Raw genomic sequence first — 144,179 nt, 5'->3', positions numbered from 1 at the left:
GTTATATGTGAGTACCGCTTTCTTTGACAGATTCTAGTATGGGTACATATATGTTTTCCCAACCCCAGCACATTAGTTTGCTAATTCCAGATGTATGAAACGCAGGCCTAACTGTATCTAGTATATTGAACGCCAGATAAACTAACTTGGCCTTTTTTAAATAAAAAAAATTCCCTCACTGGAATACTTTCAGTCTTTTGACTGTATGGATTACAGATGGAATGACTGTTATATGTGAGTACCGCTTTCTTTGACAGATTCTAGTATGGGTACATATATGTTTTCCCAACCCCAGCACATTAGTTTGCTAATTCCAGATGTATGAAACGCAGGCCTAACTGTATCTAGTATATTGAACGCCAGATAAACTAACTTGGCCTTTTTTAAATAAAAAAAATCCCCTCACTGGAATACTTTCAGTCTTTTGACTGTATGGATTACAGATGGAATGACTGTTATATGTGAGTACCGCTTTCTTTGACAGATTCTAGTATGGGTACATATATGTTTTCCCAACCCCAGCACATTAGTTTGCTAATTCCAGATGTATGAAACGCAGGCCTAACTGTATCTAGTATATTGAACGCCAGATAAACTAACTTGGCCTTTTTTAAATAAAAAAAATCCCCTCACTGGAATACTTTCAGTCTTTTGACTGTATGGATTACAGATGGAATGACTGTTATATGTGAGTACCGCTTTCTTTGACAGATTCTAGTATGGGTACATATATGTTTTCCCAACCCCAGCACATTAGTTTGCTAATTCCAGATGTATGAAACGCAGGCCTAACTGTATCTAGTATATTGAACGCCAGATAAACTAACTTGGCCTTTTTTAAATAAAAAAAATTCCCTCACTGGAATACTTTCAGTCTTTTGACTGTATGGATTACAGATGGAATGACTGTTATATGTGAGTACCGCTTTCTTTGACAGATTCTAGTATGGGTACATATATGTTTTCCCAACCCCAGCACATTAGTTTGCTAATTCCAGATGTATGAAACGCAGGCCTAACTGTATCTAGTATATTGAACGCCAGATAAACTAACTTGGCCTTTTTTAAATAAAAAAAAAATTCCCTCACTGGAATACTTTCAGTCTTTTGACTGTATGGATTACAGATGGAATGACTGTTATATGTGAGTACCGCTTTCTTTGACAGATTCTAGTATGGGTACATATATGTTTTCCCAACCCCAGCACATTAGTTTGCTAATTCCAGATGTATGAAACGCAGGCCTAACTGTATCTAGTATATTGAACGCCAGATAAACTAACTTGGCCTTTTTTAAATAAAAAAAAAATTCCCTCACTGGAATACTTTATGGCTTTTCACTGTATGGATTACAGGTGGACTGGTATTAGTAGGGGTGACACAAGCACACCCAAGTCCCTGATGTAGGATTTCTATGGCACAGACCACTATTACAAGTGATTAATGGACGTTGGGAGAGATTGTGCTGCAGCACTAGTCCCAAGATGGCCGCCGCCTATCAGCCCAGTAACATGTGCCACAAAATGGTCTGCACAACCTTTAAAAAAAATAGCCTTGGACTGTGCTGCTAAATCGCTATTGGTCTGAATCCCAGGTGTAGATGTCTGACTTGTTTGGAGCTTTGGAATGCACACTGTGGCAGCTTCTGCTGCAGCACTACAAGTCGCAAAATGGCGGCCGGCGGTCAGCCCAGGTACATGTGGATGGAAAAATCACTCTGGCCACTCTAAAAATAGCCAATCCCTATCAAAAAAGCAGCTCAGCTGCAGTTGTTCAGATGAATCACAGGTGGAGGAGAGAAATTTGCTTCCAGTTATTCAATTATCCCTGCCTATTCTCGCCCTAGCATCAGCTGCGTCTATCCCTGTTCTATTCACATCGGGAGTGAGCACGTCCCGACGTGCGCACAAGCTTATAAAGAGGCTGAGTCACATGCTGCACTTGGCCAATCACAGCCTTGCCAATAGTAGGCATGGCTGCGATGGCATCTTAGGGCAAGTAGTATGATGCATGTTGATTGGCTGCTTTGCAGCCTTTCAAAATGCGCCAAAATACATGCCGAACGACGAACCCGAACCCGAACTTTTACGAAAAAGTTCGGGTTCGGGTCCGTGTCACGAACACCCCAAAATTCGGTACGGACCCGAACTATGCTCGAACTGTTCGCTCAACACTAGCTGCCACCCTCTTCTCCCGATGACGATGAAGCTCCTAATTCACCCGGGTCCCAAGTGCGATCAGCTACATCATCATAGAGTACTGTCTGCACGTCACTGATGTCCTCCTCAACAGTCTCTTGGTCAGGTGCCGGGCCGCTTGCAACACCAGCTCCCACGACACTATCCTCATCACTACTTGCCCGCCTACCAGAGAAAGCGGCGGATTTCTCCTTCACATCTTGGCTGGCCAGTAGCTGCTGACTTTCCTCTAGTAGCTCGTCCTCGAATTATAGTGGAGCTGAGCCCACAGCATATAAGTCTTCTCTGGCTGAGGGAACAGAAAAGGACAGAGGCAGGTTGAGGACAGATGAGGGCCCAGGACCTGCTCCCAGGCCATGCCAACTAAGGGTTGTGTCCGAAGAACATACCGACTCTTTGTTGGGGGTGTCTGATGTCACTTGGGACAAAGTGGATGACTGAGTCAACCATTCAAGAACCGCTGGTTTGCTAGTCAACACACAACCGCTAGATGACACAGAGAGCTCAGGCCTCTTGCTGCAACTCCTACTGCCACGCTCTCTTACTCTGCTGCGACCTGTGCCAGCGCCAGAAACATTTAGGCCTCTGCCACTCCCCTGTGCAGGGCCTGGCACTTCTCTATCTGACATACTGTTAGATCAAATAAATAAAAAGGAAATTAAAACACCCCAAAAAAGTCAGTAATTTTCTCACTTCACCACACAACGGCTAATTAGACCTTTTTTTTCCCACTAGTACACGCCAAAGAAGGCTTTAGAATATATAACTGCACCGCTGAACGGCAAATAAGCACTTACTTTTTTTTCACTTATACACGCCACAAAAGGCTTTAGAACATATAACTGCACCGCTAAACGGCAAATAATATATATATTTTTTGCCACTATTACACGCCAAAAAGGGCTTTAGAACATATAACTGCACCGCTGAATGGCAAATATATTTTTTTTTGCCACGAATATACGCCAAAAAGAGCTATAATTTACTCACTTCACCACACAATGGCTAATAAGCCCTTTTTCCCACTAATACAAGCCAAAAAATGCTTTAGAACATATAACTGCACTGCACAAGGGCAAATAACACAGAAATATTTTCTTGTAATAAACCCTGTTAATGGCTGTATCAAACAGCACTTGCCCCACATTAACAAGAACGGTTTGCTGGAATTACAGAGCAGTATAATGGCAATTTGGATCTGCAGTCAGTGCAGCAAAGTGTAATAGGATTGTGACTATTACCCAGGCTGTAAACTCCCCTACTGAACCCTGTTCTGCTTCAATACTGTGGAATTCCTCCCTATCCTTTCCCTGAACTTCTATACAGCAAAATAAAAGTTTTTAAGTCTTTCCTAGCACTGTCCCTAGCTCCTGCTGACGTCTCTCCCTGCACTAAGTACCCTGGAAAATGGCAGAATCCAAGATGGCTGAGGCTATTTATGGGCCTGTGACATCACAGGGGATGACTGACTGCTGATTGGCTGCATGCATGGCATTGTGGGTGATCCCTCGTTCCCAGAGTTCCTTGCTCCATGTCCTAACACGTGCAGCAGCCATTTTAGGAAAAAATCCAATTTGTTACCACAAAGTGTTAGGAAATTTGGATTCGGTGTGAATCGAATTTTTCCTGAAATTCGGATCAAATTCCACTTTGTCAACTTCGATTCACTCATCTCTAATCATATCTCATTTTTCTCAGTAATTAATTTAGATGATATTAGTCTTCCTCTTTGGTTGTTTAGCCACATCATCAAATTAAATCTGTCTTTTGTTTCCTCTTTAAAGAGCTGCAATTAATTACAAGTAACAGTGGAGCAATAAGGTCAGTAGCTGCAGGCCAGCAAGGCCGGGAGGGCGACCTGTCTCATATATCAAAATGGAAGCTCAGACTGAAATAGTGCAGATAACAGTATGATAGGGGACTGGGCATTTCATTTTTCTTTCTTCTCACCTCTTTATGTTTTATTTACAACCTTTTCTGCTTCTTTACACTACTGGCATGCCCATTATATGCAACTGTACAAATGTTTATAACTGTGTATATACAATTTACACAGGAAAATTGTAATTGAAAGAGACCCTGCCACCAAGAAATGCAATGCAATATGCAGGCAGCTTGTTAAAAAGCGGGAGGAGATCAATATATATATTTTTTGGGAAAGATTCAATAAAACTTGTAATTTATACATTTATCTCTCTGCTTTTTCTATACTTAAGACCACCACATATACAACTATCATAGACTGACAGCTATTTCTGTATACACACTTACACAGGGAATACTATCAATCACTGATAACACCTTCCTGTGTACAGCTATCAGTGACTGACAGCTATCTCTGTATACATACTGTAAGGGATCGCTCTCTCTCACAGTGGGTCACAATCAAAGATTTCTCCTCTGACAACGGGGTTCAAGTTCAAATGGTGCTTTATACTGGCACTTCAGCACCATCACACACATAAACCAAAATAAACACCTGCCGTCTGGGCTCTAGCTAATACAGAGGTCTTCTCCCTGACTCACCTAAAAAAACACAGTTTACACACAGGGTCTCCGGCTCCAACCCTCTCTGTAGGGTCACTTCCTCTCCCCAGTCATACTCAGAGGGTTGTCTTATCCCTCCTTGATTATAGCCCAGCTGACCCCATCTGTGATCTCCTCAGCTAAAGGTAATATCTGTAGTGGACTAGGGGTGTAGACCGAGAGACTCCCACTACCAACCCGTCTCCCAGTCCAAAGAAATCCAGCCGATGCAACTTTAAACAAAACAGTCTCCAGCAAGCTATGCCTTGCTGAAGCAGCACTATTTCTGGATTTCAGTTATCTTACCGAGCTAAACTGAACCACCGGGTGAAATACACCCCCACCATACCTCTACCGTGCACTTTATCACTACACTTACACAGAGAATGCTATCAATCACTGATAACACCTCCCTCCGTGTACAGCTATCAGTGACTGACAGCTATCTCTGTATACACACCTACACAGAGAATGCTATCAATCACTGATAACACCTTTCCCGTGTACAGCTATCAGTGACTGACAGCTATCTCTGTATACACACTTACACAGGGAATACTATCAATCACTGATAACACCTCTCTCTGTACAACTATCAGTGACTGATAGCAATCTCTGTATACACACACAGGGAATGCTATCAATCACTAATAACACCTCTTTGTGTACAGCTATCAGTGACTGACAGCTATCTCTGTATACACACTTACACAGGGAATACTATCAATCACAGATAACACTCCCCTATATACAACTATCAGTGACTGACAGCTATCTCTGTATACACACCTACACAGAGAATGCTATCAATCACTGATAACACCTTTCCCGTGTACAGCTATCAGTGACTGACAGCTATCTCTGTATACACACTTACACAGGGAATGCTATCAATCACAGATAACACTCCCCTATATACAACTATCAGTGACTGACAGCTATCTCTGTATACACACTTACACAGGGAATACTATCAATCACTGATAACACCTCTCTCTGTACTACTATCAGTGACTGATAGCAATCTCTGTATACACACACAGGGAATGCTATCAATCACTACTAACACCTCCCTCCGTGTACAGCTATCAGTGACTGACAGCTATCTCTGTATAGACACTTACGGGTGTATTAGACACCCCGATCATGCAGATGATTGTCGGGAGCTTCCCTCTCGGTAGCTGCCTGCTCGCTTGTTGAGGAGACCACTGATATTACACGCAGCTATCTCCTCAGCAACATGGGGAGGAGTGATCGCTATGCCATTGGTCATCCCCAAGCTGTACAATGGTTTGCCAATTGCGATCGTAATAGCACGATCTTCAGCCGACAAATACTGATCTTTCAGCATGCTGAAAGATCTGGATTGCTCGATGAATCGTTCATAGTGCAATCAGCGGCAGTATTACACTGCAAGATAATCACTAATGAGTGTTCAAACGCTCGTTAGCGATCATTAGGCAGAAAATCGGCCTGTCTAATACACACTTTACACAGGAAATGCTATCAATAACTGATAAGACCTCCCCGTGTAAAGTTATCAGTGACTGACAGCTCCAGGATGGTTCCGGTGCACTTGGCCAGTTACCTGCAAGACACAACGTGGGCACAAGCCCCAGTGGTCCAGACACACACAAAACAAGAACTGAAACCCAGGCAGACGAACTGGAACCCAAACATACTAGAACACAGGACACAGTTCAGACCAGATATAACCAAGAATACAGGAAGCACTGGCAAGAAATAAGCAGATGCCTGGACCCCATGCGAACACTGCTACATGGCGGTCACAGAGAAAGCTGCTCAGACAAGAGTCAGGCAGATGTCGGGGCCCGATGCAGAATGGATGCAGGGCAGTCACAGACAGAGCTGCTCACATAGACTAAGCCAAGACAAGGATACAAAAAGAACAAACATAACAAAGTAACATAACTACCCAGTGACATCGATGTTTTACCAAGGGACCCCACAGAAAGGGCAGATGACAAAACCCTAGGTAAGGAGCAAAGATCCTGCACCCAGAAAAGCTGAAGACAGACCCCTCAGGCCCACAGCTCCCAGGTATAAATAGCTGAGAACTGAGGGAACCCGACCACCTGGTAAACCACACCCAGACCAGGGAATATTAACCCCATGTGGACCAAGAACAAACAAGTGACATAGCACATATAAATCACAAGAGACAGTTCACACAAAGTCACAAAACACTGCAGCCATTACACCCAAGACAAACAACCAGCATACACGGAGCAACCGCAGCCAGTACGATAGTACCAACAGCAAGCCTACACAGCAACAAAGTGACACAGTGAACCGCACTGTGACAGTGTCGCAGTCTTGTACTTCAGGCCGGTGATCCCTAGGGTTCGGTGCAGTGTATAAATGATGTGAAGGAACCATCCAGAGATTGTTTTTGCACTCACTAAAGAAAGACGTTATACAAAATTGCAGCACATCCAGCAGCAGTTCTTAAAAGTGCAATTTCTCCTCCAAGATAATGGGATATGGTGGCTGACAATGTGGCAGAAGATGACACTCAGAAGTTTGCCAGCTGACAATGTCTCTCTCTCCTGATTCCCTTCCCCATGGCTTCAATCTGGCACCTGTGGCTGTAGGTGTCTACTGTATGATGCAGTCTTTTAGCTATGCCTGTCCTGAATTGTGGTGGTGGTGTCTTAATGTGTTTCCACTCACCTTGCAGCTCAGTATAGCTTGATTGCTTGATCACTCTGCTGACAATAATATGCCATGGTCTCTAAGATTTTGTGGCCTGGGACCCTGAAGGCTCTCAGGAGTAGTTGCCCTCCCATATGAGCGGACTCTGTGATCCTCGTGGACTGGAGGAGCGGGACTGGATCAAATGCTCCCTCACTCCTCACTCTCTTATAACCAGCTCTAACTAGCTCTGCCCCTTCCATTGGCAGTGAGTTGGACCAGCTCACTCCTAGCAAGATGGGAGGAATGGGATGGTAAGTTCTGTTGGTAAATTCCTGTTGTATGAAGTATGACATAACATGATCATTACAAAGCATTACATATGCACTGTGAGACTATGTTTCACACAGCCAAAGAGCACTGCCTTTTTTGCCACTTAAAGGGCTTCTGTCACCCCCCTAAAGTCTTTTTTTTTTTTTTTTGGCTCCTTAAAACCCTTATGCTGCGATTTATCAATATATAGGGCTCTTACTCATTTTCGTTCAGTAGTTTCTTAAAAAAATGGACTTTTATAATATGTAAATTACCTCTCTACCAGCAAGTAGGGCGGCTACTTGCTGGTAGCAGCCGCATCCTCCTTTCATAATGACGCCCCCTCCTCATGTTCATTGACAGGGCCAGCGAACGCACTCGTCTTCTGGCTGACAAGTCCATTTTTTTAAGAAACTACTGAACAAAAATAAGTAAGAGCCCTATATATTGATAAATCGCAGCATAAGGATTTTAAGGAGTCCAAAAAAAAACACATGACTTTAGGGGGGTGACAGAAGCCCTTTAAAATGGCTGTTCTCCAAGTTTTAAAAAACATAGATGGCATATTACTTTTTTGAAGCGTATTTCTTATTCCCCAATGAAGGGGAAAAGGGGTAACATACATTGATGAGTAGGAGACATATCCAGGGTGTATTTGGTGACATTTATTTACACCTCAAAAATTTGTTGATATCAGAGATAGATTAAGATTTTCATTCTGATCTGTCACTGGTTTTTCAGCACCCTTGTTTTCTGAAAATGTATATCATGCTGTATGTTATACATACAAATCTTGATTACTTGTAAAAAGTTTCATTATTTACTGGAGTCATAAACATTTTAGCTATGCTATTTCAATGGCTAGCTGTGCCGTCCTATGTGATGTTTGTTTTGGGGGTGGAGCTGAGTTTGCATATAGATCACTGCAAATGGTGCCCCACACTAATATGCAACTGACAATACAAGGCTAAACCCTCACACTGATGTAAAAAAAAAGAGATTTTAGCCAATATATTCCTGTCAGGAACATGTCGGAGCGCAAGCACCCCGACAAGGTATCTCAGTGTAGCGCGGGACCTACCGCTAACCTACCTATAGTGTGTGAACACTGTCCGATAGGTGCCAAGGTCCGACCCACAGCCAAACTCCCACATACCTCCAAAGTAAGGTCACAAACACAATGGAAGGAGGGAGGAGGCTGAGAGCCCCAACTCTACAGTATTTGGGGTTTGTGCATTTCCTCCCAGTAAGGCTACTCTATTCTGTGATTTTTTTTGTGGAGCTGAATTTGCACTGATGGTGCGGGTGCACTGTGGGAGTCAAGTGACCAGTTGATGTCACTTCACGGGGCATGTTTCACAAAAAACTCCTCCAGATTCCATTGGGCCAATGAGAATAGTAAAAAGTATGTTTGTTTTTTATTTAGATAATACTGTACATATATATATATATATATATATATATATATAGTCATTAAATAGTTTCTGTGTGTGTTAACAGTTTCTAAGTTTCTATACAATTTTATTAGTGTAAAAACCCGTTTAATTCCTCCATAGATTATATCGAATCCCAGCAGCAGGACAACCTGTGATTTTCTTTTTTTCTGGTGGCCTTTTTTAAGAAAGGGACTCCTTCTTAATTAGGGCACATGCACACATGCAACACATGCAAAACACTGATGCCCAAAAGAAAAATGAATACATCCATATGACGTCCGTGTTACATCAGTTTTTTTGAATTTTCATTGTAACAATGCCTGTCCTTGTCCACAAAATGGACAAGAATACAACATGTTCTATTTTTTTGTGGAACGGCTATGCGGATATACGGAAACTGATGTTTTTTTTTTGTTCTTCGGACAGATCATAAAATGAAACGGAGATGTGAACTCTCCCTTAGTCATTTTGAGGACACATAAATTAAAAGGATTACATAAGACTAGAAATTAGCAAGTCGATGCTATAGAATCAAAATTTGACCAGAATTTTTACAAAAAGTTGGATTCTATGGAGTCAGAATCTTAGGTGAATTGATTCAGGAGAATTTTTGTAGGGAAAGAGAGACATAGAGACAGCGAGAGACAGAAAGAGAAAGAGCAGAAAGCACTTTAAATTCGGAAAGAATTGATTTGGACCCAAATCGAATCACATGGCTGATTCAGAGAAATCAGACCCAAATTGATAGCACAATGGTAGGGTAGTTCAGTCCTATTACTTTGAATAAGGCCTCATGCACACAACCGTTTTTTTTTGCGGTCCGCAAAACGGATTTCCGTTGTTCCGTGATCTGTGACCGTTTTTTCTTCCGTGGGTCTTCCTTGATTTTTGGAGGATCCACGGACATGAAAAGTGAAGATTTTTTTGTTTAAAAAATGATATTATTGTGTAAAACTTACATGAATAAAAAATATACATATTAGGTATCGCCGCGTCCGTATCGACCAGCTCTATAAAAATATCACATGACCTAACCCCTCAGGTGAACACCGTAAAAAATAAAAAATAAAAACTGTGCTAAATAAACCATTTTTTGTCACCTTACATCACAAAAAGTGTACCCTACCTAAGATAATCGCCCAAAAATTGAAAAAACTATGGCTCTCAGAATATGGAGACACTAAAACATTATTTTTTTTTATGATATTATTGTGTAAAACTTACATAAATAGAAAAAAAGTATACATATTAGGTATCGCCGCGTCTGTATCGACCAGATCTATAAAAATATCACATGACCTAACCCCTCAGATGAACACCGTAAAAAATAAAAAATAAAAACTGTGCCAAATAAACCATTTTTTGTCACCTTACATCACAAAATGTGTAATAGCAAGCGATCAAAAAGTCATACGCACCCCAAAATAGTGACAATCAGACCGTCATCTCATCCCGCAAAAATCATACCCTAACCAAGATAATCGCCCAAAAACTGAAAAAACTATGGCTCTCAGACTATGGAAACACTAAAACATTATTTTTTTTGTTTCTAAAATGAAATCATTTTGTAAAACTTACATAAATAAATAAAAAGTATACATATTAGGTATCGCTGCGCCCGTGACAACCTGGTCTATAAAAATATCACATGATCTAACCTGTCAGATGAATGTTGTAAATAACAAAAAATAAAAACTGTGCCAAAACAGGCACATTTCTTGTTACCTTGCCTCACAAAAAGTGTAATTTAGAGCAACCAAAAATCATATGTACCCTAAAATAGTACCAACAAAACTGCCACCCTATGCAGTAGTTTCTAAAATGGGGTCACTTTTTTGGAGTTTCTATTCCAGGGGTGCATCAGGGGGGCTTCAAATGGGACATGGTGTCAAAAAAACAGTCCAGCAAAATCTGCCTTCCAAAAACCGTATGGCATTCCTTTCCTTCTGCGCCCTGCCGTGTGCCCGTACAGTGGTTTACGACCACAAATGGGGTGTTTCTGTAAACTACAGGATCAGGGCCATAAATATTGAGTTTGGTTTGGCTGTTAACCCTTGATTTTTAACTGGAAAAAAAATTATTAAAATGGAAAATCTACCAAAAAAGTGAAATTTTGAAATTGTATTTCTATTTTCCATTATTTCTTGTGGAACACCTAAAGGGTTAACAAGGTTTGTAAAATCAGTTATGAATACCTTGAGGGGTGTAGTTTCTACAATGGGGTGGTTTCTATTATGGTTTCTATTATGTAAGCCTCACAAAGTGACTTCAGACCTGAGCTGGTCCGTAAAAAGTTGTTTTTTAAAAATGTCTGAAAAATTTCAAGATTTGCTTCTAAACTTCTAAGCCTTGTAACATCCCCCAAAATTAAAATGTAATTCCCAAAATGATCCAAACATGAAGTAGACATATGGGGAATGTAAAGTAATAACTATATTGTAGGTATTACTATGTATTATAGAAGTAGAGAAATTGAAACTTGGAAATTTGCAAATTTTTCAAAATTTTTGGCAAATTTGATATTTTTTTTATAAATAAAAATTAATTTTTTTGACTCCATTTTACCAGTGTCATGAAGTGGGGCTAAGCTATGCCTAGACAATGTGACCGATGTACGTGTCGTCACCGGCTTAAGCTAAGCTGCGAAACGGCCATGGCACTACTGCGAGCACCAGTGCCTTCTCAAATAGCTGATTAGCAGGGGTTCCAGACGCCTACCGATCAGATGTTGATGACCTATCCGGAGGATGTCATCATTATAAAAGTCTCGGAAGATCCCTTTAACACCAACACTATCCTGAGGATAAGTCATCCGTATAAAAGTCTCGGAAGACCCCTTTAAAACCAACACTAGTAATGTTACAGTGACATATATGGCTATGGCTAAATAGAGCTTAAGCGGGGGTAACCAACAGCCTCCAAAGTAAGGTCACAACAGCCTGTCTTGTGATCACAAAGTTTTGAATTCACTGAAAGTAGATTATTATTATTATTATTATTTTTTTTTTTGGGGGGGGGGGGGATTTGTAACAAATTGGAATTATGCAGAATTGATTTGTCCTTTTCTAGAGGCCACCAATATTAATAAAGTTCCAGAAACCCCCTTTAAGTTTATGAAGAAACACTACAGAACAGAACAGCCTGAGACTGAAATAAAAACTATTGTTCCCCGAGAGTTTATTTCATGTGATTTCTTTCCTCCATTGGATTTTTATTGTGTATTTGAAGCAATTGATGCAGTCAGCAGCTTACAGACCTCCTGGAATGTTTCATTGTCTCCATATAAAACGTTCACAGACATTGATCTGTACGGTTAGCAAACTGAAGCTAATCTTTTATGACATAAAACTTTAATTTTTACAAGTGCGCTTATTAAATTGATAAGTGTATAAATCCCGCTGCTTGACAGCTATAGAATGCAGTATCATTCTGATACCACAGTAAGTGTATCCCACATTGCTGCAACAGTTAAATCAATACTTAGTACATTGGGAAATAGTTTTAACTTACATTTAAGTACCCCAGAGAATCAGCGGAGACATAAATCTGTTAGAAGGGCCATTTGTCATACAGGGTGTAATATACTAAAAGCTTCTGGGCCAGATGAAGCAAAATGATATTTAACTACAGCCTTTGTCTTATAGAAAGACAGACATAGAGATGGATAGATAAATAGATAGATAGATAGATAGATAGATAGATATGAGATAGATAGATAGATAGATAGATAGATAGATAGATAGATAGATAGATAGATAGATAGATAATAGATAGATATGAGATAGATAATAGATAGATAGATAGATAGATAGATAGATAGATAGATAGATAGATAGATAGATAGATAGATAGATAGATAGATATGAGATAGATAATAGATAGATAGATAGATAGATAGATAGATAGATAGATAGATAGATAGATAGATCGATAGATAGATAGATAGATAGATAGATAGATAGATAGATAGATAGAACCAAACAAAAATGATGAGACAGCACTCCAATTGTAGAGATGCCCATGCTCACACTGGAACCACCAACGAGGTAGTAGATGTTTGTAATTGACTTTATTTAAACCAGCTGTCGCTCTGTTTATTATACATACCTTATGATTTGGATAATCATGCACTATGCACTTTATTATAACTCTGTATATTATAGATTTTTTGCTGGACGACATTTATGTTATACCAATCATGTTGCAACACCTTAGATACTAATGTCATGTATTTTGAATCACGTTTTGTATAGAAATGGACACTATTTTGATTATTGGCAATCAATCATGTAATTATGTGGTCACTAAGCACTATGGGTATATTTATATACTTGTATTTGAAATCATCTGTTTGCTTGACAAAGGCCCCGATGAGTTGGGCTGAAACGTTGCACAAGGGATATTAAAGGGTCTCACACCTCATCTCTACAATTGGAGCGCTGCCTCATCATTTTCGTTTGGATTTATCCGTGGACTTCGCTGCCTGTTGTCTAAGATGGATTGCACCCATACCTACAAATAGATAGATAGACCATACCACTACTAACTAAATAATAGAGACTTGTCTCTTCTTAGGTAATAATTTATTATTATTTGCAGCTGACTTGCTGATTCAGTTATTGGCTAAGTGTCTGTGAATTCCTTTGAATATCCACTGGCACACCACCATGTGAGCATCACCCTTTTGGAAAATGCAAAGTTTAGAGAGTAAGTCGGGCTGTGGATCTCTGCTGTTCGGTGAAGATAGAAGAAGCTGTGGATGAGGTGAGTTTTTTTAACCCCTAAATGGCCATATTGTTTTGCATTCTGTCCTAAGAATGCTATTATTTTCCTATATAACGATGTTATAACGGAAAATAATAAAGTGAAGTTCGGTCTCCATTGACTTCGATGGGGTGCAGGGTCAAGATTGGGTCCCGAACCTGAACATTGACCTGAAGTTCAGTCGGACTCGAACTTCCACGGGTTCGCTCATCCCTAGTCAGGAGCACAAATGGCTTGAAAACAAGAAAAAAAACCTGCACATTCTTAATGCACATTTGGGATTAAAGTCCCATTTTCCTTCTTTGGCTGTAGGGACACTTTATATACCATTACGACTGCTTTAGAAAACTCTGAATAAGTCTAATAAACGTAAAATAATGGCAAATATTCAGAATAGAATAAAGATGGAGCTGCAGACGGCATCAGTTCCTGAAAGTAGTACATGATCTAGCTTACATGGCTTTAATAAGTCCACAAGGTTACGATGTAATGTATTCCTTTACTACAACTTGCCAGTATCTTTCTGGGCAGATCAGCTCATCTTAATTAAAGAGCCCCACGTGACCTTCCATTGTGACCGAACCGTGAGCAAGAGAACATAATCAGTTTAAGAGCTAAAAGGAGTTTAGAAATTGCAGTTTATGAGGATCCGTAAAATATATTCATTAAAATAGGGGAAAACATTACAAATAGTGCAAATAGTGCTTTTTCATATACAGTAACATAGTAACATAGTTTATAAGGCTGAAAAAAGACATCTGTCCATGTAGTTTGGCCTGTTATCCTGCAAGTTGATCCAGAGGAAGGCAAAAAAAAAACCTGTGAGGTAGAAGCCAATTTTCTGCACTTTAGGGGGAAAAAATTCCTTCCGACTCCAATCAGGCAATCAGAATAACTCCCTGGATCAACGACCCCTCTCTAGTAGCTATAACCTGTAATATTATTACACTCCAGAAATGCATCCAGGCCCCTCTTAAACTCTTTTAGTGAACTCACCATTAGTGTTGGATGAGCACCAAAGTGCTCGTGTGCTCAAGTAGAAAACTTCCCTGATGCTCGGGTGCTCTGTATGGAAGTCAATGGGAAAACCCGAGCATTAAACCAGACACCCCCTGCTCTGAAGAGGTGAGGGTGTCGGGACTCTAGTTCGGCTTAGGAGTCCCTGCTCTGACTCCGTATATAGCTATGTCCATATATGGAGTCAGTGCTTGGGGACACCCAGTGTATTTAAATCTAATTTAGCCTCTATTTCTGAAAAGTTTTTGGCGGGATTCGAACTCACAGCCTTCTACATTATAGCTTAGAATCGTAACCACTACACTACTAGTAAGAATTCCTGTATAGCAGAAGTCTCATTTTTTATTTTTTTAAGTAACTGGCCTTGCAGCTATATAGTGTAGTGGTTAACATTCTTGTCTGTAATGTAAAAGGTTGTTTGAAATTTTAGGCTATAGAGGCTAAATTAGATTTTAATACACTGACTTGAGCATCGCGCTCAAGCACACGCGATATTCGGTTGAGCATAGGGATGCTCGAGCCGAACTGGTGTTCGGCCGAGCATGCTCGCCCAACACTACTCACCATCACCACCTCCTCAGGCAGAGAGTTCCATAGTCTCACTGCTCTTACTGTAAAGAATCCTCTTCTATGTTTGTGTACAAACCTTCTTTCCTCCAGACGCAGAGGATGTCCCCTCATCACAGTCACAGTCCTGGGGATAAATAGATGATGGGAAAGACCTCTGTACTGACTCCTGATATATTTATACATAGTTATAAGATCTCACCTCAGTCGTCTTTTTTCTAAAGTGAAAGTGAATAACCCTAATTTTGATAATCTTTCAGGACACTGTAGTTCTCTCATTCCAGCTATTATAAAAAAAAAATATTCAAAAATATTTTTTAAAAATCGAAACATTCAGATCACCTCTATTTCCCCATAATTAAAATAAACAACAAAAAAATAAACATTATATACATAGCCGTGTCCCAAAATGCCCAAATTATTAAAATTTTAAAGTATTTAGCACAAAGAGCAAACGACGTAACAGAAAAAAAAAATTTAATGGCCAATTTTCTATTTTTTGTCGCTTCAACCTCCCCAAAAAATTTAAATACCGGTAAAAGTGATCAAAAAGTCATACACACTCCAAAATGGTATCAGATTGGCCCCCAAAATGAGCCCCCACAGAGATCCTTAGACATAACTATAGAAAAAGTTATGTGGGTCAGAATAAGGTGATGAAAAGAAAAAAATATTTTTCCCAATTTTTTTTTATTTTACAAGAACAACTATGTAAATGTGGTATCGCTGTAATCATACTGACCCAGAGAATGAAGGTAACAGATCAGTTTTACCACATAGGGAACGCCATAAAAACAAAACCTATAAAACTGGGGTAGAATTTTTTTCATATTCCACACCATTTTGATTTTTTTTTTAAAGCTTCCCACTACATCATATGCAACAATTATGGTACCATTAAAAAGTACAACTTGTCCTGAAAAAAAGAAGCCCCAATACAGCTGAACTGAAAATTTAAAAGGTTATGGCTCCGGGAGTGAAAAACAAAAACGGAAAATTAAATAAAATCATGCTACCTCATCCATTTGATCGCAAAGAGCCCGCCACTGCCATCTTGGTTGAATATCTAGCCTGAATTATAAGTGTTTTGTTTGTTTTTTAATACCGGACTATCTGTTACTGCCACATGGGGGAAGCGGGAGGCACTTGATACTGGCACATGGGGGTGGGGGGGGTTTTGCACTTGATACTGGCACATGGGGGGTTAGCACTTGATACTGGCACATGGGGGGATGAACTTGATACTGGCACATGGTGGGGAAGAGAGGCACTTGTTACTGTCACATGGGGGGGTTTGGCACTTTTAACTGGCACATGGGGGCACTTGTTACTGGCACATGGGGGGTGGAAGAGAGGCATTTGATACTGGCACATTGTTATGGGGCACTATGGGGGCTTCTACTGAGGCCACAAAGAAGGGGTATTTTATATGGGGGGCTCTGTGTGGTACTAGTATTATCAGGGGTATTATCTGTTTCTGCAGTATAGTATTGGGGAGCACAGCGTCACAGTATTGGGGGTAGTAGGATGATTTGTCCAGAAGATGGGAGGATGATGGAAAAGTAGTAAACTAAGATTTTTTTGTTTTGTTGTCAAACTGCAGTGACAGAAAATGGCGACAAAATGGTGGTCTGGTCTGAAGGTCTGAAAGGAGACGTCTACATTAAAGGAGACGTCACTGGATAATAAGAGGTATGGGCCGCTGTATTTCTGTAGTGATGGGGGTCAGCAAGTGTCATGTGGGGGGGGGGGGGACTTATTGTTTTTCGCCCCAGGGCTCCATTTCACCTAGAACCAGCCCTGGCAGCAAGGGGGTCATTATTACCACCTGGGTCACTGACCTGGGGTCCTTATGACTCTGGTTACACCTATAGCTGAAGCCAGTGATTGGCTGTGGTGGTCACATGGATGTACGGTAGGTGCATCATTGTTGCAGCAAATTAAACAAAGATCAGCAGGGACCACCAGAGCATCGGCACCGGAGCAGCAGGGGATTTAACTGATGAGTTATTTTTCTATTATATGCTGTTGTTTGGGTATTTTTTTTTTAAATCCCAGGCTACCCCTTAAATTTGCAAGCAATAATGCCACTTGATGGGGTAATCTCATCTAGTACATTGATGGCATATCGCTAGGATATGCCATCAATGTCAGCGCCTATCTCCAGAACTGCCCCTCTGAAGTGAAGAAGAGTGTATCACCCAAGAATACCACCCTCCATTCACCACTATGGGAGTTCTGAAAATATGTGCTGGCTTGGCTATTTCTGGTAGTCCCAAAGAGGTGAGGGAGCGGTGACTGTGCATATGTGGTGCCCTCTCCATTCACCACTATGGGACTTCTGAAAATTGCAGAGAATGCTTGCTCAACTATTTTTAGAACTCCAAAGGCAGTGAAGGGAGAGCATGCATGATGAGCCCTCCTTACAAATGAGTTTATTGCATTTACTTACAGTTGGATGGTGTGAATCTGCATCAGTTGCAGCACTGTGACAAAACAGGGTTTAAAAGGGCTTCTGTCACCCCACTAAACTCATTATTTTTTTTTTTGTGTACTTATAATCCCTATCCTGCGATATATCTATACATTATGTTATTAATCATTTTCGTTCAGTAGATATGTCAAAAAACTTACTTTTATAATATGCTAATTACCTGTCTACCAGCAAGTAGGGCGTCTACTTGCTGGTAGCAGCCGCAAAAAACCGCCCCCTCCTCCTGTTGATTGACAGGGCCAGCCGCGATCTCCTCCTCCGACTGGCCCTGTCAGCATTTCAAAAATAGCGCGCCTGTGTTGATTCGGTGCAGGCGCTCTGAGATAAGGAGGCTCGCCTCCTCAGCACTCCCTCAGTGCGCCTGCGCCGATGACGTCTTCTCTTTCGGTGACGTCATCGGTTCAGACGGAGGAGGAGATTGCGGCTGGCCCTGTCAATCAACAGGAGGAGGGGGCGGTTTTTTGCGGCTGCTACCAGCAAGTAGACGCCCTACTTGCTGGTAGACAGGTAATTAGCATATTATAAAAGTACGTTTTTATTTTACATATCTACTGAACGAAAATGATTAATAACATAATGTATAGATATATCGCAGGATAGGTATTATAAGTACACAAAAAAAAAAATTTGTTTAGTGGGGTGACAGAAGCCCTTTAACTGCCTCCAGACCGCCTAACGCAGGATTGCGTTCCGGAGGCGGTCGATTCATTCTTCCTAGAAGCGCCGGCGCGTCATCTCGCGAGAGGCGAGATTTCCTGTGAACGCGCGCACACAGGCGCGCGCGTTCACAGGAACTGCAGGTAATCGAGTGGATCTGCAGCCTGCCAGCGGCGATCATTCGCTGGCAGGCTGTAGATCCAATTTTTTTAACCCCTTAAAGGTATATTAGACGCTGTTTTGATAACAGCGTCTAATATACCTGCTACCTGGTCCTCTGGTGGTCCCTTTTGCTTGGATCGACCACCAGAGGACACAGGCAGCTCTGTAAAGTAGCACCAAACACCACTACACTACACCCCCCCTGTCACTTATTAACCCCTTATTAACCCCTGATCTCCCCATATAGACTCCCTGATCACCCCCCTGTCATTGATCACCCCCCAGTAAGGCTCCATTCAGACGTCCATATGTGTTTTGCGGATCCACGGATCCGCGGATCCGCAAAACACATACGGACGTCTGAATGGAGCCTTACAGGGGGGTGATCACCCCATATAGACTCCCTGATCACCCCCCTGTCATTGATCACCCCCCTGTAAGGCTCCATTCAGACGTCCGTATGTTTTGCGGATCCGCGGTGTCCGTGTTATGCGGATCCGCGGATCCGCAAAACACATACGGACGTCTGAATGGAGCCTTACAGGGGGGTGATCAATGACAGGGGGGTGATCACCCCATATAGACTCCCTGATCACCCCCCTGTCATTGATCACCCCCCTGTAAGGCTCCATTCAGACGTCTGTATGTGTTTTGCGGATCCGCGGATCCGCATAACACGGACACCGCGGATCCGCAAAACACGGACACCGCGGATCCGCAAAACACGGACACCGGCAATGTGCTTTCTGCATTTTGCGGATCCGCACATTGCCAGAACTATATAGAAAATGCCTTTTCTTGTCCGCAATTGCGGACAAGAAAAGGACATGTTCTATAGGCTCTACAAAAAACGCAGTGTTCGCCCGATCAGGCCTGATCTTGTGCGCACACTTGCGTTCAGTCCGCCCCACCGCAGTGACAGATTTTTTTTTCTGATCACTGCAAAAACACTGTAAAATCGCTGCGGCGCTATAAAAAGATCACTTTTGAGGGGCATGGCGAGTTCATAGAAGATTTTTTTTTTTTGCCACAAATTAGCGGAAATTGTTTTTTTTTTTTTTGTTTGTTTTTTTCTTACAAAGTCTCATTTTTGTGACAAATGCGTAATTTTTTTTTGACATTTATATTCCAGACTTCTTCTCACGTTTTAGGGCCCCTAAAATGCCAGGGCAGTATTAATACCCCACATGTGACCCCATTTTGGAAAGTAGACACCCCAAGGTATTGCGTCCGTGGGAGATTAAATTTTTTGTCACAGGTTAGCGGAAAGGGAGACTATGTGAGAAAAAAATAAAATAAATTTCTGCTAACTTGTGGCAAAAAGAAAAATCTTCTATGAACTCGCCATGCCCCTCACGGAATACCTTGGGGTGTCTTCTTTCCAAAATGGGGTCACATGTGGGGTATTTATACTGCCCTGGCATTTTAGGGGCCCTAAAGCGTGAGAAGAAGTCTGGAATCCAAATGTCTAAAAATGCCCTCCTAAAAGAAATTTGGGCCCCTTTGCGCACCTAGGCTGCAAAAAAGTGTCACACATGTGGTATCACCGTACTCAGGAGAAGTTGGGAAATGTGTTTTGGGGTGTTTTTTTACATATACCCATGCTGGGTGAGAGAAATATCTCTGTCAAATGACAACTTTGTATAAAAAAATTGGAAAAGTTGTCTTTTAGAGAGATATTTCTCTCACCCAGCATGGGTATATGTAAAAACACATTGCCCTACTTCTCCTGAGTATGGCGATACCACATGTGTGACACTTTTTTGAAGCCTAGGTGGGCAAAGGGGCCCAAATTCTAAAGAGCACCTTTAGGATTTCACAGGACATTTTTTACACATTTGAATTTCAAACTACTTCTCACGCATTACGGCCCCTAAAATGCCAGGGCACTATAAATACCCCACAAGTGACCCCATTTTGGAAAGAAGACACCCCAAGGTATTTCGTGATGGGCATAGTGAGTTCATGGAAGTTTTTATTTTTTGTCACAAGTTAGTGGAATATGAGACTTTGTAAGAAAAATAAATAAAAACATCATTTTCCGCTAACTTGTGACAAAAAATAAAAAGTTCTATGAGCTCACTATGCCCATCAGCGAATACCTTAGGGTGTCTACTTTCCGAAATGGGGTCATTTGTGGGGTCTTTCTACTGTCTGGGCATTGTAGAACCTCAGGAAACATGACAGGTGCTCATAAAGTCAGAGCTGCTTCAAACTTTTACCCAAACCAATAAATATACACTTATTGCATTTTTTTTTTATCAAAGACATGTAGAACAATACATTTAGAGAAAAGTTTATATAGAAATGTAGTTTTTTTAAAAAAAATTACAACTGAAAGTGAAAAATGTAATTTTTTTGCAAAAATTTCTGTAAATTTCGATTAATAACAAAAAAAGTAAAAATGTCAGCAGCAATGAAATACCACCAAATGAAAGCTCTATTAGTGAGAAGGAAAGGAGGTAAAATTTATTTGGGTGGTAAGTTGTATGACCGCGCAATAAACCGTGAAAGTAGTGTAGTGCAGAATTGTAAGAAGTGGTCTGGTCATTAAGGGGGTTTAAGCTAGGGGAGCTGAGGTGGTTAATCAGCCATCTTGGATTTTTTTTCCCCTCATGTATTGAGAGGAAAGACATCCACCCAGCAGAGGGGAGGGAACCAAACAACCCGTCTCCACAGAGAAACCATCCTTACAGCAGGAGGAACTAAAGTGCTGATTGCAAGTTCCCAGGAGGACAAAGAAACCAACTGTAACCCTACAGACAGTAAAAGTAATGCTGTGGAAACTAACCTTGCTAGAGACTATTTGGGGCCATAATCTGCCTGCCAGAGCATCCTACTCCCCAAAATTGAGCTGTCACAGCGACTCTTAAACGGACCACGTACCAATTCTGATGTTGTTGCCGATAGCAACTTGCACCCAAATTGCATTATTAATTTTTCAGAACTTAACTAATTGAGAGAACACATTTGGAACTATGTCTGACAGTGAGGACCGTACCCAGCTGGGCTGCAGCAACCCACCACCAGCCACTGCAGCTGCCTTCACTATGCCTCTAACCATCCAGCTTCCAGCGCGGTAAGTAAAAGAGGGATCCGCCCAGCCCAAGTGAGGGACAGAGGGAGACCACCCACCAGGATCCACCGACTCCACCAGTTTGAAACGACCAGACCACGCTTAGGAGAATGGTGCGCCAGTAGCAGCCTGACTGGAGCTACATGATTAGATGCGATGATCAGAAGGTTCAACAAGTGGTGCCCATGAAGCAGGCACCTGCTGGACCAGGAGTGTCTGCCGTACCAGCGAGTGTGGCAGGAGCTTCCACTTCGCCGCCCGACATCTCTGTGACCCTGACTCACCTTAACCCGGAGGACCTGATTCCATACCTGCCTTCACCACCCACGTTCCATCTGGGACCCCAGGTGACCACGGTCTTATCCTACTGCCCTATGAAAGTCTAGTACCAGCTGCCATGGAAGATGCTGTCTGGTCAACCAGCAGCTCCTGGAGGAGCCAATCCCATCAGGCCCCCATTGGAGGCCCTTCTGCAGACACCATTACAACTGGAGATACTCAGCCCCCTGACCACGGCAGGAGGTTACAAAAGGAGGGGCGCACCCTTTGCCAGTTCCAGCACTTCAGCCCTGACCAGACCGAGTATAGCCACCAGGGGGCAGTGGGGCTCTGCTGCCAGGCCACAAGTAGCTGTAGCAGGGCAGGAGTGACTCGTCATGAGCTTCAGCAGCTCCAGCAGTGAGGAGGACTTCAGGTCCCTCATCTAAGGGGACCTCATGCTAAGAGAAAAGTCATGGACAATTGGAGCACCTGCGTGGACTGAGTCTGATAGGTGACAGCTTGTTGACCCTTTTGCTGTGGTTTTTGTTGCCCTGTGTTGCCTCTCACCCAGAGGGGTATGTTTTGTTTTGTTGGACTTCACCCATCAGCAAGTAACTGTCCCCAAGTTGCACCCATGGGCAACAAATACCCTATTCCCACCTTCTCAAGTTAAGTGGGATCCGCACCTATCAGACACTGATGGCATAGCCTAGCAATATGCCATCAAAGTCTGATATGTACAAACCCCTTTCAAAGAGGCACTTACAGAAAGTTAGAGAACACTCCGGCGCGCACCATGTTATCCTGACCTTGCACAGTGGAGAAGGAGGGAGTCCCTCCTTCCCCACTGTAATGCGGATGCTGCTAGCCACCAATGACAGAAGCACTGAGTAGTGCTGGGTGCGAATATTCGAATCGCGAATATTAATCGTGAATATCGGCACTTCGAGAATATTTAGAATATAGTGATATATATATATGTAATTTAGAATATAAAAAAAAAAAGAATTCATCAGTAACCTCCCTTCTTGCTTGTGGGCCAATGTGAAGGCTGCAATGTCTTTGTCTGAGCTTAGCAACATCCCTAGCCACTAATTGGAAAGTTGCCTACCCCTTACTATATAAGAACCTCCCCAGCAGCCATTTTCAACAGTTTTTTAAAGTTCTGAGAGAGACAGCTGTGTCATTGCTGTGCTCTGTGCTTTCCACACTACATTAGATAGATAGTTAGATAGCTTATATATATAATACAGATAGTTAGTGGGAGATAGTCAGTGTAGGTTATATCTAGGGATGAGCGAACCTGAACTGTATAGTTCGGGTTCGTACCGAATTTTGGGGTGTCCGTGACACGGACCCGAACCCGAACATTTTCGTAAAAGTCCGGGTTCGGGTTCGGTGTTCGGCGCTTTCTTGGCGCTTTTTGAAAGGCTGCAAAGCAGCCAATCAACAAGCGTCATACTACTTGCCCCAAGAGGCCATCACAGACTTGCCTACTATTGGCATGGCTGTGATTGGCCAGTGCAGCATGTGACCCAGCCTCTATATAAGCTTGGGTCACGTAGCGCTGCACGTCACTCTGCTGATTCAAGCATAGGGAGAGGTTGCTGCTGCGACGTTAGGGCGAGATTAGGCAGATTAACTCCTCCAAAAGACTTAATTCAGTGATCGATCTCCAGCTGTGGATCATTAAAGTGCTGATATTCAATTGCTCACTTTTTTTAGGCTGCCCAGAGCGTTTTTATATCACTTTTTTCTGGGGTGATCGGCGGCCATTTTGTGGATTGTGGTGCGCCAGCACAAGCTATCACCATGTGCATTTAACCATCAATAGTGTGGTTATTTTGTGCTATATCCTACATCAGGTGCAGGCTGAGCCTGTGTCACCCAAGTGCATTTAACCATCAACAATGTGAATATTTTTTGGCCATATACTACATCAGGTGCAGGCTGAGCCTGTGTCACACAAGTGCATTTAACCATCAACAGTGTGGTTATTTTTTGGCCATATACTACATCAGGGGCAAGTTGAGCCTGTCACCCAGCGCCTAAAAAATAATCCTGACATTTATATTCAACCAAATCTGTACTGTTTTAGCTGGTCAAATTATTTGTAGTGACCGTAAAAGCACAGTTTTTGTTCTGGGTTGAAAAACTATTCCCAAATTTGCCATTCTCATAAATAAGTAGTTTCTGCTATATCAGGCCTACTTTAAATCTATCCCAAAAAGGATATCTTAGATTCAAGGTGCTGATAGTGTCATTCTGAAAAACTTAACACACACGCTACCGTGCAGATACAAGTCTAATTCTGTGATTAAAGGTATATCTGTCACACAGCGCGTAAAAAATAGGCCTCACATTTATATTCAACCAAATCTGTCATTACTTGTGTGCCTGTATTAGTGTAATACGGTACCTAAATAGATAGCCAGACAGTGGTAGGTGTCTGTAAAAAAAGGCCTGAATTTTAATTCAATACATTGGCCCGAATAATATTTTTCTTATTGTAGTGAAAGGTAACAATGAGGAAAACAACTAGTAAGGGACGCGGACGTGGACATGGTCGTGGTGGTGTTAGTGGACCCTCTGGTGCAGGGAGAGGACGTGGCCGTTCTGCCACAGCCACACGTCCTAGTGAACCAACTACCTCAGGTCCCAGTAGCCAGCAGAATTTACAGCGATATTTGGTGGGGCCCAGTGCCGTTCTAAGGATGGTAAGGCCTGAGCAGGTACAGGCATTAGTCAATTGGGTGGCCGACAGTGCATCCAGCACGTTCACATTATCTCCCACCCAGTCTTCTGCAGAAAGCGCACAGATGGCGCATGAAAACCAAGCCCATCAGTCTGTCACATCACCCCCATGCATATCAGGGAAACTGTCTGAGCCTAAAGTTATGCAGCAGTCTCTTATGCTGTTTGAAGACTCTGCTGCCAGGGTTTCCCAAGGGCATCCACCTAGCCCTTCCCCAGGGGTGGAAGAGATAGAATGCACTAACGCACAACCACTTATTTTTCCTGATGATGAGGACATGGGAATACCACCTCAGCACGTCTCTGATGATGACGAAACACAGTTGCCAACTGCTGCATCTTTCTGCAGTGTGCAGACTGAACAGGAGGTCAGGGATCAAGACTGGGTGGAAGACAATGCAGGGGACGATGAGGTCCTAGACCCCACATGGAATGAAGGTCGTGCCACTGACTTTCACAGTTCAGAGGAAGAGGCAGTGGTGAGACCGAGCCAACAGCGTAGCAAAAGAGGGAGCAGTGGGCAAAATCAGAACACCCGCCGCCAAGAGACTCCGCCTGCTACTGACCGCCGCCATCTGGGACCGAGCACCCCAAAGGCAGCTTCAAGGAGTTCCCTGGCATGGCACTTCTTCAAACAATGTGCTGACGACAAGACCCGAGTGGTTTGCACGCTGTGCCATCAGAGCCTGAAGCGAGGCATTAACGTTCTGAACCTTAGCACAACCTGCATGACCAGGCACCTGCATGCAAAGCATGAACTGCAGTGGAGTAAACACCTTAAAAACAAGGAAGTCACTCAGGCTCCCCCTGCTACCTCTTCTGCTGCTGCCGCTTCGGCCTCTTCTGCTGCTGCCGCCGCCTCGGCCTCTTCCTCCGCCTCTGGAGGAACGTTGGCACCTGCCGCCCAGCAAACATGGGATGTACCACCAACACCACCACCTGCGTCACCAAGCATCTCAACCATGTCACACGGCAGCGTTCAGCTCTCCATCTCACAAACATTTGAGAGAAAGCGTAAATTCCCACCTAGCCACCCTCGATCCCTGGCCCTGAATGCCAGCATTTCTAAACTACTGGCCTATGAAATGCTGTCATTTAGGCTGGTGGACACACACAGCTTCAAACAGCTCATGTCGCTTGCTGTCCCACAGTATGTTGTTCCCAGCCGGCACTATTTCTCCAAGAGAGCCGTGCCTTCCCTGCAAAACCAAGTGTCCGATAAAATCAAGTGTGCACTGCGCAACGCCATCTGTGGCAAGGTCCACCTAACCACAGATACGTGGACCAGTAAGCACGGCCAGGGACGCTATATCTCCCTAACTGCACACTGGGTAAATGTAGTGGCGGCTGGGCCCCAGGCGGAGAGCTGTTTGGCGCACGTCCTTCCGCCGCCAAGGATCGCAGGGCAACATTCTTTGCCTCCTGTCTCCTCCTCCTCCTACTCAGCTTCCTCCTCCTCTTCTTCCACCTGCTCATCCAGTCAGCGACACACCTTCACCACCAACTTCAGCACAGCCCGGGGTAAACGTCAGCAGGCCGTTCTGAAACTCATATGTTTGGGGGACAGGCCCCACACCGCACAGGAGTTGTGGCGGGGTAGTATAGAACAACAGACCGACGAGTGGTTGCTGCCGGTGAGCCTCAAGCCCGGCCTGGTGGTGTGCGATAATGGGCGAAATCTCGTTGCAGCTCTGGGACTAGCCGGTTTGACGCACATCCCTTGCCTGGCGCATGTGCTGAATTTGGTGGTGCAGAAGTTCATTCGCAACTACCCCGACATGTCAGAGCTGCTGCATAAAGTGCGGGCCGTCTGTTCGCGCTTCCGGCGTTCACACCCTGCCGCTGCTCGCCTGTCTGCGCTACAGCGTAACTTCGGCCTTCCCGCTCACCGCCTCATATGCGACGTGCCCACCAGGTGGAACTCCACCTTGCATATGCTGGACAGACTGTGCGAGCAGCAGCAGGCCATAGTGGAGTTTCAGCTGCAGCACGCACGGGTCAGTCGCACTGCGGATCAGCCCCACTTCACCACCAATGACTGGGCCTCCATGCGAGACCTGTAAGCCCTGTTGCGCTGTTTCGAGTACTCCACCAACATGGCCAGTGGCGATGACGCTGTTATCAGCGTTACAATACCACTTCTATGTCTCCTTGAGAAAACACTTAGGGCAATGATGGAAGAGGAGGTGGCCCAGGAGGAAGAGGAGGAAGAGGGGTCATTTTTAGCACTTTCAGGCCAGTCTCTTTGAAGTGACTCAGAGGGAGGTTTTTTGCAACAGCAGAGGCCAGGTACAAATGTGGCCAGACAGGGCCCACTACTGGAGGACGAGGAGGACGAGGATGAGGAGGAGGTGGAGGAGGATGAGGATGAAGCATGTTCACAGCGGGGTGGCACCCAAAGCAGCTCGGGCCCATCACTGGTGCGTGGCTGGGGGGAAACACAGGACGATGACGATACGCCTTCCACAGAGGACAGCTTGTCCTTACCTCTGGGCAGCCTGGCACACATGAGCGACTACATGCTGCAGTGCCTGCGCAACGACAGCAGAGTTGCCCACATTTTAACGTGTGCGGACTACTGGGTTGCCACCCTGCTGGATCCCCGGTACAAAGACAATGTGCCCACCTTACTTCCTACACTGGAGCGTGATAGGAAGATGCGCGAGTACAAGCGCACGTTTGTAGACGCGCTACTGAGAGCATTCCCAAATGTCACAGGGGAACCAGTGGAAGCCCAAGGCGAAGGCAGAGGAGGAGCAAGAGGTCGCCAACGCTGCTGTGTCACGCCCAGCTCCTCTGAGGGCAGGGTTAGCATGGCAGAGATGTGGAAAAGTTTTGTCACCACGCCACAGCTAACTGCACCACCACCTGATACGGACCGTGTTAGCAGGAGGCAACATTTCACTAACATGGTGGAACAGTACCTGTGCACACCCCTCCACGTACTGACTGATGGTTCGGCCCCATTCAACTTCTGGGTCTCCAAATTGTCCGCGTGGCCAGAGCTAGCCTTTTATGCCTTGGAGGTGCTGGCCTGCCCGGCGGCCAGCGTTTTGTCTGAACGTGTATTCAGCACGGCAGGGGGCGTCATTACAGACAAACGCAGCCGCCTGTCCACAGCCAATGTGGACAAGCTGACGTTCATAAAAATGAACCAGGCATGGATCCCACAGGACCTGTCCATCCCTTGTGCAGATTAGATATTAACTACCTCCCCATAACAATATATTATTCTACTCCAGGGCACTTCCTCATTCAATCCTATTTTTATTTTCATTTTACCATTATATTGCGGGGCAACCCAAAGTTGAATGAACCTCTCCTCTGTCTGGGTGCCGGGGCCTTAATGTGTGACAGTGGCCTGTTCCAGTGGTGGGTGACGTGAAGCCTGATTCTCTGCTATGACATGAAGACTGATTCTGTGCTGACATAAGGCCAGATTCTCTGTTACGGGACCTCTCTCCTCTGCCTGGGTGCCTGGGCCTAAATATGTGACAGTGGCCTGTTCCAGTGGTGGGTGACGTGAAGCCTGATTCTCTGCTATGACATGAAGACTGATTCTGTGCTGACATAAGGCCAGATTCTCTGTTACGGGACCTCTCTCCTCTGTCTGGGTGCCGGGGCCTAAATATGTGACAGTGGCCTGTTCCAGTGGTGGGTGACGTGAAGCCTGATTCTCTGCTATGACGTGAAGACTGATTCTGTGCTGACATAATGCCAGATTCTCTGTTACGGGACCTCTCTCCTCTGTCTGGGTGCCGGGGCCTAAATATGTGACAGTGGCCTGTTCCAGTGGTGGGTGACGTGAAGCCTGATTCTCTGCTATGACATGAAGACTGATTCTGTGCTGACATAAGGCCAGATTCTCTGTTACGGGACCTCTCTCCTCTGTCTGGGTTCTGGGGCCTAAATGTGTGACAGTGGCCTGTTCCAGTGGTGGGTGACGTGAAGCCTGATTCTCTGCTATGACATGAAGACTGATTCTGCGCTGACATAAGGCCAGATTCTCTGTTACGGGACCTCTCTCCTCTGTCTGGGTGCCGGGGCCTAAATGTGTGACAGTGGCCTGTTCCAGTGGTGGGTGACGTGAAGCCTGATTCTCTGCTATGACATGAAGACTGATTCTGTGCTGACATAAGGCCAGATTCTCTGTTACGGGACCTCTCTCCTCTGTCTGGGTGCCGGGGCCTAAATGTGTGACAGTGGCCTGTTCCAGTGGTGGGTGACGTGAAGCCTGATTCTCTGCTATGACATGAAGACTGATTCTGTGCTGACATGAAGCCAGATTCTTTGCTATGGCATGAAGAGACTGATTCTCTGCTGACATGAAGCCAGATTCTTTGCTATGGCATGAAGAGACTGATTCTCTGCTGACGTGAAGCCAGATTCTCTGCTATGGGACCTCTGTCCAATTGATATTGGTTAATTTTTATTTTTTTAATTTTAATTTTAATTCATTTCCCTATCCACATTTGTTTGCAGGGGATTTACCTACATGTTGCTGCCTTTTGCAGCCCTCTAGCTCTTTCCTGGGCTGTTTTACAGCCTTTTTAGTGCCCAAAAGTTCGGGTCCCCATTGACTTCAATGGGGTTCGGGTTCGGGACGAAGTTCGGGTCGGGTTCGGATCCCGAACCCGAACATTTCCGGGAAGTTCGGCCGAACTTCTCGAACCCGAACATCCAGGTGTTCGCTCAACTCTAGTTATATCCTGTTATAGTGTAGCTGTTGCAGTGCAGGGTGTTAGGTAGTGTGATAGGTTCTGCTGTCCATACATACATGCAGACCTGCTAAAATGTAATGTTTCACGTATTGCGCCAAAATATTTGCATCATTAGTGCCGATTAACGCAGTCGCGAATATATTGGAGCACTCTAACTGCATATAAAGCCATTTTTTATGTTCTGCCGTGCCAACTATTTTCTCCAGTCTCAGAAAAAAGTGATCATCGCCTGTATTTTGCACACATTACGCAAATATTATATTGCCAATTTTTTGCAATCAAGAAAATAATCACGAATTTGCAAATTCGCAAATATATGACGAATATTCACCTAAATATGTGTGAAATATTGCAAATTCAAATATAGCCCCTGCCGCTCATCACTACTGAGGAGGAGGGGAAGGGCTGTTGGCCACTAAGCCACCAATAAATATAACTAACCTCTTAATACAAATGTAGGCGGTGGGTGCCAACTCACACAGCCGGCACTCGCCCTCTATGACAGGGCTCGGCGATCCTGCGAACTCCGTCAATTAACCCCTCAGGTGTGGCACCTGAGGTGTTAATAGACATGGTTCGGCGGGTTCCCTGTCATTGATGGTTGGTGCCAACCGTTTGTTAGAGTCGGAACCCGCCGCGTACATTTGTATTGAGGTTAATTATATGCATTTCCCAACAGAACCCCCCAAGAATTTTCTTCATTGGTGGTGCAGTGCCCCCCCTCCTCAGTATTATAATTGTTGGTGGCGCAGCAGCCACCATAGCACAGGGCAGCAGGGACAGTGTCAAATACTATTCACCCTAATAGATCTCTGTCTATTAGGGTGAACAGGACAATGGTTCTAGCCTTAATAGTCCTAACTAGAGTTGAGCAAACACCTGGATGTTCGGGTTCGAGAAGTTCGGCCGAACTTCCCGGAAATGTTCGGGTTCGGGATCCGAACCCGACCCGAACTTTGTCCCGAACCCGATTGAAGTCAACTTTGTCCGAACCCGACCCGAACTTTTGGGCACTAAAAAGGCTGTAAAACAGCCCAGGAAAGAGCTAGAGGGCTGCAAAAGGCAGCAACATGTAGGTAAATCCCCTGCAAACAAATGTGGATAGGGAAATGAATTAAAATTAAAGTTAAAAAAATAGAAATTAACCAATATCAATTGGACAGAGGTCCCATAGCAGAGAATCTGGCTTCACATCAGCAGAGAATCAGTCTCTTCATGCCATAGCAAAGAATCTGGCTTCATGTTAGCAGAGAATCAGTCTCTTCATGCCATAGCAGAGAATCTGGCTTCATGTCAGCACAGAATCAGTCTTCATGTCATAGCAGAGAATCAGGCTTCACGTCACCCACCACTGGAACAGGCCACTGTCACATATTTAGGCCCCGGCACCCAGACAGAGGAGAGAGGTCCCGTAACAGAGAATCTGGCCTTATGTCAGCACAGAATCAGTCTTCATGTCATAGCAGAGAATCAGGCTTCACGTCACCCACCACTGGAACAGGCCACTGTCACATATTTAGGCCCCGGCACCCAGACAGAGGAGAGAGGTCCTGTAACAGAGAATCTGGCCTTATGTCAGCACAGAATCAGTCTTCATGTCATAGCAGAGAATCAGGCTTCACGTCACCCACCACTGGAACAGGCCACTGTCACATATTTAGGCCCAGGCACCCAGGCAGAGGAGAGAGGTCCCGTAACAGAGAATCTGGCCTTATGTCAGCACAGAATCAGTCTTCATGTCATAGCAGAGAATCAGGCTTCACGTCACCCACCACTGGAACAGGCCACTGTCACACATTTAGGCCCCGGCACCCAGACAGAGGAGAGGTTCATTCAACTTTGGGTTGCCCCGCAATATAATGGTAAAATGAAAATAAAAATAGGATTGAATGAGGAAGTGCCCTGGAGTAGAATAATATATTGTTATGGGGAGGTAGTTAATATCTAATCTGCACAAGGGATGGACAGGTCCTGTGGGATCCATGCCTGGTTCATTTTTATGAACGTCAGCTTGTCCACATTGGCTGTAGACAGGCGGCTGCGTTTGTCTGTAATGACGCCCCCTGCCGTGCTGAATACACGTTCAGACAAAACGCTGGCCGCCGGGCAGGCCAGCACCTTCAAGGCATAAAAGGCTAGCTCTGGCCACGTGGACAATTTGGAGACCCAGAAGTTGAATGGGGCCGAACCATCAGTCAGTACGTGGAGGGGTGTGCACAGGTACTGTTCCACCATGTTAGTGAAATGTTGCCTCCTGCTAACACGTTCCGTATCAGGTGGTGGTGCAGTTAGCTGTGGCGTGGTGACAAAACTTTTCCACATCTCTGCCATGCTAACCCTGCCCTCAGAGGAGCTGGGCGTGACACAGCTGCGTTGGCGACCTCTTGCTCCTCCTCTGCCTTCGCCTTGGGCTTCCACTGGTTCCCCTGTGACATTTGGGAATGCTCTCAGTAGCGCGTCTACCAACGTGCGCTTGTACTCGCGCATCTTCCTATCACGCTCCAGTGTAGGAAGTAAGGTGGGCACATTGTCTTTGTACCAGGGATCCAGCAGGGTGGCAACCCAGTAGTCCGCACACGTTAAAATGTGGGCAACTCTGCTGTCGTTGCGCAGGCACTGCAGCATGTAGTCGCTCATGTGTGCCAGGCTGCCCAGAGGTAAGGACAAGCTGTCCTCTGTGGGAGGCGTATCGTCATCGTCCTGTGTTTCCCCCCAGCCACGCACCAGTGATGGGCCCGAGCTGCTTTGGGTGCCACCCCGCTGTGAACATGCTTCATCCTCATCCTCCTCCACCTCCTCCTCATCCTCGTCCTCCACGTCCTCCAGTAGTGGGCCCTGTCTGGCCACATTTGTACCTGGCCCTGCTGTTGCAAAAAACCTCACTTGGTTGTGCAGGGAAGGCACGGCTCTCTTGGAGAAGTAGTGCCGGCTGGGAACAACATACTGTAGGACAGCAAGCGACATGAGCTGTTTGAAGCTGTGTGTGTCCACCAGCCTAAATGACAGCATTTCATAGGCCAGTAGTTTAGAAATGCTGGCATTCAGGGCCAGGGATCGAGGGTGGCTAGGTGGGAATTTACGCTTTCTCTCAAATGTTTGTGAGATGGAGAGCTGAACGCTGCCGTGTGACATGGTTGAGATGCTTGGTGACGCAGGTGGTGGTGTTGGTGGTACATCCCATGTTTGCTGGGCGGCAGGTGCCAACGTTCCTCCAGAGGCGGAGGAAGAGGCCAAGGCGGCGGCAGCAGCAGAAGAGGCCGAGGCGGCAGCAGCAGAAGAGGTAGCAGGGGGAGCCTGAGTGACTTCCTTGTTTTTAAGGTGTTTACTCCACTGCAGTTCATGCTTTGCATGCAGGTGCCTGGTCATGCAGGTTGTGCTAAGGTTCAGAACGTTAATGCCTCGCTTCAGGCTCTGATGGCACAACCACTCGGGTCTTGTCGTCAGCACATTGTTTGAAGAAGTGCCATGCCAGGGAACTCCTTGAAGCTGCCTTTGGGGTGCTCGGTCCCAGATGGCGGCGGTCAGTAGCAGGCGGAGTCTCTTGGCGGCGGGTGTTCTGATTTTGCCCACTGCTCCCTCTTTTGCTACGCTGTTGGCTCGGTCTCACCACTGCCTCTTCCTCCGAACTGTGAAAGTCAGTGGCACGACCTTCATTCCATGTGGGGTCTAGGACCTCATCGTCCACTGCATCGTCTTCCACCCAGTCTTGATCCCTGACCTCCTGTTCAGTCTGCACACTGCAGAAAGATGCAGCAGTTGGCAACTGTGTTTCGTCATCATCAGAGACGTGCTGAGGTGGTATTCCCATGTCCTCATCATCAGGAAAAATAATTTGTTGTGCGTTAGTGCATTCTATCTCTTCCACCCCTGGGGAAGGGCTAGGTGGATGCCCTTGGGAAACCCTGGCAGCAGAGTCTTCAAACAGCATAAGAGACTGCTGCATAACTTGAGGCTCAGACAGTTTCCCTGATATGCATGGGGGTGATGTGACAGACTGATGGGCTTGGTTTTCATGCGCCATCTGTGCGCTTTCTGCAGAAGACTGGGTGGGAGATAATGTGAACGTGCTGGATGCACTGTCGGCCACCCAATTGACTAATGCCTGTACCTGCTCAGGTCTTACCATCCTTAGAACGGCATTGGGCCCCACCAAATATGGCTGTAAATTCTGGCGGCTACTGGGACCTGAGGTAGTTGGTACACTAGGACGTGTGGCTGTGGCAGAACGGCCACGTCCTCTCCCAGCACCAGAGGGTCCATTAACACCACTACGACCATGTCCACGTCCGCGTCCCTTACTAGTTGTTTTCCTCATTGTTACCGTTTACCACAATAAGAAAAATATTATTCGGGCCAATGTATTGAATTAAAATTCAGGCCTTTTTTTTACAGACACCTAACACTGTCTGGCTATCTATTTAGGTACCGTATTACACTAATACAGGCACACAAGTAATGACAGATTTGGTTGAATATAAATGTGAGGCCTATTTTTTACGCGCTGTGTGACAGATATACCTTTAATCACAGAATTAGACTTGTATCTGCACGGTAGCGTGTGTGTTAAGTTTTTCAGAATGACACTATCAGCACCTTGAATCTAAGATATCCTTTTTGGGATAGATTTAAAGTAGGCCTGATATAGCAGTAACTACTTATTTATGAGAATGGCAAATTTGGGAATAGTTTTTCAACCCAGAACAAAAACTGTGCTTTTACGGTCACTACAAATAATTTGACCAGCTAAAACAGTACAGATTTGGTTGAATATAAATGTCAGGCCTATTTTTTACACGCTGTGTGACAGATATACCTTTAATCACAGAACTACACTTGTATCTGCACGGTAGCGTGTGTTAAGTTTTTCAGAATGACACTATCAGCACCTTGAATCTAAGATATCCTTTTTGGGATAGATTTAAAGTAGGCCTGATATAGCAGAAACTACTTATTTATGAGAATGGCAAATTTGGGAATAGTTTTTCAACCCAGAATAAAAACTACGGTCACTACAAATAATTTGACCAGCTAAAACAGTACAGATTTGGTTGAATATAAATGTCAGGCCTATTTTTTAGGCGCTGGGTGACAGGCTCAACTTGCACCTGATGTAGTATATGGCCAAAAAATAACCACACTGTTGATGGTTAAATGCACTTGGGTGACACAGGCTCAGCCTGCACCTGATGTAGTATATGGCCAAAAAATATCCACACTGTTGATGGTTAAATGCACTTGGGTGACACAGGCTCAACCTGCACCTGATGTAGGATATAGCACAAAATAACCACACTATTGATGGTTAAATGCACTTGGTGATAGCTTGTGCTGGCGCACCACAAGCCACAAAATGGCCGCCGATCACCCCAGAAAAAAGTGATATAAAAATGCTCTGGGCAGCCTAAAAAAAGTGAGCAATTGAATATAAGCACTTCAATGATCCACAGCTGGAGATCGATCACTGAATTAAGTCTTTTGGAGGAGTTAATCTGCCTAATCTCGCCCTAACGTCGCAGCAGCAACCTCTCCCTATGCTTGAATCAGCAGAGTGACGTGCAGCGCTACGTGACCCAAGCTTATATAGAGGCTGGGTCACATGCTGCACTGGCAAATCACAGCCATGCCAATAGTAGGCAAGGCTGTGATGGCCTCTTGGGGCAAGTAGTATGACGCTTGTTGATTGGCTGCTTTGCAGCCTTTCAAAAAGCGCCAAGAAAGCGCCGAACACCGAACCCGAACCTGGACTTTTACGAAAATGTTCGGGTTCGGGTCCGTGTCACGGACACCCCAAAATTCGGTACGAACCCGAACTATACAGTTCGGGTTCGCTCATCCTTAGTCCTAACTAATAAAATATTAAAAAATATCTCCTATGCGGTGAACGCCATAATAGAAAACAAAAAAAGAAAGTTATTAACATACTATTCGCCATTTTTTTGTTACCTTATCCCCCCCAAAAAAATAGGACAGTTTTCTGTTTTAGGCATGGAAAATGGTTTAAATGTAAGGGCTCATGCACACGACCACAGGTCCGCAAAAAATATGAATGACGTCCGTGTGCATTCTGTATTTTGTGGAATGGAACAGCTGGTCCCTAATAGAATAGTCCTATCCTTGTCCTTGATGCATAAAATAATACCTCTGGTGGGGTGGCATGTGAGATAGGGAAACAGCTCTCCTTGTCTGAACACTGTTTGTGTAGATTAAATTAAATGATCTGGACTGACATTCTGCTGTTTGGCTACAAGATGCCGCTGTAATCCCCATTTAGTATGTGCTGCGCAATTGACAACGCAGTCCAGTGCACATCTTGCATGATGTATGCAGTCCTGGAACAGCCGTTCGAGGGTGTATATCTTTGTTCAAGATGTGAGCAAATTACCCGTTTCGAATCGCTAATCGAGTCTCTAAATGGGCAAGTTGCAACACTGAGAGGCATTGACAATTTGAAAAAAAGTTTGCTTCTCACCGAGCAAGCACTCTTTGGGGTAGATAAGGGGGAGGGTGACAGAGAGGAGGCTGAGGAAAGTGAGGTAGCTAGCTGGGTAACAGTTAGAAAGCGGGGTAGAGGGAAGAGTGCCAGGGAGGCTAGCCCTGATCTGACACACCCCAACAAGTTTGCACGTTTGGCAGATGAGGGGGATATCAGTCCAAGGACGGCACTGCCGCAGCCGGACACTTCCTCTGCCAGTCAGGGGAATGTCAGCTCCGGTAAGCAGGGGACCAGGAGAGCAGGGCAGGCCAGACAGGTGCTGGTAGTGGGAGACTCAATTATTAGGGGAACAGATAGGGAAATCTGTCACAAAGACCGTGATCGCCGAACAGTGTGCTGTCTTCCTGGTGCTAGAGTTCGACATATCGCGGATCGGGTTGACAGATTACTGGGAGGGGCTGGAGAAGAGCCAGCAGTCATGGTCCATATCGGAACCAATGACAAAGTTAGGGGTAGGTGGAGAGTCCTTAAAAATGATTTCAGGGATTTAGGTCAAAAGCTTAGGGCAAGGACCTCAAAGGTACTATTTTCCGAAATACTACCTGTACCACGGGCCACACAAGAAAGGCAGCGGGAGATTAGGGAAATTAACAAGTGGCTCAAGAACTGGTGTAGGATGGAGGGGTTTGGGTTCCTGGAGAACTGGGCCGACTTCTCTGTCGGCTACAGGCTCTATCGTAGGGACGGGCTGCACCTCAATGGGGAAGGGGCAGCTGTGTTGGGGAAGAAGATGGCTAGAAGGTTGGAGGAGTGTTTAAACTAGGGACTGGGGGGGAGGGTAATTACACTATAGAAGGGGAAGATAGTACAGATAGAGACCGGGGGCAAGGTAGTGGGACTGGGGGAGGAATGGAAGGAGGGACTAGAACAGTTCAGAAGGAAAGGTGTAGGGTAAAAAATATACATAAACCTCTCAAATGTATGTATACTAATGCCAGAAGCCTGACTAATAAAACTGGTGAACTGGAATTAGTGATGTGTGAGGAGGACTATGACATAGTGGGAATAACTGAGACATGGCTGGATGATAGCTATGACTGGGCAGTTAATGTACAAGGTTACAGTCTGTTTAGAAAGGATCGTCAAAACCGGAGAGGGGGAGGGGTCTGCCTTTATGTAAAGTCTTGTCTAAAGCCCACACTCCGTGAAGATATAAGTGAGGGACATGAACATGTGTAGTCACTGTGGGTAGAGATACATGGAGCTAAAAACAACAATAAATTACTAATAGGAGTCTACTATAAACCACTGTGCTGTCTTCATTATTGCATACTGTTTATTTGTGTGCCTTCAGCACCATCTAGTGACCTTTATCTGTAAGTGCATCTTTTGCCTTGTTAAGTTATGCATATTCATTAGGTCACCTGACTTCCTGCTCACAGTGCTTTCTGGGAAAGAGACAGGCTCCTGCTTCCTTTTCTCTTCACCTCATGGAAGGAGCAGCTACTCATTGTGTGTCTCCTACTAAGCATCGTCGGTAAGGGATTAATTCATGTTTTTGTATTAGTTTTGTGTACACTGTACTGTATACTCAGTTCTTGTATGTTCATTTTCCTATAGTTTACCTTATCTACTGCCGGTTAATAAAAACCACAGACTACAGAAACAAGTCTCATCTTATTAACTAGTAGAATGGTGATATCTGCCTGTTGAACTGCATACAGACCCCGGGGGTACATGTTGTGAGAACAGGACAGTAAACGACGACTTCCAGCGAGAGAGACACACCTGACTACACAGAAGTCTGTTACGGTCCACGCAATATCTGCAAACGGACACCACAGCGACTTCTATACAGTCCAGTGCTGCAAGGGGATAGCCGCTTCAAGCAATGTAGACACATTTGATTGCATACTGTGACCGCTCTATAAGTACAGCGACCGACATTCCACAGCACAGTAGTCTCCACGCAGTTAAGTGTCTTCACCAACACCATGTCGTGTAGCACAGTATCAAGCTACAAGACAAGATCAAGGAAGGATGGTTCCACTAAGTCGTCTTCCGTTAGCAATGCGGCTGCCATTGCCCGCGCAAAGGCAGAAGCCGCGAAGGTCAAAGCAGCCTTTGCCGAACAAGAAATGAAGATGAAGGAAGAAAAGGCACAGCTAGAGGCTGAGAAAGCAAAGCAACAGGCTTCAATAGACATGCAAAAGGTCCTCTTAGATGCGAAGCTAGAGAAACTCGCCGTAGAGAAAGAAACGGCAGCCGCCATAGCTGAAGCAGAGTTCTTGGAAGCAATGGAATACAAGAAAACCGGAAGTCACCACAGCGTGCTTAGCCAAGAACTCGGCCAGCAAGATCCCGTACAACGCACTTCAGAGTACGTCCGTCAACACTCTAGACCAAACAGCAATGCTGATCCATTCCCAGGAACCGAAGACGTCACCTATGCCACAAAAGAATCATACCGTCCAAAAGAAAGAGTCACGCTCGGAACCCAGTCTTACAAACAAGAGAGCCCAGAGCCACGTGACAAAACTCCAGCTAACTTCCCTGCACACCAAGGAAGCCAGCTTCCAGTCCAGCCTGCAGAAGCACCTTATCCCACAAGACGGTATGATATGGGCTGGCCTAAGTCAGAGACTCCATACAGGTATGATCGCCCACCACACTCTCACTGTGACTTTCCACCTCCAACCAACCTTAGTAGTAACCAGAGCACAATAGACTTTGCCAGGTTCTTTACTAAACGTGAGCTAGTTACAAAGGGACTGGCGAAGTTCAGTGATCGCCCTGAAAACTATAGAGCATGGCGGGCCTCCTTTTATAACATTACAAAAGACTTGGGTCTGTCACACAGTGAGGAGATAGACTTCCTTGTAGATCGGCTTGGAAAAGACTCTGTAGAACATGCCAAGAGAATAAGGGATATTAATATAAACTACCCAGAGATTGGCCTAAAAATGATCTGGGATAGACTTGAGGAATGTTATGGTTCTGCAGAGGTCATAGAGGATGCGTTGTTTAAAAGAATTGACGAATTTCCTAGAATATCTAGCAAAGGGTTCCAGAAACTTAGGGATTTAAGTGATCTACTGATGGAATTACAGGTTGCCAAAGCCGAAGGGGATTTACCGGGGCTTGCTTTCCTCGACACTGCCAGAGGTGTCAAACCGATTGTATTAAAGCTTCCCCACAACCTGCAGGAGAAATGGGTCTCCCATGGGTCAAGGTACAAACATATCCACAATGTGCCATTCCCTCCCTTCAGTGTGTTTGTTGACTTTGTAAGGCTAGAGGCCAATATTCGTAATGACCCTAGCTTTGATCTATCACAGTCTTGTGCCACTCCCTATGACCACAGACCACACAAAGGGTCAGTGGCAGTGCACAAAACTAACATTTCACATGCAGATTCTTACAGGCATTACAGCTCCGCCAGCCACGAAACAGTCAAAGATCCTGGTAAGCAGTGCCCTCTACACAAGAAGCCACACCCTCTTCTGAAGTGCAGAGCCTTTAGAGAAATGTCCATAGGAGATCGCAAAGCCTTCCTCAAGGAGAACCGCATTTGCTACAAGTGCTGCTCATCAACATCACATATTGCCAAAGACTGTCAGGTTAGTGTAAAATGCACTGAATGCAACAACTCAGATCACAACACGGCCTTACATCCTGGGCCTTTCCCATGGACCTCATCACAGAGTAACGGTGCCAGAGAGCATGGCGGGGAGGAAAGTAACTCTGAAGCTAACCAACCAGCAGTTACTTCACAATGCACTGAAGTCTGTAAAGGACTCATAGGCGGCAGGTCCTGCTCAAAAATCTGCCTAACAAAAGTATACCCAAAGGGCTGCAGAGACAAAGCCATCAATGTTTACGCTATCCTAGATGACCAAAGTAATGCATCCCTAGCCAAATCCACTTTCTTTGACATTTTCAACATCAAAGGGCCTAACACTCCTTATTCTCTAAAGACTTGTGCGGGTACTGTAGAAACAGCGGGGAGGAGAGCTAGTGGCTACCTAATTGAATCCATAGATGGTAAAACGTGTCTTTCCTTACCAACTATTACTGAATGTAACCAAATCCCTGATAATAGACACGAGATCCCTACACCAGAGGTAGCCATACATCACCCCCATTTACAGCGTATAGCCCATCTCTTACCAAAACTCGATCCTAACGCTCAGATAATCCTACTCCTAGGGAGAGATATCTTACAAGTTCATAAAACTAGAGAGCAGATTAATGGCCCACATCATGCTCCTTATGCCCAAAGGCATGACCTAGGATGGGTCATAGTAGGAGATGTTTGCTTAGGAAGCATACACAAACCAACCTCCATTAATAGCAGGCTCACAAGCACATTAGATAATGGACGTCCCTCTATTTTCCAACCATGTAAAAACAACTTCCTCATAAAGGAACTGCCACATAGTACTCAACTACCTTGTTCTTTCGTAGACTCTGTAGACCACGACATAGCTTGTGACAGTGACGAAGACCACTTAGGTTGCTCAGTGTTCCAAAGGACCAAGGAGGACAATCAGGTAGCAATGTCCCACGAAGACAGATTGTTTTTAGAAACCATGCAAAAGGAAATCACTAAGGATGAAACAAATAGTTGGGTCGCACCCCTTCCCTTCAGGCCTCAAAGACAACGTTTGCCTAACAACAAAGAGCAAGTCTACAGACGTTTTGTTTCTCTAAGACGTAGCTTCCACAAGAAGCCAGAAATGAAAGATCACTTCTTTACTTTCATGAGGAAAATATTTGAGAATGGTCATGCTGAGGTAGCTCCCACCCTTAAAAACTCAGAAGAATGTTGGTATTTACCCATATTCGGGGTTTACCACCCAAAGAAACCAGGTCAAATTAGAGTAGTGTTTGACTCTAGTGCTAAATATGAAGGCGTCTCCCTAAACGACGTCCTGCTCTCAGGTCCAGATCTTAACAACAAGCTCCTAGGAGTACTGCTTCGTTTTCGTAAAGACTCTGTTGCCTTCATGGCGGACATTCAGCAGATGTTTCATTGCTTTCTCGTTAAAGAGGAACACAGAAACTTCTTAAGATTTCTTTGGTTTATTGACAATGACCCCACAAAAGATATCGCGGAGTACCGCATGCGGGTACATATCTTTGGTAACAGCCACTCCCCTGCAGTTGCAACTTATGGTCTCAGACACTCTGCTCAGGAAGGCGAACTAGAATATGGGTCAGACGTCAGACAATTCGTAGAGAGAGACTTTTATGTAGATGACTGTCTAAAATCACTACCAACTGTTGATTGCGCAGTAAGTCTCCTTAAGAGAGCTCAAGAAATGCTCGCATGCTCAAACCTGAGACTCCACAAAATAGCCTCCAATAGTAAGCAGCTGATAGAAGCATTTCCCTCTCAAGACCACTCAAACGACCTACAGAGCTTAGACTTAGGGACTGACTCCCTTCCTATACAATGTAGCCTTGGTCTCCTCTGGGATCTAAAATCAGACACGTTTACCTTCCAAGTCAGCCAGGAAGAGAAGCCCTTTACCCGTAGAGGTGTCCTGTCTGCCATAAACAGTCTTTATGATCCCTTGGGATTCACGGCCCCCGTTACAATCCAGGGCAAATCACTACTTAGAGACTTAACTCAGGAGACATTGGATTGGGATCACCCACTTTCCCCTGAAAAAAGAAACATATGGATAGCGTGGAGAAACTCCCTAAAGACTTTATCTAACCTGCATGTTCCACGTTCTTACGCTCCTGTGCCATCCACAGAAGTAAAAACACAAAGACTTTATGTATTCTCTGACGCGTCCGTCAAAGCAATTGCCGCTGTAGCTTATCTTAAAACTATAGACAACAAAGGTCAGTGCCACACAGGGTTTGTCATGGGCAAAGCAAAACTCGCACCACTTCTCGAACATACAATACCCAGGCTAGAACTCTGTGCCGCTGTACTAGCCGTTGAACTAGCTGAATTAATTACGTCAGAGATAAACCTAGAGATTCGAGACGCAGAGTTTTATACAGACAGTAAAGTGGTCCTGGGCTACATTTACAACCAAACTAGGCGTTTCTATGTTTACGCTAACAACCGAGTGTTAAGAATCAGGAGGTCTACTTTCCCAAAACAATGGCACTTTGTACCTCCTGACCATAACCCAGCAGACTTAGCAACCAGGTCAGTTGCTGCCAGTCACCTTAAGGACACAGTTTGGTTCAGGTGTCCTGCTTTTCTATACAACTCAGAACATTCTTCTGCCTGTGACTCATATGAGCTGTTAGATACAGATTCTGACAAAGAAATCCACCCTCAGGTATCTGTGCTACTTACTGAAAGTTCGTACAATCAGCTTGGTAGCCACCGTTTCATCAGGTTTTCCACCTGGAAGTCACTCGTGCGAGCTATCACCTGTTTAGCACACGTAGCCCGTTCCTTCAAGCATGCCCCATTTGTTATGGAATGTAACTGCAAAGGTTGGCATCATTGTAAGAATGGATACTCAGTAAGTGAGCTAGAACAATCGAAAAATCTAATTATTTGTTCCATGCAACAAGAGACATTCACCAAAGATCTCTACAAAAGCCAATGGAGACAAGTGCAAGGCCTTGCCGATACTTTCTGGAATAGGTGGAAGAAGCAATATCTTCCCACCTTACAGACAAGAACCAAATGGCACACAGTTAAGCCCAACCTAAAACCTGATGACATTGTTCTTGTTAAAGACTCTCAGGCCCAAAGAAATCATTGGCCTTTGGGCCTCATTACTAAAGTGTTTCCAAGTGAAGACGGACATGTCCGTAAAGTTGAGGTCAAGATCTTCAAACAAAATGAGACCAAACTGTTTATCAGACCTACTTCCGAACTAATCCTACTGTTATCTGTTGAGGACTCTAGTAGTGACATCGGCTGATGTCAAGCGGGGAGTGTGCTGTCTTCACTATTGCATACTGTTTATTTGTGTGCCTTCAGCACCATCTAGTGACCTTTATCTGTAAGTGCATCTTTTGCCTTGTTAAGTTATGCATATTCATTAGGTCACCTGACTTCCTGCTCACAGTGCTTTCTGGGAAAGAGACAGGCTCCTGCTTCCTTTTCTCTTCACCTCATGGAAGGAGCAGCTACTCATTGTGTGTCTCCTACTAAGCATCGTCGGTAAGGGATTAATTCATGTTTTTGTATTAGTTTTGTGTACACTGTACTGTATACTCAGTTCTTGTATGTTCATTTTCCTATAGTTTACCTTATCTACTGCCGGTTAATAAAAAACACAGACTACAGAAACAAGTCTCATCTTATTAACTAGTAGAATGGTGATATCTGCCTGTTGAACTGCATACAGACCCCGGGGGTACATGTTGTGAGAACAGGACAACCACCTAATATACCAGAGTCCACAGAAAATCTACTACTAAACGAGATAGACAAGGCGGCAAATCATAATGAGGTGGTTATTATGGGGGACTTCAACTACCCAGATATAGACTGGGAAACTGAAACTTGTATATCTCATAAAGGAAACAGATTCTTGGCAATAACCAAAGACAATTATCTCTCCCAACTGGTTCAGGACCCGACTAGAGGGACGGCCATACTGGACTTAATATTAACCAATAGACCTGACAGAACAACAGACGTGCAGGTTGGGGGACACCTGGGAAATAGTGACCATAAAGTAATAACCTTCCAATTATCATTCAAAAGAGCGTTTCTACAGGGAGGAACAAAAATACCAAACTTCAAAAAAGAGAGGCCATAGGCCTAACTAACTGGGACAAAGTCCTCAAAATTAAAAATACAGCCAAAAAATGGGATATCTTTAAAAACATCTTAAAATCTCATTGTGAGAGGTACATACCGTATGGGAATAAAAGGTTAAGGAACAAAAAGAAACCAATGTGGATAAACAGAACTGTAAAGAAAGCAATAAATGACAAACAGAAAGCATATAAAACACTAAAACAGGAGGGTAGCACGGAAGCACTGAAAAACTATAAGGAAAAAAACAGAACATGTAAAAAACAAATAAAAGCGGCCAAACTAGAGACCGAGAGATTAATTGCCAAAGAGAGTAAAACTAACCCTAAAATGTTCTTCAATTATATAAATGTTAAAAAGTATAAATCTGAAGGTGTCGGCCCTTTAAAGAGTAATGAGGGGGGAGTCGCAGAGAGCGACGAGGAGAAAGCAAAGCTGTTAAATATTTTTTTCTCCAATGTATTCACTGAGGAAAATAAACTGTCAGATGAAATGCTGAATGTTGAAATAAATTCGCCATTAAAAGTGTCCTGTCTGACCCAGGAAAAAGTACAACAGCGACTTAAAAATATCAAAATAGACAAATCGCCAGGACCGGATGGCATACACCCCCGTATCCTAAGGGAATTAAGTAATGTCATAGCCAGACCCTTATTTCTGATATTTGCGGACTCTGTACTGACAGGGATTGTCCCACAGGATTGGCGCATGGCAAATGTAGTGCCAATATTCAAAAAGGGTCCAAAAACAGAGCCTGGAAACTATAGGCCGGTAAGTTTAACATCTGTTGTGGGTAAACTGTTTGAAGGTTTTCTGAGAGATGCTATGTTAGAGCATCTTAACGGAAATAAGCAAATAACGCCATATCAGCATGGCTTCGTGAGGGATCGGTCATGTCAAACTAATTTAATCAGTTTCTATGAGGAGGTAAGTTCTAGACTTGACAGCGGCGAATTAATGGATGTCGTATTTCTGGACTTCTCCAAAGCATTTGACACTGTACCGCATAAAAGGTTAGTATATAAAATGAGAATGCTCGGACTCGGAGAAAACGTCTGTAAGTGGGTAAGTAACTGGCTCAATGATAGAAAACAGAGGGTGGTTATTAACGGTACATACTCAGATTGGGTCACTGTCACTAGTGGAGTACCTCAGGGGTCAGTATTGGGCCCTATTCTCTTCAATATATTTATTAATGATCTTGTAGAAGGCTTGCATAGTAAAATATAAATTTTCGCAGATGACACTAAACTGTGTAAAGTAATTAACACTGAAGAGGACAGTATACTGCTACAAAGGGATCTGGATAGATTGGAGGCTTGGGCAGATAAGTGGCAGATGAGGTTTAACACTGACAAATGTAAAGTTATGCACATGGGAAGGAATAATGCAAGTCACCCATACATACTAAATGGCAAAACACTCGGTAACACTGACATGGAAAAGGATCTTGGAATTTTAATAAACAGCAAACTAAGCTGCAAAAAACAGTGTCAGGCAGCTGCTGCCAAGGCCAATAAGATAATGGGTTGCATCAGAAGGGGCATAGATGCCCGTGATGAGAACATATTCCTACTACTTTACAAATCACTGGTCAGACCACACATGGAGTACTGTGTACAGTTCTGGGCTCCTGTGAACAAGGCAGACATAGCAGAGCTGGAGAGGGTCCAGAGGAGGGCAACTAAAGTAATAACTGGAATGGGGCAACTACAGTACCCTGAAAGATTATCAAAATTAGGGTTATTCACGTTAGAAAAAAGACGACTGAGGGGAGATCTAATTACTATGTATAAATATATCAGGGGGCAGTACAGAGATCTATCCCATCATCTATTTATCCCCAGGACTGTGACTGTGACGAGGGGACATCCTCTACGTTTGGAGGAAAGAAGGTTTGAAAAGGGTTCTTTACGGTAAGAGCAGTGAGACTATGGAACTCTCTGCCTGAGGAGGTGGTGATGGTGAGTACAATAAAGGAATTCAAGAGGGGCCTGGATGTATTTCTGGAGTGTAATAATATTACAGGCTATAGCTACTAGAGAGGGGTCGTTGATCCAGGAAGTTATTCTGATGCCTGATTGGAGTCGGGAAGGAATTTTTTATTCCCCTAAAGTGAGGAAAATTGGCTTCTACCTCACAGTTTTTTTTTGCCTTCCTCTGGATCAACTTGTAGGATGACAGGCCGAACTGGATGGACAAATGTCTTTTTTCGGCCTTATGTACTATGTTACTATGTTACTATGTTACAGCTACAGACTGCATGTTATTCCATATTCATGAGAGGTGGAGTTACACGGAGAGGAAGAGAGAGGGAGCAGCCATCTTAGAGGGAGCTGAGACTGAGGAACTGTGTCAGCAGAGGATATGATGGCAACCAAGTGTGGGAGCATACATCTGTGACCAGAGCTGCAGCTAAGTGAAGCTGATTGTGTCCAAGACCCTGATCCTGTCCAGAGGAACTAGAATTGCTTTCAGGAACGCTGATGAGAGCTGAGGCGCAAAGCAACATACACTGCAGTACCACACGCTTGGAGAAACGTATGTTTCGTTCAGAGTCACCAGCGGATGCAGAGGAGACCCGGGTCGGTAATATCATGCATGCACCTCATTACAGTGTTGGCGTCTAGAGACTGAGACCAGGCCTGTAGTTAGGTAGATAGGATTTCTGTTTGTGTAAGGCCACAAGTGTTGCTATTGTTCATTGCAAGGACTCCACAATTTAAAGTCACATTTTGCACTGGTGATAGACTTCCCCATAAACTCAAGCCAGGTTGGTATTTTGCTCAGAAGGAATACTCAGGCACGTGCTACACTGTGCAGGGCTCAGGGCGCTGCACTAGGGTCTCAGCCTTCGAGCTGGGTGTATGTAAATTTATTGTATGTTCCCAGCATTTGTGGTTGTTTTCATTGCCACGTTTAACCCCTTCAGAAACCTGCCATTTTTCACCTTAAGTACCAGGCCATTTTTTGAAAATCTGACATGTGTGACTATGTGTTGATAACTTTAAAACGCTTTTACTTATCCAGGCCATTCTGAGATAGTTTTTTCATCACATATTGTACTTCATGACAGTGGTAAATTTGAGTCAAAATATTTTATTTTTATTCATAAAAAAATACCAAATTTACCAAAAGTTTTGAAAAATTAGCAATTTTCTAAATTTCTATTTCTCTGCTTTTAAAACAGATAGTGATACCTCCTAAAATAGTTATTACTTTACATTTCCCATATGTCTACTTCATGTTTGGATCATTTTGTAAATTACATTTTCTTTTTTTTGGGATGTTAGAAGGCTTAGAAGTTTAGAAGCAAATCTTGAAATTTTTCAGAAAATTTCCAAAACCCACTTTTTAAGGACCAGTTCAGGTCTGAAGTCACTTTGTGAGGCTTATATAATAGAACCCACCCATAAATGGGCCCATTTTAGAAACTACACCCCTCTGGGTATTTAAAACTGATTTTACAAACTTTGGTAACCCTTTAGGTGTTCCACAAGAATTAAAGGAAAATGTAGATGAAATTTTGTAATTTCACTTTTTGGCAGATTTTCCATTTTAATAAATTTTTCCAGCAACAAAGCAAGGATTAACAGAAAAACCCCATATGTGGTCTTAAACTACTGTATGGGCACACAGCAGGGCACAGAAGGAAAGGAACGCCATATGGTTTTTGGAAGGCAGATTTCATTGGGATAATTTAAAGTTTGCCATGTCACATTTGAAGACCCCATAATGCACCCCTAGAGTAGAAACTCCAAAAAAGCAACCCCATTTTGGAAAATACACCCCTCTAGGTATTCAAAACTGATTTTACAAACTTTTGTAACCTTTTAGGTGTTCCACAAGAATTAAAGGGTTTCTGTCACCCCACAAAACTCTTTTTTTTTTTTTTGGATAGTTAGATTCCTTACAGGGCGATATAGGAGAATATAATAGTCTTACTTACTTTCATGCGGCCGATTCTTTATAAAACTAAGTTTTATAATATGTAAATGAGGGCTCTACCAGCAAGTAGGGCGTCTACTTGCTGGTAGCCGCAGCAGCAATCCGCCCCCTCGCCGTGTTGATTGACAGGGCCAGCCGGGATCTCCTCCTCCGGCCGGCCCTGTCAGTAATTCGAAAATCGCAGAGCTGGGACAGGTACCAAGGCAATGGCGCTCCTCAACGCGCGTTGAGGAGCGCCATTGCCTTGGTACCTGTCCCAGCTCTGTTGGTATGTAGCCCTATTCACTTGCATTACCTAGTGTTTTTGGACTTTGTGTCTGCCACTGTGGTATTTATGCACACCGGTTCTTTGAGGCAAGCACACCCTTGCTGCAGATTCTCCATTCATCTGGCATTATATCCATGGGGATAATTGGCCATTCATATATTATATACATGGAGATTCTATCACGTCCATCCATCTGATGGGGCAGGTAGCAGTGTGATGCAGGATTGTGGCTGTCCCTGCTTATTTATTGTCATATAATATGTATCATATATGTCTTTTATGGATATTTAATAAAATTGATTTGTATTTTCTCATACCGGTGTGTTACGCACTCCTTTTCTTTATTGTGGTATTTTGTAATTGCGGGAGTGTACCGTTAATAATTGAGACCGCAGGTGATTTAATATTAGAATCAGCGCTGGATGTGCCAAAGTTATGGAGAAGCCTGCGCCTCTTCATAACTTCGGCGATCCATCACCAGCACAGGGGCTTTATTAAGACCGGCGTCTAAAATGCGGCGTTAATAAATGACCACCTAAGTGTCAAGGCGCAATGTGGTAAATACACTCCACACTGAACACAGAAGGGAAGGGAAAAGGTATTAGGCCTGGAACCTAGGGAAATGGTCACACCTAGTGAGTCTCTACGCCAAGCCCTGACTGCTATAAGTATGAACAGACCTTGATGGTAGGATTGTTCATACCCAGGAACCTAAGCCAAATCTCACCCTAACAGGGCCCTGCAGATAGTGTCAGGACACGGATGGCCTATTGCTTCCCAGATAAAGGAATAGGAGAACCCCTCAGGCCTAATATCAGGAGGTAGGGGAAAACAACAAGCAACAAAGAAGATACACTAAACTTCCATAAGTATGCGGACAAGCAGGAACTCAGAGAGAACCAACACCAGGACTTCCACAAACAAGGAGCTATCAACCGCATAGCATGATGGGTGAGACCAGACATTAAATAGAGGAGAAGGAATGACCACTTAAGCTATATCTGAGACAAGAGGTGTGGTCATCCCCAGCAACAACACAGAAAAGTGAAACTAAAAGAGGCTGTCAAACACGTGCAGGCAGTCTCTTAGATCTTCTAGTCCCTGTCACAAGGCGGGACCGTGACACCAAGTGTCCATTGAAGTACATGGAGCATTCAAAATACTGAGGTATCAGTATGTCATTAGTACTGTAAGTCATCCATATTGCATCAGCATCTGTATCTCAAAGTGGTTGTCTTAGGGTATGGCCACAGCTTTGTGTTACTGAAGGTGCTGCGCGGCCATTAACAATGAGGACTGACTATACAGTGCGGTCTTCATTAGTTAAATGAAAGGAAGCTGCACGCTAATTGGCCATTGACCGCAGAATGGCCGCAACCTGACCGGATCACGACCGTGCCATGTGGCCATACCCTTATGTGTTACCTGTTCCTAACTAGGGCCACTCTCATGCATATTATATTATTTACACATATTACATACATATTTTTTGGCATTTAATACAGAGTCAATATTTTTTTATTGAGGTAAGTCCATTGAGCTCAAATGAACTTACGTACAGTACTTGCTTTAAAAATGCAGCCTGGACTTCCCATGTCACTGCTGAGGCCAGTCACTGGTTGCAGCAGCACATGTGACCCTGTCTGTATGGATCTGGACAGACAGAAAGTGCAGTGTAGACAGCCCAAGAGCCAGGGAACGGGAATCAGGCATCAAAAAGAAGGTATGTACTTTTTCCTCTACAGGTGGGATAATGGTTGGACTGACCCACCAGAGTACCAGAGAATCCTCCGTCTCACTGCTCACTCTCTGAAGCCATAGTGGGATAGTTAAGACATAGTTCGGGTTTACCCAACACTATCCAAAACCTTATAGACTTTATTGATGATACACAGGTTGGGCCCCGAGAATAATTTCCTATGGTGTGCCCATGGAATCCCAGTCTGAATCTGGGAAAAAAAAATCCTGAAAACCATTTTAAAGTCTATCTAGACTAAGGATGGAACACATTTCTATGTGGAATTGACGACACAGGTAATGATGTGGGAAGTTGGGTTTTGTTCCAGAATGTGTGACTTTTCTTTATTTTCAAACATCCTTGCCACTTTTACAAAAAGTGGGTGGGTCGTGGACGACGGGATGGGGTGCACATTACAACTGAAATGTGCAGCATTTCCTTGCTGGCATAGATTTCATTTTGCGGTGCACAAAGCTTCCAGTGATGCACCAAAATATGCCTTGTAAAGGGAACCTGTTTTAGAGCAGGAGGAGCTAAGGAGATTTTTATACAGTTTTTTGGTGGAAAAGATTTAGTAAAACTTATAATTGATCCATTTAAACTTCTGCTCTTTTTATACTTAGGAGCTATGTGGGCAGTGCCAGTCAGTGATTGACAGCTAAGGCTTCATGACTAAACATACAGGGAAGGCTGTCAGTCACTGATAGGACAGCCCACATGAGCATAAAAAGAGCAGAGATTTAAATTTATAAATTAAAAGTTTTACTGAATCTTTCCCCACCAAACTATATATCAGTCTGCTCAGCAAATCCTCCAGATGGCAACATATTTTTAAGGTGATGGATTCCCTTTAAGGATTTGCAAGCATTATACACCAGAGTATTTTTTTTATTAAAGGGAACCTGTCAGCTACAGTGTCCATTGAGCAAAGATATACCGCAAAAAAACTAAGGGCAGCATAGTATAATGAAACGCGCTGGTGTCACGCTGGTGACTTTCACTCCTGCCAGAGAGATGAGTCCGATGTTGCATGCGGCAGGTATTTCTGATAGTGGTCCTGCACACAAATAGTGTTGATCACGAATATTCGAATTGCGAATTTTTATCTCGAATATAGGTACTTCGAAAGTTCGCGAATATTTAGAATATAGTGATATACTGTATATTCATAATTTCGAATATTCGAGATTTTTTTAAAATCAGTACACATGATCCCTCCCTGCTTCTAGCTTGTGGGCCAATGAGAAGGCTGCAGTATCTTTGACTTTAGGAGTAGTGTTGATTGCAAATTTTCGTAATGCGAATTTTTATCGCAAATTTTTCAATTGCCGAGTAAAAACATGATTCGTCCCTGCTTCTTGCTTGTGGGCCAATGAGTCATTGGCCCACAAGCAAGAAGCAGGGAGGAATCATGACTTTAGATGGGAAAAATTATGAATATTCTATAAAACGAATATATAGCACTATATCGAATATATTAGTTTTTTTCTTCGTAATATTCTAAAACAAGAATACCGTATTTTTCGCCCTATAAGACGCACCGGCCCATAAGACGCACCTAGGTTTTTGGGGAGGAAAATAAGAAAAAAAATTTTTTAACCAAAAGGTGTGCTTTTGGTGGGTTTGGAACTAATGGTGATCTGTGGATGACAGACACTGTTATGGGGGGATCTGTGGATGACAGACACTGTTATGGGGGGATCTGTGGATGACGGACACTGTTATGAGGGGATCTGTGGATGACGGACACTGTTATGGGGGGGATCTGTGGATGACGGACACTGTTATGGGGGGGATCTGTGGATGACGGACACTGTTATGGGGGGATCTGTGGATGACGGACACTTATGGGGGGATCTGTGGATGATGGACACTTATGGGGGGATCTGTGGATGACGGACACTTATGGGGGATCTGTGGATGACGGACACTTATGGGGGGATCTGTGGATGACAGACACTGTTACAGGGGCGGGGGATCTGTGGCTGGCACTGTTACAGGGAGTGATCTGTGGATGGCACTGTTACAGGGGGGGATCTGTGGATGGCACTGTTATATATGTGCCATCCACAGACCCCCCACCCCATAACAGTGCCATCCACAGACCCCCCCCAGCCCATAACAGTGCCATCCACAGATTCTTTGTTCTCCCCCCCCCCCCCCCGCCGCCGCCGCCCCAGTATACAAATATAAAATGTATTATTGAATTAAAAGTTATTAAACATGCCCCCCTCACTCCTAATAGTACCGTATATCCTAATTGTTTCTGTATAATGCCGGCAGGCGGGCCGGGCGGCCGGCGCGTCACTCACTGACGTCACTTGCCTGCGCCGCCTGCTTCATTCATAAAGGAGGCGGTGCAGGCAAGTGACGTCAGTGAGTGACGCACCGGCCGCCCGGCCCGCCTGCCGGCATTATACAGAATCAATTAGGATATACGGTACTATTAGGAGTGAGGGGGGCATGTTTAATAACTTTTAATTCAATAATACATTTTATATTAGAATACCGGAGCGGTGGGGCGGGGCTATAGTACAGTGACCGCACCGGCCCACCGCTATTGCCGGCCGCCAGCTCCTCCACCCAGTCCCTCCTCCGGCCCCCGCTCCGTACATCGCATCCAGCGATGTTAAAACTGTCAGCATTCGCCCCATAAGACGCAGGGGCATTTTCCTCCCATTTTTGGGGAGGAAAAGGTGCGTCTTATGGGGTGAAAAATACGGTATATAGCAATATAGCGAATATTCGAAAAAACTAATATAGAGCAATTTAGCTAATATAGTGCTATAATCTTCTTTGTCTAATAGTTGTCATTTTTTTCTCATCTAAAGTTCAGATTGGAAAAAAATTACAACTATTAAAACAAAAGATTATAGCACTATATTAGCTAAATTGCTCTACATTCGTTTTTTTCTAATATTCGCTATATAGCTATATATTCTTGTTTTAGAATATTACGAATATTTGAAAAAACTAATATATTCAATATAGTGCTATGACTCATTGGCCCACAAGCAAGAAGCAGGGAGGAATCATGTTTTTACTCGGCCATCGAAAATTTTGTGATAAACATTTGCATTATGAAAATTTGCATATTACACGATCATTACCTTGCCGATTTTTCGAGTAAAAAACATCATAGAATCTTCGAACGAATATTCAAATTCGTGAATATTCGATGAATATTCTACAAAATATTTGCGAAATATCGCGAATTCGAATATGACCCCTGCTGCTTATCACTACACACAAACCAATGCACTCCCACAACACATACACAGGCTCGGAATAGACCACAGGGGAGCAGATGAATCCCCCAGTGGGCCCCTGAGCCCCTAGTCCTCCATCCCCTGGACACATGGCTCAGTAGATTGACTACACTACATACGGATAGGCAGTTTATTGTAATTGATGCTTTAGGTGGCTGAGATTACTTCTAGGCACAGAGGCAGGCCAGTCAGAATCCTCTTCTTCCATGACAAGAATTCTTTAAATTACTGCATTGACACCAATAATTAATAATCTTGAACATGTTGCTGCTGCCTGCCACTATGTAAACAGGTGGTACTTCCATGTAGCTGCACAGAGGGCCCCCAGAACTAATTTTACTGGTGGGCCCTAGGCACCCCAGTCAAATACTTCACATACATATAGAAAACACACACCCTAAAACCTTCAAGACCAAGTGTACATTGATATAGCTCACTTTGTGGGTGACCTCGATGATGAATAGTCCACTTCTCACTTTCATTAGGTAATCCAATTAGTTGGATATGGGTTGTAATAGCCACGCTTCTCTCAGCGTCTTTTTGTACAAGAAAGGCAGACAAAGGATGGGGAAAATTTAAGAGCAGACAGTTCTCAAGGGAAAGAAACATCAGAGACCTCTCGGAAGAAGGTTAGGCCTTACATTTAACAAGCCAAGATAGGATGAAAATGGCTTCCCGGTCTCTGTAAGGAACCTGTTATTAGGATGTCAGTGAAATGGTTATCAGAGAGATTTCTTGCCTTCCTTCTCCTTTGAAGACGAAGCCTTTTGTTCCTGAAGAGCAGAAACAAACGATAAAGTGACTTTTACACATCACACGAGGCTCGTGTCTACTTTTTTGTGTTAGGCTTTGGGGTGCCCTTGTATGACCTTTATGCAGAGCACATCATTATTTTATCCTGGACGTGCTGTGCTGGACAGGCTATAAAGGAATATTATTGACAAAATAATGGGCAGGTTCCTATGATTAGAGATTGTACCTGTATGTGTCTGATGGAATATGCCATATAATAAAGTATTTATCTGAATAAAAGCTTGTGTACCCAGGTGGTATCTATAGTTTACTGGATCCACCATATGTTTCAAACATTGCTGAAAAAGGGGCAAATTTATGTGTCATGAGACCTACCATAAATACACTAATGTATAGATATAATTTTCTTCCCATAGGGAAAGTGAAAGATACATGTGACTGTAATAAGGCATTTTCCATTCAATAAAAGCAAGAAGAAATTACTCATGGATCAATAAACAAATTTTTTGAGTCACCTGTATAAATATAAATTCACATGCACGTCAATAGTAAGACTTGTTGCAACATGCTGCCCCCCCAGGGCCGATCAGGTCCCAGTGTTTAGGAATGCCGACTGGTGATAAAGCCTTAATTGTTTGTGTCATGGTGATCCTACCTGGATACTGTCGCTCTCTGGGGTTAGGCTCTGTAGCAACAAAGGAGTTGTAGTTGGTGGAGTAAGTAGAGTCCAGACATGGTGAAGTTTAATGGTTTTACTTAAATAAACTTGCAATAAATGTGTGTCATCCAAACAATACTTGATCTTTCTCTTGACTCCAGTAGCCTAAGGGTAAACTGGCAGGTCAAGGGTTATCAGATAACCTGAAGGACGCATTGGCATTTCACAAATATCCAGAGTCATTGGAGGCGGCCATGTCTCTGGCTGTACGTATTGATAGAAGCCTGAGGGAGAGATCTAAGGTTCCTCTCGCTCGGGATGCACTATCATATGCGGAAGCGGCCTCTTCCGACACATTGGGTAGGGAGGCACTTGAGCTCATGTCTGATGATGAGCCAATGCAGTTGGGAGAAGTCACTCCTGGACCTGGTGATAAAAACGTTATGGTTAAGAAAAGACTCTGCTTTTTCTGTGGTAAAGGAGGACATTTTCTTAATGTATGTTCTTATGTTAAACGTCAAGGTGAAAAAGAGAGAAAGAAAACTAATGTGTTTAGTCCTCTTCTCACTCTTGGTAGTGTGGGTGGGGAATCTGAGAATGTACTTTTGTCATTTACCAGTAGTACCCGATTTCTCCTGCCTGCCAAGGTGGCACTAGACTCCAAAACAGTGGGAATTTAAGTATTTATTGACAGTGGGGCAGAGGTTAACCTAGTGGATAGACAATTCATCAGTATGCATGGTTTGACAACAAGCGCATTAGACAAAAATATTTTGATGTTTGTGATTGATTCCGCTCCACTCTCACAAAAGTATTTGTCACAAATTGTGCAGGACATTCACCTAAAGGTGGGAGATTCTCATCAAGAATCCATTTCATGTTTTCTACTGAAGGGTCTTCCTGCTTCTCTGGTGCTAGGTTTACCGTGGTTATCCAAACATAACCCTACAATCGATTGGCAAGCAAGACACATTCTTGATTGGAGTGATTTTTGCATACACAACTGTCTTAGCACGTCGCTTTCTGGTTTTACCAGTAAAATTTTACCTTCTTTTATTTCAGATTTTTCTGATGTATTCTCTGAAAGTGGAGACTATGAGTTACCTCCACATCAGTCGCATGATTGCTGCGTTAACCTTATTCCCAGAGCTAGATTGTCCAAGTGTTGGTTGTATAATCTTTCTGAACCCGAAAGAGTAGCCATGCGAGAATATATCACGAGAGCTTGGCTAAAGGTCTTATTAGACCATCCAAATCACCAGTGGCTGCAGGGTTCTTCTTTGTAAAAAAGGACGGAACCCTTAGGCCATGTTTGGACTTCCGTGAGCTTAATCACATTACTGTCCGTGATCCCTATCACCTTCCTTTGATCCCAGATTTGTTCAATCAGATTGTCTGTGCTAAGGTGTTCTCTAAGTTGGATTTGAGGGGGGCATATAATCTGGTAAGGATCAAGGAGGGGGACGAATGGAAGATGGCCTTTAATACCCCTGAAAGTCATTTTGAGAATTTGGTCATGCCTTTTGGGTTGACCAATGCTCCTGCATCTTTCATCATCTGGTAGGCAGGTTTGTGGTGGTGTATCTGGATGATATTTTAATTTATACCCCCGACACGAAGAAGCATCAGGATCACGTGAGATGAGTCTTACAGATCCTAAGGGAGAATAAATTGTATGCAAAGATGGAGAAGTGTGTATTTGCAGTTCCGGAAGATATGACAGATATGACTAAGAAAGGTGCGGATTTCTCAGTCTGGTCTGATGAGGCATTACAAGCCTTTTCAGCTGTGAAGGAATGTTTTGCTTCTGCTCCTATACTGGTGCAACCTGATGTGCCACAGCCATTCATTGTGGAAGTTTACGCATCCGAGGTAGTGGTTGGAGAAGTCTTGTTGCAGAGTCATTCTCCTAGCAAAAGGCGACCATGTGCTTTTTCACAAAAAAAACTCTCTACTGCTGAAATAAATTATGATGTAGGTAATAGAGAGTTGCTGGCCATTAAGTTGGCTTTTGAGGAATGGCGTCATTGGTTGGAAGGAGCGATTCATCCCATTACGGTAATCACTGATCACAAAAATCTGGCCTATCTGGAGTCGGCTAAACGTCTTAATACAAGTCAGGCCGTTGTTTTTTACCAGATTTAATTTCGTTGTCACCTATCGCCTTGGGGTTATGAACGTAAAAATAAAATGATGCTTTGTCGTGTAGCTTTCCCGGGGGGGGGGGGAAGGGGGAAAGTGATTTGGAGAATCCTGGCCCGATATTAGCTGATGAGGTGGTTGTATCCGCCCTTTATCCTGAACTTGAGGCAGAGGTGTTGGAGGCACAGGGAGATGCACCGGGGAAGTTGTTTGTTCCTTCGGAACTATGGCACAAGGAGTTTTTAGAATAAAACCTGCTGATTGCGATATTACCTGGTGGAACTTCACTATTTGTACTATAACTTCCCTCTAGGGTGCAGGTGTACGTGATTGCACCAACCTCTGGTAACCGATTGTTTGGCTACAAGGTGGAATAACCTGAGCATTGGAAAGAAGGGTCTGAGATTGGAACTCTACACTCAGAAGGCAGCGCGATCAAGAATTTCTGGAAATTTTGACTGTGAAGCGATTTTTACCACAAAGATTAGAGACTGTTTTCTTTTTATTTGAATTTCAGATTGCCAGGATAGTGAACTCACGATTTCTCCGTCGATCTCTTCAGAATCTCGTGCACTGGAAAGGTTACAGTCCAGAGGAAAGAATGTCGGTTCTTACGACCGACGTTAATGCCAGTCGCCTTTTGAAGGCCTTTCACAGGGCGCATCCTGATAAAGTCGGCCCTGGGTGTCCGGGGGTCACCCGTAGAGGGGCGGGGGTACTGTCACGGTCCCTCCTATGATGGGGGGGGGGGAGATCAGAGAGACTGGCGGCACATGAGAGTATCTGACAGTCTCTCTGTTTTCTCCTTTCAGTGTTGTGTTTGGTGATGACCACACCTCTTGTCAGGTGCAGCTTGTAGTCATTACCGAGGCCCTATTTAGTTCTGACCCTCACTGCTTACCATGCGGTTTATATTTACTGCTGGAGTGGGTTGAGCTGGTGTGTTGTTCCTTTGAATCTCCTACTCCTCCATTCTGCTTTAAGCTAAGTTCATTTTGTCTTACATTTTGTTGTTCGCTTGTATGTGTTGTTGTCTAGGCCTCAGGGAGAGGCTGGTTTCTTCATCTGGGAAGGAACCAGTAGTCTCATTCCCTGCCACCATTCCTAGGGACTTCCAGGGTTTTCAGGGCCTAGGTTCTGGTGTGTATGAGTATTTCCACCTTCAGGGTCTACTTATACTGGCAGGAGTCAAGGAGAGGTCTAGGAATTCCTAGGAGGTCACCATCCCTCTCCCTTAGCTTTGAGGCCTAGACTCTGGTCTATTCCTTTTGTGTGTCATTTGGTGTTATCACCCCCCCATTAATCATGACAGCTTCCCCTGGAAGACTTTGCAGCAGGAGGGGGAAACGCCCCCTCACTGCACCATCTCTGGTCCCTTTGTGCTCTAAAACTCAACTCCACAGCTTGTTGTAACCCCTCCCTTGACAGGGCTAGCCTACTTCTGCCCAAAAGAGGGGGAGAATGGAATGGTAAGTTCCATTCTATTTAAAGGTACTCTGCCAGATACCCTGCTATCTGATGGACTACCGGGCACATTACATGTAATAACAGTTACATAACAATATTATTAAGGCACAGTATCAGAGGACCTGGAAATAAATACACAGATGGCATTCTCTGCTAGCCATTAGAGACAGTAGCTAGGTGTAAGAATGGTAGTGCCCCTTCTGGTGTACTACAATGTCTAAAAATGTTGAAACATCATTGGGCCAAACCCAGAACTTGTGGCACAAATTGGCACATCTAGGGTTTCTACACTTTTTATGACTCACTTAAAAAGAGCATGGGGCTTGGAGGGAAGGGGGTGGGGCCTAAAATGCATCATTTTGCCTAAGGATTCGCTTGATTACTTGATCTAGTTAATTTTCATTGGTGAAACTCTTTGGGAGCAGGAGCTCTGAAGGTTGGATATCAGATCTGTGGGGATCTGACACCTGGGACCCCCACTGACCAGAAAAGGCTGGGTGCTCCATGAGCGCCGCTGCCTCTTCCTAGGTCATGTGATGTCACCATACATCGGTCACATGGCCTAGTTGCAACTCAGCCCCATTGAAGCAAATGAACAGCCACTGTACTATATATGGCGCTGCGTTTGGTGAGCTGCTGAGAGTCTGTAAACCGTGTACCGGAATACAGCGAAGTCACGAACGATGAAAGCGACACTGACACCTGCTTTTGTAAAACAGGCTCTTTACTATAATGGCATATCAAACACTCTCCCAAATGCAGTGAACATAAAATCAGATTACATACACTCAGCCCGGAGGCTGAGACCCCTGTGTCGCACAGCACGGCACCCTTCGATGGTAGCTGGAAAACACTTGCGCAATTTTCCTACTGCGAGCAGAGCTAACTCTGCCTCGCCAAACATGTTATTACCCTGAAGAACAAGAACAATCGTGTGTGTGTAAGGTACAGGGCTAGCCGGCTGTGCGACACAGCAGCTTACAATCTTACCGGCCTATACAGTGATTTTCCCCTCCCTTTTCCCCAAAACTGGTAATGTGGCACATGCCTAACATATCACTCCCGATAAAGACGCTGGAATAACTGGAGACAGGGATGTAGCTATAGGGGGTGCAGAGGTAGCAGTTGCTACCGGGCTCAGGAGCAGTGTTCCCTCTAAGCTGCGCGGGTGGGCGGCCGCGCAGCAATTATTGTGGACCCGCTCACAATTTTATAATGCCCGCTCACTCAGCCTACAGCGTGCCGCTAAGTTCGCTAACGCTGCTGGCAAAATGCCAGCACTTGTCGTCAGACTCATCTGCGTGACGGCGCCGACGTCCTCCTCGTAGTCTTGTGCGGCTCAGCACAGCGGGGCGCCGCCTACCAGCTACCACGTATTGCTACTTCTGCCTCCTCCTCCTTTTTGCAGAAGGAGGAGGACTGAGCAGCAGCAGGCAGTAAGGTGCGGTAGTGGCGGCGGCGCCATCTTAGAGCCAGGCCAGAGGCCCACGCTAGAGTGAGGCTGAGTTTCTCTTACGGGCTACCTACAATAAGTAAAATCCTAGAAACCGTCATTGATTGCTGAACTGGTCTCTCCTGGTATTTCTAGAGTGTTAACTCGTGACAAGAAGTGGAGAACAGCGGGGGACAATAGTGGCACTAGTAGTCTACTGGAGTTACTATTGTCCCCCGCTGTTCTCCACTTCTTGTTACGAGTTAACACTCTAGAAATACCAGGAGAGACCAGCTCAGCAATCAATGACGGTAGAATGTCAGTAGTCGGGGAGAACACTAAACAATCTTAGTTATTTTTAATCCTATAGGCTAGAGTGAGTGAAGTGAAGGAGTCTCTCTGGCCGAGCCTGATAGTGATAAGTCCTTCATGTGGGCAGCAGAAGCTGTGTCTGTGTTACCTAAGAAAGCAAGGGGAGGTTTTATCACAGCAGACTCGCCAATGCAAAACAAGGGGATGCTGGTTGGCGCCGCCATCTTAGAGAGGCTAGAGTGAGTCTCTCTGGCAGGGCTGGGACAAGGCCATTTGGTGCCCAGGGCGAAGATGGCAAACTGCGCCCCCCCCCCCCCCCCCCCCCCGTTTTTAAGAAAGAATCAATGTTGTTTCAAAACAAGAATATACTTAAAGCAATAGAACAAAGGACTGTGGGACTTTGAAAGTCACAGACACTATAAAGTTCCCCCCCATCATCATGTGCCAGTATAAAGTCCCCCCCATCATCATGTGCCAGTTTTGTAATAAGCCCCCCCAATGTGCCAGTAACACTATTGTAAAAAAAAACAAAAAAAAAACACTTATACTTACCTAAGTGTCAGCGATGCGATGCAGCCTCTTCCTGTGTCCCACGCTGTAATGTAAGGCTCAGGCGGCACGATGACGTCATTGCGCCGGCCTCTGATAGGCTGCCGGCCTAGTGCCTGCAGCCAGGGGCGTACATAAAAATCACTGGGCCCCATAGCAGGAATCTAAATTGGGCCCCCATTCCCCTTTTATAGCCCCTCCCTTTGTTCCATGAACTATTCTTGCTGCTGCGTTTTATAATTTATGCCATCAGGGCCGGAATGGGATTACAAAACAGCCCTGGCACACAAAAGAGGTATAATAGATGCAGATGTATATTATATACAGCAGTGTACAGTTATGTGAGGTACGCGGTATAATAGATGCAGTGTGTACAGGTATATAGTATATTCCCTAGTGTTCTGATATGTGAGGTACAGGGTATAATAGATGCAGTGTGTACAGGTATATAGTATATACAGCAGTGTACTGATATGTGAGGTACGGGGTATAATATATGCAGTGTATACAGTATATACATAGTGTAATATGTGAGGTACGAGGTATAATAGATGCAGTGTGTACAGGTATATAGTAAATACAGCAGTGTATTGACACCTCGTACCTCACATATCAGTACACTGCTGTATATACTATATATCTGTACACACTGCATCTATTATACCTCGTACCTCACATATATAGTATATACAGAAGTGTACTGATATCTGTACACACAGCATCTATTATACCTCATACCTCACATATCAGTGCACTGCGGTATATACTATATATCTGTACATATTGCATGTATAATACTGTGTAATATATGCAGTGTGTGTGCATGTATGTGTGTGTATATATATATATATATATATATATATATATACAGAGCAGTGTATTGATGTGACACATAGAAGGTATAATACTGTAGATGCAGTGTTTATAGAAATATGTGGTCAGTTATGCATTATAGTCACTGTGAGGTACATGAGGTAGTGGTAACTGTCTGAAGTAGTATACATGAGTGAGCAATGAGTAAAAACAGGGCATGGAGGGGGGGGGGGTAAATGATGAAAAGTGGAGGACCTCCTCTTACCTCTCCATTCCAGTCTGTATGGATCAATACAGAGCTGCTTGTGAACTTTTAATACTTGCTGTTAGGGGTTGAAGGACCTGTGATGATGTCATCACAGGTCCTGGCAGATGTACCTTTGAAACCTAGGAACTACACCATTTTTGGTGCAGTTCCTTTGCTAGATTCTGCAGGACCTGTGATGTTGAAGATGATGTCATCACAGGTCCTGGCAGATGCACTGTTCTAACCTGGGAACTACACTTTACACTGTGCAGTTCCCTTACAGGACCTGTGATGAAATCATCAAAGGTCCTTTAGCTTTAGAAAGGTAAACAGGAGTAATTAGGGGGCGGGGCCTCTCCTCCACTTCGGTGCCTGCCTGCAGCCTATCAGAGGAAAGGGAAGGGACACGCCTCTCCCTCCCCTGCACCTCCGCTGGCACAGACAGTTTACAATGGAGATGAGCGCAATGGAAGCGCTCATCTCCCTGTGCCCGGCGGCGGCTGCTCACTTGGGGGGGGGGGGTCATTTTAGTTGGGGGGGCACATGGGGGGGCACAGCATGATGTAGGGGGGGCCGTGGCCCCCTCTGGCCCCCCCCTGGCGACGCCACTGCTGCTGGCACTTCACCTGCGCCCCCCTCCTGTCCGCAAATGGTAGCGCCCAGGGCACCCGCTCTTTCGGCCCCTGCCTTGTACCGGCCCTGCTCTCTCTAACAGCATTGCATTCCCTTCAGGCTTTGCATTGGCAATGTTGCTTGTCTCAGCCAAGGAAAATGGGGGGAAAAGTAACATATATAACTATATAAAACAGGAAGTAAAAGGTCCCCCCTGCGCTCCTATTGTTTGGATGTGTAAATCTACCTTAATAGGAAGATCCCGCTGCTTGCTGTCTATCAAGGAGCTATTGTTCTCCTTAGGAAAGTATATATAAAATGGTATATCGCCCATGGGTGATGCGAGACAAAAAGCGTTTTTTGTCTCACATCACCCACGAGTGATATACCATTTTTTATATACAACAGGAGATGCCTGGGTTATACCAGCATGTTCCATATCACTGTATACAAGAAGATGTATATCTTATACCAGCTGTACGTATACAATTATATACAGGAGATGCCCAGGTTATACCAGCATGCTCCATATCACTATATACAAGAAGATGTATTACTTATACCATCTGTACGTATACAATTATATACAGGAGATGCCCAGGTTATACCAGCATGCTCCATATCACTATATACAAGAAGATGTATTACTTATACCAGCTGTACATATATAATTATATACAGGAGATACCCGAGTTATACCAGCATGCTCCATATCACTATATACAAGAAGATGTATTACTTATACCAGCTGTACATCTATAATTATATACAGGCGATACCCGAGTTATACCAGCATGCTCCATATCACTGTATACAAGAAGATGTATTACTTATACCAGCTGTACATATATAATTATATACAGGAGATACCCGAGTTATACCAGCATGCTCCATATCACTGTATACAAGAAGATGTATTACTTATACCAGCTGTACATATATAATTATATACAGGAGATGCCCAGGTTATACCAGCATGCTCCATATCACTATATACAAGAAGATGTATTACTTATACCAGCTGTACATCTATAATTATATACAGGCGATACCCGAGTTATACCAGCATGCTCCATATCACTATATACAAGAAGATGTATAAGTTAGACGTCCTGGCCAGTGTCAGGTTAGCACTTAGCAAGGTCTTTCTTCACTCCGCAGGAGACATTTTGTGTGCGGTTCTGTTCTGACCCTTATGTTAAAACATAACTTTCATTTGATTGCTTTAATACATAAAGGAAAAAAATAATTTTAAAAACCTGCTGTTTCTCTAGATGACCTTATGTTAGTAGTGTTAATAGAGTCTCAATGGTTGGTAAAAAATAGTGTAGCTGCTTTTATAGACCCTTGAGACTCTATTACCACTACTATCAACATAAGGTCATCTAGAGAAACAGCAGCTTTTTAAAAAAATAAATAAATTATTTAGGTGTTTAGGTATTAAAGCAATCAAATGAAAGTTATGTTTTAACATAAGGGTCAGAAACTGGGTTTTGTTTTAGGCTCTTGGTTATTAGTTTTTCTATGTAAGTTCTCTGGATCAAAGATTTTTTTTCCCTGTATGGTTTTTATATGGAGAGCAATGTCCAGTGATCACAGAGAGGACTATACTGTATATTATACGGGATGGTGCAGGAGTTAGGCTCCATTCACACATCTGCAATGTGTTTTGCGGATACACGGAGACACGGATCCGCAAAACACGGAAAGCGGCAATGTGTGTTCCGCATTTTGCGGACCGCACATTGCCGACATAATAGAATATGCCTGTTCTTGTCCGCAATTGCGGACAAGTATAGGACATGTTCTATTTTTTGGCGGAAACGGAAGCACGGATGCGGAAGTGCGGATCCGCAAATGTGGATGCGGACAGCACATTCAGTCCCCATAGAGAATGAATGGGTCCGCACCCTTTCCGCAAAATTGCGGAAAGGATGCGGACACATTTTGCGGACGTGTGAATGGAGCCTTATACTGTATTGTATGGGATGGCGCAGAGGTTTGTATGCTCTTTGAAGTGACAATTATCTTAGGTTTTCCTATCGCCCACCTTTGATGGCGCTGTGCCCAGCTCTGAGCCGACCCCGCTCAGCAGCTGCCAAGGCTTAGAGGGAACACTGCTCAGGAGCCTGAGGAGGCCCAAAGACCCTTGGGCCACATAAAAAGACATTGGTATTATAGAAGTGCATGCTGGTAAAGTTACACATCTGGCTGGAGGGAAGGGGTTAGGTCAAGAATTTGGCATGGTTGGGGGGGTGCCGTTTCAATTTTTACCTAAGGCAGAGGGAAGGATATGTCCCTGGTCACAAAGCACTGAGGGAACTCTTGCACCAGGGCCCATGAGCCTTTAGCTACTCCCCTGACTGGAGATTATGGTGAAGTCCTCTCTGTTCTCCGGAGCGAACCACAACTTTAACTGTTAAGTCCTTGTGATAAATAAGCAGCAATTCTTTGTAGCTTGCCACACAGCAAAACTAACTAACTACTGGCAGGTTTGATCTCAGTCTCTAGTATTTAGGCTCCAATCCTATATTGAGGTGCGTGCACGAGCTGTCTTACCGACCCGGGCTTGTTTTTCATCAGATGATGTTGTTAACATGGAGATCAGCAAGTTACTTCAGCACACATGCGGCCCTGAAGAGAAGATAGCATTCTGTTCCAAAGCTCCTAACAGACTTCCTGGAAACGCTCCTCTTCCTCTGTATGGACCGTGGAGGTACTTGGACTGGGATATAGAGATGGGCTTGCGGTTTGCTCGGTGGTTGGTTCGCAGTGAACTTTGCGCGTTCGCGATTCACCGAACATGCAAACATATGGAGATATTCGCGTCCGCCATATTCTTTTACATTGTGAAGAACTTTGACCCATGACAAATCCATTAGGTGGTACAGGACAGCCAATTGAGACGTTTTAGCCCATGGACATACCTCCTACCTTATAAATAGACCCAATCTGGCCGCCATTTTACATTTAGTCTTTTGTCAGTGTAGGGAAAGGTTGCTGTGTGGAGCAGGGACAGACTGTTAGGGACAAAAACGATATTAAATTGGTCAACAAAAGTCCTTTTAAGGACTGGTATAGGTGTACTATTGATAGGTGTGCAGTACAGAGGGGTGCAATACACTTACAATATACTTTCTAACATAGAAAGCATATTATAGTGGATTTGTATTGTGCAGCAGTGGTAAGCGGTTCTGCAGCCATACTACAGCTACACAGAGTGACAAACGCAATAAGAAAAAATAATTATAACTGGTGTGATATACCAGTCGCCCCCCCAAAAAACTGATTGAAGCGGGGTGTTATATACCAATGATATTCTTTCTATATAGTGTATTTGGGTACTGCAGCATTTGTTTGCTGTTTTGCTGCGTTCCCTCTGCTACACACAGTGACAAACGGTATTGGAAAAAATAATTATAACTGGTGTGATATACCAGTCGCCCACCAGAAAAACTGATTGAAGCGGGGTGTTATATACCAATATACTTTCTTTATAGTGCATTTGGGTACTGTATAGTGCATTTGCGCATGCGCGTACGTGAAATTATATTGCCGATATTTCGCATTGAAAAAATAATGAATGGAGATCGCAAATTCGAATAATACATCTAGTATGTCACTGTCCATGTTGTGGGACTATTTGTGCACTTCTAGTAATTATTTCCTGGCTGCAAATATGAGCTGAAGGTTTTTCAGGTTCGCCTGCCATTAAAATGAATGGGACCCACCGCGAACTTGCAGGTTGCGTACATTTGAGCCGTCCCGGCAGTTGTTTGTCCATTACTACTGGGGTCAGCCTCCTTCATCTGCAACTCCGATCACTCCATGACTCACTGACGCCTGGATGCGACTAGATTCTGTACTCCAGACTCTCTCCTAAGAAGTCTGCTGCTCTGCTTCCTGCTTCTTCCCCTGACCGAGAGAGTCTCCACCTACAATTGAATATTCAAATACTTGCGCAATGTTAGCTGTGTTAAGAAACAGCGGCATCTAATGGCCAAAACACAGAGTGACAGTGCTAATGAATCAGTATTCATATACACAGTATTCAGACAATGGTGACTGTTTCTCCATCTTACAAGTCGACCGCCCTCAACAGCTGATCCCAAGGATAGGTCATCATTATACATTCCTGGAAGACCCCATTAAATCTGGGTCGTGAATTTCTAGATCTGATGTGGGACTACCATATGTGAAGAATTCCTATCCTTATGCTTTGATAGCTCACTATTAACATAGCAAAATGTTCATTTTCATAGTATAATAAAAAGCTATAAAATTTGTCAGTTTTGTTTCTGTATCAATTCCTTATACTAACATCTCATTCAAGATATCTGCTTGCTGTCATTCAACAGGAACCTTCATTGTTTAAAAAAAATCCATGTGATGGACAAACATAGATGCTCGGCTGATTACGATGCAGTCAGCAGAGCTGTGTCATGTAGCAAGTCCTGTCTATCTCTGGATCAGAACGGATACGGTAATTATCTACTGGAAGTAAACAATGAGCGTTGTTATTGATTGCGATCACAGGTGGTACAACAGTGACCAGCCCCATAGGTGTAGGGAGACATGGGCCCATACTACACACATCTGATAGCACTCAACAGTAGCAGCACTCGTCTCTTGCCTTTCTTACAGAATGTGCATTCCGTTCCTGAGGAGCTGAAGCAGAGGATGGAAGTGGTAGTGGCTCCTGATATAACATAGTCTATAACAGTGGCTGTCCTCTAACCATCGCTCCCTAGGGCCATGCAGTGAAAGGAAGGTTACACTTTTCTTCCCTCAGGGCACACCCTGGTTCTGGGGCTCCTGCCTAATGGTAGATGGGGTGCCTATGATGTCAGGTGTTTGGATGGGTGCAAGGCAAGAAATGTAGAGGTAAAGTGCAATGGCCAGGGAATAGTGCAAGAGTCAGTGACCAGGCCAGATTAAACAGAATAAATGTCTTTTTTTTTACTGTAGTGCAAAATGGGAGTTGTAGAACATTCAATTGTTGCAAAACACAGTTCCAAATATACACAGTACAATTCTTTCCCAGAGAGCAGTGCAATAATAACAGTTAAACCCTCTTTCCTCTGTATCTTACTAAAGTCTTTCTTAATAGAATCTATGTCTTTTGACTGTTCTTTTGTGCCTGCAATGTGTGTAAAGGTTGAATGCGTCTGGCTGGGTTGTTCATTAACTGTGTTGGGTGTCTTAATTGTAATCCTCCGACAGCAGTAAAGTCTGTATTGCCCTCAGTGGTGGTTACCTTATTGACTTCAATACCTGACCATGCAGATTTTCAGTTCCCCAATCCTTCCCTTCTCATTCTGTCTTTCTTGCTGTAGATCATGCAACAATCACACAGAGATCTGTTAGTCTCTGAATTCTGAGGCCTTAGGAGAGAAAACCATATACAGTGTGTCCTCCCTCTCCTAACTCCCTGCTTAGACTCTCCTAGAACATTGTAGATTTAGTCTGTGAGTGTGTGTATATACACTCACCTAAAGAATCATTAGGAACACCTGTTCTATTACTCATTAATGCAATTATCTAGTCAACCAATCACATGACAGTTTCTTCAATGCATTTAGGGGGGTGGTCCTGGTCAAGACAATCTCCTGAACTCCAAACTGAATGTCAGAATGGGAAAGAAAGGTGATTTAAGCAATTTTGAGCGTGGCATGGTTGTTGGTGCCAGACGGGCCGGTCTGAGTATTTCACAATCTGCTCAGTTACTGGGATTTTCACACACAACCATTTCTAGGGTTTACAAAGAATGGTGTGAAAAGGGAAAAACATCCAGTATGCGGCAGTCCTGTGGGCAAAAATGCCTTGTGGATGCTAGAGGTCAGAGGAGAATGGGCCGACTGATTCAAGCTGATAGAAGAGCATCGTTGACTGAAATAACCACTCGTTACAACCGAGGTATGCAGCAAAGCATTTGTGAAGCCACAACACGCACAACCTTGAGATGGATGGACTACAACAGCAGAAGACCCCACTGGGTACCACTCATCTCCACTACAAATAGGAAAAAGAGGCTACAATTTGCACGAGCTCACCAAAATTGGACTGTTGAAGACTGGAAAAATGTTGCCTGGTCTGATGAGTCTCGATTTCTGTTGAGACATTCAAATGGTAGAGTCCGAATTTGGCGTAAACAGAATGAGAACATGTATCCATCCTCTGATGGCTACTTCCATCAGGATAATGCACCATGTCACAAAGCTCGAATCATTTCAAATTGGTTTCTTGAACATGACAATGAGTTCACTGTACTAAAATGGCCCCCACAGTCACCAGATCTCAACCCAATAGAGCATCTTTGGGATGTGGTGGAACGGGAGCTTCGTGCCCTGGATGTGCATCCCTCAAATCTCCATCAACTGCAAGATGCTATCCTATCAATATGGGCCAACATTTCTAAAGAATGCTATCAGCACCTTGTGGAATCAATGCCACGTAGAATTAAGGCAGTTCTGTGTGTATATGTGTGTGTGTGTGGGGGAAGGGGCAGCCTCCTAGCTACCTCCTGCAAAGGGCTGTGTCAGAGTTAGTTAACTCCATCACTACCATACAGAACCATGCTGGGGATATACAAATCATTAACAATACATGACATAACATTAAAGACCAAACCATTGGCAGATACCCCCTGCTGTGGGGTACTGCAAATGCAGAGATGCAGTGTTGCACTGGGCATGAAAGCAAAGTAATGGGGTTCTCTTGGAAGAGGCTGCATGCCATATCCTCATCAAACTGGAGAAACATCTGCAGTGAGCACTCTCACCTTGCTCAGATCATGCACAATCACTGCACTCAGGTTTTTCCATAGTGCGGTCTTGTGCATGATGCAAGTAAATCAGATGATTTTATCTTGCAGGTAGGGGTGTGATACCTAGAGAAGTTGAGGAACCAAAGGAGGAAATTTTAGGGGTGCATACCACTGGAACTTAAAGGGGTTTTCCAAGACTTTACTACTGATGATCTGTCCTCTGGCATCCGGGACCATGGGATGTCACGTTCATTGGTCACGTGGCCTAGGCATAGCTCAGCCCCATAGAAGTGAATGGGGCTGAGCTACGATACCAAGCACAACTGCTATACAATGGAAGGCGCTGTGCTTAGTGAGCTGAGAGAAGTCCCTTTTAACTGAAGCAGGGAGAGAACTTGTAAGGCTACTTTCACACTAGCGTTCTGCTGTCCGCTCGTGAGCTCCGTTTGAAGGGGCTCACGAGCGGAGCAGAACGCTTCCGTCCAGCCCTGATGCAGTCTGAATGGATGCGGATCCGCTCAGACTGCATCAGTCTGGCGGCGTTCAGCCTCCGCTCCGCTCGCCTCCGCACGGCCAGGTGGACAGCTGAACGCTGCTTGCAGCGTTCGGGTGTCCGCCTGGCCGTGCGGAGGCGTGCGGATCCGTCCAGACTTACAATGTAAGTCAATGGGAACGGATCCGCTTGAAGATGACACAGTATGGCTCAATCTTCAAGCGGATCCGTCCCCCATTGACTTACATTGAAAGTCTGAACGGATCCGCTCAGGCTACTTTCGCACTTAGAAATTTTTCTAAGTTATTAATGCAGACGGATCCGTACTGAACGGAGCCTCCGTCTGCATTAATATGATCGGATCCGTTCAGAACGGATCCGATCAAGCGCAAGTGTGAAAGTAGCCTTAAATGTACTGAGAAACAACAGAAACAGAGGTAGCTACAGAACCAGAAAGTGCAACCTGCTGAATTCAGAAAGAAAGAGCTGTGCAGCAAAGACGCGATACAGAGCATAAGCTGTATGACAGCCCCTGAATCGGGGAAGTGAATTGTGGAAGAGGAGCAGCGTGACATCAACACAATCATTGGATTATAACTCAAAATGAAACTAAATCATCAAGTATAAAGGGCCCCTGATGTAAGAACTGCTGAACTGTATCCTAAAGAGAATATATACACAGATTTGCATCTGTTGTGGTTGCCCCTTACAATGGAATAGTGTTTCCAGAGACTGTTCAGAAGCAGAAGTTTAAAAGACTCTCAAAGTGTGTGCTAGCTGAATCTGACACGTGATTTGTTGAATTATATTATCATCTTCAGTAACGAACTGTAATTCCATCTCCTCAGTGTTATTGGCGCTATTATCTGCAATGTTACAGACGGGAAACATAAAGTAATGGAGGGATGTAATAAAGTATGCCAGCTTGCTGCCTATGTGTACGCTGCCAGTGGCCCCTATGGCATCATGTAGGTTCCCTAAATAATGGTAAAGGGGATGACTGAAGATAAGGAAAAGGCAGAGCTACTACTAAATGGGTTTTTAGCTCTGTATATAGAAAAGAAGAGGAAGGAGCTGATATTTGTGGTGCTGGGGCTGTTAGTACATCCAGTTATATACTCATCTAGCAGAAGGCGGGTGTGGAGGTGGTCCTTGACATCGTGACCAATTTGGGAAAGAGCCATATGTTTTGTGAATTCATTGGTGAAGCACTGAGATTTATTCTAACCAATAACGTGTTCAGGTTTGGAAATGATTGGTATAGGCAGAAGTTGGGTACGGCTATGGGGACCCCCGTCTCTGGTACCTTTGCAAAAATGTATCTCGCTAGATTAGAGGACAGATTCATTTTTTCCACCTTGAACCCTTTTCTCTCCCGTTTGAAGGTATTTTTACGGTTCGTGGATGACATATTCATAGTATGGGAAGGCACGGAGGCACAGTGCCAGGAGTTTGTGGAATACCTCAATGCTAACGATATGGGGATGATATTTACCCTGAATTTTGGGGGCATGCGACTGGAATTTTTGGATGTGGCTGTCGTGGTTGGGGGCGACGGATTGGTCACGGAGGGCTTTCACAAGCCCACGGAAGACCAATTCCTTGCTCCACCACGAGAGCTTCCATCCACTTAGTGTTAAGAAAGCCGTACCGTATGGCCAATTTATTAGGCTCAGGAGAATAGATAGTGAGGATGAGGGTTACCACAAACAAGCAATGGAGCTGAAACAACGCCTGTTAGAAAGACGTTATCCGGAAGAAATGGTGAACAGGGATATGAAGAGAGTGGAAGAGGTTTTCTCCCATAGCGACTTACTCGCTAATAGAAAGAATAAGAGGCAGCAAGTACAGGACAAAAGGGACACCACCAGATTCGTGTTCTCCTTTAAGTATAGCCCTATGGCAGAACAGATTCGTTCTGCGATCTTCAGGAATTGGGATATTCTAAAGAGGGACGCGACTTTGGGTGAGCTTACAGAGCAGAAGCCACTGATATCTTTCAGAAGAAGCCATACAATTAAAGATAGACTGGTAAGGAGTAGGTTTACCCCGGTCAAAAGAGATAATTGGCTGACTAATAGTATACCGAAAGGTAATTTCAAATGTGGCAGCTGTTCACTGTGTAGGTATAATTCCCAAAGGAAGATCATTGAGTTTGCTGGTGTACAGTATAGAATTGGGAATTTCATCAACTGTAAGAGCACATACAGTATGTGGTGTATCTACTGCTTTGTAGCTGTGGCAGGTTTTATATCGGTAAAACAATCAGGTGCCTTTATGAACGAGTAAGAGAGCATCTGAACTCTGTCAGGACAGGTAAGGGGTGCCCGAGAATCATTGATCATATAAGGAATGCCCATGGAAGCAATGTGAATTGTATATCTTTCACAGGCTTGGAGATAGTAACTGCTCCTCTGCAGGGGGGGGGATAGACATCGCCTCCTTCTGCAGAGAGAAGCAAGGTGGATTCTACGGACTCAAGCATTAGGAGAGCTGGGTCTAAATGACAGAAATGATTTGAGTGTCTTCCTCTGAATGATGTTCTGACAAATGCATATATGTGCTACTTGTTGTTGCTGCTGTTACTGAATTCTGTTAATGTCTCTATTTGTTACTTTTAACTGACCTTCTTTGTAGGTACACTTTGTTGTCTGTTTCCATGGCAGCATGCGGTGCCTGTGCTTAAGAGGGCGGCGCGAACGTACGCGCTGACGTACAGCCCGATGAAGCGCAACTAGCGCGAAACGGCCGTCGCTGTTTGGTGCGTGTAAGCTTGTCTGTTTGCCCCATGCCACATATACTTGGATTGCAACTTCACTGAATAAAGCATCAAGTTGAAACTACATACTGGTGAGTGCCGCTGAGTGTTTTCTTCTTCTAATCTGCTCATGTAGCAGAAGGACCCGGCTTTGCACGGGTATATTTCATCTATTTCATTTAAAAGGGTTGTCCCACGAAAAATATTCTACAGCTTTCAAACCAGCACTGAATACTTTAGTAATTTCATGTAATAAAATTTTTTGTATAACCACCGAGTTATTCAATAAAATGTATATGTATAGCACCACCTGCTGTTAGTTTTTTCTTATTTCTATGACCTGCTCACTGAGATGGCCGCACATGCTCAGTTTCATCCTTCGACTGCTTCCTGAGTTATGATAGAGAGTGCATGGACAAGCCCCCTGAGCTTCAGCAGAATTGACTCTCCCCTTGAGGTCCCAGCTTGATGTAAATCAAGCAGACCAATGAATGTGGAGATCTTTGGATCCATTTGAGGTACAGGGCTGGTCCTAGCTTTATTAGAAAGAGACTATCATGTACTATATGATGTCTGATTTTCCTTTTTTACATTAGTCATGGGATAACTCCTTTAATGTTTGTGTGTGTCGTTAAAAGATATTGACATTATCCACTATAACAGTGACATCTACAGTACCCCCTCCCTTTAACAGTGACCTTCACAGCCCCCCACCCCTTAACACTGACCCCCCCACAGTGCGCCGTCTCCTTAAAATGGGACCACAGCAGCCTGCCCCTTCAACAGTGAGTTCCACAGCACCCCACTCCCTGGACAATGACCTCCAAAGGGGCCCAGCCCCTTAACAGTGACCTCTACAGCACCTGCCCCTTAACCCTGACCATAGGTTGCAATCCCCTTAACTGACCTCCACCATTCCTGGAACCCTTAACAGAGAGCTCACAGTACCCCGCTGCCTTAACAGTGACCTCACAGTACCCCGCTGCCCCTTTAATAGTGGCCTCCCCAGTCCCCTCCTCCCTTAACAGAGACTTCCACAGTGCCTGCCCCTTTAACAATGACCTCTACAGTGGCTTGCCCCCTTAACAGTAACATCCATAGCGCCCTCCCCTTTAACAGTGACCTCCACAGTGGTACCTCTTTATTAGTGACCTCCACAGTACCCCATCTCGTTAACAGTGATTTCCACAATAACCCACACCCTTAACAGTGACCTTTACAAAGCTCCATTCCCTTAAAATGTGACATCCACAACACCCCCCCTTAACAGTGACCTCCACAACACCCCGTCCCCTTAGCAGTGACTTCTATAGCACCCCTTCCCCTAACACTGACCTCCATAGCGGACCATCACCTTAACTGTGACCTCCACACCAGCCTGCCCCTAGGGTGGCCAGAGGTCCAGTTTTAGGCCGGACAGTCCAGCTTTCAGACTCCCTGTCCTCCTTCTGGCGCAGGGCCTGGATGGACACAAGGATTTCCTTTTAAACAGCTCACTCTAAGACAGCAGCACTGTGCTGTCTGAGCCTGAGCTGCAGGGAGAAAGTCACCCTATTTCCCACCACTGCAGCTGACAGAAGTAGATTTTTACCTTAATTTTGTCAATCCCGTCTGCTGCCTAGTGGAGGGGCGTTGCCTATTTGCATCAGGGGAGTGGTTTAGTGGGACCTGGGGTGGGGTTTTTAAGTCCTTCTTTTGAGGGTGGCCTGAATGGCCTCCACAGCACTCTACTCCATTAACAGTGTTATCCACAGCAGGGGCCGCTTTAAAGCTGACCTACAGGGGTGAAGAAAAATGGCTGGGTTGTTATGGAAACCTGGTGTAAAATTGTGTGCATGTGAAGACTAAGGGCCTGTGAACTTCTATTGGCTGATAAGGGTCATGTGACCGTGTGTATGGCAGTTGGGATATGAGGAGAAAGACCTGCAGGCTTTTATTGGCTAATGTAGGTCAAGTGATGTGCCATATTTAAATTTTTGGGGAAAATTTCTGGAGCTGTACGTGCTAGAGAGCTGAGACCCGGCCTAAAACCTTCCCGGACACCTGATGTACCTGTGTGCCAAATTTTGTGATTGTAAATGCGACTGTGCAGATTCCATTAGCGGACATACACACACATACATACACTCAGCTTTATATATTAGACTAGCAGAAGGACCCGGCTTCACATGGGTATATTTAATCTATTTCATTTAATGTTTGTGTGTGTCGTTAAATGATATCAACATTATCCCCCATAATAGTGACCTCTACAGCACCCCTCCCCTTAACAGTTAACTCCCCAGCCCCCAACCCCTTAACACTGATCCCCCCACAGTGCCCCGCCTCATTAAAATGGGATATCCACAGCAGCCCATCCCCTTAACACAGCAGCTTGCCCCTTTAACAGTGAGTTTCACAGCACCCCAATCCCTTAACAGTGACCTATACAGCACCCCGCCCCTTAACACTGACCTCCATAGGGGACCGTCCCCTTATCTGTGACCTCCACTGTGCCCTGCCCACTTAACAGAGACCTCCACAGCACCCGTCCCTTTAACAGTGACTGCCACAGTACCCCGTTCCCTTAACAGTGACCTCCATAGTACCCTGCACAGCGGCCAGCCCCCTTAACAGTTACATCCACAATGAACACCCCTTTAACAGTGACCGCCACAGTTCCGGTCCCTTTAACAGTAAGCTCCACAGAAGCTGCCCTTTTAATAGTGCCCCCTGCCCCCTTAACAGTGACCTCCACAGCGCCCTACCCCTATAAGGCTAGGGCTAGACGACCACATGTGTCGTGCGACATTTTGTCGCACCAATGTTGCGCAACAATTTTTATAACGATAGGCTATGATGTCGCACTGCGACATGTGAAATGCTGCGACTGCGACACGACAGTCACAAAAAATGGTGTTGATCGAGCCCTGTGGTGCTCGCGAGCTCAGGCCGAACACATCGCTCTGAAGAGGGGTGGGTGCCTGGTTCATAGGAAAAGGTCAGAAATTTATGGAAACACCGAAACACTGAAATGGTTCGGGAACACAGTGGAAAGGATGTCTGGATGCATCTTGAACTCCCAGGTCGCTGCTGGGAACGACATTGTCCGAGTAGTACGCCACTTTTATGGGACTGACAATAATACGCACAAAACCGAAGATAAAATCGGTTTTAGAGGAAACATTGTTAGGAAACATTCTTTCCTGCATATTTACTTGTATATAAAGTGCAAGTGCTGCCAAAAATTACAAGGAAGAGGCACTCCGATACAACCTGTATATCATATAAAGGAGGGCCTCATTCACATTGTGGTGCAATTGTTCAGGTAGTCGGACTCCTACACTCATAAAGCCTATATACTAAGTGAAAGGGCTGCCAAAAATTACAAGGAATCGGCACTACAATACTTTGTTACACATAATGATAAAGGAGGGCATCATACACAGCCTTGAAAAATTATGATTGATGACCTGCTTGTGACCCTAAAAAATATTTGGAGCAAGTGCCTGCTGATCTGACCATCTAAAACATTATGTGCGAGGGCCTGCTGCCGCTTTGGTGACTCTAAATAGCCTGGGGACGATCGCACGTCCCCGTGTCGGCGATGATCCATTCGGATGTCTGCCCTATTAACTTTCGATGTTATTTTCAGCCCAAACCATGTAGACCATGGTTAACGGGGGAATCATGGTTCGATTCCAGAGAGGGAGCCTGAGAAACAGCTACGACTACCACATCCAAGCAAGGCAGCATGCGTGCAAATTACCTATTAGGTATAACTAGGTGAGGGACTGCAGGTGATCTGACCCTATAAAAGATTTTAGGTGCGGGCCTGCAGGTGAGCTGACCCTGTCAAAGAATGTAGGTGAAGGCCTGCTGGTGAGCTGGCCCTGTAAAAAATTATATGTGAGGGCCTGCTTGTGAGCTGACCCTGTAAAAGATTTTAGGTGCGGGCCTGTTGGTGAGTTGACCCTGTAAAAGATTTTAGGTGCGGGCCTGCTGGTGCGCTGACCCTCTAAAAGGTTGTAGGTGAGGGCTTGCAGGTGAGCTGACCCTCTAAAACATTACTATATGTGAGGGCCCTCAGGTGAGCTGACCCTGTAAAAGATTTGAGGTGTGGGCCTGCTGGTTAGCTGACCCTGTAAAAGATTTTAAGTGCGGGCCTGCTGGTGAACTGACCTTGTAAAATTTTTTAGGTGTGGGCCTGCTAGTGAGCTGACCCTTTAAAAGGTTGTAGGTGAGGGCCTGCAGGTGAGCTGACCCTCTAAAACATTATATGTGAGGGCTTTCAGGTGAGCTGACCCTCTAAAACATTATATGCGAGGGCCTTCAGGTGAGCTGATCCTGTAAAAGATTGTAGATGAAGTCCTGCTGGTGAGCTGACCCTGTAAAAGATTATATGCAAAGGGCATATATGTGAGGGCATTACATGCGACAAATAAGCATGTTGATATGATGGAAGAGGAGGAGGATGAGAAAAGGAAGATTCAACCATATACCCTTGTAGGTGGTGGAAGGGGTGCATGGGAATACTGTGTATTCAGTACTTTATAAACAACACATTTAAAGGGAGTCTGTCACCACATTTCAGCATATTAGACCGATCAAATAGGGTTATATGATCCACCCAGAACTTAAAAACGGTACCTTTGTTGTAGAAAACGGACTTTTCTTTTAGCCGAAAATGAACTTATAAGGTTATGTTAATGAGCCCTCTCAAGTGCCCAGGGCGGTCTCTCAATCCTCGGAGCCCCAGGCAGCACCTCCTAAACGGCTCATAACCCCGCCCTCCGTGCGCCTCTGCCCGCCCGTTTACTCCCGTCCCCTGTCCTTTTCCAATGCGGCTGTGCGGTCCAAATCGTAGCGGGCGCATGCGCAATGCGATGCCCGCTCCTGGCAGGGCATCGCGATACCTACTGCGCATGCGCCCGCTACGATTTGGACCGCACAGCCGCATTGGAAAAGGACAGGGGACGGGAGTAAACGGGCGGGCAGAGGCGCACGGAGGGCGGGGTTATGAGCCGTTTAGGAGGTGCTGCCTGGGGCTCGGACAATTGAGAGACCGCCCTGGGCACTTGAGAGGGCTCATTAACATAACCTTATAAGTTCATTTTCGGCTAAAAGAAAAGTCCGTTTTCTACAACAAAGGTACCGTTTTTAAGTTCTGGGTGGATCATATAACCCTATTTGATCGGTCTAATATGCTGAAATGTGGTGACAGACTCCCTTTAAAGTGCCTTTTTGTTCATCAGCTTTCCTCTGGTGGAGTCGAAAAGTCATGGTCAATCCAGGCCTTGTTCAGGAGTCAACCTGTCAGCATTTTCAGTTGATAGGCGGATACGCTTATCTGTTATAATGCCACCAACAGCACTAAATACCCGCTCAGACAAAATGCTGGCGGCAGGGCAGGCCAGCACCTTCAAGGCGTAGAGCACCAGTTCGTGCCACATGTCCACATGAGGACGCTGACACGGTCTGCTATGTACTCCTTCACCATCTTCCAAAAATTTTCCCTCCTTGTGACACTAGGCCGCGCATCAGGGTGAGGGTGCTGGCGGGGTGTCATGAAACTGTCCCAGGCCTTGGAGAGTGTTGTGCTGCCTCTGTTGGAACTGCTGTGTGTTCCCTTTGTCTCCCCTCCTTGGTTGGCCAAGGAGCTACGGACTCTGCCTCCAGAGTTGTCAGATGGAAATCTTTGGAGCAATTTTTCAAGAAGGATCTTCTGGTATTGCACCGTTTTGCTCGACCTCTCCAGGCATGGGATTCAGCTGGTTCCCTCTGGTTCTCCAGATCCAGTTGTTAAAATTACAGCCGGATCGGAGAACCGTGTTACCAGCTGAATCCGGTGCGGCGGGAGATGAGCGGTTGCATTGTGGAAGCGCTCATCTCCCTACATTCATCTGTATCACCATCCTCAGGAAGGAGATGCAGATGAACACTGCAGAAGGGCAAGGGAGAGGCGTCTCCCTTCCCTTGTCCTCTAATAGGCAGACACTAGACCGGAAAAGGCCTGCATCGCATCGTTGACAGCGTGGAAGTAAGTGTTTTTTTTTTTCTTCTCTGTGGCGCGCTGGGGGCATTGTTGGCACATGGGGGACACTATGTGGGAATCTACTGGGGCATTTCTGGAACATGGGGCACACTATGGGGGCATCTACTGGCACATCCTTGGGGACACTATGGGGGGCATCTACTGGGAACATTGCTGGCACATGGGGGACACTATGGGGGCATCTACTGGCACATCCTCCTATAATGGAGCAGAAGAACAGAAATAATAGCGCTGATGAGAATGCAGCATTATGCTCACTATTTGCTGCTGTTGCTGTTTTTGCAAAAGTGATAATAAAGTGCACCTTTGATATATTTGAAACTGGTGACTATTTGTTAAGGCCCTATTAGACCACATGATATGGACATCATAGGAACACTTGTTCCTGATAATTGGCCCGTATAATTGCGCAATGGATCAGCCGATGAACGAGCAAACGCTCATTTGTCGCCTAATGGCCATCTTTCATTAGGTTGTCTGCACGTTCAAGCAATAGCAAAGTGAGAAGCTATTCTACACGTGGCTGCACTTCCTATGGTACCTGCTGCAATAATGACCACCGCAATAAAACAAGGCAGTAAACCAGAATCAGTGTCTGATTAACTATGATATTGTCGGTATTGTCAGAGTGGAAATACGTTTCAAGTAACAATGTAATTAAACACAATTTATGTCACAGCTAACAGATATAGGTATCAGAAGGTATTTTAAAACAACTGAGAGTCTTTTCTGACACAGGCTACATTCACACAGACATATACATGTATGTTATGCGGTCTGAGAAACTGTGACTCCTCAAAATGTGGATACTGGCCACGTGCATCCCACACTTTTTGCCGATCCCATTGTCACCATGTCTATTCTTCTCTGCAAAACCAACAAGAATAAGACATGCTCTATAATTTGTGGCATGGATGTTGGCAGCATTAGGATGATGTCTATGTGCTAGCCCCATTTTTTGCAGCCCCATAGAAATGAAACGGTCAGTGTGTGAGCTACAAAAATCGGACTGAACATGCGGTCGTGAAAATGAGGCCTTAGTCTAGAATGAGGCAACCAAGAATAAAGCTATGAATAAGCCATCTGATGAAGGTGAATAAATCTATGAATAATGGCATCTGATGAAGGAGGTAGGTAGGGCTATCCCAACCATCCAATTGTATTTTTCTCTGCTCAATTAAAATTACAAGGAAGAATAATAAGATAGATACCCATTTATCAAACTTTATGATACCTATGATATTGGGGTTGACAAATTCCCTACAGTCGCCAACCTCAAAAATGTATAAAATATTGAATAAACAATATTGATACGCAAATTTCTTGAAATTTGATTCGCATTAAATTCAGTCGGAATAGAAAGTGCTCCAGTTGCCCTGGAAAGTAGAAATCCTGAGGTCTCCTGGGACAGTATACAACTCATTTCAAGCTCTTTAACGTCAAACCAGCATTAGTAACCTTAGTCTATGGCCACACGGTCAGGTTTCTACATGTACTGTAGTGAATGTAGTGAATTCAAAAAAAGGGTGAGACTTGTATCTGCCCTGCATTCTTTCTCTCCCTTTATGATCCAATCTTGATTTTGGCTTCCAAAACTGCATCTGGAAACCTGACAGTGTGGCCGTGCCCTAAATCAGTCATTCCAAGTACCCTTAAAGTGACAGCATCATATATGACTATGGGTAAACACACGACTGCTTGTGTTAACAAACAGCAGTGGCGTAACTAGACTTGTATGGGCCCCACAGCAAACTTTTGAACACCTCCACCCAGTGGCATAGTGTGGGGGGGAAGGCCGTTGCCCCAGGCGCAAATTGCAGGGGGCGCCAGGCAGCAATCACTTCAATGAGGGCCAAAGGAGCCTATGGCTCGCGTCCCCTCCGTTCTTCCTCATAGGCTTCAGGATAGTGTCCTGAAACCTATGAGGCAATAGAGCATCCGTAGTGACTAGAATGGAGTTTCTCCTGGGAGGTATGATGTCAGGAGAAGAGCCGGAGTCTCGTCATACAGGGGGCGGGGCCTAAAGATGTGCGAGAGATTCTACAGAGCACGATGTTGGAGAGAGGAGCAGAGGCTGCAGGTCAGTGTGTGGAGGAGAATAGTGACTGTTATTTTTACTTGGGGAGCTTTTTGCAGGGGCTGAAGGGGGAGGAATAATCCTTGTACTGGAGACTGCATGTTAGAGGGGTCTAAAGAGAGGGGGGGGGTGATATTATTTGCATGGGACTGTATGCTGGAGGGGCTGAAGGCAGGGGGGTGATAATATTTTAAATGGGACTGTATGCTGGTGGGGCTAAAGGCAGGAAGAGTGATGAATTTTGCATGGGACTGTTTGCAAGAAGGGCTGGAAGGCAGAGGGAGTGATGTATCTTACATGGGACTGTATGCTGGAGGGTCTGAAGGCAGGGGGAGTTTTGTATTTTACATGGGACTGTATGCTGGAGGGTCTGAAGGCAGGGAAGTGATTTGTCTTACATGGGATTGTATGCTTGAGGGGCTGAAGGCAGCGGGGAGTTGTGTTTTACATGGGACTGTATGCTAGAGGGGCTGAAGGTGGCGGGGGTTGTATCTTACATGGGACTATATGCTGGAGAGGCTGAAGGCAGGAGAGTGATGTATCTTACATGGGACTGTATGCTGGAGGGGATTGATTTATCTTACACAGGATCGTATGCTGGAGGAGCTGAAGACAGGGGAAAGGTTGTATCTTACATGGGACTGTATGTTGGAGGACCTGAAGGCAGGGGGAAGGTTGTATCTTTTATCGGACTATATGCTGGAGGGGCTGAAGCAGGGCCGGTGCTACAATAAGGCAGACCAAGCGGCTGCCTTAGGGCACACCCTGGGGAAGGGCGGAAAAATAAAACTTCTTTTTTTTTTATCGCTTACTTGTGAGTTGCGCCGCAGCGCCACCGACCGCCCTCACCAGCCTGCGTGTGCCGTGCGGCCCCAGCCCTCACTCACAGAGCAGGCACCGGCCCGGCAGCACGGCAACACGGTCACGGGGTCAGGCCAGGGGTGTGTGACTGGCGAGTGGCGCAGCGGCGGCGGGCGGCAGCAGAGACTGGAGCTGACTGTGTCTGTAAGTCTGACTCACACACAGCCAGATTGCCGCAGCAGCAGGACAGGTGGGTAGGTGATCACTGATGAGCGCACTAGCGCCAGAGCGCACGGCATAAATCTGTTTGAAAAAAATTACTACACAAACAACAATCATAAATAGAGGGGGGGATGGTGACCGTGACATGATGGGAGGGGGGACAATGTCTGTAGTCTGTGACTTGGGGATAGGGCCAGGGTCGGCCGGGGGGGGGGGGGATGTGACACAATAGGGGGTAATGATGTGATCATGATGTGACACGAAGGGGGTGATGTGACATGGTTTGGAGGGGGAGAAATGTGACATGGATGGAGGTGGAGAAATGTGACATGGAGGGCTGATGTGACATAGGTGATTTGACATGGAGGGGGAAAAATGTGACATTGAGGGGGTGAAATGTGACATGAAGGGGGAGAAATGTGACATGGGGGAGAAATGTGACATAAGGATGATGTGACAGAGGGGATTATCTAAAAAGGAGGGGGATAAATGTGACATGGAGGGGGATAAATGTGACATGGAGGGGGATAAATGTGACATGGAGGGGGATAAATGTGACATGGAGGGCTGATGTGACATAGGGGGGTGAGTTGACATGGAAGGGAAAAATGTGACATGGGGTGCTGATGGATGGGGGCTGATGGCTGACATGGGGGCATGATGACTGACGTGGGGGGCTGATGGATGGGGGCTGATGTCTGACATAGGGTTCTGATTTGAGGTCTGATTAACATTGGGGGTCTGATTGCTGGTCTGACCTGAGGTGTAATGGAAAATATTTTTTTCTTATTATCCTCCTCTAAAACCTAGAGGGCGAAAAAAATGGTGCTCAAACCAGCGATTGTCTGAAGCAGAGAGAAGATACCAGGACCACACAGAGGATAAGCCAGCTGCTGCAGACTGGACCAGGGCCAGGTGAGCTGCGAGGGGGGGCGCCAAAATGTAGCTTCACTTGTGTTGGCAAAAATACTTGCACCTGGGCTGAAGGGGGCCCTAATTATTACTATAAGGGTCCATTCACACGTCAGTAGTGTATCGTGGCTCAACAATACACATGGCCAGCACCCCTATAGAAATGCCTATTCTTGTCTATTCTTGTCCGTAGAGATTGAATGGGTCCGCACCCATTCCGCACAATTGTGGAACAGATGCGGACCCATTCTGCGGACGTGTGAATGTTGCCTCATACAGAGGGGGCCACAATTATTACAATAACACTACAGTGGGGGCCTTTATATATCATAATTATACAGAGTGCATTATACTTATGGGCACTACGGGAGAGGAGAGGTCTGTTATCTGAGAATGATAACAAAGTAAGGAATCCAAAAAAAATTCTGTGATACTCTGCAGAGACGAGAAGCGGCTGAAAGAAGGTATCATGAGGGTCTTATCTCCGAATGAAGACGCTGAGGAAAGTCTACATTACAGGAGATGTCACTGGATGTAACACGTATGGTGCTGTATTCTACTGTATATTTCATAACAACGTAGGTTATGTCCATCCAAATATCAGTTTTTTTTAAATATATTTTTTTAGAATTTGGCCCACCCCCACACTGCCTCAGCCCGGCCCCAGACTTCAGGTCACACTGTGCATGTTCTGAATTCTGGGGGCTCACACCCATCTACTACATTATCTATACGAGTTATCACTGTGTTACATAGGACTGCAGGTGACATCTACTACATTATCTGTACTCAGAGAGTTATCACTGTGTTATATGTGGTGTTACATAGGACTGCAGGTGACATCTACTACATTACCTGTACTCAGAGAGCTATCACTGTGTTATCTGTGGTGTTACGTAGGACTGCAGGTGAAATATACTGGATTATCTATACTCAGAGAGTTATCACTGTGTTATCTGTGGTGTTACATAGGACTTTAGGTGACATCTACTGCATTATTTGTAAAAAAAAAAAAGGGGACGTGGTCACATGTTGGGGTGGGTGGGGGGGGTGTTGTGTGCAATACTTGGCTTGCCTGGGGTGCTGGCAACCCACGCTACGCCACTGCCTCCACCCCACCACCTCCTCACGTGCAACCCTCACTCCTGTGGCTAGTCAAGATCACTGTCTCAGATCAGGCCAGTGAGCAGCTCTGTCCATTTCCTACATGTATATAATGAATGTCATGTCACTGTATATAATGTCATACTGTTGAGGGGGCCCTGACAATAAAATCTTTCAGTCCTCCTCCTGGGCGGGCCTCTTCTCAGTTCCGGCCCCATAGCAGCCACTTCCTCTGCTTCCGCTATAACCACGCCCCTGTTCCTCAGGACATCTGGTACCTAAAGCTGGCAAGCCGGTGCCTGGTGACGCTAGCCTGCCTATCATGAACATTTCCCATGCCCCACTATCTGTACATGGATGTGACCTCAAAGTAGTCGCAGCGTCTTCCACAAATCTGAAATAAATGGCCCATTTTAATATAGGGATGACTAAATGATTGGCCACTAGAAATGGCATCACTTTGCTGGTTATACAAACAATATGATAGATTTGAAAACCCTCTAATGAGATGCAGAGTAATGGATGCAGTAAAGTAGATTGAGAAAACCAGACAGATTGCTGTTTATGTACTTGAAACCCTCAGGAAAAGCCATGTTTATTAATTAAACGTATTGCTGAATTTATAATTAGCTTTTATCAAGCGGTCCAATATGTGATTTGTCATTTCAGCATCTCATTTGTAAGTATGGTCAGCCCCTGTCTCTCTAACCAATAACTCACCCTTTGTTCTGCAGCATAAAACCATTTCATATGTGACATATAAAACCAACGAATGCTGCAATCGTTCAATGTTTGACCTGCGTGACATTAGCCAGCACGTCAGAAGTAGTGCAAAATCCTGGAGATGGGCATTGGGTTTTTTGTAGCTTTATGTTAGCACAATTAGCATGGTTTAGCTATTTCTCATGTACTGTATATTTCACTCACAGCTATATATTCTATGACATACATACTACCCAGGCAGCTGCTGGGGCCCTTTAAAGGGGTAAGATCACGTTGGGCCGATCTCCTTACATGGGTGGGCAACTGGTGTAGTATTGTGGATAAGACAATGGGCCAAAGGGCAACCCTAAGGCCTCCTGCACACGACGTATGGCTTTTTCAGTGTTTTGCGGTCCGTTTTTCACGGATCCGTTGTTCCGTTTTTTGTTTCCGTTGTGTTTCCGTTCCGTTTTTCCGTTCCGTTTTTTCCGTATGGCATATACAGTATACAGTAATTACATAGATAAAATTGGGCTGGGCATAACATTTTCAATAGATGGTTCCGCAAAAAACGGAACGGAAACGGAAGACATATGGATGCATTTCCGTATGTGTTCCATTTTTTTGCGGACCCATTGACTTGAATGGAGCCACGGAACGTGATTTGCGGGCAATAATAGGACATGTTCTATCTTTAAACGGAACGGAAAAACGGAAATACGGAAACGGAATGCATACGGAGTACATTACGTTTTTTTTGCGGAACCATTGAAATGAATGGTTATACTTATACGGAACGCAAAAAACGGCCGGTAAACGAGGAAAAAAAACGGTCGTGTGCAGGAGGCCTAAAGAGCAGGCAAGGAGTACAAGGTTGGTTCCTCATGTCACATTATAACAAAATGTCCATATCTGAAACAGCACTTGTAAAGGTTGACCTTGTTTTTGGTTTTGTTATACAGGTCCATTTTACGCTTTAGTAGACCCCTTTATATACTGATACAATCTCAGTTGTTGTTTTCATTGTAAACTCTTTTGCAGTAGTACATACCACACTATCATCAAGCTCAGTGTCTAATTGTATGCAGTAAGCTTCTTAGCTCCCCCTAGTTGTGAATGCTGGCAGACAGAATTCTTTCATTTTACTTAATGTCTATGCAGGGAATTTGAAGCTCTCTTTTAGATAAATAGCTTTGATTGCCATAGGTATATTATGGGATTAAGCTGCACACATTTATGGCCCTATTTATATGTACGTGTTACAGCACAAAAATGTGTGAGGTCACAGGTATCACAGTATGTATGAAAAACAGCATACTAGTTATTAAAGAGGTTGTCTTACTGCAGCAAGTAGAATTCACCATGTAGACAAAGTTAATACAAGGCACTTACTAATATAATGCTTGCACACTATAGGTAAAAGTGCCGACCTCTCTGGTAGCCAGGACCAGGGGAGCATGCATAGGCACGCACGCGCAGCAACTCCAATCCTGGCCACCCCGTACCTGCGCTGCAACCGTAACCACTGAAAATGAGCAGTGTATAATGTGATGGAAACATGAAGGCATTAGTAAGTGCATTGTATTAACTTTGTCTATGTGATAAATGTCATTTGCTGCAGTGAGACAACCCCTTGAATCATCTGTGTCCCCAGATGTGGTGCAGAACTAATCTTGCCCATACAAGTTGTTATTTAGTTTTTTTAGTCCTCAGTTGCATCAAACTTCCAAATATCTCCTCCAAGAAATGCCAAGCCAAAAGCAAACACCAGTAGGCAGTCCCTAACCTAAGGGGGTTACAAAGTTCACTATGGCTCATATAGGAAGTCTAGTACTATAAAGGTAGTCTAGTAGACTGGTACTATAAAGGTGATAGATGCTGTACATGATAGATACAACCTTTACAGTATTAGTCTTCCTTTATGAGCCATAGAGTACTTTGTACCCCCTAACGTTAGGGGCTTAAGCGCAACTACCGCCTTTACATTCCCTGTAGTTACACATTTGAATGTTATCATTGGCTTCTCATAGGGCCTACTGCAGTTCTCTTGGGGCTTGGTAATTTATGGAGAAGATATTTTGAAGTGTAATGCAACTGAGGACTTAAAAACCTAAATAACAGCTTGTATGGGCCCTGTTAAATAACAGCAAGATTAGTTCTGCACCACATCATAGAAAGTAACAAAGACAGCTGCTAATTAGTTCTTTTGTAATTAATCTGTGTATTAGAACAACTAGTGACCATGATCCTTCCATTCTTCATTAGATGGGTTTAACTTATCGGACAGCCAAGCTCATTTACTAAAAAACTGTTCAGGCAATACATAATTCAAAGCACTGCTCGCAGGGCACTTTTGTGAATTGTATGATTTAAATAATTATCACATTGCATCCTGTGCTAAAGAGTTCTAATTTATCTAGTGTTCACAGTATGGGCACATCTGGAGCCCCTTGGGCTTTCTCAAGTCTTGCTTTTTCTTATTTATTTCCATTCAAAAATAAAGGTGAATCTGTCACAGCACAAAGCATCCAAATATCCCTAAAGAAAACTAGGGGAATGATGATAACATTGTGTGATGCTCTACCTTCTGGAGAGAGAAAGACTATGGATGACACCAACAGCCCTTTGTTACAGTCAAAAGTAGGACTTGTTCTTGACCATATCCAATATGTTCCATGAGAATTCTGAAATCAGCTGAGCTAGCTACTCCCTTGGGACACCTCTCCACCTCTTTTTGGCCACATAGGATCACTAAATATCCATCAGGAAGGGTGGTTGGTTGGTGGAGGACCATGGGATACTTTTAAAGTCTAAACCTGTTTCACATGCCTTATTTTTGTATCTGACCCTTCTATTTTTTCATTGCCTGTTCAGAGCAGACCTTGCACCACACTGCTACCACATATTACTGGTGACAGGAAGCATCGAAATAGGCAAGAATTAAGATCTGAGGGAAGTTTAAAAAGTCTTATAAAGACCATCAGGTCAGGGGATAGGGAAAAAAACTATTTACCAGACAGATACGGAAATGGCACCACATTTCCAAATATTTCACCAGTTGTTTAAAGGTTTTTCCAGGAGTTTTATACTAATGACATATCCTCTGGATAGGTTATCAGTATCTGATCGGAGGGGTTTCGACACCCAAGTCATTTCGCCGATAAGCTGTTTGAGAAAGGCAGCTGCGCTAGCAGTAGCACCGTGGCCTGCTCTCTGCTTTTCCTAGGCCCAGTGACGACACGTTCATCGTTCACGTAGCCTAGGAGCAGATAAACCCCATTTAATGTACAACACTGTGCTTGGTAAGCAGCGAGAAGGTAGCGGCGCTCACAGGGGCGCTGCTGCCTTCTCAAAACAGCTGATCGGCAAGGGTCCCAGGTGTTAGACCCCACTGATTAGATACTGATGACCTATCCAGCGGAAAGGTCATGAGTAAAAAAAAATCCTGGAAAGCCTTTTTAAAGTGTATGTCTCCAAGGAAAGTAGAGTGTTATAGATTTCAAAATTAGATACCCATAGGTTTTAGAGTTTAATGTTTAGGACAGGAAGATAAGGTAATAATATCTTGTTCAGAGCTGGTTGCAGAAGGAGCCTTGGGCATTTATAATGCTTCTTTCAACTTCAGAAATTTCTTAAATGTTGACACGGCCCAATGTTCTTGTGCATTATCTGGGATGAATGTAAGCTTGTCCTTGATAATCGGACTGTGAAAAGGCGCTGCAGATCACCCGATGAACAAGTGAAAGGTTTCTTCATTGGGTGTAATGATTGTTGGTGCAAACACCACAGTCATCGTTTCTGGACAGCAGAGCGTGCCAAGAAACACTGAATCTATATAGGGATGAGTGATAGCAGTAGCCATTGCTCATCTCCATACAGTGGAGGTGATCGCTTCATGTAAATGCAGCTCTTAACCTCCACTGATAAGCTGACAATTGCCTGCTCTATAAGCCCGCATTTAGGTTCTGGTCACACCTGATTATGTCAACACTTTGCAATGTATGTGACAAGGAAGTTTCTAGTGCATACAGAAAATGGAGCAATAGCCCCCCCCCTTCACCTGGTAAAGGCTAAAACCGTGCCTTATGGCCTCTGTTAGGATAGTAAGCAGTGCTTTTCATTACAGTGGGCCTTAAAAAGCCCTCAGTAAATTACTACAGGGTTTTTTCTAACATTGAGGACAATGGTCGATGTATGTCACTTTATGGCCACACAGTGCCATACATCTGAGGTATTAGGTGAAGGTATGCATTGAGAAACACTCCCAACATTCAACTTCGATGTACTGATCTGAGCAGAACCTTAATGAAAGAAGCACATCCTTTGAGTGGAACATAAAATAATTTAAAAAAATTAGATTTTGATGGAAACATTAGTAAATATTGTGGTTCTTGGCCAGATAAATGCAATGACCTATTTTGGTTGATTACAGGAACACTAAATGTAAAATATTTACAAAAAATAAATAAATAAAATGATTCCAGCAATTCCTTTAATTTTTTTTTCTTTCATCCTCTTTTTCTCATATTGCAATTAAAATTAAGACAATTATAAATAAAATCTTCTCTATGTGTCCCAGGAGGTCAGCTATGTCCTATTTCCTTCTCATCGCTATCCTGTGTGTGTGGCTTTTAGATAACTGACTGCAGCAGGAGCCTCCCCCCTCTTTTTTGCCTGCAGTAAGATCTAAGGATTGTTAAACCTCACCTCTTGGTTAAGCCTCCTCCCTTCATTTGTTCAACAGTCAAAAATGGAACAGAACTGCACTCCAGCTGCTTAGAGTCCCACTGATCCTTAAAATGACTGAGCCATAGCCATAGTTAGTCCTTGCAGTTTCTTCATAATTCTCTCTTGAAGAGAAATTCTCCCATAATACACTGTACGAGAATGTACAGTCGTGGCCAAAAGTTTTGAGAATTACATAAATATTGGAAATTGGAAAAGTTGCTGCTTAAGTTTTTACACTGCTCAAAAAAATAAAGGGAACACTTAAACAACACAATGTAACTCCAAGTCAATCACACTTCTGTGAAATCAAACTGTCCACTTAGGAAGCAACACTGAGTGACAATCAATTTCACATGCTGTTGTGCAAATGGGATAGACAACAGGTGGAAATTATAGGCAATTAGCAAGACACCCCCAATAAAGGAGTGGTTCTGCAGGTGGTGACCACAGACCACTTCTCAGTTCCTATGCTTCCTGGCTGATGTTTTGGTCACTTTTGAATGCTGGCGGTGCTTTCACTCTAGTGGTAGCATAAGACGGAGTCTACAACCCACATAAGTGGCTCAGGTAGTGCAGCTTATCCAGGATGGCACATCAATGCGAGCTGTGGCAAGAAGGTTTGCTGTGTCTGTCAGCGTAGTGTCCAGAGCATGGAGGCGCTACCAGGAGACAGGCCAGTACATCAGGAGACGTAGAGGAGGCCGTAGGAGGGCAACAACCCAGCAGCAGGACCACTACCTCCGTCTTTGTGCAAGGAGGAACAGGAGGAGCACTGCCAGAGCCCTGCAAAATGACCTCCAGCAGGCCACAAATGTGCATGTGTCTGCTCAAACGGTCAGAAACAGAATCCATGAGGGTGATATGAGGGCCCGACGTCCACAGGTGGGGGTTGTGCTTACAGCCCAACACCGTGCAGGACGTTTGGCATTTGCCAGAGAACACCAAGATTGGCAAATTCGCCACTGGCGCCCTGTGCTCTTCACAGATGAAAGCAGGTTCACACTGAGCACATGTGACAGACGTGACAGAGTCTGGAGACGCCGTGGAGAACGTTCTGCTGCCTGCAACATCCTCCAGCATGACCAGTTTGGCATTGGGTCAGTAATGGTGTGGGGTGGCATTTCTTTGGAGGGCCGCACAGCCCTCCATGTACTCGCCAGAGGTAGCCTGACTGCCATTAGGTACCGAGATGAGATCCTCAGACCCCTTGTGAGACCATATGCTGGTGCGGTTGGCCCTGGGTTCCTCCTAATGCAAGACAATGCTAGACCTCATGTGGCTGTAGTGTGTCAGCAGTTCCTGAAAGACGAAGGCATTGATGCTATGGACTGGCCCGCCCGTTCCCCAGACCTGAATCCAATTGAGCACATCTGGGACATCATGTCTCGCTCTATCCACCAACGTCACGTTGCACCACAGACTGTCCAGGAGTTGGCAGATGCTTTAGTCTAGGTCTGGGAGGAGATCCCTCAGGAGACCGTCCACCACCTCATCAGGAGCATGCACAGGCGTTGTAGGGAGGTCATACAGGCACGTGGAGGCCACACACACTACTGAGCCTCATTTTGACTTGTTTTAAGGACATTACATCAAAGTTGGATCAGCCTGTAGTGTGTTTTTCCACTTTAATTTTGAGTGTGACTCCAAATCCAGACCTCCATGGGTTGAAAAATTTGATTTCCATTTTTTTATTTTTGTGTGATTTTGTTGTCAGCACATTCAACTATGTAAAGAACAAAGTATTTCAGAAGAATATTTAATTAATTCAGATCTAGGATGTGTTATTTTTGTGTTCCCTTTATTTTTTTGAGCAGTGTATAATAGCAATTTGCATATACTCCAGAATGTTATGAAGAGTGATCAGATGAATTGCATAGTCCTTCTTTGCCATGAAAATTAACTTAATCCCCAAAAAAACTTTCCACTGCATTTCATTGCTGTCATTAAAGGACCTGCTGAGATCATTTCAGTAATCGTCTTGTTAACTCAGGTGAGAATGTTGACGAGCACAAGGCTGGAGATCATTATGTCAGGCAGACTTGACATGTTAAAAGAAGGGTGATGCTTGAAATCATTGTTCTTCCATTGTTAACCATGGTGACCTGCAAAGAAACGCGTGCAACCATCATTGCGTTGCATAAAAATGGCTTCACAGGCAAGGATATTGTGGATACTAAGATTGCACCTCAATCAACAATTTATAGGATCATCAAGAACTTCAAGGAAAGAGGTTAAATTCTTGTTAAGAAGGCTTCAGGGCGTCCAAGAAAGTCCAGCAAGCGCCAGGATCGTCTCCTAAAGAGGATTCAGCAAAAAAGCCACTTCTCTCCAAAAAAAACATCAGGGACAGATTGATCTTCTGCAGAAAGTATGGTGAATGGACTGCTGAGGACTGGGGCAAAGTCATATTCTCAGATGAAGCCTCTTTCTGATTGTTTGGGGCATCTGGAAAAAGGCTTGTCCGGAGAAGAAAAGGTGAGCGCTACCATCAGTCCTGTGTCATGCCAACAGTAAAGCATCCTGAGACCATTCATGTGTGGGGTTGCTTCTCATCCAAGGGAGTGGGCTCACTCACAAAAACACAGCCATGAATAAAGAATGGTACAAAAACACCCTCCAACAGCAACTTCTTCCAACAATCCAACAACAGTTTGGTGAAGAACAATGCATTTTCCAGCACGATGGAGCACCGTGCCATAAGGCAAAAGTGATAACTAAGTGGCTCAGGGACCAAAACGTTGACTTTTGGCTCCATGGCCTTGAAACTCCCCAGATCTTAATCCCATTGAGAACTTGTGGTCAATCATCAAGAGGCGGGTGGACAAACAAAAACCCACTGATTCTGACAAACTCCAAGAAGTGATCATGAAAGAATGGGTTGCTATCAGTCAGGAATTGGCCCAGAAGTTGATTGAGAGCATGCCCAATCGAATTGCAGAGGTCCTGAAAAAAAGGGCCAACACTGCAAATACTGACTCTTTGCATAAATGTCATGTAATTGTCGATAAAAGCCTTTGAAACGTATGAAGTGCGTGTAATTATATTTCACTACATCACAGAAACAACTGAAACAAAGATCTAAAAGCAGTTTAGCAGCAAACTTTGTGAAAACTAATATTTGTGTCATTCTCAAAACTTTTGGCCATGACTGCCGAGGCGTGTTTACCTAGTTCACCTACTGTGCCTTTGATAATAATATGCTCAGTTATATACAGACTTACTGTGCATCATACTTATTGTGAACAGGTGGTCCAATACATAGGTGCATTTATCTAGTTCATCTGCTGCGCCATTCATACTTAGGGCTTGTTCACACGACCGTGTCGTTTTTTGTGATCCGCAAATTGCGGATCCGCAAAAAAATGGATGCCACCCGTGTGCCTTCCGCAATTTGCGGAACGGAACAGGAGGCCCATTATAAAAATGCCTATTCTTGTCTGCAAAACGGACAAGAATAGGACAGGACTCATAATTTTTGCGGGGCCACGCATAATAGCAGCGGATACGGACAGCACACAGAGTGCTCTCCGCATCTTTTGCTGACCTATTGAAATTAATGGTTCCGTATACGGACCGTATGCGGAACGCATAAAACGGTCCGTATACGGAATGCAAAATATGTTCGTATGAACAAGCCCTTAGGCTCCATTCACACGTCCGCAACGTGTTTTGAGGATCAACGGAGCCGTGGATCCGCAAAACACTGAAAGCGGCAATGTGCGTTCCGCATTTTGCGGACCTCACATTGCCGGTACTAATAGAATATGCCTGTTCTTGTCCGCAATTGCGGACAAGAATAGGACATGTTCTATTTTTTGGCGGAACGGAAGTGCGGACCCGGATGTGCTGCCCCGTAGAAATGAATGGGTCCGCAATTCCGTTCCGCAAAATGCGGAACGAAATTGCGGACGTGTGAATGGAGCCTTAATCTGTTCTGTTATACACAGACTTACTGTGCATCAGACTCATTGTGAACAGGCAGTCTAATATATAGTCTGTCCTCCTGTGGGCCCAAGCTATGATTCAATAGTGAGCCCCAAAGGTCCAGGGGAAAAAGACATTTGGAGCTGCTTTTGGAGATAATGACTTTCAACTAGGGTCTATTTCCTTGATTCAAAACTGTTAGACATTATTGATGATACGGGGGCTGGAATAATTTCCTTTGGTGCACCCAAGGAACCCGAGTCGTACACTGCTGATGGTGTCTATGAGATTAGACCTTTCATACCTTCCCTTTGATACAATGATGGTTTAAGGTTCCTATTGGCCTCTCTATTACCCTTGCATGGTGTTTTTGTTTTTAACAAATCATAATATGAAAAAGACACCAATCTGCTGATCAATACCTTTTACCGTATTAAAGTGGAATGAAATCTGATATTTCCTATGTGCTTCCAGAACAAACAATAATCAAACAGAGGTAGAAAGTAGCAGTAATGGCAGCCTTGCCTGAGATATGGGAAGGTTACATGATTTTCGCCCAGCGTCTGTTCTGAAATGATTGAGCACTTGTGTGATAATTTGTGGCTAATTCATTGATTTTTCCCACCAGTTCATGGGTTTTGTAGTAAAGAATTTAAATGGCTTTGCTGATACATTTCGTGTTTACGCTGAGCTTTTACACAGTCTATTAGCCGGACATTATTTCAAGGGTTGACACCTGGCGCTACGTAAACAAGTATTAATGCTGAGAGACCTCGCTTGCTGAAAAACGTTCATATATTACAGCGGTGCTTACATAATTCACAGGAAAGTGCTGGCAGTAGAAGGCTTGCCCTAGTTTTACAAGGATTTTCGTAAGGAAAAATGTACAATGAAAAAGAAAAAGTGAAAAATAACCACTGCCTAAACTTTTTTTTTTTTCAGAATTATATTTTATTTTTTTCTGGATTAACAAACTAAAGATTTTCATTGTATTACAAAACAATATCCAGTTTTCTAGAATACTTTGAATGCAATTTATTAATACCTATATTCTATATTCTGGTCTTAGTTTGTCCTGCTCTCTCGTGATATGCACCACAATTAGTAAGGGTCACATGTGGTGCATGATGTGCCAGAACTGGACTCGAGTCCAGCCCAGAGCTAATTTCTGGAGTAATGTGGTCAAGTTTTATGGGTCAAACAGTGGAGGGTCCACCAAATAAAAATATGCTGGCACAAGATTAAATGGGTTTATGCAGGTTTTTTTAAGCGGACTGGCAGGGGTTCAACTCCCTGCAGCCCACCAATCAGCTAGTCTGTAGCCCCATCAATGGAAGTCAGCTACATATCACCAGCAACACTGAAGAAGCTGTAGCTCGCTACTAAAGTAATGCTTCTGTTCAGCAAAGGGATATTCTTAATGAAAACCTGATCCAGGTGCTCTGGACCCCAGATTGGGGACCCCAGATTGGTGGGCCCTCCACGGTTTGACCCATAAAACTTTACCACATTACTACAGAATGAAGAATAACCTTTCAGCAAGACAATGACCTCCAGCATACAGCCAAGACAACCCATTAGTGGCTTAGGGACAACTGCTGCTTGAGTGGTCCAGCCCGAGCCCGGACTTGGACCCAATTGAACATCTCTGGAGAGACCTGAAAATGGTTGTCCACCGATGGTCCCCATCCAACCTGAGAGAGCTTGAGAGGATCTGCAGAGAAGAATGGTACAAAATCCTCAAATCCAGGTGAGCAAACCTTGTGGCATCATACCCAAGAAGACTGGAGGCTGTAATCGCTGCCAAGGGGGCTTCAAAAAGGCTTCAACTAAGTGCAGAGGGTCTGAATTCTTATGTAAATGCAAGAGTTCACAATTTTATTTCCTTTCAATAAATTAGCAAAGATTTTAAACATTCTTTTTTCACGTTTCTCATTATAGGGTATTGCGTGCAGAATGATGGGAATTTTTTTAAAACTTTTTTATTTTATTTTAACAAAATGTGAAAGGGTCTTAACTGTAGAACTATAATCTGTCACTCATTTGACCTATTTCAATAGTGTCTATTGCACCCCTGATGTTATTATCAGAAGCAGTGCTTTCTATCAGTGTACAATATATACCGCGCCTAATAAAAGTAGACTATATCCTGCAACATTATATCTACCCAGCCATCCAGTGCAGGGGAATATAATGCGACACATCATATTTGCATCATGCAGAGTGTATTATGGTAAGAAATAAAAACAACAACATCTTTCACATAAGGAAAATAAAATCTCACTGAATTTTACGACTTTGCTCATTTATAGCATAATATAATGCAACACATTTATGATTCAGCGTTGCTTAATGTTAATGGAATTTATTCCATGGCAGAATAAAAGCCATTGCCATGATAAATCCCATCCCCTGTGTAATGCCGCTAGCATGTATGATGGCTCTTAAACAAAACGCAAAATATAATTTAGCCCCCGTACAGTCATTAACCCCTTCCCTCCGCCTGTTTGCGTAACAATTCCTATCTCCTTCCTTTGTTGTGCTACCCTTGATATTCCTTATCCTACATAAACAAGTCGGCTCCTCCGCGTGCACCTGGGAGACCACGAGCTACATTTCCAATTAACATTTCATGAGCGTAAAGATTTATTCCCAGTCAATCCAGGGCAGGTTAGGGCATGAGAGAAGTTACAGCTAGAAGTCCTGGCAGGGTAAACATGATGGAAACGTGGATGAGATCAGAGCTCGTTTGGAATGCAAATGAGATGAGCTTATATCAAGATAATGCCTTTCCCCTGCACCTTCCGCTGGGGTGTAAATGACTAATTACTCCTCGACAAAGTGCTACCTCTGTAATTAGATTCAGGCACTGTATTGTAGATTCAGCATCATTCATTAAACTTGCTCATATTTTTTTATTTATTTATATAAACCCAATCACACAGTATACCGTCAAAGTAGTCATTACCCATGTGTTTGCTGTTTTAGCTTTACCTGACAATATTTAAATGTTTACAATTACAAGAATATTGATACAGCAACTTTTACTTTCAGGGAATGTAGCTCTATAACATCACATGCAAGAACATGAATATGGCGGCACTTGAGCCCATTCTGGTGTCACCATGATTTAAAGGAACCCTAAACACACACAAAAAATATCCCTTCATCTTCTCCTTTTCCTTGGTCCTATTTTGTTTCATATTATAGTTAAAACTTTGTGTATCCTAGCTCAGCAATGTCCCCCTTCCTTCTCATCACTAACCTGCTTGCGGCAGCAGTGTCGGACTGGGATGCCTAGGGCCCACCAGTAAAATTTATTTTGGGGGTCCACTTTATGGATACATTAAAATATCACCTGCTCACACAGCATCAAGACGCTACCAAATTACTGAATATGGGGGTCTCTGCAGCAACTTTGAGAAGGTAGGTCCGGGGGAGAAGAGGACACTGGTATCTTTACTCTATACCTAGAAGTCATCTCAGCTCTGATCGTGTCTATAATACAGTAATAAACTGCAAAGTTTCTTTAATAATCTACCAAGTTTTTTTTAATATGAACATAAGCTGGTTGAGGTGCTGAACATTGAATATATGTATGTAGTGCAGTACGTCTACTGTGTTATGTACCACTTGTGCAGGGGGTGGGAGACTAGGGGCCCACCTTTCTCAGGGGCCCATTAAGGGATTCACCTGTACCCCTGTGGGCCAGTCTGAGCCTGTGTGGCAGACAAATGGCTAGAGCAGGAGCCTCCCCAATAGCAAAGGACTGCTATGCCTCGTCTGCTTTACTAAGCCCGGCTCCTCTCTCAATGTCCAGAAGATTAACCTGCAAGAATGTTTATGTTAGGATCTTGCAGAAAATACTGCAGACTAAGAAATAATAAGGAAGACTTCATTTCTTGTTTGCTTTTAGCATTCATTTTTAGATGTAGGTTGCCTTTAACCACCTCCGGACCGCTGTACGCACAGACGCGTCCTGGAGGTGGTTGTTTCATTCCGAGTGGACGCGCCGGCGCGTCTTCTCGCGAGACGCGAGATTTCGGTCACAGCCGGCCCGCGCATGCGCATCGCGGGCCGGCAAAAGTTCGAGGAGAGTTGCATCAGCAACCTGCCAGCCAATGATCGTCGCTGGCAGGTTGCTGATTTTTAAAAAATCGAATCACAAGCCATATAACAGATCATATTAGTAAATATGATCTGTTATATGGCTTCTCTGCTCCTCTGCTGGTCCTTTTCGTCGGTTGGATCCAGCACAGGAGCAGACTTCACAGTGAGTACACCAAACAGCACACCTTAGCCCCAGATCACCCCCCTGCACCCCAATTAACCCTTTGATCACCCCTTTGATCGCCCCTGTCAATCACTAGTGAAAGGAAAAAAAGTGATCAGTGTAAACTGTCACTTTTTTTTTTTCACTAGTATTGGCTGTTAGGTTTTAGGGATAGTTTAGGCCCCTTGGTTAGGTAGTTAGCGTCAGTTAGCGCCCACCCCACCGCACCGCAGTCACTTTTATTCGCTGATTAGCGTATCGCTAATCAGCATTTGTACTTTTATAGTATCTGTAAGTGATCAAAACTGATCACGGTCAGATCTATAATAGTATTAGTGTCACTTTAGTTCGCCCTCCACCCAAAACGCAGTGTTTGCCCGATCAGGCCTGATCGGTCGCCCACACGTGCGTTCACCCACGCCCGCCCCACCGCAGTGACAAAAAATTATTATTTTTTGATCACTGCACATTCACTTTACACGCACTGCGGCGATAAAAAAATCTGTTTTGATATTTTTTATCAACCGCAGCGGCCTCCGGTACTTCGCTAGCCTCCCCTTTGTAAGACAGGCTTGCTTTTTTTCTTGGGTAGTCTCAGGGAATACCCCCTAAATTTAGTAGTCCAAAATGTCAAACAGGGGGTATTCTTCTGAAGAGGCCTACAGGATTCTGACCCAGTCGGATGAGGAGTGGGAACCCTCATCTGACGAATCTAGCGGGTCAGAATATGAACCTGTAGAAAGCAGTGGCTCTCTGACCCAAAGTTCGGACGAGGAGGTTGAGGTCCCTGGCAGCACCAGGCGTACCCGGCCCCGTGTCGCTAGACCACAGGTTACGCAGGATCCGCTTCAAGAGCAGCAGAGTGGGGCTGTCGCTGCCGGATCACGTGGTGAGGCATACACCAGCAGCGCAGCCCTTCCTGGACCTAGTACCAGCACTGCCGTACAACCTGGTGAAGTAGCGAGCACCAGAAGGGCAGTTGAAGCTGGTACGGTGGCACGTGCAGTAGTTACCCCGTCGCAGCCACCGCGCAGACAGGCCCGTAGACCCCCTAGAGTCCCTGAGGTGCTGGCAAACCCTGATTGGCAGTCACCAACTTCAGCCGCACCTGTAGTTCCCCCTTTCACCGCCCAGTCTGGAGTTCGGGTTGAGACGGCTCAAATCGCTTCGGCCCTGGGATTTTTTGAGCTGTTCTTGACTGCGGAGCTCTTGGACTTAGTCGTGGCAGAGACCAACCAATATGCCACACAATTTATAACCGCAAACCCGGAAAGCTATTATGCCCAGCCTTTCCGGTGGAAACCAGTCCAAGTTTCCGAACTTAAAATTTTTCTGGGCCTTCTCCTCAACATGGGCCTGACAAAAAAGCATGAATTGCGGTCATATTGGTCCACGAACCCAATTCATCACATGCCCATGTTCTCTGCTGCTATGTCCAGGACACGATTTGAGACCATCCTGCGTTTTCTGCATTTTAGCGACAACACCACCTCCCGTCCCAGAGGCCACCCAGCTTTTGACCGGCTCCACAAAATTCGGACCCTCATAGACCATTTCAACCAGAAATTTGCAGATTTGTATACCCCTGAGCAAAACATCTGCGTAGACGAGTCCCTAATACATTTTACCGGGCGCCTTGGCTTCAAACAATACATCCCAAGCAAGCGTGCCCGGTATGGGGTCAAATTGTATAAGCTCTGTGAAAGGGCCACAGGCTATACCCACAAATTTCGGATCTATGAGGGAAAAGATCAGACCCTGGAGCCGGTCGGTTGCCCTGACTACCTGGGGAGCAGTGGGAAGACAGTCTGGGACTTGGTGTCACCCTTATTCGGCAAGGGGTACCATCTTTATGTGGACAATTTTTACACAAGTGTGGCCCTCTTTAGGCATTTGTTTCTAGAACGGATTTGCGCCTGTGGCACCGCGCGAACTAGTCGCGTGGGCTTCCCCCAACGGCTTGTAACCACCCGTCTTGCAAGGGGGGAGAGGGCTGCCTTGTGTAACGAAGAACTGCTCGCGGTGAAATGGAGAGACAAGCGTGACGTTTACATGCTCTCCTCCATTCACGCAGACACGACAATCCAAATTGAAAGGGCAACCCGTGTCATTGAAAAGCCCCTCTCAGTCCACGACTATAATGCGCTCATGGGAGGGGTGGACTTCAATGACCAGATGTTGGCTCCCTATTTAGTTTCCCGCAGAACCAGACGCTGGTATAAGAAGGTGTCTGTATATTTAATTCAATTGGCGCTGTACAATAGTTTTGTTCTCTACAGTAAGGCTGGGAGAACAGGATCCTTCCTCAAATTCCAGGAAGAGATCATCGCGAACCTCCTTTACCCAGGAGGTTCCGTGGCCCCATCCACCAGTGTAGTTAGCCATCTACACGAGCGACATTTCCCCAGTGTCGTTGCTGGTACCTCAACCCAACCGCCACCCCGAAAAAAATGTCGTGTCTGTAGCAGGAGTGGAATAAGGCGTGACACCCGCTATTTCTGTCCTGACTGCCCTGACCACCCTGCCCTATGCTTAGGTGAGTGTTTCCGGAAGTACCACACACAGGTACACCTAGCATAGGGATTGCATCTCACAGGACAGGCACACAGGGCTATTAGGGCCCTTTTACTCACAGCTGCTGCAAACCTCTCCTTTCACCTGGGATAAAGTGCATAACGTACTTCGCCACATCTTTGGGCGATTTGCGCTTTGCACATTGTCCCATGGGGAAGGAGAGGTTTGTTCTATAAAGGTAAAAAAAACTAAACAAAAAAAAAATTACCGGTAAGTAAAAAAGTTACAAAAGTTAAAAAAAGTTAATATGTTCTGTTCTAAAGTTAATAAAGTTATTGCTTTGCGGCCTGGTTTTTTCTTTTTTCTTTTTTTTTTTTTTACCTTTCAGGTGGACCAACCGATCGACTAGCTGCAGCACTGATGTGCATTCGGACAGAAGCATTGTGCTGCTGTCAGATTACACGCAAGTCGGTGTATGCGGCGCTGCAAGACGAGATTTCTCCTCTGCAGTAAAAGATACGTTTGCCGAGGCATATGAGCAGAGGAGGTGGCGGTGTTCATATACTTTGGCAAACACTTTGTATATATAAAAAAAAAAATCCCGGCAATGATTTATTCATCCACATCGATTGATGTGAATGGAGAAATCGGGTTTGCCAGGGCATACGAGCTAAGTGGGCATGGATGTTGGGCGGAGCTCCTATGTCCTGGCAGACGCCTTTCCCCTCCTTTTTCTTTTTTTGGCAGAGATTTTTTCATCCACATTGATTGATGCGAATGAAGAAATCTGTGCCGTTCATTTTTTTCTTTCAGCCCAGCGGCTGAACGGAAAAAAAAAATCTCATTACCTGTATGCTCAATATAAGGAGAATAGCAGAAACTCCTAATGCTGGGCATACATGTAATGATTGCGGAGACCCTCAAATGCCAGGGCAGTACAAACACCCCACAAATAACACCATTTTGGAAAGAAGACACCCCGCTGAGGGGCATATTGAGTCCATGAAAGATTGAAATTTTTGTCCCAAGTTAGCGGAAAGGGAGACTTTGTGAGAAAAAAAAATAAAAAAATCAATTTCCGCTAACTTGTGCCAAAAATTTTTTTTTTCTATGAACTCGCCATGCCCCTCATTGAATACCTTGGGGTGTCTTCTTTCCAAAATGGGGTCACATGTGGGGTATTTATACTGCCCTGGCATTTTAGGGGCCCCAAAGCGTGAGAAGAAGTCTGGTATGCCAACTTTGTAAAAAAAAATGGGAAAAGTTGTCTTTTGCCAAGATATTTCTCTCACCCAGCATGGGTATATGTAAAATGACACCACAAAACACATTCCCCAACTTCTCCCGAGTACGGCGATACCAGATGTGTGACACTTTTTTGCAGCCTAGGTGGGCAAAGGGGCCCACATTCCAAAGAGCACCTTTCGGATTTCACAGGTCATTTACCTACTTACCACACATTAGGGCCCCTGGAAAATGCCAGGGCAGTATAACTACCCCACAAGTGACCCTATTTTGGAAAGAAGACACCCCAAGGTATTCCGTGAGGGGCATGGCGAGTTCCTAGAATTTTTTATTTTTTGTCACAAGTTAGTGGAAAATTATGATTTTTATTTTTTTTTTTACATACAAAGTCTCATATTCCACTAACTTGTGACAAAAAATAAAAACTTCCATGAACTCACTATGCCCATCAGCGAATACCTTGGGGTCTCTTCTTTCCAAAATGGGGTCACTTGTGGGGTAGTTATACTGCCCTGGCATTCTAGGGGCTCAAATGTGTGGTAAGGAGTTTGAAATCAAATTCTGTAAAAAATGACGAGTGAAATCCGAAAGGTGCTCTTTGGAATATGGGCCCCTTTGCCCACCTAGGCTGCAAAAAAGTGTCACACATCTGGTATCTCCGTATTCAGTAGAAGTTGGGGAATGTGTTTTGGGGTGTCTTTTTACATATACCCATGCTGGGTGAGATAAATATCTTGGTCAAATGCCAACTTTGTATCAAAAAATGGGAAAAGTTGTCTTTTGCCAAGATATTTCTCTCACCCAGCATGGGTATATGTAAAATGACACCCCAAAACACATTCCCCAACTTCTACTGAATACGGAGATACCAGATGTGTGACACTTTTTTGAAGCCTAGGTGGGCAAAGGGGCCCATATTCCAAAGAGCACCTTTCGGATTTCACTCGTCATTTTTTACAGAATTTGATTTCAAACTCCTTACCACACATTTGGGCCCCTAGAATGCCAGGGCAGTATAACTACCCCACAAGTGACCCCATTTTGGAAAGAAGAGACCCCAAGGTATTCGCTGATGGGCATGGCGAGTTCATGGAAGTTTTTATTTTTTGTCACAAGTTAGTGAAATATGAGACTTTGTATGAAAAAAAAAAAAAAAAAAAAATCATCATTTTCCACTAACTTGTGACATAAAATAAAAAATTCTAGGAACTCGCCATACCCCTCACGGAATACCTTGGGGTGTCTTCTTTCCAAAATGGGGTCACTTGCGGGGTAGTTATACTGCCCTGGCATTCTAGGGGCCCAAATGTGTGGTAAGGAGTTTGAAATCAAATTCTGTAAAAAATGACGAGTGTAATCCGAAAGGTGCTCTTTGGAATATGGGCCCCTTTGCCCACCTAGGCTGCAAAAAAGTGTCACACATCTGGTATCTCCGTACTCAGTAGAAGTTGGGGAATGTGTTTTGGGGTGTCATTTTACATATACCCATGCTGGGTGAGAGAAATATCTTGGCAAAAGACAACTTTTCCCATTTTTTTATACAAAGTTGGCATTTGACCAAGATATTTATCTCACCCAGCATGGGTATATGTAAAAAGACACCCCAAAACACATTCCCCAACTTCTACTGAATAAGGAGATACCAGATGTGTGACACTTTTTTGCAGCCTAGGTGGGCAAAGGGGCCCATATTCCAAAGAGCACCTTTCGGATTTCACTCGTCATTTTTTACAGAATTTGATTTCAAACTCCTTACCACACATATAGGCCCCTAGAATGCCAGGGCAGTATAACTACCCCACAAGTGACCCCATTTTGGAAAGAAGACACCCCAAGGTATTTCGTGAGGGGCATGGCGAGTTCCTAGAATTTTTTATTTTTTGTCACAAGTTAGTGGAAAATGATGATTTTTTTTTTTTTTTTTTTTTTCATACAAAGTCTCATATTCCACTAACTTGTGACAAAAAATAAAAACTTCCATGAACTCGCCATGCCCATCAGTGAATACCTTGGGGTCTCTTCTTTCCAAAATGGGGTCACTTGTGGGGTAGTTATACTGCCCTGGCATTCTAGGGGCCCAAATGTGTGGTAAGGAGTTTGAAATCAAATTCTGTAAAAAATGACGAGTGAAATCCGAAAGGTGCTCTTTGGAATATGGGCCCCTTTGCCCACCTAGGCTGCAAAAAAGTGTCACACATCTGGTATCTCCGTACTCAGTAGAAGTTGGGGAATGTGTTTTGGGGTGTCTTTTTACATATACCCATGCTGGGTGAGAGAAATATCTTGGCAAAAGACAACTTTTCCCATTTTTTTATACAAAGTTGGCATTTGACCAAGATATTTCTCTCACCCAGCATGGGTATATGTAAAAAGACACCCCAAAACACATTCCCCAACTTCTACTGAATACGGAGATACCAGATGTGTGACACTTTTTTGCAGCCTAGGTGGGCAAAGGGGCCCATATTCCAAAGAGCACCTTTCGGATTTCACTCGTCATTTTTTACAGAATTTGATTTCAAACTCCTTACCACACATTTGGGCCCCTAGAATGCCAGGGCAGTATAACTACCCCACAAGTGACCCCATTTTGGAAAGAAGAGACCCCAAGGTATTCGCTGATGGGCATAGTGAGTTCATAGAACTTTTTATTTTTTGTCACAAGTTAGTGGAATATGAGACTTTGTAATAAAAAAAATAAAATAAAAAAAATCATCATTTTCCGCTAACTTGTGACAAAAAATAAAAAGTTCTATGAACTCACTATGCCCATCAGTGAATACCTTAGGGTGTGTACTTTCCGAAATGGGGTCATTTGTGGGGTGTTTGTACTGTCTGGCCATTGTAGAACCTCAGGAAACATGACAGGTGCTCAGAAAGTCAGAGCTGCTTCAAAAAGCGGAAATTCACATTTTTGTACCATAGTTTGTAAACGCTATAACTTTTACCCAAATCATTTTTTTTTACCCAAACATTTTTTTTTTATCAAAGACATGTAGGACAATAAATTTAGAGCAAAATTTATATATGGATCTTGTTTTTTTTGCAAAATTTTACAACTGAAAGTGAAAAATGTCATTTTTTTGCAAAAAAATCGTTAAATTTCAATTAATAACAAAAAAAGTAAAAATGTCAGCAGCAATGAAATACCACCAAATGAAAGCTCTATTAGTGAGAAGAAAAGGAGGCAAAATTCATTTGGGTGGTAAGTTGCATGACCGAGCAATAAATGGTGAAAGTAGTGTAGGTCAGAAGTGTAAAAAGTGGCCTGGTCTATCAGGGTGTTTAAGCACTGGGGGCTGAGGTGGTTAAAGGGGTTGAGTTAAAGGAGTTGGGCACTATTTGGTTATTGCAGACCAATTCATTTGTGATATGATTATAGGGCACTTATTAATATAGTCTTTATTGAGATTCTGTAGCATTTTGAATTTGTCATAAGGTATTCCCCCTTGTTTACAAAGTCTTTTTCTGCTGCTCCCACAGAGGTCCTGTCCATAAAATGGCTGCTGATGGAGGGCCATGTGACCAGGCAAATCAACTCCATTCGATGTCTCCTCCATTAAAATATACAGCACCTGCCATCTGCACTTGCACTGTTGGGAGTTTAGTGCAGGTGCAGCATGTTTGTATACAGATATCAAATGGAGGGGATATGCCTGGTCACATGACCCTCCACCAGCAGCCATTTTATGGACATGACCCTCCGCTGCTCTGCCCTGACTGACACTGTCACTGCCCCCACCGCCAATACCGTGGCTATGGATGCCACTACTACCACCACCAACATGGCTATGCGTGGAGTCTGTAGCCTCCTACCCAACCTTCTACTCAAGGCAGTACAAGCACTGACTGCTCTCACACAAGTCGTCAACAGGGAGGCTCTCTTGACTATCTGCCATAGGACGTGTTGGAGTTTTCTTGCCACTTCTTAGGAAAAAGGAAGGTACCCTATTAGGAAAGGGCAGTGAAGACTGAGAGGACTCCACTGAAAGCCTTCTTTGGGGCTGCTAGGAGGAGGAGCAGGAGGAATCCACAGTCTTGTCCTCTTTCTCCTCAACCTTAATGCTGCGCCTTTCCAAAGCCTTCAGGGACAACTGCGGCCTACTACTACTACTTGTGGCTGGAGAGTTGGTGCTGCTACTTCCCACATTCTGGCTCTGGGTTTTTCATTTGGAACTCTTCCGTAGCCCTGACATTTTTGGGCCTTTCAGATAATGTTGTACACTACTCTGTGTATTGATGAGTAATAATGTCAAAAAAATTGATTGAAAACATGTGAAGACTGAAATAAAGGGAAATGGATTAAGGCCTAAATCCATTATCACTCCCAAATACTTTTGTGTGCTGGCCTGTACATTGGTGTACTGATCACCTATATGCTGGTTTAATTAAATTGAATTGAAGTCTCCAAAAAATAAAATTCCAACTGTTTGGAGAAATAAATGAATATAAACAGATGATTAAGGGCCAGGCCTGATGCTAAGTTTCACTTTAACACTCACAGGTAGGTTGTAGCACTACCCTGGGTTTTATTGTAGTATTCACGTATATATTGTGACACAGTGAGAGGTTTGGTCTGGAAAACAGGTATTTTCCTCCCAGCATATGCTGCTAGGCTGATTTGCAGCCAGGTGAGGTCAAAAACCAGACCGGATTTTAAATGCTGGTCCAGGTTTTAGCAGCACTGGCTGTCCTTAAATAGGCAGCTCTGGCTCAGAAGCCATGTCTCTGTGTTAGGATCTGGGAGCTTTGTGTCTGGATGAAGGCTTGCTACCTGTTTGGCATGAAAACAGGTTGGTGCTGCTATCAGCAAGGACTCTTTGAGGCAGAATTGCCGCATGGTGTGAATTACCACCAACACTACAAGGTGACTTTTTGTTTGAATATGACTGCTTGTTTTGTCACTTGCCTAAAGTGTGAATAAAACACTGAACTCTTTGATCCAAAGAACTTGTTGTTGCCTCTATACTACGTCTGCTAATCCTGTCTACCAGAGCGAGTCCCCACAATTGGTGGAGGATGCAGACAAGAGCAGTGAGGCTGGCCTGAACACCAATATTTTTGATTTCTGCATTTTTCAGGCATGGTTGTATGTCGTACATTAAACCAGCTGTATTACAACCAGTGCCCCGCGACAAAATGGAGGCTGTTGTGAAGGCCCTCATGGAGGCTAATCTGCAGCAGCAAGAGACAAACCTGCAGCAACTCGAGGCTAATAAGCCGCAGCAGGAGACTAACCAGTTGCTGCTACAACACGTGATGGCTTTGCAGACAGCAGGAGCAACCCGGAGCATCCACTATGCCAGGAAAGCAGTCCATGCCGCGATTCCTAAGATGATCCCCGCAGACGACATCGAAACCTACCTGGCGATGTACGAGAAAGTGGCCATCAGGGAAAAGCTACCCCATGACCAGTGGACTGAGGCCGTTGCTCTATTCCTGGCATCCGATACCCAGCGGGTGTATTTCGACTTGCCGGACGATCAAGCGGCCGACTACCAAAAAGTAAAGGGTGAGATTTTGGCAAGACTGGGGGTGAATGTGTTGGTACGGGCCCAGCGGGTACATCAGTAGGGGTCTAAGCCGGCTGAGCCTGCAAGAACCCAGTATTATGACTTACTCCACCTCTTGCAAAAGTGGATACTGTCACGACCATGGTCATGGTCGTAACTCCTTGAGCCGCATGCAGTTGCCCGCGGTCTGGTCTTGTGGTCAATCACAGGTGAGGGCTGTTAGTATGTTGCCTCACGTGTGGTTGCCGCTGGCAACATGATGTTATTTGGCAGTATAGCAGCCTGAGCTGGTTGCTAGGCAGCTTGCTGACAAATGCATGCAGTTGCACCTGGCAACCTGTCTTTGTAGGTGTGCACTTTGTATGTTTGGTGTGTACGGGATTTTAGTTATGTGTGCATTTCCCCTTTAAGTGACACTTACCTTCTTTGGTGTTGGAAGGGTTAATTCCTTTCCTAGTATGTCTGTGTGGGTGTGGCTACTTGGGCTATTTAGCCTTTGCTGGAAGCCTGTAGCTGAGGGGTACTCCAGGCATGTTATGCTGGAGTCATCCTCCTGGTATCCTGATGCCATCTATCCAGTGAGGGCCACCCTTGTGGTCATAAAACTATATGTCTGATGTTAAAAGATGTCTTTATGGTCAATCTGTTTATTGCAGCTATGGATGTCCTGGTTACCTGTGTGATATGTGTGCTGTGTCCTTTAGTGTTGTCTGGACATCAGTAGTCATGCACGGGTTCCAGTCAGCGTGACTGTGGCAGGTAGGTTTGGAACTGCTTTAGTTCACCTACCATATCCATATGTTGTATTTGTTCCCCTTTCCTTGCAGCTTGGCCTGTGAGACTCCTGTTTGTCCGCATCTAGGAGGAACAGGTCGTCTTACCCTGCTCCTAGTCTAGGGCTACCCTGAGGGCTAGTAGGGACCCTAGGTTACGGAGTATGAGCCCTCTTACCATCAGGGTTTGCTCATACAGCTAGAAGTCAGGGTCAGAATTAGGGATGTGATAGGAGGTGTCCTGCTTCCTGATTCCTGTCCTGGCCTAGCAGCGACCATTATCTTCTGTCATCGCACGGATGAGGGTTTCCCCCATCCTCAGCCGTGACAGATACAGCCTGATCTGCTGAGTCCCCCAACTATGCTGGATAGACTATTAGCCAATATGTTTTGGAGGTCTTTGCCATACCCTTTCCAGCACTGGAACGGTCAGATGTCTCCTGGCAATGCCCTTGAGATGGTGGACCTGGTGGAACGCTATGAAGCTACCAAGAATCTAAAGGAAAATTCTGTCGGGAGGGGGGTTGGCAAACCCCGGAAATCTCCACTCCAGGCCCAGAGATTTGAGCTGATAAAACCCACCCAGAATGTACCCACGGCAGACCTGTCTCTGATAGTCTGCTGGCGGTGTCAGGAGCCTGGCCATGTAAGGGCTGACTGTCCCCATCGGGTTGAGCCCATGGACATTAACTATGGCTACCGTCAGTCGCTACATATAATCCAGGAGGCTGTGTGCAACAGGTACCCCAGAATCTCTAGATCACTTGTGCCATTTGGAAGTGGGAGACACTCCGGCGGAGGCTCTGCTGGACTCAGGGAGTCTAGTGACCCTAGTAAGGGCTTCCCTGGAGCCGTCCACTGAGTATACTGGCCAGAAACTCGGGGTGTTGTGCATCCACGGAGACTTAAAAGACACCGCCCTAGTTTCTCTAAAAACGGTGGCCGGTAGATGGACCCACGAGGTGGCTGTCGCCACAAATCTACATTATGACTTCATAATAGGGAGAGACTTCCCGGGCTTCCCAGCACTGTGGCCTTGTCACGGGGCGCCAAAGGTGCACTCGTTCTCCCATCAGCCGCAGACCTGCTGGTTAGCTTCGGGAGCGAGGATCTGTGTTTGGCCTCGTTCCCAGGGCGGCTTTGCTAGCTGGGAGGCTCCCTGCTCCTAGGTCTGCCTTGAGCGCCAAGATGATCACTCGGTGCTCGACTTGTCTGTCTGTCGGTCATGTGACGCTGGCCACGTCACATGACCCTCAGACCCCACTATAAATACAGGCAGCCTGCTGGCCACAAGTTGTCTGTTAATTCTAGGTTCCTGGCTATTTGTTGGACTACTGAATACTCACCTGATCCTGTTCCCTGACGATCCTTTGCCTGCTCCTCCTGTACTGCGCATCCCTCCTGGTATTGTGACCTACCACCTGACTACTCTTTGCAGACTCCTCTGGTACTTCTCTACTCTCCTGGTATTTGACCCCGGCTTCTCCTGACCATTCTTTGCTTAACCCTTTGTACTGCGTAGCTCTCTTGGTTCTGACCCGGTCTGTTCACGTTCCGTATTTTGTCTTGTCTGTCTTCCCTGCACATATCCTAAGTAAGGGACTGTCGTCCAGTTGTCCCCTGTCATCAGGACTCGTGAGGCAAGTAGGCAGGGCCAGGGTTGAGGGTGGAGCGCAGTGGTCACTATCCTTCCCCCTGTGTGTGGACGTGACCGTTACAGATTAACAGGCCCAATAACCACTGTATCATGAATTCTCTTGTGACCCTGACTGACCATGCCTCTAACCTGACACAGATGGTGCAGGAGCTAGGAGAGAAACTCTGTTCTTTTGAGTTAGGGCAAGATTCTTCCACTCCTCAGCCCTCCAGTCCACATTTTGAGCCCCAGATCAAGCTCCCAGAACCCTTTTCTGGAGACCGGAAGAGGTTTCTCTCCTTTAAGGAGAGTTGCAAACTCTACTTCCGTTTGCGCCCCGTGTCCTCCGGTCCCGAGAGCCAACGCGTGGGTATTATCATTTATCTACTACAGGGTGATCCCCAGGACTGGGCATTCTCGTTACCTCCTGGGCCAGTTGTCTAACTTCTGTGGAGGGTTTTTTTCAGGCCCTGGGTACCCTCTATGATGAACCAGAAAGGGCCCTGCTAGCCGAGACGGCTCTTAGGGCACTGGTTCAGGGCCATCTCCCTGCGGAAGAGTATTGCACCCAATTCAGACGGTGGTGTGTCCCCTCAGGATGGAATGAACCAGCCCTGAAGACTCAGTTTAGGTCTGGTCTGTCTGATAATTTAAAAGATCTATTAGTCAGTTATCAAATTCCAAAGACCTTAGAGGAGATGATGACCCTAGTTGTCCGACTTGACCGACGAGTTAGAGAGAGACGACAAGAACGACAGTTCTGTTCTCAGATGGTGGTCCATCCAGAGGCCTTTTCCAGGGACAACACTGAGGTCTCCACCGAGGAACCCATGCAGGTTGGCATGACCCGGGTTAATCTTCATCGCAGATGCGGAGAGTGCTTCTACTGTGGAGATCCTGGCCATTGGATCAACAAGTGTCCTAAGAGGGTCCTCTCTGACAAGTCTCCTAAGGCAAGACAACTTAAAGACCAGGAACACCCTGATTTTTCTAAATGTAATCTTTTGGTACCCATAACAATTTCTCTGGGGGTTAATAAGTGGTAAGGCCTTTATTGATTCCGGTTCAGCGGCCAGCTTTATTGACTTTGAATATGCTAGTAAATTGGGTATTCCAATGTTTGCTTTGCCTACACCTATCCATGTCATGGCTATTGATGCTACTCCCCTGATTGGTGGTACGGTGAGGTCATGTACCTCTGAAATTTCTCTAACCGTGGGTGTGTGCCACTCTGAGAAATGTTCTCTTTTAGTCCTGGAGAACCTACCGGTTGAGGTGGTACTAGGGTTGCCTTGGCTCCGTTTACATAACCCCACAATTGCAAGGCTATGGAAGATTATATTAAGGAGAGCCTTGCTAAAGGGCATATTAGACCTTCAGTCTCTTCTATGGGAGCAGGGTTTTTCTTTGTTAAGAAGAAGGATGGTGGTCCTAGGCCTTGTATTGATTACCGGAGATTAAATAAAATCACTGTCCAAAATAGATACTCTCTCCCATTGATTCCGGATTTATTTAACCAGGTTCTGGGGGCAACCTGGTTTTCCAAGATTGACCTGAAAGGGGCATACAATCTAATCCGAATCAAGGAGGGAGACGAATCGAAGACAGCGTTCAATACTCCGGTAGGACACTTTGAATATCAGGTGATGCCTTTTGGACTCAGCAATGCCCCAGCTGTGTTCCAAAACTTAATGAACGATATTCTTAGGGAGTTCTTAGGTAAATTTATTATTGTCTATCTTGACGAGATTTTGATATTTTCTCCTGATTTCGAATCCCATGTGTCTCATGTCAAACAAATATTAGAGGTGTTGAGGGAGAATCAGCTATCCACTAAGCAAGAGAAATGTGTCTTTGGTGTACAGGAGATACTGTTTCTAGGGCATGTTCTGACTCCTCACGCCTTTAAGATGGATCCTGGTAAGGTTTTGGCAATTAAGGCTACTTTCACACTAGCGTTCAGAGCGGGTCCGTCTGATGTCTGCTCAGACGGATCCGCTCCTATAATGCAGACGTTTGGATCCGTTCAGAACGGATCCGTCTGCATTATAGTTGAAAAAAAATTCTAAGTGTGAAAGTAGCCTGAACGGATCCGTCCAGACTTTACATTGAAAGTCAATGGGGGACGGATCCATTTGAAGATTGAGCCATATTGTGTCATCTTCAGGTGCGTTCAGGTGTCCGCTTGCTGAGCTGAACGGAGGCTGAACGCTGCCAGATCTGAGCGGATCCGCGTCCACTCAGAATGCATTAGGGCAGTACGGATGCGTTCGGGGCCGCTTGTGAGCCTCTTCAAACGGAGCTCACAAGCGGACACCCGAACGCTAGTGTGAAAGTAGCCTAAGGAATGGGTAAGGCCTTCATCCTTAAAGGCCTTACAACGGTTTTTGGGTTTCGCTAATTACTATCGTAAATTTATCATGAATTTTTCTGTAATTGCTAAACCATTGACCGACCTTACTAAGAAAGGGGCGGATTTGGAGAAATGGTCTACCAAGGCCATTTCTTTATTTGAAACATTAAAAAAGGCATTTAGTAGCGCTCCCATTCTGATCCAGCCTGATCAGGAGAGACCCTTTATTGTGGAGGTGGATGCGTCCGAGGACAGCGCAGGAGCAGTCCTGCTAGCCTCACTAACCTGAGACCGTGTGCAGGGCCGGCGCTACCATAGAGGCAAGGGGGGCAATTGCCCCCGGGCCCCCGACTCCTTAGGGGCCCCCAGCACCGGCCCGGCCGCAAGTACTACTATATCTATAATTCTATTGTGTGGCGCCGTGTCGCAGTAATATAATTAAAACCGGGCTGGAGTCTGGAGTGGAGGGGCCCCCCGCCGGACGCCGGCGGCTGCTGTGGCTGCGCTGCTTGTCTCTTTAAGAGATCCGAGACTAGAGCAGCGGCATGCACAGCACAGGCAAGGCAGGCACGTCTAGCTGACGTATGTTATGTTGCCACAGGCTCCGCCCCCCCCCAGCCCAGAGCAGAGAGCTTGGATTGAAGGAGAACCAAAGCAGTGGCGTACCTACCATAGGCAGACCACGCAGCTGCTATGGGGCCCATAAGGAAGGGGGGCCCCCAGTGGAGGAGAGTCCCCCCCCATCTATCTTCCTAACTTTCTCCCGTCTGCTAGCCCCGCCTCCCGCCTCCTAGCTCCGCCTCCCGCCTGATTCCCCACCAGTAATGAAGTGACGACTTGTAGGTGAGGACAGTGCAGAAGTGTATGTGTGGAGGGAGGGGGGTCACTCAGCTTTCCCAGGTTATTCCTCTGCACATATGCCATTCAGAACAGGAGGAAAGCTGGGTGCTATTATGTAATGTGACTCAGCTTTCCTGATGTCCTGTATGGCACAAGTGCAGAGGTAGGAGAAGATATAAGGGGAGGTGGGAGTTGTGTTAGGCTACTTTCACACCTGCGTTCGGGGCTCCGCTTGTGAGCTCCGTTTGAAGGCTCTCACAAGCGGCCCCGAACGCATCCTTACTGCCCTAATGCATTCTCAGTGGACGCGGATCCGCTCAGAATGCATCAGTCTGGCAGCGTTCAGCCTCCGCTCCGCTCAGCAGGCGGACACCCGAACACTGCTTGCAGCGTTCAGGTGTCCGCCTGGCCGTGCGGAGGCAAACGGATCCGTCCAGACTTACAATGTAAGTCAATGGGGACGGATCCGTTTGAAGTTGACACAATATGGCTCAATCTTCAAACGGATCCATCCCCCATTGACTTTCAATGTAAAGTCTGGACGGATCCGTCTGACTAACTTTCACACTTAGATTTTTTTCTGAAATACAATGCAGATGGATCCGTTCTGAACGGATCCCATCGTCTGCATTATAGGAGCGGATCCATCTGTGCAGACATCAGACGGACCCGCTCTGAACGCTAGTGTGAAAGTAGCCTTATACTCCGCTTTCTCAGACTATTCTCATGTCTCTCCACATGTGCCATGCAGGACAGCAGAAAAGCTGGGTGCTATTACATCATGTGATGTCACTCAGATTTCCTGCTATCCTGCAAGGCATAAATGCAGATAATAAGAACATGGAAAGGCAGGGGGAGGGGGTCACCCAGCTTTCCCAGAGACTCCTGTCTCTGCACATGTGTCATGCAGGATAGCAGTAATGTCGGTGTCTCCCAGCTGTCCTGCATGACACAGGGGATGGGGGCACTCACTTCCTCACACTTTTCTCATGTCTCTGCGCATGTGCAATGCTGGACAGCAGGAAAGTTGGGTGGTATTACATCATGTAATGCCCCAGATTCTTGTCAATATATGCTGAACACCGCCGGGAGCCAGGGTGGGCGGGGCATACTGGCACTGGGACGGGTGAGATGGTGCCTGGGATGGATGGATCCGACCCAGTTTAATCAACCAACCTACCAGTAACTGGTTGATTAAAATGGATCGGGATCCATCCCAGTCTGGTGGGTTGGTTGATTAAACTGGGTCGGATCCATCCCAGGCACCATCTCACCCGTGCCAGTGTACTAGCCCGCCCTGGTTCTGTTTGGAGTCAGTTGGACTGGAGAAATGTGCATTTGGGGGGATTTTTACTTGTACATCTTGCTTTGCCACTTGCATTTGTTTACAATAAGGGACGTTAAAGTCAGCAAGTGTCATGTGGGGGGGGGGCCCCTTATTGTTTTCCGCCCCAGGGCCCCATTTCACTTAGAACCGGCCCTGACCGTGTGCCTTCTTCTCCAGGAAATTCTCTCCCACGGAAACTACGACATAGGGAATAGGGAGCTGCTGGCTATTAAATGGGCATTTGAGGAGTGGAGGCATTTTTTGGAGGGGGCATGGCATCGGGTAACTGTTGTCACTGACCATAAAAACCTTATGTTTCTTGAGTCTGCTAAGAGGTTGAATCCCCTTCAAGCCGGATGGGCTCTGTTTTTTACACGTTTTGATTTCTCCATTACGTTCAGGCCGGGAAGTAAAAATGTGAAGGCAGACGCATTATCTCGGAGCTTCCATGCTTTTCAACCCACTGAGGCACCGCCTGAATCCATTCTACCAGCAAACATTTTCTTAGCAGCTCTAACCAAGGATATCTCGGCTCGCATTAAGGCTGAACAACATCTGGCACCGGCATCCACTCCAACAGATAAGTTGTTTGTTCCCGTACAATTTCGTCTCCAGCTGTTGGGTGAGTGTCACGATTCTGCCTTTTGTGGACATCCGGGTTTTGAGGGCACTAAGGATCTGGTTTCTAGATCTTATTGGTGGCCCACTCTGACCAGGGATGTCAAGTCCTACGTGTCAGCCTGTGAGGTTTGTGCCAGTTCTAAGACACCTAGGACTCTCCCTGCTGGTAACCTACGACCCCTACCCATTCCCAGTAGACCCTGGTCCCATATATCGATGGACTTTATAACTAGTGATGAGCGGCAGGGGTCATATTCGAATTTGCGATATTTCGCGAATATTTTGTAGAATATTCGTCGAATATTCGCAAATTTGAAAATTCGCGATTTTTTTTTTTACTTGAAAAATCGGAAAGGTAATGATTGTGTAATATGCGAATTTTCGGAATTCAAATTTTCGGATTCAAATTTTCTTATTGAGAATTTTTCAACTTACAACTATTAGACAAAGAAGATTATAGCACTATATTAGCTAAATTGCTCTATATTCGATTTTTTTTTTATATTCTCTATATTGCTATAACTTAGTTTTTTCGAATATTCGTAATATTCTAAAAGAAGAATATATAGCAATATAGCGAATATTCAAAAAAACCGAATATAGAGCAAAATTCGCAAACACTACTACTCTTAGTCAAGTATATTGCAGCCTTCTTATTGGCCCACAAGCTAGAAGCAGTGAAGGATCATGTGTACTGATAAATAAATAAATAAATAAAAAAAATAAATTCGAATATTCGAAATTACGAATATATATAACTATATTCGAAATATTTGCGAATTTTCGAAGTACCTATATTCGCGATAAAAATTCGAAATTCGAATATTCGTGATCAACACTATTTATAACTGACCTACCGCTGTCGGAGCGTAAGACTGTGGTTTGGGTAGTGGTCGATAGGTTTAGCAAGATGGTTCATTTCATTCCCCTCTCTAAACTTCCGAATGCAAAAACCCTGGCGTCTATTTTTGTGAGAGAGATTGTTCGTTTACATGGCATCCCGGAAAATATTGTTTCTGACAGGGGTGTGTAGTTTGTGTCCAAATTCTGCCTTCTGTCAAAGATGTAAAATTTCATTGTCTTTTTCTTCCGCCTACCATCCTGAGAGTAATGGGCAGACTGAACGCCTTAATCAGTCTGTGGAACAATTCTTGAGGTTGTATGTTGCTGATGACCAGCAATTATGGGTCAAATTCCTTCCGTTGGCTGAATTTGCTTTGAATAACCGTGTCAATTGTTCTGCTGGGATCTCCCCTTTCTTTTGTAACCATGGTTTTCATCCCCGTTTTCATTCTGGGTCGTCCGTCTCCTCCTCTAACCCTGAAGTGGATAAACTCTCCTCCGAACTGTGCACAGTTTGGTCCCGGGTTCAATCGCCTAGAAAAGGCTCAAAGTTCTCAAAAACTCAAGGCCGATAGGAGACGTTCCAAGGGGGTGAACTTTCAGGTTGGGGATAAAGTATGGTTGTCCTCAAAGAATCTATATCTCAAGGTAGCTTCTAGAAAATTTGCTCCTCGTTTTATTGGACCGTATAAAATCACGGAGGAGATTAATCCGGTATCGTTTAAGTTGGAGCTGCCCGAGTCGTTCCACATTCATAATGTATTTCATAAATCTCTACTTAAAAAGTATTTTGAACCTGTTGTACCGTTGAAAGTCTCGCCTCCGCCGGTTCTTGTTAGTGATGCTGTCGAGTATGTGGTGTCTAAGATAGTGGATGTCAGGAGAGTGCGTAATTCCTTACAGTACCTGATTCACTGGAACGGGTATGGACCCGAAGAGAGATCTTGGGTACCCGCCAGGGAGGTTCATGCTCCTAGACTTGTTCGAAAATTTCATTTAAAACACCCTGAAAGGCCATCGCCTGAAGTCTTGGGTCCGGTGGCCCCTCGTAAAAGGGGGGGGGGGGTACTGTCACGGGGTGCCAAAGGCGCACTCGGTCTCCCATCAGCCGCAGACCTGCTGCTTAGCTTCGGGAGCGAGGATCTGTGTCTGGCCTCGTTCCCAGGGCGGCTTTGCTAGCTGGGAGGCTCCCTGCTCCTAGGTCTGCCTTGAGCGCCGAGATGATCACTCAGTGCTCGACTTGTCTGTCTTTCGGTCATGTGACGCTGGCCACGTCACATGACCCTCAGACCCCACTATAAATACAGGCAGCCTGGTTGCCTGTTAATTCTAGGTTCCTGGCTATTTGTTGGACTACTGAATACTCACCTGATCCTGTTCCCTGACGATCCTTTGCCTGCTCCTCCTGTACTGCGCATCCCTCCTGGTATTGTGACCTCCCACCTGACTACTCTTTGTGTACTCCTCTGGTACTTCTCTACTCTCCTGGTATTTGACTCCGGCTTCTCCTGACCATTCTTTGCTTAACCCTTTGTACTGCATAGCTCTCTTGGTTCTGACCCGGTCCGTTCACGTTCCCTATTTTGTCTTGTCTGTCTTCCCAGCACATATCCTAAGTAATGGACTGTCGTCCAGTTGTCCCCTGTCATCAGGACTCGTAAGGCAAGTAGGCAGGGCCAGGGTTGAGGGTGGAGCGCAGTGGTCACTATCCTTCCCCCTGTGTGTGTGTGGACGTTACAGGCCTGCTATGAGAGTGACTGATACCCATGAGACAGGGGTAACCCTAGCAGAGTGGCCCGGCTCAGTGGGGGAGACCAGAACCCTGGGAACCTGAGACAGAAGGGCCAGCGGTAGGGGTGACCGCCACTTCGGTGGAAGAGGGGGAGACAACCCCGCTAAGTGTGATGGTGGGAGACATGGAGGACTTGCCGCCGGGTCCTGAATTGGCAGACCTCAATGTCTCCGAGGATAATTTTGGTACCGCCCAATGTCGAGACCCAACCGTATCCCACGCCTAGGAAAATGTATTAATAGTAGATGGTGAACCACAACAACTTGGGGCAGAGTCAGTGTTTCCCCGTTTTGTGGTTCATGAAGATATGTTGTATCGGGTAAACCAACTACGGGGTGAGCCTAATGAACAGTTGGCGGTCCCCAAGGCTTATCGCAAGCTTGTGTTAGATCTATCCCACCAACACGTTCTCAGGGGTCACCTGGGGCTGCAGAAAACTTAGGATCATATTCTACAGCAGTTTTCAAAGAAGTGGAAGTTTTGTAAGTCTTGCCAGATAACTAGCCCCCAGCCACATTTCTGTAGCCCCTTAGTACCTCTCCCGATTATCGAAGTACCATTTGACCGAATAGCTATGGACCTCATAGGCCCAGTATCGAAGTCCGCCAGAGGTCATCAACACATCTTAGTCATTCTAGACTACGCCACTCAGTCCCGGAGGCGGTGCCACTGCGACATACCTCGGCCAAGCTCATAGCTAAAGAGTTAATGGAGATGTTTTCCTGAGTAGGACTACCTAAAGAGGTTTTGACTGACCAAGGGACCCCTTTCATGTCCAAGGTGATGAGGGAACTGTGTAAGTTGCTGCACATAAAACAACTACGGACGTTCGTTTACTATACGCAAACGGACGGTCTGGTAGAACGGGTTAACCAAAAATTTAAAAATATGTTGAAAAAGGTAGTGTCTAAAGATGGGAAGGACTGGGATCTCCTTCTACCCTATCTCATGTTCACAGTGCGAGAGGTACCCCAAGCCTCTACTGGGTTCTCGCCCTTCGAACTGCTATATGGCAGAAACCCTCGTGGTCTCTTGGGACGTGGCCAAAGAGGCATGGGAACAACAACCCACTCCACATTAAAGTGTCATTGAGTACATTACCCATATGCAAGATCGGATAGAGCCTCTTGTTAGGGAGCATATGGAGGCGGCTCAGCGAACCCAGAGTCAGGTCTATGATCAGCAGGCTCGGGTCCAGATCTTTAACCCTGGGTGATCGGGTTTTAGTTCTGGTGCCGACAGTGGACAGTAAGTTCCTGTGAATATGCACAAAGAAAAGTCCAGCTCAACCCAATTATCCAAACACCTACGTGCACGGAAAAGGCTGGTGAGCCTGTATATCTTTAGTATGAAGCACAACAAAATTCCAGCACTCACGATTTTGGTAGCTAAAATCTTCGTCTTTTATTCAGGCAGTAGACAGTTTAGACAGGACATCCACCCACAAGTGTAGCAACTTTGACGCGTTTCGAACAATAGTTCTTAGTCGTAACCACGTTACGACTAAGAACTATTGTTCGAAACGCGTCAAAGTTGCTACACTTGTGGGTGGATGTCCTGTCTAAACTGTCTACTGCCTGAATAAAAGACGAAGATTTTAGCTACCAAAATCGTGAGTGCTGGAATTTTGTTGTGCTTCATACTAAAGACAGTAAGTTCCTGGCTAGGTGGCAGAGGCCCTACGAGGTACTCGAGAAAATTAGAGATGTAAACTACAAGGTACACCAGCCAGGGCGGCAAAAGCCGGAGCAGGTTTACCATGTGAATTTACTCAAACCATGGAAAGATAGGGAAACCTGTAAAGAAGACAGCCCGCGGCCGGGTTTTCTAGGAGAAGAGGTACCGGCCACTCTGTCTGATGCAAGAGAGGTGGCTGCCACAGTAAAAATTGCTGATAGCCTCTCCTCTAAACAGACTTAGGAGGCCAGGGAGTTCGTTAGTCGGAACAAGTATGTGTTCTCGGACCTCCCTGGACACACTTCCATAATCCAGCATGACATTGTCACTGAGCCTCAGGCAAAGTCTGATTATAACCATACCGGGTGCCCGAAGGCTCGGCGACAAGCCATATCAGAGGAGGTGCAGCTAATGTTGCAGCTAGACGTCATTGTGGAGTCAAAAAGTTAGTGGGCCAGTCCTGTAGTATTGATACCCAAGCCGGACGGGCGTTGCGGTTTTGTAACGACTTTCGAAAACTTAACGAGGTTTTCAAATTCAATGTGTATCCCATTCCCCGAGTGGATGAGCTCATCGAGAGGTTAGGACAAGCCCGGTATTTTTCTGTTTTGGAACTCACGAAAGGGTACTAGCAGGTGCTCTTAACGGAGGCTGCCAAAGAGAAAACTGCCTTCATCACCACGCCTGAGGGGCTGTATCAACATAAAGTCTTACCCTTTGGTCTGCATGGCGCCCCCGCCACTTTTCAGTGACTAATGGACATTGTGCTTCGTCCACATCGTCGGTACGCTTCGGCTTACCTGTACGATATTGTCATCCACAATACCGACTAGGAAAGTCACCTACCCAAAGTACAGGCCTAACCGCTAACCCAAAAAAATGTGCGGTAGGGTTAGAAAAGACTAAGTACCTGGGGTATGTCATTGGGCGCGGAGTCATCAAACCCCAAGTGAACAAAATAAAGGCGATACGGAATGGCCACGACTTGTCACCACTAGGCAAATATAGGCATTTCTGGAAATAGTCGGCTATTACATGAGGTTTGTTGCCCACTTTGCTACTCTAGCCGCGCCCTTGACAGGACTCTTAAAGGGACACAAGTCAATGATGGTTGGCTGGGATGATCGGGCAGAAAAGGCTTCCTCCGCTTTGACGTAGGCCCTGTGCGGGTCCCCGATTTTGGTGATGCCGGACTTCAATACAGAGTTTATAGTACAGACCAATGCCTCCGAAGTAGGCCTTGGTGCTGTACTGTCTCAGGAAGTCAACGGGGAGGAGCATCGGGTTGTCTTTCTCAGCCGTAAGCTCGCCCCAGCCGAGACCCGGTATAGTATAGTGGAGAGAGAGTGCCTGGCTATCAAGTGGGCACTAGAATCTCTCCGCTATTATTTATTGCCCCGGGTCACCCGATGGTTTCTCTCTATACAAAACTTTAAGTTTTCGGGGGAACACAGGGCAGGTTACTTACAGGGAAACGCGAATGCCCTGTCTCGGGTACACTGTCTGGCGTGTGTTCACCCCCTCAGGGTTGAACAAAAGGGGATATGTGACACAGTGAGAGGTTTGGTCTGGGAAAACAGGTATTTTCCTCCCAGCATGTGCTGCTGGGCTGATTTACAGCCAGGTGAGGTCAAATACCGGACAGGATTTTAAATGCCGGTCTTGGTTTTGGCAGCACCTGGCTGTCCTTAAATTGGCAGCTGGGCTCATAAGCCATGACTCTGTGTTGGGATCTGGGAGCCTTGTGTCTGGATGAAGGCTTGCTACCTGTTTGGCGTGAAAACAGGTTGGTGCTGTTATCAGCAAGGACTCTTTGAGGCAAAATTGCCGCATGGTGTGAATTACCACCAACACCACAAAGTGACTTTTTGTTTGAATAAGACTGCTTATTTCTTCACTTGCCTAAAGTGTGAATAAAACACTGAACTCTTTGATCCAAAGAACTTGCTGTTGCCTCTATATTGCATCCGCTAGTCCTGTCTACCAGAGCGAGTCCCCACAATATGCTTGTTTAAAGAAATCAAATAATCCCCCCCCCCCCCCCAAAAATGTAATTTCAACCGAGAGGTAATAGAACTCATGGAAACAGACAATTGAGGCCTGACGCTCAAATTCATGTTAACACTTACAGGTAAATTGCTTCCCTAGGCTGTGTATTGTAGTTGTGGTCAAGGCTCCGGGGGAAGTGTTGGGAAGAGGGTGTGTACTGGACACAGTAGGACCTAACCTTGGCTAGTGGTGTGCCTTTAGCCACGTGACGCGGGTAGCCAAAAAAGGGGGCTAACCCAGGGAGTCTGAGCTGAGTGAAGCTGGAAAAGAGGGAGGGTCGGGTGGGGCACTGTGCGATGCCGACACCAGAGGGAGGGCGTGAGCCGGCTAAATACCCTATGCCCCTCCCACAAATGCAGGCTGGGAATCCAGCCTGCTATACTTGTGGTCAAGGCTCCGGGGGAAGTGTTGGGAAGAGGGTGTGTACTGGACACAGTAGGACCTAACCTTGGCTAGTGGTGTGCCTTTAGCCACGTGACGCGGGTAGCCAAAAAAGGGGGCAAAACATGAATTTTAGGCAGTTTATTATTTGCAGATTACAAAACCAGACTGGAAAAAGCTTTGGCAATCTCGACCCGTGGATGAGGGATGTAACGGGAAAAACAGGAAGATTGCCATCGTCCCATCTTCCGTATGACGTGAGCGGGGACGCCATGTTTGGAGGCTGCCGATGCGGCCCCGATCCTGAAGGAGTGTCCGGAAATGGAAGCAGCGTGGAACCCCAGACCCGAAGCTATGGAACGAATGTGCCTGATGAACTGCGCGGATGTCAATGACAGCACGGGAAAAGGCAGTAGGGGGCTATCGGGAGTTCTGTCATGGAGAGTGGAGAGCAGCTGATTGAACACGGACACTGGGCACCAAGGATTGAACGACTTAAAGTATTCGATCTGTACCGGTGGACCGACTTGGGAGGTTTTGGAGGAAGGAAGAGAGAAGGTGAAGTGGTCTAAACTATGGTGGAGCTGGCTGATAACCGGCCCTGGATTCCGGGCTGAGGTGCAGCAGAATTCCCCCGGCCTGAGAAACCCATAGAAGCTGAGGTAGAGAGCGGCTTTGAGGATCGAACTTCTGAAAGGGCCAAAGGGATTACCATCTAGGGCGGCAGAAATTTTTTGGAATAATTCCCCTGTGACTGGTTGTCTGGAGGGAAGGGCAGGGGAAGAGAGCTTCTGAATGCCCCTCAAAACCGCCTTGACCGCCTGGGAGGAAAAGAAGGAGGTATGACTAGGATGACTGATCATGTGGTGGTGCTGGATGCCCGCTAAATAAAGTCTGATGGTATTGTGGGACAGATGGAGCTCCTTGTGGCAGTATGCCAGGAAGGCCAGGACGAAGGAGACTCTGTCCCTGTCCCCCCTGGGGTGAAGGTGGGCAAACCGCCTGAAGGTGTTCCACCCTGTTAAATAGTTCCGGGCAGAATTAGCCGAGAGAGACTCGCGGATGAGACCGTGGGCTGCGGAAACGTACTCCTCTAGTCCATGATCAGGGCTTCGAACCCCGGAGGGTTGATCCCGACCCTCCGAGCTCCCGGCATGACCTGGAAAAACAAATTAAAGTTTAAACGGGACAGAACATCAGCTGCGGTATTTTTCCTGCCCTCTATGTGCCTGCAAATGATGCGGAAGTTGCTTTGCAGGGACAGCCAGGTGAGCCTGCGAACCAAGCGCATGACCTTGGGGGAGCTGGACCTACCCCTGGCGAGGATGTCAACAACCGCCTGGTTGTCAGTCATGAAGCACACTGGCCTGTTACTCCACGATTGACCCCAGACAAGAGCGGCTGCGACGATGGGGTAGACCTCGAGCAGGGGGGAAGACCTGGCAGCCTCCTGGTCTGAGGAGACCTGCGTGGGCCAAGGACCCGCAAACCATTGATCCCCGCAGATAGCCCCGAAACCGAGGGAAGCAGCAGCATCGGAGAATACCAAGGGAGAGGCCTCGTTCCACTGAGGAACGAAGAGGGAGATGCCATTCCAGCTGGACAAGAACAAAGACCACATGGCCACATCCGCCAGCGCGTCGCGCCCGAGGTGGATGAGGGCATGCTGATCTGAGGCTGCTGGGAGGAGTCTGAGTAGGCCGGCGGTGAAAGACCTGCCCTGGGGCATGATCCTGGCGGCAAAGTTGAAAGACCCCAATAAAGACTGGAGTTCCAACTTTGACACCGTGCGGGTGCCCACGAGCCTGGCCACGGAGTCCTTTAACCTGTTCAATTTGTCCAGGGGGAGGCTGGCCTCCATTCTGATAGTGTCCAGGGTGATGCCCAGAAAGGTGATTACCCTGGAGGGGCCCTCGACCTTAGCTGAAGCCACCGGAACATTGAGGCGGCTGAACAGGCTGAGGAGGCTGTCCAACCTGTCCGGGGCGTGTTCGGCCTGCTCGATGAGCAAGAAGTCATCCAGGTAATGGATGACCCTCGGACAGTGGGCATGATTGACCAAGAGCCAATGCAGTGCTTGGGCGAACTGGTCAAAGAGCCAGGGACTGCTCTTTGACCCGAACGTCAAGCGGGTGGCAAAGTAATATTTTGCCCTCCATTTGAGGCCGTAGAACTTCCACAGGTGAGGCAGGATGGGCAGCAACTTGAAGGCATCAGCAATGTCCGCTTTTGACAACCAAGCCCCTGCCCCGACCTGTAAGATGAGCTCCACGGCCTCGTCCAGGGACGAGTACTGCATCGAGAACTCGTCCGACGGGACCAGGGAATTCAGGCTGGGGGTGCTGGATGCATGAGGAGCAGACAAGTCATAAATTAATCTTTTTTTATTGGAAGACTTTTTGGACACCAGACCTATGGGGCTGACCCGGTACAGAGGGAAAGGGGATTCCGCAAAAGGACCGATCATGAAGCCCTTCTGCAGCTCCGCCTCCAGCAGAGCGTCCACCGCCCCGGGATCCTCCAGAGAAGAGAGGAGGTTGGGGCACTCATGAGTGACCTGCGGAAGGGTGACTAGCCCGGTGTGGAAACCCTCCGAGAAACCCTGTGCGAGGAACTGGACAAAACTGGGGTCATGATGTTGTTGGAGGAGGGAGAGTAACAGGTCAACGTTGACCCCGCCTAGTCATGAGCGTTTTGCCGTGCGTTGGGAACAGGAGGACTGAGGATGGGCCCTGAAACAGATGGCGCAGATGTGCAAAGCCTTGCATTTATCATAACTGCAAAAACCCAGGTTGAAGTTGTTACAGAGCTGATTTTTCCCTAAGAAGGTGATGGGAGGGCCGAGTTTGTCCATGGCGGGGTTGGGTTTCTGCACCCCTGAGCTGGACGTTGGCCTGGCAGGAGATGGGTTGGTGACATGGGGGCACCAATCAGAAGAATGGAGGACTGATTGGCAACCGGCACAGGCTGGGGATTTTTGCCCGGCGAAGTGCCTGCAAAAAATCTCCATGTCCAACACTGCCCAGTTGGTGACATGCTGGTGCTGGAGGAAAGCCGCTGCAGCTTTGGCAGAGAAAGACCGGTGGTACTCGTAGAAGGCGGTACCGCCATATCTGTAACCCAGCTCGGTGACCTTGTACATGTATGTGTCCAATTCTACCCTGCGGTGGGGATGAATGGAGCACACTATGTCCCGGTACAGGCTGAAGGTCAGCATAAACTCGGGGATGGACAGCTTCTTGTTGAGGCGGACGTCTTTAGACCTCAGCACCACCGACACATCACCGCAGGCGATTGTCCGGTTTTCGACCGTATCATGGGTGGAGATTAGGATGGCGGCCAAATTGATATCCTTTCCCGCCAGGATATCCCGCCTGATGTTCTCTGAAACGAAGAATGCTGGGGCGATGTCGGGAGAGGCCAGACCTGTACCTGGGACGTTGGCCTGGGAAGTAGAAGGCACGGCTTCGGCCTCTGGCGGGGGAGGAGGCGTAGCAATCTTGCTCTCGACGGCCTGGAGCCTGGCGTCGATGTGTGACATCGAAGATGCCATGTTGTTGATGGTCGCATGGAGTTGGGTCAGGGAGAGCTGAATGGTCGACATGGAGACCAGATCTTCGGAGGCTCTGGGTGGTTCGGAAGCCCTGGGAGATTCCGGGAAGAGCAGATGATATAGTTCTGCCTTCCGTGCCGATGCCGAATGGCGGATCCCTTTTTTCTTCAGTTCCGCGAGCATCCTGGGGATGGTCCAATGCCTGTAAGATGCGCGGCTGGCTGCCTCCGAGACCGCTGACTCAGGGATGGACAGTGAGTCCTCAATATCCGAGACGTGCGACATGTTGCCCGAAGAAGACCGGACCCTGTGGAAGGATCTGACGTGAATTGACAACCCCTCGTGCAACCCCAAAAAATTTTTATTTTTTTTTCTTACCTGGAGCCTCAGAAAGTTTAGGATGGAAAAAAGTTAGGAAACCTGGAATCGAACAAAAACTCGGAAGCCCGCGGAGAGAGTGAACTTCCCACCCTGCGAATCTGGGATTGGTAAGTGAGGAAGAAATTTTTACTGGTACCTGCGGGGAGATGTACCCCAACATATGCTGACAAGACGAAACTTACGTGATGATGAAACAGGAAGAAAACGAACCCTGGAGGTGGCAGGCCGAAAACGCAAGAAATCCTGAACGATATCAGGCGAAGGGAGGACAACCTGAAAGAAAACACGAAAACCGAGCGGCCTGAGCGTGTCAGGTAGTGAGGAAAAAGGACCTGACGTGAACAAGTGAACGAATACGCCGGGCCCTGAACAAACCGAGAGCCGAGACGCGTCTGGAAACGAGGCCCCAACTGGCTGCCAGCATGGAGTTGACCAGTGTGGCAGGCAGTGAGGAGACATGACCCGTGCGTGCTGGCAAATGGCGAGCAACAGGCCCCAAGCGTGACAGATAAAGAAGCCTGAACTGACCGTGATAGGTACACCTGGGGAAGGAGAAAGATGCAACAGGACAGTAAGAGGGAAAGAAAGACGTGAAGTGAGAAGGCGAGCCCAAGAAATGACCCTGAAAAAGATGAAAAGTCACCAACAGGACTGACCGGACGGGACATGAACCAAACGTAACAGGAGGGAGGACATGATGAAGGCTTGACCAGCAAGAGGACATGACGAGGGCCCGAACGTATCAGGCAGACAGACACGAGAAAAAAAACGGAAAACCTGAACGTATCAGGCAGACAGTGACGAAGATGGAAACCTGAACGTATCAGGTAGACGGACATGAAAACGGAAACCTGGACGTATCAGGCAAACAGACACGAAAAAAGAACATCCTGAACGTATCAGGCAGGAAGACGTGGAGCCAATCCTGGACACATCGGAAAAGACACTAGAACGGATCAGGAGGGAGTACATGATGAAAGCAAAAACCCCGGACGTATCAGGCAACCGGACCTGAACGTAACAGGTGATTGGACAGGCCGTGAGCCTGGACGTGTCGGGCGAGACCCCGAAAAGGAACCTGAACGTATCAGGCTACAGGAAACGGAGAGAACCATATTAATACAAGACAGGAAGAGAAGACCACCTGGACATCCTTGGAGGAAAAACATGGCGACCAGGTAAAATAGAAAACAGGTGAGAGAAAACAGAACATATCTGCACAGATTTTTTTTTTCAGGGGCGGAACCGCGGCGTGCCTAGCAACCGGCACACGCGGCTGCTCCCGGAACGCCCGGCCGCACCGCAAGACCGAGCCGCCCGGCCACGGCATCCCCGCAACATGAACGCCCAAGCGTATACTGGGCTTATCATGTAACACTTCATTGAAACACATGTGGGGCATGAAAAATGTGGTCAGGGAACCAGGAGTGGGCGTGGTATGCCTTCCATATTGGAGCCCAGGATATGGCGGATGGGGTTCCCCCTGGGCGCCCCACGGAGGAGCGCAGGGAAGGTTGGAAATATGGGAGGCTTCCTGATGACTAAAGCGATGTGTGGAACGCCGATGCGTTCCACCGTGGAACGCACCGGGGAAGTGGTGGAGCTCCTGGAGATGGGCGGAATTGTGCATGCCGATGCGTTCCACCGTGGAACGCATCGGGGAAGTCGTGGAGTGGCGTCCCCGTCTGCCGCCCCCCCAAGGCCTGGACAAGGAGAAGGAATCAGCTCGGGGGGAGGGGGAGATGCACGGGACCCCCCGCGATGCGACGTTTAGGAGCAAGGCTTGCTGTGGAGGAGACTGGACGCGGGGAACGTGAAGCAACCAGTTCCGGTGTGCCCCAGCGAAATCTTGCCCCAGCGCTGCCTGAGCGGACCGCACCAAGTGTCCCGTCTCCTGCTGCACCTCTCCCCCGCCGGCCACGCCAGGGATGCGCGCTCCCCCAGACCGGGCGCGATGGCCGCGGCCGCACGGAGTTTAGATGGCGCGGTCAGAGGAGCGCAGCAGAGGAGACGCGTCGGTGGGGGAAGCGGAGGTGGGCGGCCGGAGATGGAGTGCGGCGGCGAAGCCCGGAGTAACTTACCCAGAAGGACCGCCGCCCAGGAGAAACGTACCGCCGCAGCTTCTGCCTCGTCAGTCTAGCCGGAACCGGAAGTCGCACTCGAATGACGTCGCCGTAACACGAGATGCACTGTGCGATGCCGACACCAGAGGGAGGGCGTGAGCCGGCTAAATACCCTATGCCCCTCCCACAAATGCAGGCTGGGAATCCAGCCTGCTATACTAGTCACATATACATGCTGGTTCAATTAAATTGAACAATCCCCCCAAAAATTATATTCCAACCATGTGAAAATGGATTTCACAGAAATGGAAAGTTGAGGCCTGGCCCTTAATATCTTGTTAACATTAACTGGTAAATAGTTACCCTAGCGTGTATTGGTTTACTGAGTATCTATATGCTGGTTTGATTAAATTCAATAACCATGTGTGTGGAGATAATAAACAGATTTCTAAATCACTGAAGTATTCGGTTTGCAAACAAAAACAAAAATAAATAAATAAATATGTGAGATGACGACACAGAGATCTCACTAGTATTCTATATGCTATGCTAGATTGATGGTAGGACACGTGTTGTACAGTTTCTGCTTATTCCACCCCACCCTCAGGAAAAAGAATTTCTGTGAAAAATGGGGAAACAAAATGAAAGGATTTCCTTGCAGGTAGCTGCTTTTGAAGTTTGCAGAAGCTGCAGTTCTGCTAGGAGGCACAGTGGCCACAGCTCCACACTACCCAATCCCTTGGCTGACAGCTTCCCTGCTTGTCCCTATTCTATATACACAATTCTTCTTCTTCTTCTTTGTAATCCCAGCCTTTTTCCTTCACTGTCCCTGACAGTAGAATACAAGCTTGGTTGATTTCTGACTGTCTCTGATTGTTTTGTTACTCTCCCTGACCTCTTAAGGCTACTTTCACACTAGCGTTTTTCTTTTCCGGCGCTGAGTTCCATCCTAGGGGCTCAAATCCGGAAAAGAACTGATCAGTTTTATCCCCATGCATTCTGAATGGAGAGTAATCCGTTCAGGATGCATCAGTACGGCATACATATTAGGACATCATCAGACATCATCCACAACTCCATCCTTCGTCAGGCAAAACTCCATCAGACCTCAGACAAAACTCCGTCCTCCCTCAGACATCAGCCAAAACTCCATCAGACATCAGCCAAAACTCCATCAGACATCAGCCAAAACTCTGTCAGACATCAGCCAAAACTCCATCAGACATCAGCCAAAACTCCGTCGTCCCTCATCCAAAACTCCGTCGTCCCTCAGACATCAGCCAAAACTCCATCAGACCTCAGACATCAGCCAAAACTCCATCGTCCCTCATCCAAAACTCCGTCGTCCCTCATCCAAAACTCAGTCGTCCCTCAGCCAAAACTCCGTCGTCCCTCAGCCAAAACTCCGTCGTCCCTCAGCCAAAACTCCGTCGTCCCTCAGCCAAAACTCCGTCAGACATCAGCCAAAACTCCGTCAGACATCAGCCAAAACTCCGTCGTCCCTCAGCCAAAACTCCATCAGACATCAGCCAAAACTCCGTCAGACATCAGCCAAAACTCTGTCAGACATCAGCCAAAACTCCGTCAGACATCAGCCAAAACTCCGTCAGACATCAGCCAAAACTCCGTCAGACATCAGCCAAAACTCCGTCAGACATCAGCCAAAACTCCGTCAGACATCAGCCAAAACTCCGTTAGACATCAGCCAAAACTCCATCAGACATCAGACAAAACTCCGTCAGACATCAGACAAAACTCCGTCAGACATCAGCCAAAACTCCATCAGACATCAGCCAAAACTCCATCAGACATCAGACAAAACTCCGTCAGACATCAGACAAAACTCCGTCAGACATCAGACAAAACTCCGTCCTCCCTAACTCAAAATATGCCCTACTACACACACTCTTCACCTGACAGAGCTGCTAGCTGCTGGAAAGGCAAAGGACCTGTGATGATGTCATGACCATGTGACGAGTCACGTGTGTGGGAGGGGTCAGATGTGCACAGCAGCTGGTAGAGTGTACAGAACTGTAGCCATCAAATAGAGCTCTGTACTAGAGATGTGTGTGTAACCTGCATGTAGCAGTGTTGTGTATTGTGTAGCAGGGCTGTATGTGTAACCTGCATGTCGCAGAGCGGTGTACTGTGTAGCAGAGCTGTATGTGTAAACTGCATGTAGCAGAGCTGTGTACTGTGTAGCAGAGCTGTATGTGTAACCTGCATGTAGCAGTGCTGTGTACTGTGTAGCAGAGCTGTATGTGTAACTTGTATGTAGCAGAGCTGTGTACTGTGTAGCAGAGCTGTATGTGTACCCTGCATGTAGCAGAGCTGTGTACTGTGTAGCAGAGCTGTATTTGTAACCTGCATGTAGCACAGCTGTGTACTGTGTAGCAGAGCTGTATTTGTAACCTGCATGTAGCAGAGCTGTATGTGTAACCTGCATGTAGCAGAGCTGTGTACTGTGTAGCAGAGCTGTATGTGTAACCTGCATGTAGCAGAGCTGTGTACTGTGTAGCAGAGCTGTATGTGTAACCTGCATGTAGGAGAGTTGTATGTGTAACCTGCATGTAGCAGAGATGTGTACTGTGTAGCAGAGCTGTATGTGTAAACTGCATGTAGCAGAGCTTTATGTGTAACCTGCATGTAGCAGAGCTGTGTACTGTGTAGCAGAGCTGTATGTGTAACCTGCATGTAGCATTGCTGTTTACTGTGTAGCAGAGCTGTATGTGTAACTTGCATGTAGCAGAGCTGTGTACTGTGTAGTAGAGCTATATGTGTAACCTGCAGGTAGCAGTGCTGTGTACTGTGTAGCAGAGATGTGTACTGTGTTACAGAGATGTGTGTGTAACCTGCATGTAGCAGAGCTGTGTACTGTGTTACAGAGATGTGTGTGTAACCTGGGAACTATAAAAAAGTGTAAAAAAAATAATAATAATTAGATCACCCCCCTTTTCCCAAAATGAAAATAAAAGAACTGAAAAAATACACATCATGGGTGTCGCAATGTATAAAATCACCCATTGTATAAAAATATATTCCCCATACGGCAAACAGCAAAACAGAAAAAAAAAGAGTCCAAATGTCCGATTCGTCGTTTTTGGTCGCTTCATTTGCTACAATTTTTTTTAATAAAAAGTGATCAAAAAGTCTTAAACACCCCAGAATGGTATGAGTGAAAAGTTCAGATTGCCCTGCAAAAAATGAGCCCCACCCAGCTCCGTAAACATAATTACAAAAAAGTTATAGGGGTTAAAATAAAAAATAAATAAATCAGATTTTGGAAATCTCCTGTCACTCCGAGTTACTCAGAATTGGTAGCCCTAATTAATAAATACATGCAACATGAATGTATATATGCCGCTTCACACAAAACTAGATCACAAGTGTTAGGCCTCTTACACATAAACGTTGTTGGTCGATTCTGTGCATTAGGGACAGCAATTTGCAGTCCCCAATGCACGGGCAACGTGCGTGCAGCGGCTGGGACAGATCCAGACTTATTCAACTTGAATGGGTCAGTGAGCATGTTCTACTTTTTTGCTGTGCGGTGGGACGGCCAGAAACACCACGGAAGCACTCTGTAGTGCTTCTATGGGGATCCGATCCGTGTTTTCGTTCCGTTCAAGTGAATGGGTCGACATCACGGATGCGGGATGCACACGGCTGGTGCCCTGTGTATTGCGGAACCGCCGTATGTAACATAGTAACATAGTAACATAGTACATAAGGCCGAAAAAAGACATTTGTCCATCCAGTTCGGCCTGTTATCCTGCAAGTTGATCCAGAGGAAGGCAAAAAACCCTGTGAGGTAGAAGCCAATTTTCTCCACTTTAGGGGAATAAAAAATTTCTTCCCGACTCCAATCAGAATAACTCCCTGGATCAACGACCCCTCTCTAGTAGCTATAGCCTGTAATATTATTACGCTCTAGAAACACATCCAGGCCCCTCTTGAATTCTTTTATTGTACTCACCATCACCACCTCCTCAGGCAGAGAGTTCCATAGTCTCACTGCTCTTACCGTAAAGAATCCTCTTCTATGTTTGTGTACAAACCTTCTTTCCTCCAGACGCAGAGGATGTCCCCTCGTCACAGTCACAGTCCTGGGGATAAATAGCTGATGGGATAGATCTCTGTACTGACCCCTGATATATTTATACATATTAATTAGATCTCCCCTCAGTCATCTTTTTTCTAAAGTGAATAACCCTAATTTTGATAATCTTTCAGGGTACTGTAGTTGCCCCATTCCAGTTATTACTTTAGTTGCCCTCCTCTGAACCCTCTCTAGCTCTGCTATGTCTGCCTTGTTTACAGGAGCCCAGAACTGTACACAGTACTCCATGTGTGGTCTGACTAGCGATTTGTAAAGTGGTAGGACTATGTTCATATCACGGGAATCTATGCCCCTTTTGATGCAACCCATTATCTTGTTGGCCTTGGCAGCAGCTGCCTGACACTGGTTTTTGCTGTTTAGTTTGCTGTTTATTAAAATTCCCAGATCCTTTTCCATGTCAGTGTTACCGAGTGTTTTACCATTTAGTATGTACGGGTGACTTGCATTTTTCCTTCCCATGTGCATAACCTTACATTTATCAGTGTTAAACCTCATCTGCCACTTATCTGCCCAAGCCTCCAATCTATCCAGATCCCTCTGTAGTAGTATACTGTCCTCTTCAGTGTAAATTACTTTACACAGTTTAGTGTCATCTGCGAAAATTGATACTTTACTATGCAAGCCTTCTACAAGATCATTAATAAATATATTGAAGAGAATAGGGCCCAATACTGACCCCTGAGGTACCCCACTAGTGACAGTGACCCAATCTGAATGTGTACCGTTAATAACCACCCTCTGTTTTCTCTTACTCAGCCAGTTACTTACCCACATACAGATGTTTTCTCCCAGTCCGAGCATTCTCATTTTATATACTAACCTTTTATGCGGTACAGTGTCAAATGCTTTGGAGAAGTCCAGATATACGACATCCATTGATTCGCCGCTGTCAAGTCTAGAACTTACCTCCTCATAGAAACTGATTAAATTAGTTTGACATGACCGATCCCTCACAAAGCCATGCTGATATGGCGTTATTTGCTTATTTCCGTTGAGATGCTCTAATATAGCATCTCTCAGAAAACCTTCAAACAGTTTACCCACAACAGATGTTAAACTTACCGGCCTATAGTTTCCAGGCTCTGTTTTTGGTCCCTTTTTGAATATTGGCACCACATATTCCACGCGCCAATCCTGTGGGACATTCCCTGTCAGTATAGAGTCTGCAAAAATCAGAAATAAGGGTCTGGCTATGACATTACTTAATTCCTTTAGGATACGGGGGTGTATGCCATCCGGTCCTGGCGATTTGTCTATTTTAATCTTTTTAAGCCGCTGATGTACTTCTTCCTGGGTCAGACAGGACACTTTTAATGGGGAATTTATTTTTGCATTCTGCATGTCATCTGACAATTTATTTTCCTCAGTGAATACATCGGAGAAAAAAATATTTAACAGCTTTGCTTTCTCCTCGTCGCTCTCTGCGACTCCCCCCTCATTACTCTTTAAAGGGCCAACACCTTCAGCTTTATACTTTTTAACATTTATATAATTGAAGAACATTTTAGGGTTGGTTTTACTCTCTTTGGCAATTAATCTCTCGGTCTCTAGTTTGGCCGCTTTTATTTGTTTTTTACATGTTCTATTTTTTTCCTTATAGTTTTTCAGTGCTTCCGTGCAACCCTCCTGTTTTAGTGTTTTATATGCTTTCTTTTTGTCATTTATTGCTTTCTTTACAGTTCTATTTATCCACATTGGTTTCTTTTTGTTCCTTAACCTTTTATTACCATACGATATGTACCTCTGACAATGAGTTTTTAGAATGTTTTTAAAGATATCCCATTTTGTGTCTGTATTTGTGAGGACTTTGTCCCAGTTAGTTTGGCCTATGGCCTCTCTTAGTTGGCTAAATTTAGCTTTTTTGAAGTTTGGTATTTTTGTTCCTCCCTGTAGAAACGCTCTTTTGAATGATAATTGGAAGGTTATTACTTTATGGTCACTATTTCCCAGGTGTCCCCCGACCTGCACGTCTGTTGTTCTGTCAGGTCTATTGGTTAATACTAAGTCCAGTATGGCCGTCCCTCTAGTCGGGTCCTGAACCAGTTGGGAGAGGTAATTGTCTTTGGTTATAGCCACGAACCTGTTTCCCTTATGAGATATACAAGTTTCAGTTTCCCAGTCTATATCTGGGTAGTTGAAGTCCCCCATAATAACCACCTCATTATGATTTGCCGCCTCGTCTATCTCGTTTAGCAGTAGATTTTCTGTGGACTCTGGTATATTAGGTGGTTTATAGTAAACTCCTATTAGTAATTTATTGTTGTTTTTAGCTCCATGTATCTCTACCCATAGTGACTCCACATGTTCATGTCCGTCACTTATATCTTCTCGGACTGTGGGCTTTAGACAGGACTTTATATAAAGGCAGACCCCTCCCCCTCTCCGGTTTTGACGATCCTTTCTAAACAGACTGTAACCTTGTACATTAACTGCCCAGTCATAGCTATCATCCAGCCATGTCTCAGTTATTCCCACTATGTCATAGTCCTCCTCACACATCACTAATTCCAGTTCACCAGTTTTATTAGTCAGGCTTCTGGCATTAGTATACATACATTTGAGAGGTTTATGTATATTTTTTACCCTACACCTTTCCTTCTGAATTGTTCTAGTCCCTCCTTCCATTCCTCCCCCATTCTTATTACCTTGCCCCCGGTCTCTATCTGCACTATCTTCCCCTCCTATAACGTAATTACCCTCCCCCCCAGTCCCTAGTTTAAACACTCCTCCAACCTTCTAGCCATCTTTCTCCCCAGCACAGCTGCCCCTTCCCCATTGAGGTGCAGCCCGTCCCTACGATAGAGCCTGTTGCCGATAGAAAAATCGGCCCAGTTCTCCAGGAACCCAAACCCCTCCATCCTACACCAGTTCTTGAGCCACTTGTTAATCTCCCTAATCTCCCATTGCCTTTCTTGTGTGGCTCGTGGTACAGGCAGTATTTCGGAAAATACTACCTTAGAGGTCCTTGCCCTCAGCTTTTGACCTAAATCCCTGAAATCATTTTTAAGGACTCTCCACCTACCTCTAACTTTGTCATTGGTTCCGATATGGACCATGACCGCTGGATCGTCTCCAGCCCCTCCCAGTAATCTGTCAACCCGATCCGCGATGTGTCGAACTCTAGCGCCAGGAAGACAGCACACTGTTCGGCGATCACGGTCTTTGTGACAGATTTCCCTATCTGTTCCCCTAATAATGGAGTCTCCCACTACCAGCACCTGTCTGGCCTGCCCTGCTCTCCTGGTTCCCTGCTTACTGGAGCTGACATTCCCCTGACTGGCAGAGGAAGTGTCTGGCTGCAGCAGTGCCGTCCCCGGACAGACATCCCCCTCATCTGCCAAACGTGCAAACTTGTTGGGGTGTGTCAGATCAGGGCTAGCCTCCCTGGCACTCTTCCCTCTACCCCGCTTTCTAACTTTTACCCAGCTAGCTACCTCACTTTCCTCAGCCTCCTCTCTGTCACCCTCCCCCTCATCTACCCCAAAGAGTGCTTGCTCGGTGAGAAGCAAACTCTTTTGCAAATTATCAATGCCTCTCAGTGTTGCAACTTGCCCATTTAGAGACTCGATCTGCGATTCCAAACGGGTAATTTGCTCACATCTAGAACAAAGATATACACCCTCGAACGGCTGTTCCAGGACTGCATACATCATGCAAGATGTGCACTGGACTGCGTTGTAAATTGTGCAACACATACTAAATGGGGATTACAACAGTAAAAAAGTAAAACAGTATAAATGATTTAGATTTAGACCCTGTCTGCTGTAGTTGAAGGACCACGTAAAATTAAGCCAACAACACACAAGGAAATTATATCCAACCTTAGTTTCCAAACTCCTTTTCTTAAACTCCTTATTTTTTAACTCCACTTAATAAGAAGCCACTTAGTAGATCAAGCCTCAGAAAGAGCAGGCTCTGAAGAGTATAAGTGGCTCAATTTATAGCACCTGGTTGCCCCAGGCACTCGCCTTAATTAAGCAGAGAAAAAAAACAAAAAAAAAAAACGATTTTAAATGCAAGTACAAAAATACAAACACTTAACTTTCAATGATCTCTGCTGCAATCCACACTCAGCCACCTGCAATCACTCCCACAAAACCACACACAGCTCTAGAACTCCTTATTTTTTAACTCCACTTAATAAGAAGCCACTTAGTAGAGCAAGCCTCAGAAAGAGCAGGCTCTGAAGAGTATAAGTGGCTCAATTTATAGCACCTGGTTGCCCCAGGCACTCGCCTTAATTAAGCAGAGAAAAAAAAAAAAAAAAAACGATTTTAAATGCAAGTACAAAAATACAAACACTTAACTTTCAATGATCTCTGCTGCAATCCACACTCAGCCACCTGCAATCACTCCCACAAAACCACACACAGCTCTAGAACTCCTTATTTTTTAACTCCACTTAATAAGAAGCCACTTAGTAGAGCAAGCCTCAGAAAGAGCAGGCTCTGAAGAGTATAAGTGGCTCAATTTTCCACAATACAACCACAGGCACACAGCGGCCATGTGCAAAGGCCTTACAAAGATGGGATTTATGGTGCACATCCTCTTATGCTTCCCATATTCCACAGATTTATATCACACAGCTACTTACAGTTGTGCTGATAAGTTTACATACCCTTGCAGAACTTATGATTTCTTAAAGGGGTATTCTCATCTTCACTTTTTTATACTTGCCTTTCTTGAGCGCGACGTTCACTTCCTGGATTCTTCTCCCGGCCGGGCCGTGCTTGCGCAGAAGACTGAAGATTTTCTCCCGGCCGGGGCGCTCAATGTCCTGAACGCGCACACCGCCGCGCATGTGCCATGGTGACTTATTCCTGGCCTGTATAGTATAGAGTCGGAGTGCGCGTTCGCGGCTCTGTACTATACTGGCCAGGAAGAAGTCATCATGGCGCATGCGCGGCGTCATGCGTGTTCAGGACATTGCGCGGCCCGGTGGGATTCAACAGGAGAGGTGGCCGTAACCAGGGGAGACCAAAGACAACATCAGGTAAGAGGTGACTTATTTTCTAAAAAAGGGTGGGAATTGGGTAATAAAATGTATTTAGAAAAATGATCACTGTCAAATCATTAACAGATTTAACAGTGATCAATATGATGGGAATACCCCTTTAACCATTGTTCAGAGAATATGAATGATAACACGGACACTTGTCTCTCGCTCATGGTTAGTGGTCGGCTGAAGCCATTTATGTCAAACAACTGTGTTTACTCTTTATAAATCATAATCACAACACAAACTCCCCAAATGACCCTGATCAGAAGTTTACACACCCCAGTTCTTAATACCATGTATTGCCCCCTTTAACATCAATGACAGCTTGAAGTCTTTTGTGGTAGTTGTGGATGAGGCTCTTTATTTTCTCAGATGGTAAAACTGCCGATTCTTCCTGTTGAAAAAAAAAAAGCAATTCCACCACAGTTTTACAGGATTTTTATTTACGACATTCGATGTGCGATAAAACTGACTTACTTTTATTCTACAGGTCAGATCGAATCCGGCGATACCTTATATGTATAGTTTTTCTTGCGTTTTAATAGTGATAAAAAAATAAAATAAAAATCTGATTAATTTTTTTGTCGCCATATTTTGAGCCCTATAACTTTTTAGCAATTATGTGTACGGAGCTGGGTGGGGGCTCATTATTTGAGGGGCAATCTGAACTTTTCACTGATACCATTCTGGGGTGTTTAAGACTTTTTGATCACTTTTTATTTAAATTTTTGTAGCAAATGAAGCGACCAAAAACGGCGAATCGGACATTTGGACTCTTTTTTTTTCTTTTTTGCTGTTTGCCGTATGGGGAATATATTTTTATACAATGGGTGTTTATACACATTGTGAAACCCATGATGTGTATTTTTTTAGTTCTTTTATTTTCATTTTGGGAAAAGGGGGGTGATCTGAATTTTTATGGGGTTTTTTTACACTTTTTTATAGTTCCCAGGTTACACACACATCTCTGTAACACAGTACACAGCCCTGCTACATGCGGTTAGACACACTGCTCTATATACACAGTACACAGCTCTGCTACATGCAGGTTACACATACAGCTCTGCTACACAGTACACAGCTCTGCTACATGCAGGGTACACATACAGATCTGCTACACAGTACACAGCACTGCTACATGCAGGTTACACATACAGCTCTGCTACATAGTACACAGCTCTGCTACAGCCAGGGTACACATACAGCTCTGCTACATGCAGGTTACACATACAGCTCTACTACACAGTACACAGCACTGCTACATGCAGGTTAAACATACAGCTCTGCTACATGCAGGTTACACATACAGCTCTGCTACACAGTACACAGCTCTGCTACATGCAGGGTACACATACAGATCTGCTACACAGTACACAGCACTGCTACATGCAGGTTACACATACAGCTCTACTACACAGTACACGGCACTGCTACAGCCAGGGTACACATACAGCTCTGCTACATGCAGGTTACACATACAGCTCTGCTACACAGTACACAGAAACATAGAAACATAGAAACATAGAAACATAGAATGTGTCGGCAGATAAGAACCATTTGGCCCATCTAGTCTGCCCAATATACTGAATACTATGGATAGCCCCCGGCCCTATCTTATATGAAGGATGGCCTTATGCCTATCCCATGCATGCTTAAACCCCTTCACTGTATTTGCAGATACCACTTCTGCAGGAAGGCTATTCCATGCATCCACTACTCTCTCAGTAAAGTAATACTTCCTTATATTACTTTTAAACCTTTGCCCCTCTAATTTAAAACTGTGTCCTCTTGTGGTAGTTTTTCTTCTTTTAAATATGCTCTCTTCCTTTACCGAGTTGATTCCCTTTATGTATTTAAAAGTTTCTATCATATCCCCTCTGTCTCTTCTTTCTTCCAAGCTATACATATTAAGGTCCTTTAACCTTTCCTGGTAAGTTTTATCCTGCAATCCATGTACTAGTTTAGTAGCTCTTCTCTGAACTCTCTCTAGAGTATCTATATCCTTCTGGAGATATGGCCTCCAGTACTGCGCACAATACTCCAAGTGAGGTCTCACCAGTGTTCTGTACAGCGGCATAAGCACTTCACTCTTTCTACTGCTTATACCTCTCCCTATACATCCAAGCATTCTGCTGGCATTTCGTGCTGCTCTATTACATTGTCTTCCCACCTTTAAGTCTTCTGAAATAATTACTCCTAAATCCCTTTCCTCAGATACTGAGATCAGGACTGTGTCAAATATTCTATATTCTGCCCTTGGGTTTTTACGCCCCAGGTGCATTATCTTGCACTTATCCACATTAAATTTTAGTTTCCAGAGTTCTGACCATTCTTCTAGTTTTCCTAAATCCTTTTCCATTTGGCGTTTCCCACAGCACTGCTACATGCAGGTTAAACATACAGCTCTACTACATGCAGGTTACACATACAGCTCTGCTACACAGTACACAGCCTGCTACATGCAGGTTACACATACAGCTCTGTTACATGCAGGTTACACATACAGCTCTGCTACACAGTACACAGCTCTGCTACATGCAGGTTACACATACAGCTCTGCTACACAGTACACAGCACTGCTACATGCAGGTTATACATACAGCTCTGCTACACAGTACACAGCTCTGCTACAGCCAGGGTACACATACAGCACTGCTACATGCAGGTTATACATACAGCTCTGCTACACAGTTCGCAGCACTGCTACATGCAGGTTAAACATACAGCTCTGCTACATGCAGTTTACACATACAGCTCTGCTACACAGTACACAGCTCTGCTACATGCAGGTTAGACATACAGCTCTGCTATATACAGGTTACACATACAGCTCTGCTACACAGTACACAGCTCTGCTACATGCAGGTTACACATACAGCTCTGCTACACAGTACACAGCAATGCTACATGCATGTTACACATACAGCTCTGCTACATGCAGTTTACACATACAGCTCTTCTACACAGTACACAGCTCTGCTACATGCAGGGTACACATACAGCTCAGCTACACAGTACACAGCTCTGCTACATGCAGGTTACACATACAGCTCTGCTACACAGTACACAGCTCTGCTACATCCAGGGTACACATGCAGCTCTGCTACATGCAGGTTACACATACAGCTCTGCTACACAATACACAGCACTGCTACATGCAGGTTACACATACAGCTCTGCTACATAGTACACAGCACTGCTACATGCAGGTTACACATACAGCTCTGCTACATGCAGATTACACATACATCTCTGCTACACAGTACACAGCTCTGCTACATGCAGGTTACAAATACAGCTCTGCTACATGCAGGTTACACATACAGCTCTGCTACACAGTACACAGCACTGCTACATGCAGGTTACACATACAGCTCTGCTACATGCAGGTTACACATACAGCTCTGCTACACAGTACACAGCTCTGCTACATGCAGGTTACACCAACAGCTCTGCTTCATGCAGGTTACACCAACAGCTCTGCTTCATGCAGGTTACACATACAGCTCTGCTGCATGCAGGTTACACATACAGCTCTGCTACACAGTACACAGCCCTGCTACATGCAGGTTACACATACAGCTCTGCTACACAGTACACAGCACTGCTACATGCAGGTTACACATACAGCTCTGCTACACAGTACACAGCTCTGCTACATGCAGGTTACACATACAGCTCTGCTACATGCAGGTTACAAATACAGCTCTGCTACACAGTACACAGCTGTGCTACATGCAGGTTACACATACAGCTCTGCTACATGCAGGTTACAAATACAGCTCTGCTACACAGTACACAGCTCTGCTACATGCAGGGTACACATACAGCTCTGCTACACAGTACACAGCTCTGCTACATGCAAGTTACACATACAGCTCTGCTACACAGTACACAGCACTGCTACATGCAGGTTACACATACAGCTCTGCTACACAGTACACAGCTCTGCTACATGCAGGTTACACATACAGCTCTGCTACACAGTACACCGCTCTGCTACATGCAGGTTACACATACAGCTCTGCTACACAATACACAACACTGCTACATGCAGGTTACACACACATCTCTAGTACAGAGCTCTATTTGATGGCTACAGTTCTGTACACTCTACCAGCTGCTGTGCACATCTGACCCCTCCCACACACGTGACTCGTCACATGGTCATGACATCATCATAGGTCCTTTGCCTCTCCAGCAGCTAGCAGTTCTGTCAGGTGAAGAGTGTGTGTAGTAGGGCATATTTTGAGTTAGGGAGGACGAAGTTTTGGCTGATGTCTGACGGAGTTTTGGCTGATGTCTGACAGAGTTTTGGCTGATGTCTGACAGAGTTTTGGCTGATGTCTGACAGAGTTTTGGCTGATGTCTGACGGAGTTTTGGCTGAGGGACGACGGAGTTTTGGCTGATGTCTGACAGAGTTTTGGCTGAGGGACGACGGAGTTTTGGCTGAGGGACGACGGAGTTTTGGCTGATGTCTGACGGAGTTTTGGCTGAGGGACGACTGAGTTTTGGCTGATGTCTGACGGAGTTTTGGCTGATGTCTGACGGAGTTTTGGCTGAGGGACGACGGAGTTTTGGCTGAGGGACGACGGAATTTTGGCTGAGGGACGACGGAGTTTTGGCTGAGGGACGACGGAGTTTTCCCTGAGGGAGGACGGAGTTTTGTATGAGGGAGGACGGAGTTTTGTCTGAGGTCTGATGGAGTTTTGCCTGACGGAGGATGGAGTTGTGGATGATGTCTGATGATGTCCTAATATGTATGCCGTACATCAGGATGTCTTCAGGATGTTCCGGCCAAAAATCCGGAACACTTTGACTGAACGCCGGATCCGGCCTTTTTCCCATTGACTTGCATTAACGCCGGATCCGGTGCCGTGTGTTCCATCAAACCGGATCCGGCTTTTGCATGTTAAACCCGATTTTTTTTTTTTAAAAGTCCATAAATGGCGGATCCGTTTTTTCCAATGCATTTTTTCATTGTGATCAAAATCCTGATCAGGATTCAAATGTAATCAGTTTTCACACGTTTTTCCGGATCCGGCGGGCAGTTCCGGTGATGGAATTGAACGCCGGATTCAAACAACGCTAGTGTGAAAGTAGCCTAAGATCGTTTTTCTGGTAGACACTGTAAGATCCAACCACCCTCATCAAGGGTACACCTAGCCACCTGGAAAACATTACATACAGAGCTATAAAACATACAGGGTAATTCAGTGCCACATACCTCTTACATCCAATGATGTGCCCTGTGATGTAGACATTCCCTTTCTTTATCTTCTCAATTCAGACCAGACCACCATGATTATTACTTTTAGCCCTCTTTTGTCTCTGCAGTTTGACAACTACTTTTCCATCCTCCTCCCCACCTTTTTAAACACCCCATCCTGCCACCTCTAATACTGTGCCCACTGTGCTTCCCAATACTATACTGAAGAAACAGATAATCCCCCTGAAAATACTATTACCACACAGATAGTTTCCCTTCCATAATTAATGACACACAGTGCCGTAAAAAAATAACTGTGCCCAACAAATAGTGTCCCTCAAACTTATAGTGCCATAAACATAGTGTCCTCCAAAAATAATTGTGCTAAGGCTATTTTCACACTTGCGGCAGTGTGATCCGGCAAGCAGTTCCAGCGTCGGAACTGCCTGCCGGATCCGCCGATCTGGATGTGACTGAAAACATTTGTGAGACGCATCCGGATGCGGATCCATCTCACAAATGCATTGCAAGAACGGATCCGTCTCTCCGCTTGTCATGTGGACAGACGAATCCGTTTTCTATCTTTTTTCACATTTTTCTCGGTCTGCGCATGCGCAGACCGGTAGGACGGATCCGGCATTCCGGTATTTTGAATGCCGGATCCGGCACTAATACATTCCTATGGGGAAAAATTATGGATCCGGCATTCAGGCAAGTCTTCAGTTTTTTTCGCCGGAGATAAAACCGTAGCATGCTACGGTTTTATCTTTTGCCTGATCAGTCAAAATGACTGAACTGAAGACATCCTGATGCATCCTGAACGGATTACTCTCCATTCAGAATGCATGGGGGTATGCCTGATCAGTTCTTTTCCGGTATAGAGCTCATGTGACAGAACTCTATGCCGGAAAAGAAAAACGCTAGTGTGAAAGTACCCTAAGCTGAAACTGTAGCAGGGTGCCTTCCAATGTAACAGTCCTCCCAAAAGTCCCACCAATGTGGTAACAATGCACTCAATAGTAATAATGTCCCCATAGTGCCCCCAGTAGTGATAATTCCCCCTATAATGTGTGCCTGTACAAAAAATACCCCCTTATAATGTGTGTCAGTACAAAAATGACCCCTTATAATATTTTCCAGTAAACTAATCACCCTTTGCAATGTGTGCCAGTACAAAAGTGTTCTCTTATAATGTGTGGTAGAACAAAAAAAAATAATCAGTGCCCCATGTAAAAGAAATGTACCCATAGTGGCCACCTTAAAATGTGTGCCAGTACAAAAAATGCTTCCTTATAATGTATGCCAGTACAAAAAAATGCTCCCTTACAATGTGCGCTAAGTAAAAAAAAAAAAAGCCCCCTTATGTGCCAGTACAAAAAATGCTCCCTTATAGGGTTGAGCAAACCCGTGGAAGTTCGGGTTCGCCGGGTTCGGCCGAACTTCAGGTCAAAGTTCGGGTTTGGGACCCGAACTTGACCTGAACTTCTGCCCGAACCGAGACTCCATTTAAGTCAATGGGGATCCGAACTTCACTTTATTATTTTCCGTATCTTCTTTTCTTCAGGATCTGCAAAAGGACCTGCGGTGACGTCACCGTGCTCACCACGCAGGTCCTGCTGAATGAAGATAGAAGGTCCATGTTTGTGACGGACGAACATCGGACGGGACAGTTCGCGAACCTGAAAAACCTTCAGTTCATATTTGCAGCCACCAAATACTTACTAGAAGTGCACAAATAGTCCCACAACATGGACAGTGACATACCAGAAGGGGATGATTGGCAAAAACTCCCACAAAAAAATATGTATTTTTCAATCAGGGGCCATTTTTATGCGTCTTAAAGGGAAACTCTCCAAAATGTGCCCTGCTGGAGCCTAGAAAGAATTTATTTTAGGTCACAGGAGTACAGGCCCCAAAAATTAGGCATTCACCTGACAGAAACGAACTTGTGATTATGTGGCTGGAGGTACATTAGACAGTCACTGGCTAAAAATGTTACTGTAGGCCAGTACAGGAAAATAACTGAAATAAAGTGGTCAAAATGGGAGGAAATGCTCAAAAAACCCAAACACTGTGGCGTGTTTATAACCAGGGGAGCGATTCCTCCACATTTGATCCGTTGCTAATAGCAATACCCAGCAAAACTACATACAATGGAGGTTGTCGGCAGCGGACCACATGCACCACAAAAGCATCCTACACAACATATGATAATGTATGGATGCAAATGTAAAAATACATAAATCACTGCGAAAGGTGCACCACAATGATTTGCATATCATTGTGGTGCACTTTTCGGAGTGATTTAGGCCAGTGCAGGCCCCAAAAATTAGGCATTCACCTGACAGAAAAGGCCGTTTATGCTGCTGTATATACATAAGACAAGGACCATTCTTTGTTATGGGTAGTGGCGGATATGTGTGGGCTGGCATGAGGAAATTCAATTACACGTGGTCGCCACAGGTGTTTAATTCCTCCGAGATCCATGCCTCATTCATTTTTAGAAATGTGAGAGAGTCCACACTGTTGTGAGCTAGGCAAGTGCGCTTTTCGGTCATGATCCCCCTGCTGTGCTGAACGTCCTTTCGGACAGGACACTCAACGAGAGGCAAGCCAAGAGTTCCATGGCAAATTGTGCCAGCTCTGGCCACAGGTCAAGCCTGCACACCCAGTAGCCAAGGGGTTCCTCGCTTCTCAGAGCATCCACATCGGCCGTTAACCCGATGTAGTTGGACACCTGTCAGTCTAGGCGTTCCCTGAGGCTGGATCCATAGGTCAGCTGTCGATGGGTTGGCTGCAAGAATGATTTCATATCCAAAGTGACCAACACATCTTCAAACCGCCCTCTTCTTGCAGGTGCGGTAGGATTGGTACCCGCACCTTTTTTGCTGTGGGTGGAAATTACTCTGCCAGCGCCCGCAAGAGCAGAATGCAGCATCTCTCGCAGCAAGGCCTGGAAATGCTGCATTCTGACCGGCCTTTTTTATGCTGGTAAAATGTCCGCCATTTTGTGTTTGTACCGGTATCTAAGTACGTTGCCACCCAGTACTGGCCCTTGCCCTTTATGCTTTTTATACGGGGGTCCCACTTCAAACACTGGAGCATGAAGACCCCCATTTGCACTATTTTGGAAGGGATCCCTGAAAAGTTTAAAGCTCTTCTTGCTCCTCCTCCTCCTCCCCCCAGCCACCATCCTCCTCTGACTCCTCTTCAGACTCCTGCTGACTTGTCTCAGATGGAGTAGCCCCCCTGGAAATTCATTCAGCATTGCGACTTCCTCATCTTCCAGCTCCTGCTCCTCAATGGCTTGATTAATGACACAACGCAATGCACACTCCAGAAAGAAGGCATAAGGTACGATGTCACTGATGGCACCCTGGCTCCCACTGACCAGTTTGGTGATCTCATCAAATGGCCGCAGAAGTCTGCATGTGTCGCGCATGAGCAGCAACTGGCGTGGGGAAAAGAAACCAAGCTCCCCGGAACCTAACCTGCTGTACAGTT

The sequence above is a fragment of the Bufo bufo genome, chromosome 4 (genome assembly GCF_905171765.1).
Source record: "Bufo bufo chromosome 4, aBufBuf1.1, whole genome shotgun sequence".
NCBI lineage: Eukaryota > Metazoa > Chordata > Amphibia > Anura > Bufonidae > Bufo > Bufo bufo.
Note: the sequence above shows the minus strand (reverse complement) of the source record.